This window comes from Diplotaxodon limnothrissa, linkage group LG10 (genome assembly GCF_057381915.1).
Source record: "Diplotaxodon limnothrissa isolate DT_005_m linkage group LG10, D_limnothrissa_male_GT1.1, whole genome shotgun sequence".
NCBI classification, from domain to species: domain Eukaryota; kingdom Metazoa; phylum Chordata; class Actinopteri; order Cichliformes; family Cichlidae; genus Diplotaxodon; species Diplotaxodon limnothrissa.
In genome coordinates, this window is record NC_140605.1 from 13,847,355 (window position 1) to 13,984,629 (window position 137,275).

A 137,275-nucleotide genomic window follows, 5' to 3' on the forward strand; every position below is an offset into this window, starting at 1 on the left:
AAGTATGCATCGCAATCATAACTTATGACCAAGATTAAATGTATCCACTAATACTGATTCTAAACTGTAATGTTATGGTTTCTTCGTGGGTTATTTATTACATTAAAGACTTTTGTATCAAAGGCTTAAAATAAAAGAATTTAAATGTTCTCACGTCTTATATATTGCTTTATGAGCCCTCGATATAAATGCAAGACTCAACTTCAAATCATCCACTATTAAGTTTCTTAAAATTTTAAGTTTGACGCATGCATCCTCTGCTTGCCATGATGAATCACCTCTCCAGGAACGTACGTCTTCAATGATCTTGGAAAATAGAGTAGAAAAGCCAAGACATTATTAGTATTTTCACTCTCCCTCAGTTTTCCATGAGGTATTTTTACCTAGAGGCTTGAAACTTTGTATTGCTACAAAATTGATTAGCACTCGTGACAACATGACAAATAGCACAATTATCTGGCTCATCATGATGTTTATCATCATCAGTCCTATGACTGAGAGCCATTTTAAAATTGACCTCCATAAAGGAGCTTCGAATTGAAAATATTGACTTTTTGTAATGTGAAAATCTTATAGATCTTTCCAGTTATCCATATCAGAAAAAATATGGCTGATGCACCAATTATATAAACAGCTGCTTTATAAATTTAAGCTTCACGGCTGACTCAAAAAGGCTTGGAAACTCGTGTCAAAATGTCTCCATGTATATCTAATTTTACTTGAAAAATCAAACACCACAGATTTCACTTAAAAATATATTTTATTATCTTACTGCAAAGACAAGAAATTTAGATTATTCAGAAAATGGACCATTGTCACAGAATCCTCGAAGAATTACACAACCTTAAATTTATATTACTCTACATGTAACACACAGTATCTGTTTAGTTCAAATGTGACATGTCTGATTTTAAGTGGTTTGGCTCAAACAAATGATTTCCAGGAGCTGTATGTTATCAACACTGCCAACAGTTAGAATTTAAAGGTGGGTTTACTGGCTGCAGTGACTCATCTTCAGGTATCAGCTGTGCAGACTGCCGGTGGATGGTTCCACAATGTCACTCTGTCCTTCCTCCTCCGCAGAGTCCTCAGAGCTGTTTACCACTGCAGCACTGAGAGTATGGAGCTCCTCCAAAACACACAGAAGTGTCTCTGACAGGATGCAGACAGGTCATTGGTCAGCTCTGTCACATCTGTGTAAATGCTGGGACTTCAAAAAAAACATGCAAAACTAAGACATTTCTTACCATCTGCAGGTAGTTGGACTTGTGCGCCTACAGAACAGCTCCATTCTGAAGCGTTTTGTCGAGGTTTCCATTGAGCAGCAGAGTTTTGCCGAGCCATCGCCTGAGCTCTCTGGTGCTCCTTCATCAGCCCTCTATCAGCAACTGTGACCTGGAACAAATGCAGGTCGAATGACACAGAAGCAAAAATCTCCACGACTGTGTTTTGCTATAATAAAATCTTACCAAGTGTTGGTTTTTGTCCCTCACTGTCTCCTTCAGTTGTTTGTGCTGGACTTTCCTCCTTGTGTTTTCACTCTCCGGATTTCGGCTTTGCTTCATCTCTTCCAGTTTCTTTGCTGCCTCTCTCTCAAACTCACGCAAAGTCATAACTGCAACAGACGATACAGACGCCTCAAAAGCCACAGGGATATGCTGCTATATACTGTGTAAACAATTCCAATCATATTAGAGCAAAGTCTGCATTAAGGATATGACTTCATTGCCATATGTAAACCTGCAGTTTACTGAGGCAGCATACAGTTAATCTTACTACCTGCTTTGGTGTGCTCTTTCCTGACTGTGCTGACTTGAGCCTCCATTTCTCTCAGCTTCTCAGAACACCGCTCCTCAATCTCAGACACTCTTTCCTGCAGGGCTGAAGCAGGGTAGGGGAAACAAATGCACCACTCCTCAGTACTGTGTTTGACATACAGAGAGTGTCTGAGTTCAATACTTCTATGTGACTCCAGGGATGCATTAGGTTTCAGTGTATATGTTTGCACATTTTTATAGTCTACATAAAAGTCTAAAACACAGTGTTGTGTGCGTGGTCAGTCTGTAACGTTATTGTTTTTGGTTAACCGCTCTCACAGCATTGTTAGCTTTTAGGCACAGAGAACAGCTGCTTTCAGCTGAAGGGCCTTCTGAAAGGTGCACAGCGAGCGGCCTCACCCTGCTCACTCTGCTCTTGCTGGCTGAGCAGCTCACAGCGGACTCTCTCCAGGGTGACCTTAGTGTCCTCCAGCTGGGCCTGGATCTGCTGCAGGTTCTGCTCAGCCTCCTCTCTACCAGCTACAGCCTGCTCGAGCTCCACCCAGCTCTGCTCCAGCTCCTGCTGCTGTAGCCTAACTTTACTCTCATCTGCAGAGGGTATAAAGTGCGCGGAGACACATGCATTACAGAAATGTGGATATGTACCAGACAAACAGACGATATAATGGGTGTTGTGATCCATATGGGGTCTCACATTGCTCTTTCAGATCAGCGAGAGCGTTCTCGATAAGCTCTGGGGTTCTTTTGAGCTCTCGAGTGAGTCTGTCTCTCTCTTCGCACACCAAACTGTGCTCTATCTGGAGGTTTCTGATGCTGCAGGGCAACAAAGATAAAATGGTACAGCAAACAGACAAGCAGAAGTAGAGAAGGCTCTGCATGATGCATAACAAAGTAAGCTAAACAGCCTGAAAGTTACTTTTTGCATGAATTATAATCATCTTGTATAGATACACTGACAGCATAAGACAGCAACACCTGCTATTCACAACACTTATTTCAACCACATTAGCGACACCTGTTATATATGTCCCATCAAATCAGTATGCAGTATGCCACTCTATACCAGCATAAAAATCTAACCTCAGAACCCTCCACGTACTTATTTTCTTTTCTTGATCCTTCATTCATCTCACCACATATGAGGCTTGAAAGCAGCAACTATTTCTACTAATGCAAGAACATCCTGACATATTAGAACATGAGCTTTTTGTGAGAAAGCCAAAAGAGCAAGTGAGTGGAAGAACAAGATGCTTATAAAGGCTATCTCTTGGCCTAAAATGAGGAGCGCCTAGTGAAAAGACACGTGACCTCAGTCAGATATGATTTTGTGTATGTCTATGATCCAGAAAGAACGTGAAAGAGATGAAATAGAGGTGAAAGAGAGAATCACCCACATTGAAAAATAAAAAAATAAACTGTACCTTTCAGCATCCTTATCTGGCTGTTTACAGGCCTGTTCAACTTTCTGCAGGGCTGCCTTCCTCATGACCAAAGCTGCAAAAACAAAACCCGATATAAATTCTTTATGTTCTTCTAGCTATGCTATTAACCCATCAGCATATATAGACACACACACACGTACCTTGGACTGTCTCCACTCGTCTTTTAGCAAAAGTCAGTCTCTGGGTAAAAGTGTTGAGCCTTGCTTTAGCTGCCTCCACTTCTGCCACCTTGCTTTCCAGCGCCTCACAGAATCTGTAAGGCACAGCCAATATATGTCTGTCTTGAATTCTATTTCTACTTTTCTAATACGTCTCCTTATCTTTCCTTATCCTCTGAAATTCAGTTTTGCTATTTTTTTTTTTACCTTTGCACTGCCTCTGTCAAGGTTTTAAGTTCAGCCTCTGCTTTCTGGCTCTGTAACTTCAACTGAACATTTTCCTTGTGAACACTGGCCAAATCCTGTTTCAGTGCCTGGAAAGAAAAACATTCCCACATATAACTGAGCATCTTTCACAGATCTGTTTTACTGTTTTTAATGCGGTGCTTAGTTTTTAAGATTGTCTTTCCCCAGGTGCTGTCCTTTAAACCTCAATGGCTCTGGGAACCAAAGTTTTGGTGCAGTCAGCATCATCTGCTGTGGTAAAAAATGTACGAGCATTTATCACTTTCCTAGGCAGACCGAAGTTTATTACGCATCATCAGAATTTCAGACAGCCATGTAAATCACATCAGTTGCCCTGGTACTAACATCCTTTTCCACCCTCTCGAGGTCCAGCTCAGCGATCCTGTCATGTAGGCTGTGTTGGAGCACGCTAGCTCTGTGCTGCTCCTGCTGCAGCTGCTGCTCTGCAAATCTGACCTAAAACACACATCATTGCAGTCCCACATTGAACACAGTTTTAAATACGCTGGAATTACCTGTACTGTGTGATATAGCAAAATAATAGCCGTTTTCATACTTTTGAAATCAGTTTTTCCTTTTCTCCTCTTATCTCGATGTCCTTTGAGCGAAGCTGGACGCACAACTTGAACACTTTCTCTCTCCACAGCTGAAGCACTTGAAGGCCTTCGGATCCTTTCTCCACAAGTGGATCCATTGATGTCTGTGGAAACACACACACACATATATGGGAAACACAAATACACACATACACTTCAGTGCACGCACCACATGAGCATGCATAATTGTTTTCAAATTAGCCTTGATGTTTTCTAAAGCACTACATCTTGAAATGAGGAGTTTTCTTCTCTCTTTCCCACAATGTAGTACTGCACAAAGGATCTGGGTACTAAAGGTAAACTGACAATGCTTATCAATGGACAATATAGCAGGTTTTAAAATCTGTCAACTTTACAAAGAGCCCAATGAAAAAAATAATAATTTGCATCCAAAACAGCACCAATTTTCTAAATGCATTTGTGTACTGAAGACCTTCTGTTGCTCACATCTCTTCATATAATGCCAGACTGACTCAGTGATGTTGAGAAATGGCTCCGTAAAGGCCATACCATACCATCTCTTTTAGGAGTTTGTTCCAATCATGATATAAGACTCTGACTGCATGTTTGAAGCTGCTATCACATGCAACAAGGTAAATAATCTGGGACTGACCAAACGCCTCCCAGATGATATTCCATGACACGTAAGAATCTCAACATCTAAAATAGGCTAAACCTTTCCAAAGTACTGTGTGATAACGGAGCATCACAGAGGATGTAGCCTCCAACAACAAACTAAGCGGTTTACTGTAATTACCTATCTCTACCAACTGTTATCATATTTCAGTCTCCTGCAGCGCTACTCAGTGTACGCATATGTGAAGTGAGCACCCAACTGAGTTAACTTAAGACGGATACAGAAGTGTAGTTCTCTGTAATTTTACACTTTTATTTCTTTCAATTTAAACCCAAAGAGTTGTGCTGACAGATTTCTTTAATCTACTACAGCAGCATTTCTTTATCATGTACAAAAATAGCCCTTTCTTCTCATTAAGATATCTCAGATATTACATGTGTAGTTAAACGTATATACACAGAAAGAAAGGTGTGTTTCACTAGTCCGGCTTATTCAATGTGGTCTGTGATGTACATTCAGTTTGACATTTCTTACCTTACGTGGTCCGCAAACATCCTTAGAGACAACACAAAATCATAGGTATCTGCTGGTTTCACATTAGACTGCTGCTGATCACCAGATGTCTTAAACACAGTTTTGTATCATGTTTTGCTATGTAAATTTAGAAAGTCAAGAAAACCCACTCACCTTTTTCACCATTTTCTCTTCTTGGAGGACGAGTATCTCATTCACAGAGTTAAGCCTGACTGTCAAAAGCTCTGCAGTTGTCTGAAGAGCTGCTTTCTCTTTGTTCAGCCTCTGCAAAATGGACAAGATTAAATTACACACAATTAGCATTAATTATATAATTTGTACATTAACTCATTCATATTTTACTGTTCTTCCTTTACTCTAGTGAAAAGAACATTTGAAAGTCCCATGCATTTACTTTGCAGTATGCTCATTACAATCAATACTGTATATATTGCCTCTACCTCAACAGCTTCATTTAATCGTTCCCTCTCTCCTTTCTCTGGTGCAAGCTGGCCGATGTAATTTCTGAGGCTTTGCAATGTAGCAGACTGTGTCTCAAAAGCTTGTCCCATTTGGCTGAAAAATAAACAACAACATGCCCCTCACCACACACACACAAAACAGTGACTACAGAGTGCTTTAAATGCTTTAGTTCTGTTCCGTTTTAGATTGAATGAAGCACCTTAAATGTTCTTTTAGTCCATTTCTCTCAGTAGATACTTCCATCAGAGTGCTCTTTAGCTGCAGCAGTTCTGAGGTCATTGACTGAAGTCGGTCCTGTAGTTCACCATTTGTTTTTTGTGCTGCACCCAACTCTGCATAATGGGATGCATTCAACTGTTGCAGCTGAAAATAAGGGAAGTTTATGACACAGACAAATAGTGACATAATGACTTATTCATCTTCAAATACACATTCTCACATTACTTGCAAAGTCAGAGTGAAGGCAGTGCTCAGAGTTCTGCTCAGAGATACTTAGTTGTTGTTGGATTAAGGCCCTTAATCCTAAATGAGGTCACCAAAGTACAATGTTTATGATCATTTAAACACACCTCCACCTCCTTGTTCTTCCGAAATTCCTCTAGTTGCTCTAATAGTCTGAGAGTCTGTTGTTTGGCTTCCTCTACAGCCTGCAACCTGCCCACTTCAACCTTCAAAGCAAGCTCCCGGGATTCCTCTTTGCTCCTTTCAGCATCTCTCCTCAGCCTTGTAATTTCCTCCTCCGACTCTGCTTTCAGTCTTTCAAGCTGTGAGAAAAAACAGACATATTGCAAACAGAAAAAGCAGACTTTATTAACCTTATTATTGTGAAATGTGACTAAAATGTTTTATTGGGATCACAAAACTGTACAAAAACAAATTTAACTGCAAACTGCCAAAATAAGTTACAAAATGCCAGTAACTCTCAGGTGATGTATGTCTACAAGAGTGTCGAAATGAAATGTTTTGTCAGTAAACATCATTACCTGTGAGCTTATTTTTTCCTTCTGTGCGCTGCAGAGACTGAGCTCCTCTCTGATTTGGCTGAGTTCAGACTTAGCCTTGGATAGATCCGTATGTATTGCTTCCATCTCATGGCTGTGTCTGTTGTGCAAAGGTTATTCCAAGTTAAGCTTGTTCAAAACCGTTATTTGCTGACCTCCATAATGTCAGGTTACGTACTAAATGTGTGGGGAAAAAATACATAATATCACTCAGATGTCACATAATGACACAAGCACATCTCTTACCTGCTAAGGGTGTTGTCTTTGTCTCTGACCTCTTCCCTGCATCTTTCTGCAATCTCCTTTAGTGCCTCCACCTGCCCCTTTAACCTCTCTGCTTCAGCCTTGTGCTTTTCTGCCTCCAGTCGCCACTCTGATTCCCATCGAGACAAATTACCTCCTCTGTCTTTTGATCTGCATAAAAGGAAAGAGACCACATTAATATGTCCATATTGCCACCCAAGTGACAGACCATATAAAACATGTAGTGGATATACCTGGCTCTACAATCTGAACGATAATCAGGGGTCCTTATGCTGTCTCCTTGTAGCATCAAGATCCTCTGATTTTCCTTCCTCAGCTCCAAGATTTCCTGTTGGGCCTGATTGATGACAAGCCATGGATTGGCAGGACTTGGCTCCCCTGATGATGGTGCTGATATCATGCCTTGGTTTATCCAGGAGATGGGTGGCTGTGTCGCCGGGATTTGAACACATCTGTTTGCTCCAGCAGAATGGGCACTTGATGCAAAATGCGATGGGGGTATGAGGTCCTCCGGAGTCTCCCCTTCATAAAATAAAACAGTGTCTATGTGCCTGCATGCATTAGCTACTCTAATCCAATATAAGGTTCCCCATGTTCCCAAACAAGCATATTGTTACGCTAAGCTCAGTAAAGATAAACATGACAGCTTCCTAATCGTGAAGTATAAAATCACTTTTACTAGTTAAACATGAGTTCATGTAAGCGCCAAGTGGGCTACACTGTAAGCTAACATTTGCTAATTAACAGTTTATTTAGCTCAACAGTAACAAGAATTTAGGTGCAACTTACTCGGAAGTACTGGTGAGGTGAAGTCAGTCGGCACTATCAGCCTCTCCTTCCCTAAAGTTTGTCTCTCCATGTTAAATAACTATTGCCATTACACAGGAAGGAAACAGTACACGGCTGCCGTGGTGCGTTTAGCGTTTGTTCTCCCGCGAGTCACGTCATTCTTCACCGTTGCCTTAGTTACGGGTACAACAGCAACATTCAGAGCTCTCGATTTGGGCAATTTCTGGTCGTGTCAGTCGTTATTTTCGGTTCAAATAACCCACATTTTAAGGTTTCTATGGTACATGTATATACGTATATGAAATTCAACAAATTTAATAGTTCATTTAGGCATAACTGTTACATATTGAAACGGCGCAGTGCATCATGGGAAATTGGAAGGAGCGTAAAAATATAATTGGGTTCTCATTTCCCTCATTGTAATCTTGCAGGAGTTCTTTTTTTCACGTAAACTGCCTTTAAATATTCCCTAAATCGTAACCCTGCATTGCCGCCTATTTGTATGCGTTTCAGTGCAGTGTTTGCAGCGTCGACTGGAAGAGCTCTCCTGATAGACTAAATTCAGGGCGTAATCCTTAAACGATCGCACCATCTGTGGGTGGAGCACAGAAGGTATACTGTGATGGGTAGCATATGTTGAGAAGAGGGGGCACTGAGGACTAAATTAACTGTCCTTCTGGGCAAATTTAAATTCTAAAATATTTTATTTAGATGAAAACATTGAGCAACAGACACTAGTTAGAAAAACTATGAAAACAATATGATATATGAGCTTTCCTGTCCCTTTGTGCAGAAACCACAAGTTTCGACAATAAGAAACACACATTATCATATTTATTATAGGAGAAATATTTATAAGTTAAATAAATCATTAGTCTGTCATTCCATTCTTTTGGAGGTGGTTACGTGAGCCATTTATATTCAGGCATTATCTAGATGTAAAGGGATACCATTTAGATAATTAGTGGTAAAGGGTCTCATGTAAATGCACTTAATGAGGTGATAACCTAAAATTACAACATTCCTTCTTTGCCTGGGACTCCCTCACCTCAAGAACACCCAGGGGTGTCTGACAGCCACATCATTTCTGCATAATACAGCCGGCCTTGCAGAAAAGGGCACTCTGAGCAGGCTCATAAGTGCAGGTTTGAATAGCAATTGGTGATAATTTGGTTACGTAACAGAATGTTGGGGGGTTGAGGGGCGTCTATAAATATTTTACCCACAACTGTAAAATCATTAGTATCCTTATATAATTCCAATTACCAAATTTCGGTAGATTACTCATGTGTTACTTTCCTCCAGTGATGCACATTTTGTGCACACAACATTTGTGATTTAAATCCACAAACTGTGCACATGTGACCACCTTCAGATAAAATCCTGTCTAACATTGGCTATCTAACAGTCATGATAACAAGCATATTTCACGTATCCCGTTGTATTATTTTCCCCAGATGTCTGCAGCAAACATTTGTGTTTGCTGTTACCTACAGTATATCCTGTTTTCTGTTGCTGCTATGACCCACTTTCCCCCTGGGGTTCATTAAAGTTTTATATCATCTATTTATGGCATTTTTGAGCAACACAGAGACCTTTTAGGTTGATTCATTTCCATAAATGATCACAAATAAATGCAAGATGATATGGTACGCCGCCGAGAAAATGTCAGTAGAACATGATAGCGTTCATCTTGCATAAAATCTTTAATGTGGTGAAAGGGCGGATTGGGGAGTACAGTGGGAGTGATGTGCATTGTTTGGACATGCTGATATTGTATCTTCTTACCACAAGGCGGGCACTGCAGCATAGGTCCTGAGGAACATCGCAGAGGGGAAGATGGATTGAGAAGGGCAAAGGGAATCAAAAAAGAAAGACAATACTCACCTTTATCAAAAAGCAAAAGGGAGAAAGAGAATTAGTATGTAAGCTTTGTTTCTACAATCAAGATGAGCATTGACCACCTGCAGAGCATTAATTCTTTTTGAATTCAGTTTGTTTTTATTGTATCACGGTGTCACATGAGTCCCATACTCCTCTAACTGGTCTATAATTTTCCCAGTATTTTAGATTTTAAACTAAACCCAAATTTTGGGTTAAAATGCTCAGATCTCCATTTGTGAAAAAATGGTTCCTCATTAGTCAGTGCATCTCATACTTTTCCCCTCCCAGGTGGATGTGTCTGTCTGCTTCAGTGACAGTGACCTGTTTTTGTTACCACAAGGGCATTGCCAGCTGTGTACATACAGATACTGTCAGGTCAGCATTTCTCTGCCTTTTCTGAAAGCAACTTAAGCAGGATCATTCCTAACCCATCTGGCAGCCTTACAAATCTTACGCAGGAGCTCACAGGTGAGTGTGTGACCCAGACCTGGTACCACAGGGTCAGGCAACACTGATTAAAAGGAAGATGTGGGTCTATCAGGCCAGCTGTAGGATTAAGACTTCAGGCTAGAGAGGACCTGGTAGATTTATTTCTGGCTTTTTTTGACTGAGTTAGGCATATAACGCTAAAATTGAATAAATGGCGACTGTTAGATTTGCAATGTTTTTGTCCTTTGATAACCAATAGTATTCTGTTCATGTGGTCAGATGCGTTTGAAACTCATTGTAATAAACAGGGATTGTTCCCTGCATGGGAACCAACATATATGCAAAATATTTTCATTTCTGTAAAAAGCTTTCATTTGTAACCCAGCTTGAAGCACACTACACTGGGCAGCATCTCTCTCCAAGAAGTCTAGAAATGATCCCTCAGCTGTGCATCATAGCTGTGACCACTGGGCATTATTAAAAAAAAAAAAAAAGGATATGTGGGGGAATATGTCTGCCCTGTCAGCAACTGCCCAGACTTTGTCTCATAACTCATCTGTATCGTTGGGACAGATTCTAGTGTGGTTGGATGTTCATATTTTTAGATTTAGTTTAACCACTGAATGCAACAAAAGCATAAGCCCAATTCCCCACATACAGGTGCTTAAACAGAAAGTCAGCAAGCTAGAGAAAAACAAAAAACAATTACTGGAATGATCTGTTTTTTGGGGAAGATATATTTTCCCCCTTACCTGTCATAGACTGGTTTCCTAGCACCTGTGGTCATTTTGGCTCACAGCATTTAACTAGTTTTTGTTTGTTTGTTTGTTTGTTTGTTTGTTTGTTTGTTTGTTTGTTTTTTGCATCTTCAGTCTGATTGTTTGTGTAGTGTAGATCTAGTACGAATAAGATTTTTTAATGACTCTACTGGGTGATCAGGTCTAACATGTGCTGCAAAGCATGGGATAACACTGGAGGGTGGTTTGCAACATTTTCTATTTTGCCGTTGTTGTCACAATTTGCTAAAAAGGCTTTTGCCAATGCAAATGTGTCTGTGGTCTCTCTCTCTCTCTGTCCGTGCAGGCCTGCTCACTTTACTTTTTGATGTGGTCAGTCGTAGATGGGTTTTACCTCTACACGAAATGTGTGCGCCCATGAGTGCAGTCCGAGGTTAAGGTGCTTACTTAATGGTTTCTAAATTGGGATTCAGTCGGGTTTTTTGGATGGTGAATTTAATGCACCGGCGTATCCCGGTGGTTGCCTAGTAACGCGCTAGCAGTGGGCGCCGTAGAGAGATCTCTATGGTGGGCGCTCCATTAAAACCGTTGGCGCTCCTGACCTTGGCGTCGTGAATGCGCAAAGCACACAGACTGTGCGAAGCAGGAGATAAGAGTGAAGATCTGCGCGTTTGATACCGAAACCGGAGAAATATTCCACTCACACTCACACACACGCACGAAACATATTGTTTTATGTAACTGACGGGCATAGTATGGAGGAAATCTCGAGATGGAGCGCGTCTTAGCTTGTGAATAAGCAGGTGAGTTAACCTAATGATTCTGATCTTTTTAATTCCTTTTTTCTTCTCTCCATGAGACGAATCTTTGTTCAGATTGATCACTGACATCTGGGTTGACTGTGTTCTTTAAAGCGATTGCTTTGCGATTTACCACAGTGGCTCTTTTCTGTGCTCGGTGTTTTATTTTCCCCATTTTATCCAATATTACACCGTCCTAGACCTAGATTAAACAAGCTTCCCAGTCACAACGTGAGGCGCGCACACACACACAAACACACACACACACACTACAGCAGTTTGTCGATGCTACGTGGGCTGTGGCTTGGTTTTCTCTGGTCTGCATCCTTGCATTAATTTATAAAGCGGTGATCATTATGTTTGAGTGCTACCTACACCTTCCGCGGAGGATATTTTTTCACCCCTACACCAATCCCTGCTCCTCTTTATTGGCTTGCAAAATTAGGGGGATTTGGGAAATCCACTAAAACGGGTTTGATCCACACCAGTCGAATTACAAGGGCATTGGGAGCTCGGTAGCCCACTGTTGTCTGACACAGGCTCCTTCTCCAATCTTTTCATGTCAGGGGGGGCCCCGGGCTACCAGGATCCAGTCGATAAGATGTTGTTGAGATTTTTTTTATTAGTGGTGAATTGGAGTTGATTTGTGTGCCTGTCAATGATGTAGGTGTAGAGATAGTAATGGTGGGAGTGAAACATGATTACAGCAATCATTCTAATAGGTTTGTAACTAGGATCAAGTCAGTCAAATGGGAATTGAAGTATTTTGGCCTCAGGGACGCTAGGTATTCACTTAAACCACCGATGTGGCGCAGCCACATGTGTGTGTGCATAGTGCAAACAAGCCTGTTAGAGTAAAACATTATGGTTGTAAAACAGTTTCTTTTTTTTTCTTCTTTCTTTTCTTTTTTAAAAATATAACTTAGTTACTGGGTTCTGGGCATGTTGCCAGTCTAAATTGCTAAATAACTTGCGGTGTATCATACTTGACTGAGTGATAGCTCAATTTTATTACATGGCCCATTTGGTGTAAGCTATAAAGCTTTTATCCACATCTGTCCCATCGCACACCAGAAGAAGTTGGGAAAGCAGTATGCAGGCGCTTTGACTGTCTGCAGTGACGTCAGTGAAACAAAATAAGTATTTTATATGAGGTACAGCCCCAAAAGAAACCACCTCAGCTTTGCTCCGACACTTAAATTAGGACTCTGACTGAATGTCAGATGGAGAAAAACGTACCGATGGGTTGAAAGCAACACTGCAAATGTGTGATGAGGAAGGTAATGCCTCTCATTTTAAGTCCACATATTATCTCCTCGATCTCCAGCATTGCCTTTTTTTTGCTGCTTCTTAAACCAGAGACAACTAACCAAGTCTGACTAGTGATTCCCTCTGTACAGCATGTTACCGCTAATTTCATAATGGATAATGATTTCACAGCAGGTTTTGTGAAGAGAGAGAAGGCTTTTTCACCTCTAAATGGATCCAAATGATTTATTATCTGTGTCACTTTCAAACCAGGAGATGTGCCCTGATATACAGAAGAGAAAAAAAAAAGAAAAAAAATCTGCTTCTTTATCTTTCCCATTTAAATGTCGTGGGAGCTGTACATCATTGTCGTATAAAAGATAGGGGATAGAACAAGTCTCGTCCTTTTTGGCTTTTGGTGGAACATTCATAACTGTTAATTAATACAGACAAAGCTGGCCCCAGGCACAAATCTACAATATTTCTCAAATGAACCTCGGTGCTAGTGTGAGAATATAAATGTATCTGAATTGTCTCATTGCCTGGAAATGGGAATAATGTAATGATGTTCATATTGGTTGATGCACAGCACCTGCAAAAGAAAAGGACGAGCTGCCTCTGTTTGTGTCCCTGCCAGTGTAAACAAAATGTTGCAGAGAACAAGGAAAACCGGTGCGCCACAGCTATGGTTAATTAGTGTTTATAATAGCGGGAAGAAACTGCTCCCTTTCTTATTAGTTAGGTTCATCGGGTTAAAAATGGAGCTGTTTAGCAGCAGGCTTTGACAAACCTCAGTGAAGTGCTTATCAATAATCTAAATAGGTTAACAAGCTTGCTTTTGCTTTGCCTATTGACATGCCAGTGTGAACCTGATGTTAAGCACATCACACCTACTGCTGTCCTAGACCATAAGGACTAAGATGGGATGAATTTTGTATTAGAGCATTGTTAATTGGATGAGAAACTATGCATTTTATTCTCTATAGGTCTCCATGGGGTAAGGTTACACTTTATTTTACCACTGTGCACACATGTGGTTGGGGTGGCTGTGTGTGACGCTTACACACCAGTAACTACTTATTATTAGGTACCTGGTGATTGCATTTGCAGTGAGGTACGAGATAGACTAATATGTGTTAATATGTGTTCAGTGACTTGAAGGACTAACAGGTCAAAAATCAAGGAATTCATTTTGCAGCTTCCATTGTTTTGTGCTTTGCAGTTATGCAGTTCTTCTAGGAAATGAAAACTGTAGTGGTTAAAAACTAGAAAAGGCAGTAAAAATCCAAAAGCTAAAATAAATCATCCTGCCTTGAACTCTCCATTCACTGACTTACCATTTATGACACCTGAAAGTAGTGGAAGCAAAAAGTGCAGAGCAGTTACAGACATAAAGGCTTTTCGAAATACTCCACCCTGTGGAGAGGTTTGGGTCCCATCAGGCATGTTTGTTCTGCGAATGTTCATCACTTCCATTATGTATCATGTCAACAGCTGACAGTACTGCTTAGATGCACTGAAAGACTTAAAAAAGAAAAGAAAAGAAAAAGACTGCACTTATGATTTGGGGTTTTTGAAATAAATTAAACACTGAAACATTCCAGTCGAGTCATATTTATTCTCCGCGAGCGTGCCGTTTTTTAATCTTGCTTTGGTACTTATCAAAGATTTGTCTCTTCTGCTCTGTGTTGCTTTTACATAAGAAATTGAGTTCTTAACACCTTTTAGCTCGAGATGGTTTCGCAGCGTCACTCCAACATCACAGCAGATGGGTTTTTCAGATTTTCCCTATCGCCTCCTCCACTGATACACAAAGATCAGTATTCAGTGATTTGTGCATGAGCAAGCATAAAAAGGTTATTATCAAGCCAGTGTGTGCGTTTAGCGCTAAACTGGAGGAAGGTAATGCTTTTATTAAAAATATCATTTATGTGGATATTTTTTGTTTTTTTCACTCTTTTCACACATTTTCATGTTTTTCTGGTCTAATTTGTCAAATCCTCTCGTTTTCAGATCTGTGTTCCCTGCAATGAAAGCTGGAAGTGGGGGCGCTCGATACCTGGTTGAGGTGTATTCGGATTTTATAACTGTCAGATCTAAAGGCGCAGTGAGTGATGTCTGGTTGACAGGGTCAGTGCAGAAGGACTGAATAGACACTAAAGTGTGCATTTGTGTTGTGCAAGGGCACCATCTTGCCCAGACCATGTGGCTGGCTACATTTAGAGACCATCTGTTGCCTGCACACCTGCTACATCGGCAAGGGACTGTAACCATCACCCATTGTGCTCTTCTTTGGTGGATATTATGTTCCTGCTGGTCACTGACCAGGGCAACGAGCCAGAAATTTTACCCAACTGTGACCACCCAGTATGGGAAACTGCGCGGCCTCAGGGTTCCTGTGCCCAGTGAGGTCCTCAGGCCAGTAGATCAGTATCTCGGGGTCCCCTATGCTGCCCCACCTCTGGGCGAGAAGCGTTTCATGCCCCCTGATCAGCCCTCCTCCTGGTCAGGTATCAAGAACGCTACCCACTTCATGCCCGTCTGCCCTCAGAACATCCACAACACTGTGCCAGAGATTATGATGCCAATATGGTTCACCTATAACCTGGACACAGTGGCCACATACATTCAGGATCAGAGCGAGGACTGCCTGTATCTAAACATCTACGCTCCAACAGACGATGGTGAGTTGGTGTGGTAAAAAGGACAGCGATGGCGTTCCACGTCCATTGATCACTGTTTATCGTGGCCCTGATGTTGTGCTGTGATCATCATAAAGCATGCATGTAACCAATATCCATGCCACTGCTGCTAGCAAGGGCTGATTTACTGCCCAGTGCAATGTCATCATTGTCCGACATGTTGCTGTCACATTAGGGGTAATGATTTGGTAGGCAACTAAAGAGTTTTCCCTGATGCCACTTAATTGATCCTCTGCATACCTAAACATAGACAGACTGAGGCATGTGCATGTTCTCCCAGCAACAGATATCGAGTGAAGTACTTCAGAGCCAAGGTGTTGTTCAAGCACTGGTCCCCCCTTTAACTAAATGAGATTTTTGGTATTTTTTAAAATAACAAGCCTACAGCACCAGTGGAAATTACAGCAGTGCTAGTAAAAGTAAAAGTGCTAGCTTTCCATGTTTTCTAAAACTTCTTTAAAATTACCGAATCACTGCTTTGCTCCGACAGCATGTCTGCTGGGGGCTAATTAGTGAGGTACAGGAGTCAACCGTCTATCGCATGCTGAATCCCCTCCTATTCTTCTAACTAATAGAAGTGTGAAATGAACCAGCGAGGAAACATTTTGAGTGAATCTGCAAATTAGCAGCACAGTGTAACACCACGGTAATGCTGCGTGTTCCCTAAATCAAATGTTGACAAACAGAGGTCTTTAATTCAGGTTACTTCAATTAGGTTTTGGTTTCTTACAGTTACAGCTTCCCTCCAGAGTATTTGACATAAGGGGGGCTGAAAGTTTAGCCGTGTTCAACTTGTAAGATGCCACGCTTTGACTGGCTTTTCTCTGGTAGCATAGCAACAACAGATAAACAGCCTCCTTGAGAGGTAGCAGTCCAAAATGGTGCAGCCCCACAGCCCCTCGAATGAGTTCCTCCAACAGGCCTACTCATCTGGCCACAAACAGGTTAAATAACACATTATTTCAGAGAAACATTGCCCTTTTCTTCTATACATTTTTCTCTCTTCAGACTTGTTCATTGTTTATTTAAAAGGCACCTGGGGCATGCTCTGACTTTATTACCTGTTTCACTGATGTGAAACCCCTTTTTCACTTACCTCCAGTGGTCTATCTCGTCCTGTCACATTACACAGGCTGTTTCTGAATATTGCACTATTCTCAGTTTTATCACTATTCACCAAAACACTATATACCTTATATTCCACTCCCTTTGCAAAGAATCAACGTGACACTTTGTCTAAATATAGAGAGAAGGATGAACCAAGATACGTGCATCCTTCGCTGTCACAGTTACTGAAGCGTTCAAAGGCAACAGCATGTGTATGTGCATGTGTGCGTACTTACAAAAGATTTAACGGGTAATACCAATTTGTTAAAACCTGAATTATAAACAGTAATCATTTTGTGTCATAATGTTAGCGTCTTAACACTAACCTTATACCTAACTTCATCTACCTTTTTTGTACCGAGGAAAGTCTGGACCGACAGTATATTATTTAAGAGGCACAGTCAACCATGCTATTTTGAATTCTGTACTTCTTTTTTTTTTTTTTTCTTATGTGAATCCCAGGGAGCCAACACAAGAAAAAAGGGGCGGCTGAGATACATATATCTGAAGGTATTTTTAAGAGCTCAAAGTCTTGATGCATGGATTCTTTTAGTTTCATGAAGATCTTACACTCCTTTGTTTTGACTTTCCTAAAGAACTGCGGGGGTTTCTTTTTATTTGAAGAGGAATAAGAAAAATGTTATCCAGTTTATGATTACATAAGTTTCCTGTTAGTGCATCTCGGTCTTGTACTGAACACAGTTGCAATCCTTTCAGTAAGTGCTATATCTCTATTTTCATGCACATTGATCCAGAGATTGCATTATTACATATCTGTCTTATAGTCCTTTGTAAAGACAGTCATTCGTCAATATAATAAATTGGCCCCAAAACATGAAATATAGATTTTCTGTTCATAGCGAAAACAGAGGACTGTTTCCTTCTTAGCTCATACTAATAAATAGAAAGAGCTCAGAGTAGTGTGACACCTTCCACTTCATATCTATAAAGTTAGGTCTAAACATAGACAGTCTCAAATTTGTGGGTTTTTAATATTGCTTACGCATGCATGTTATACATAATGCTTGCTCCGGCACCTCACATGCACTATAGAAACTGTGGTTAACTATTTATTATTCATACACACGTGTCAGAGCATATTTGCCATTTGTCATTACAGCTTCCACACCACAGGCCTCCCACCCTAGCTTGCTTCTGAGCACATTTTCTAAGCAGTCTTTTCCCATACCTCATACTGAAGTGGTTGGGCCATAAAGTTTTAGTAACAGTTCTCCTTTAAGTCTACATTTCACTGCTGTTCCACCCCCACCTCTGCAGGTGTTTGCCTAGCATCTGTGTGTGTGTGTGTGTGCGTCGATGTTGCAGATATAAGGGACTCCGAAGCACGGCCCGTGATGGTCTACATCCATGGAGGCTCCTACATGGAGGGCACCGGCAACATGATGGACGGCAGCGTTTTGGCCAGTTATGGAAATGTTGTTGTCGTCACGCTCAACTACAGAATCGGAATACTAGGTGCGGTACATTTTAATGGCATTTCAAACAACACATTTAGTCCTGCTTGAACTTGGGAGAATAAACTGTCACCGCTGTCATTAACGTCAACTGTGCTGCTGTCATTACCGTATAAAATGTAGTACAGACATGAGAGAAAACTATAGTGGAAAGCTGTACAAGGAAATATAGCTTCCTGAGATCTGGGTAGCATAGTGTAGCTTGGTCTGCATAGAAATGTTGTCTTCAGAGGAAAAGCTATGCAAACACTTATCATGCCATGTCCTTGTTTCACACAATCTGTTTTATACCCACTCTGAAAACACAATTTATCTTCTTTTAGATGGATTTATCTAATCTGTACAAGATTATCAGCCTTTCTTCGAAGTAAAACAATTTAAATGCACCATTCGCAGGCACTTACAAGGTCGAGAGCCCCCCCACACCCTCCACCCTGTGTTTAACATTCAAAACAGTAAGGTGTTTGGATGAGACTTGACAAGCGGATCAGTAACAAGAGCAAGTGTAAGAGCAACGGTGACCTCGCTGTAGTTTAATGACATTTTTTTCTGGAAATAAAAGGTTTATTTACATTACATTAAACGTTATGAAGTCACTCTTATGAGGAGAGCATTGAAATTTCACGAGCAGCGGAGCCTGGATCGCTTGGTAAGGGGCGCTGCTGCTTGGAAGACTATTACAAGGAGTCGGCTAAGGTAGTGGAACGCTGTGGGAGAGAGCAAAGGCATATTTACACCTGAGGGGGAATGGTGTCAGTTCATTCAGACTCCCCGCTGGGCTACAGCTTTAGATCAAAGCTGTGACATATTTGGTCGAGCTCTTCTTCATCACTGGCTCTGTTGTCTCTCTGTATACACCAGGCTTCCTCAGTACCGGTGACCAGGCAGCAAAAGGAAACTACGGACTCCTGGACCAGATTCAAGCCCTACGCTGGATAAGTAAAAATATCGGGTACTTTGGAGGAGACCCCAGTCGCATCACGGTTTTTGGATCTGGAATTGGTGCTTCCTGCGTCAGTTTGCTGACTCTATCCCACCACTCAGAGGGTAGGAATCTGCAATCACTGTTTTTGAAGTTGTCTCTCACTTTGATGTGGTGTTAATCCCTGCTGTTTGGGCTATAACTAATGCAAAAATTCAGCACCAGGCGGGGGGCAGTTTTAGAGTTTTGTTCTCCAAATGAAGCTCCAAATGCTCTGGCAGGGAGATGAAGTGTTATGATATGGGAGTAGGGTAAAGGGGGTATTCGTTAAGTAAGTGATTGCTTTTGTTCCCCTCTACTCAATCTAATCAGGCTAAAAGCTCTGCCTCTTAAAACGTGAAGCTCTTAAAGAAGCCTACTGGCATTATAAAGTTTTCAGCATGTCTTCGAGTTCACCTGTGACCATCAGTTTTTACCATTCCAACTCATTTATATTTCAGTCTCTCGGCGTGATGTTTGTTTACCCTTGTGTGCCTACATTAGTGTTGTAATTGAAAATATACTTTAAACCAAATTATTTCATATATTTTGAACAGTGTAAGACACTTTGATTTTAATTGAAATTCCTCTGCAAAGGATATACATTACCTACAGGAATCTTCTGACACTCGGTAAAAAGAAAACTAGGTAACAATAAAACATGCTGTTTGATTTACAGTCATCCAAAGCTCCTTGCAAGAATCAAAGATGTGTATTTCAATATGGGTGGCCTGCTGGGAGTTGAACATCTTATCTTTGCTGTATTATTGCCCTGGTTCTCCCATTGATGCTGGCCAAAATCACGAGAAGGACAGAAATTGTGTGTTTTCATCTATGCGAGGACAGGGAGACTGCGGGAGCCGTCCTTTGTGAGGTTTGTATTGAATGTCCTAGCTTGGCTGCAGCAAATGCACAAAGACCTCCGGCTGTCTTTGAAGTAGACTAGCTGCTGCCCTAAAAAATTGAAATAAATGACAGCAAAGGAAGGAGAAAGTGACACTGCCCCTGCACTGCTTTTCCAGCGAACGCTCTTCCTTAACCCCAGCAGAGTATTTCTGAGTTGATACATATCACTTGTCATTTTTAGGTGCTAGAAACAAAATCCCTAGAGACAGAGGTGACGCACTGCATATAAACAATTCAACAGAGCAGCGTGTTTACTGTATCAACACTGAAGGATCAGGGTAACTGCATATTCAGCTCTCTGCACACACACCCCTGCACCACAGAGTTGGCACCAGCAAGCTACGTGTATGCTAAGCAGCTTGTTAGCAGGACGCCAATAACGTTGCTGCAATTACAGTAGCTCTGTGCATGACCAGTGTAAGGAAAACTGGAACCTCCTCACTGAAAATTGAGCCGAGTTGAAATTGGTTTGATGTGCATTCCCTGTCATCTGCATATAGAGAAGACGCCACATGAGACAAATTAGAAATCAGCCGAGAAAAGAATGGATTTTCTTTTTGGCGTTTTTCATATTCTCAGAAGAAGAAGCAACATTCCTCTTTACTAATTTATTTCTTCTACCCGCTGCTTTACTTAGCGGCGTCTCATCTGCTCAACTCACCAGCCTTATCATTCTTTGTATTTCTAATCTTCCTGATTAATAATCAAAGTACGTCACATGTGGCCTTGTTTCATCTTGTTGCCACAAGAAGCAACGGGCAGCCAGCCTCAGATTTAGTTATGAATACCAATTAATGCAACGTGAATCATGTATTTGCTCCTGGCAGTCAGGAATGCTGTTAATAAATATGATTTTGCTGGTTAACCTATGTTCTCTGTGCCTTTGTCCTGTGTGTTTTTGTTCTGAATTTTGTCTCCCAAGGTCTGTTCCACAGAGCCATCATCCAGAGTGGTTCAGCGCTGTCCAGCTGGGCTGTCAACTACCAGCCAGTCAAGTACACTCGCATGCTTGCTGAGAGGGTTGGCTGCAATGTGTTGGACACAGTAGACATGGTGTCCTGCCTGCAGAAGAAAAGTGCTAAAGAGCTGGTTGAGCAAGACATCCAGGCTGCCCGTTACCGCGTGGCTTTTGGCCCTGTCATCGATGGTGATGTCATCCCAGATGACCCAGAGATCCTGATGGAGCAGGGCGAGTTCCTTAACTATGATATAATGCTGGGTGTTAATCAGGGAGAGGGCCTGCGCTTTGTGGAGAATGTGATGGACCTGGAAGACGGTGTGTCTGGCAGCGACTTTGACTTTGCTGTGTCCGACTTTGTGGACAGTTTGTATGGCTACCCAGAAGGGAAGGACACACTGAGGGAGACAATCAAATTCATGTACACAGACTGGGCTGACAAGGACAACCCAGAGACTAGGAGGAAGACCCTGGTGGCCCTCTTCACTGACCACCAGTGGGTGGAGCCCTCGGTGGTAACGGCTGACCTACACGCCCGCTACGGCTCGCCCACCTACTTCTACGCCTTCTACCACCACTGCCAGAGCCTTATGAAGCCAGTGTGGTCAGACTCAGCGCATGGAGATGAGGTGCCTTATGTATTTGGCATCCCCATGGTGGGCCCAACTGATCTGTTCCCCTGTAATTTCTCCAGGAACGATATCATGCTCAGCGCTGTGGTTATGACTTATTGGACCAACTTTGCGAAAAGTGGGTGAGTAACAGTGGATTCAGCAAAAAGTAAAGTAATAAGAATGTGACTCATTTACACATTCGTTGAAATGCATTAAATTGCCATTCATTCTAATTTCATATTCCTGTCTTGGCTTAGAAATGATTGTGAAATAACATAACTGTCCCTAAATTGTGCCTTAGTTTTTATTGCTTTGCATCAATTCCTGACATTAAAAAGATTTTAATTTAGACAACTTATTGTGCAATAGGTCTCCTTACCTTTGCTGCAACTGGTTTGACCTCATTAAAAATGTTTTAAAAACAGTTTAACTCTGCACCCATACGTGTGAACTTAATTGCTTCCCTGCATACATAATGCCAGATCCTAATAAAAATCAGACATCAGTCCAGCACAGTCATATCAGCTGACAAAACTGAGTGTATCTATTTAGTCTCTTTTTTAAACAGTCAAAGTCTTGTTTAGCTATCTCTAAAACCTGGTGTAATGCACATAACACAGTTTCATCACTTTGGGCAGCTGTCCGAAAGGGCTAATAAAATTTACAGCTTCATTCGCATAAATGTTTAAAGCAGTTCATTGGTGTTTAACAAAAAGGTTACACTGAAGAGAAAGTTTGAAGACACAGTTTAGATGTGCTCTATAAATTTAAGGCCAGCTTTAGTGAGTTGTGTTTTTTGATAGGAGTGACTCACTTTGTCACTACGGAAATACGTCGACTTGTATTACAGATAAATGCTGGTAATAAATAAGTGTTTAGAGACGAACTCTTATTTTTCACTCAGGATCTGTCTTTCCTTCTGGCAGATTAGCTTTTTTTTTAATCGATTTTACAAGGAGGCAAAAAAAATGCAGCCGATTCATCTATATATCTGTCTTCAATTTTCAGCGATTGTGAGTTTATTTTGCCCAAAACAAGCAAAGATCAAATTGCACTAACTGAAAGGCTTCCAGTAGGATGTGGAGTTGGAGTGGAGCTCTGCACCTTTTTTTCTGACAGCTTTGTTTTTCAATTCATCATACCAAGGCAAAGATTTACTAAGTGTGTTTGAAGATAAAAGACATCTAAGTGAGTTGTGGTGGAGGGCTCCCCTGCTGCATGCCAGAGTCTTCCTTCATTTTGAATGCACAACTGCAATGAATCTTTGTGGGTGATGGCCCTAGTGGTTGGCAGATATGCAGCACTGATCACTATAGGCTGCTGTTTCAGTGTGTGGGGGATGAGGGGATGCTGAGCTCTTGAGGAGAGTTTGTGATATTACATTGTGTTGACCTGTTGTTTTGCTTATATATTGATAAGGTTTCTCTCCTCTTTCTGTATTGCATTTCATTGGAAAAGCTATCTTTCCTTGTGTATTTGGAAGGGCAAAATTTATGGACTTGACTTGTGGGCCTGAGCAATGAGGTTAATGTCATTTTCACCAGAGGGGGCAGTTTTACCAGACTTTTTTTAAGTACAAGAAAAGAGGTTTTGTTAAAAAAAAAAAAAAAATCTTGTAAAAGCACCAAGAGTACCAATTCAACTTCTTTAATCAAGTAAAAGTGAAAAAGTACATGCTGTGAAATGTACCAAACGAACTGAATCTCATGTTATATTAATTGCATCATAAAATAATATTAATACATAGGAATAGAAAGTCCATTTCAACTTAAATTGTAATTCTGATGATTGCACTCGGCTTGAATTCCTGTTATGCAGAACAGAAGCAGAGGACAAACAAAGGGAATAAATAAAACCAGCTCTGTTTGCATTTGCCTTCAACTGCAGACTTTGCCTCAACGGCTAAACAGGAAAATGTGTATAGTCAGTGAGATTTGGCATGTGTGTGAACCCTAAGCTTGTGGTGGTGCGGTGGGGAAAGAATCACTTAGAACTAAGATAGAATAATTTCTGTTGTGAGCTCCATTTTTTTGTATACAGGCTTTGATCAGCTGACCTGTGTAGCTGCTCTGAATTCAACAAGATATAAGCAGATGCTTTTGCATAAACTGATTTCCAAAGCCTAGACAGTATAAAGCTAAGGTAGGATTCATTGAGTGAATCTAAACAGCACGATCACCCTCAATCTACTGATGTAATCTTACATTGACCATGAACACCACAGCCGCTCATGCACCAGTCCAACAAAGTACAACATTATAAACTTCACTACACTACTGCAAACCTGCATGCCCTTCACAAAATTGCAACCTTTTATGTAACCTTTTAATAGCGAAATGTTAGTATAAAAGAAATTTGAATGTTACGTATAAGCATCAATTTCAAATCTTAACGAACAGACCTTACCCTTAAAAATAATCAATAATAACCCTAAAAAATAAACCTGTTCTTTTTCTTACATCTTTCTCCATTTCTAAGTGAAGTTATCTCACTTTCTTTGCTCTCTCTGAGGAACAAAAACAACAACTATACTTTTAGCTAGTAGATGTGTGGCAAACTGCACAGAAACACTTTGTTTGCTGACATTTGTTGAACTCTTAGAAATATTGAATTTAAAATCACCTGCTAGTTAAAAAAAACATTTCTTCCTTTATGTTCACTTCTTTTCTGTAGCTCTAGCAGTCACAACTTATAAACACCTTCACTAAAAACATCATTCCAGGTCATTTAGTCCAATTAAACCCCTGAATACAGCGCTAAATGAGGCCTAAATTTGTATTTAAAAAAAAAACAAAAAACTTTAATCTCTTTGTGTATGGTTAGCGCCGGTGATTGACACACCGGTAGGGTTGTCTTTTATGTTTTTTGTTCCCTCCATTTAGATTCAGCCTGATGTTTGAAGGTGCTCAGTGACAGCATATAATAACTCCCCTCAAATGGCTAAAGTAAAAGTTTAAGTAATGAGCCTGTTTAAAAATGTAAGGAGCAGAAAGGAGAGTTGTTTGTGATAAAGATAGGGAGTAAAAGTAAAAAGATGCCAAAAAAATACCTAAGTAGAAATTCCTGCAAATTCTTCTTAAGTTTAAGAATAGTAACTGTAACAACCAAATACTTTGCACATCCCTCCTGTTATTAAAACAGTAGTGATGTAGATATTTTCAATAGTGATGCCCATTGATGTTAGGGCAAATATAAGCCAAATCACATATTTAAAAAATCTCATGTTCATTGAATTAGGATTGAAGAGGATTGTGCTAAAAGTTAATATATATTGAAATTAATTTCCCTCCAAGGCTAAAATTTACCTATGATGTCTTCATAGGGATCCTAACAAGCCAGTGCCACAGGACACCAAGTTCATCCACACCAAGGCCAACCGCTTTGAGGAGGTAGCCTGGTCCAAGTATGACCCCTACGACCAGCTGTACTTGCACATTGGCCTGAAGCCTCGTATCCGTGACCATTACCGTGCAACCAAAGTAGCCTTCTGGAAACACCTGGTGCCCCATCTCTACAACCTCCATGACATGTTCCATTACTCCTCCACCACCACCAAGGTCACACCACTGGATCCCACCCAGTCCAATGGCAAGAGGTCTGGGGGTACTGGACGCCCGCCTTTATCCACTGCCCATAGTAGCGGAGAAGGAGGGAGAGAGATGGGTCCTCTGATCATGCCAAACCCGAGAGATTACTCCACAGAGCTCAGTGTCACTATTGCTGTCGGGGCGTCACTGCTGTTCCTCAACGTTCTGGCCTTTGCTGCTCTGTACTACCGCAAGGACAAGCGCAGCCGCCAGGACACTTCACAGCAGCCCAGTCCGCAGCGCGAAAGCAAAGGCAATAATGCAAGCCACACCACAACAGTAGACGAGACCTTGTCATCCCAGCAAAGGAACCAGTGCGAGGCCCTTCACAATCCTCTCCACGTCTCGCCCAGTTTGGACTATACGCTCAGTCAGCGCCGCTCCCCTGACGACATCCCTCTGATGACCCCCAACAACATCACCATGATCCCCAACTCCCTAATGGGCCTTTCCAACATGAGTCCATACAGCACCTTTCCCGCTGGCTACAGCTCTGCAGGCCTGCCCAGCACCCACTCTACCACAAGGGTATAACCTGGCAGCCAGAAAGAGATGAGAAATGTGACATAGATGAAAAATGGAAATGTAAAGCTGTATTTAGGATGTGTAGGTAAAATAGGATTTAATATGTATGTTCTGTCTTTTTCCAAAGGTGTACAACCGCGAACATCCTGCCTTTGCTTTCTCATAATAGGAAGTCTAACTGCAGAGTCATTTTATAATAATCATTTTCAAAGGCGGTCGAAAAGAAAAAGTGCATTTCATTTTCCACTTTGGCTTTTTTGGAACTTTACCTAGCAAGAACTTAGTATAATGTTTGTACAGTTGGATTTGTATGGGAAGTTTTTCTTACTCTGTGATATCTATTTTGATCTCGTGGAACAAAGTGACATTACAACTCATGGTGGACAGAGATGAGATCTGGGAGAAGCATAAAAGCAGTATTATTATTACTATTATCAAGCTATTTTATACATATTTCTCATGGTACATTGCTTATTATGAAAATGTATTTTTACTGTAATTACTTTAAATGCCTTGTACAGCACATCGCTTACATGAGGAATTACTGTGGAGTCATGCCAACAATGGATTGAAGTTTTACTGGTCACATGTGTTAAAACTGTCCAATTTACCCAAAATATTTCTATCTGGTAGTGCAAATTATAGCACTGTGTGTGTGTGGGGGGGGGGGCTTGGTTTGTGAGAGTGTGGTGCGAGTGTGTGGCTGACAGCTGCAGTACAAAAATGTAAATTAGGCACTGGTTGAAATTAACCATTGGGTTTTGCATATGTAGTATTGTGTAATTTATTGTAGTCTATTTGAGTAACCTTGCTATGTTATTGTTTTATGTGCTTTTCAATTTTTGCTTAGTACATCGTAGCAATAGATCTTCTGCTTCACTATAAAGAGAAAATTGCTTAAGATGTGTTTTTCCTACTCTAACCAAACTCATGGTTCTTTTGGCTTGGCTTGTTTGTACAGAATAAACTTAGACCAACATTTTATTTGTCGTTTGTTTATGAAAAGCCTACTGTAAGGTCTTCAGAGAGATGACTGTAATTACATTGTAACTGTATGTATACCAATTCAGTTATTCACATTTAAAAAGCAGTTTTATGAAACTTGCAGAATATTGCTCCCTCTCCAAGTGGTTTGGACCCCTTGTCAAGCTAAACCCAGGGGTCTTTCTGTACTGAATGGACACGATGGACCTCAAGCTTTGCGATTTGAGTTCTTTGAACCTATAAAATTGTTTACTGGTAATCTAAATGAGATGGCTATTAAAAGATTTTTGGAACTAAAGATGAGTCTTGTCCGAATCTGGGATTTGAACACAATTTATAGGGAAAAAGCAGGTATAATGACAACTTCTAAATCGTATATGTCAAGAAAGGTAGTCCTAAGCTGTATAATATCTAGGTCATGATTAGCCTTAGAGATGCAGTTACAGGGGAACTGTGCTGCATTTACACTGTTACACTGTTCCTGGAGTGTTTTTTAAAACCTTGGTAAGCCGCTAAAAAAAATTCATGTAAGATATTTGAAAATCTGGGGATAAAGAAGTGAGATCAACAGACCTCTGTAACTGGCTTCTCTTCTTTGCTTGAGGCTAGCAGCTGGATGCTGCATCAGCTGACACTATTTCAGCACACCTAACTCTCCAGCTGAAGTGTTTTCTGATGAGTTGCAAAAAAGATGTCTCCAGTTCAGTTATAATTTGGATTTTAAAGTCCAGTATTGTTAAATAGTTTGAATGTGAGGCTGAATAAGTGGAATCTCGATTATTTCCAGTGAAGTAATTTAAAAGATGTGAGGTTAATTTAGGTTTAGATAAGGCTTGGGGTTAAAATTAGACTATCTATGTTGATTTGTTCTCTCTAAAGCATTACTAGGTCAGTAACTTATATATGTTATGTTGGTTATCTTTTCCGAGTGTAATAGATAATATAATGGGTTGGCCTAGCATCTGGGTCTGAAAAGTGAAACCACCACAGATATCCCTTAAAACTACAATCTTTCTAATAACCAGTGGGGCCAATACTTGTGTCTGTGAAAACACTTCCAGCCCTATAGAGGTCTATGAGAAAACAGCCTTTAGCTTTGACATATGTAATAACTCCTACTGAGTTTTTGGGTTCACTCACTTGTTTTGACTCTAATTGAATAAAACATTATTTCCATTTTGCTCCGTTTTGCATTCCAAGTGTCTGTTCAATTTAATTCAGTGTTATTTATATAGCGCCAAATCACAAAAACTGTTGTCTCAATGTGCTTTATATTGTAAAGGTGCTACAATACTAAAGAGAAAATCACAAAAATCAGACAATCCAATTATGAGCAAACACTTAGTGTTGGTGGGAAGGAAAAACTCCCTCTCAACAGGAAGAAATCTCTGGCAGATCCAGCCTCAGGGAGGGGCAGCCATCTGCTGTGAACGGTTGGGGGTGTGAGGCGACAGGACAAGAGAAACACTGTGGAAAAGAGCCACACATTAATGACTAATTAAAGGAGAAAGGAGAGATTCTTAGAAAGAAGAGATCCTCGGAAAGAAAAATCTCTCCATACACCACAGTGGAGACACAAACCATGCCATGGTGTCTAAGTCCATCTATGTCCAATCTATGAATCAGAATCAGATTGCCTTTTATTGTCATTGCAATATCTAATACAAGAAATTAAGGTGATAGATAGATATTTCTGCCAACAAAGACATTCACACAAAAAAACAGTTTTTACACAGTGAACCAAACCCTTTCAGGAGAAGACAATAAATATTTATGAATATGAATGAGTCCAATTGCCTCACAATAATAATGTTTAATTTAGAACAATGTTTACACATAGAGAAAAGCTCATGTTGGACATGTAGGGTCTAAGCAGGTCAAACAGCAAGTGACCTGGTGGAAGGTTTCTTTAGTGATCCTGAAGGCTCTTGAGAGGTATCTCTCTCTTGCAGTCTCTTCCATAGAGGGGATACAGCCAGTGATCTTTTGTACTTTCTTTGGATAGCCTTTTTAATGTCCTGCACTGCGGGAGGCCTGGTGAGATTGTTGGAAATAAAGGTCCCAAAAAATTTAAAAACATGGACCCTCTCAATAGAGTCTCCACTGATGACCGAGCGAGCCTCTGCTCTTCGTGATGTCTATGATTTATTTTGTTTTCTTTTGCAAGATTGTTTGCTGAACACCACATGACCAGTTGATGGACCTCAGCCCTGTAGAGAGAGTCATCTGCCGCTCATATGAGTCCCACTAGTGTGGTGACATTAGCAAATTTAATAATGGTTTTAATGGGATGGACTGAGGTGCAGTGTTTGGTAGGAGAGGAAAGACTAAACTCAGCCAGCTTCTTGATCAGGCTCTATGGCGTGATGCTGTTAATGTTGAGTTATAGTCAACATAGAGCATCCTCACATGTTTTGATTCATTTGATGATTCAAGGTGGAGTGGAGAGCTGTCGCAATGGCATCCTCTGTGGATTTGTTCACTTTGTAAGCATAGTGATGTGGGTCAAGAGTCAGTGGAAGACAGGCTTTGATGTGATTTGATACCAGCCCTTCAAAGCACTTCAGGATTGTAGATGTTAGGGCAACAGGTCTCCCTGTAGTCAGTGAGGGAGTCAGAAGCTTTCCTTGAGTCTGGATTGATGACAGATGACTTCAAGCAAGGTGGGATAATGATTTGTGCAAGGGTTAAAGATGTAGTGGTGAAAAATGCTGAGGTCTGGACTGGGACACGCCTTGAGCACTTTGTTGGGTACCTTGTCTGAGCTAGAAGCTTTTCTCAGCCTTCCTTGGGTTTACCAATCTAAACATGAGGTTCACATCACACTCCTGTACAGTGGTAGTAGGTGTAGATGGAGGGCCCAAACTGGGTCTTTTAACCTCAAAGCCAGCAAAGCAGCTTACCTCCTCTACCAGGGAAGTGTTCATGTTGTTGAGTTTGAGATTGCTGTCCTTGTGATTAGTGATGTGTGTCCTGCCAAGCCTGCCTGAGTTTATTGTCAGTAAAGTGGACCTCAATTTTCCTCTTACAGTCCTGTTTGGCCTGATTGATGCCACTTTTCAATCTTGTCTTCGAACGGACATGAGGGCTAGATCATTCAGTCCTCAAGGGAGACTGGACTTCCTTAGTTATCCAGGGTTTCTTGTCAGAAAAAACGCTGATGTGCTTAATAACACAGGTGGAGATGCAGCACAGTTTGTGTATATTTGAAAAATTTCCCATTTAGTGTGTGCAAAGCAGTCCTGTAGCTCAGTGATAGAGCCCTCTGGGGAGGTTTTGATGATCATTATGTGTGGCTTTGTTTTTTCCTGAGGGCTGCGTGCTAGGGGAAGGAGTAATCAAAGATGGTCTGACAGACCCAACTGTGGAAGGGTCACAGTGCTGTATGCATCCCTGATGTTTGAATACACCCATGTGGCTTTGTGTATAGATCCGCCTGGCAGCCCTGCTTCTGCCTTCCTCTCTTTATGGCACCTTCATTGCTTGGCAGACCCCAAAACAACCTATGGTGAGCCTGGAGGTCTTGTTATGTCCACTGGGATGTTGTGAACTCACCAGAGGTCCAACATGATAGCCACAGGACACTGTTTATAAACTCCTGACATCTATATAAGAGCATATCTTTACAGAGCATGAACAGCAATGCCAGAAATAACACAAAAGACACCACACTAGAGAGCCAAGAGCTATTGCACTAATACACAGAAGTTATCTTGAGTGTAACACATTGTGCACTGTATAAATGATCAGATCTACATCCATCATTTATATACAGATTATGATTGTATCTAGCGTTCGCTATCAAACACTATGGCAATGCAGCCAGTAGTCATCAGACACTGACTGATGAATTGGCACTTTTGTCCAGCATGTGGAGCGTTGAGAATACTAAAATTATCCAGATCTCATCTTTTCATCTTCTTTGCTTGGTAGGGGAGACCGGGGATAGTTGTAACGTGGGTCAGTTGTAACACTTCCAATTTCTCCAATCAGGGCTAAGTTTCAAATGATGTGACTCATCCTGTGCATGCCCAACTCAGTTCTGCTATCACATGTGAAAAATCAGCACATTTTGTCAAACACAGACAATTTAACATGAAAAAAAGTAATTTGTATGCCAAAAAGTACGTTTTTCTACTTTATTTCAATTTCTAATAACATTATCTGCTTTGCAGTTAAACTCATCAAACTTAAATTATGTTATTTGTATGTCTATGGGGATATATTCTGCGTAGGTCTTTAGTGCTAATGTTTTAGCCGTTGGCTGTAATGTTAGCTAGTTCGTGGCTATAGGAGTCTGGGTCAGTTGTAACAGCAACAGTCTGGGTCAGTTGTAACAATAATGCAGATGTTAAAACTTACCACAATATTACTTTAACTTATATTAAACAAGTTGGGGCAACGACATCAGCAGAGAGAGGTTCACTGGTCGCATTTGTATATGCAGTTAATGCCATTGGCAACACAATTCCTCCACTGTTTGTGTTCCCACACATACATTATGCAGACCACTGTGTCAGAGATGGACCAGTAGGAAGTACTGGTAGTGGAAATAAATCAAGATGGGTGCAAGAAACAGATTTCCTCATCTTTCTGAAGCACTTTGCAAACCACACAAAGGTAAGCCATGATAAAAAGTAATGGAATTGCGATGCTGGTGAACAACTACATTTTTTTCAGCTTCATTGTTATGTTCAAAATTGGTGCAAGAGTTGTAGGTTATAATGTCCACTGAGCCAATGAGGCCAAACTCAAGGAAGACCAACCAAAATTAATGAAATATTCAGTTGCAGAAAATTCCATAACTTGTCTTTTTTGGGGGGGGGTTGGAATATGTTCAAAAGCTAGATTTCTGCATTCTGTCACACACACACAGAGCTACATAAATGGATGTAAGTGCATTCATGTGTTGAATAAACAAAGATTACATGTTAATGTTTTGTTAGTACCCTTTTTTCATTGTGTTACATTTTACCCCAGGATATGTTACAACTAACCCAGACTATGGGGTTAATTGTAACATTTCACTCTTCGTGTTTGAGACCATACCATGCAATGGGTAATTGTGCTGCAGAGAAAATAGCTGCACTATTTAATAGCAGAGACATGTAAATACTTTGCATTACATTTTGAATCCACTACCTTAAAAGAGCTTCAATTTACAGACAGAAATGTCAAAAATGTTACAACTATCCCCGGTCTCCCCTACACACCTTTAGAAAAACCACCAACACATTCCTTACAGTCGTCATGTTTCCTTAGGTGTTCCTGCTACTGCTGCTGTTTTAGGCTTCATCTTTTAATCATGTTAAAACACACTGGCTGGTTTCATATCCCAAATACCCAGCTGAAAGAGTCTGAGATCACTAAAGATAATCAAACAAACATGGAGGGAAGCTTAGTCCATCCTTACTTCAGCATCTGGGAAAATAAATAATTTAACCCTCGCCACAGGAGGCCACTCCCGACTGAGCCTGACTTGTTTTTCTCCTCCAAGTGCTTGTTTGTTTGTTTGAGAGCTGTTTGTTTGGTTTTTTCATAAGATAACACGACACACATTATGACAACGGTGATAAGAGATTATGTAAATACTTTTACAGGGCACTTCTCCACTCCCTCTATATAAACATGCATATTACCATGTTCAGTGTGTAAATACTGGCAAGTGTATCTATCCTAGGCAGTCAGTTATAAAAGTGTCATATCAATTACACTGTCTCATATATGGAACGCCAGGACTGCCATAATGAATTAATTAAATACATCATTAAATAATTATTTTAACATACCCTGCAGAGTAGGACCAATAATAATATAGCTACAATTTCCTATGTGATTATGCAAAATAGCCTTTATAACATTTGCACGTTAGCTGAACGCTTGGGCAGTAATATGTTTGCTTAAAATATCAGTTCATGCATTAACCAGAGGCTGTTACGCAGACTTATTAACTGCTACCGAATAATTTATCATATGATCTATGGTAACATCACCGGCCACCATCTGCATCAGCTTTGTGGAATGCAGTTTATTAATAAAGTCTCTTTTCATGCCACCCAAGACAGCAAGCGTCTAAATCCAGTCCCCCTACCTAATCCCCGTCCTTTGATTGTCAACATTAAGCAAAGCTGACAGCCATTGTACACACTCATATGCAGTACAGAGGTTAATTAATGCTTCTTGTCTGTCTCTCTTTCACATTCTCTCATATGTCTTCTTAGAGACTTCAAAGGCGTCACTTCCCTGCACTTTAAGTGTATCAGAGCCAGTGTCATGAATCCTTTCTAAACAAATCACTTGATCTGTAATTGCTTTGAGAAAGGTTGCAGAATGGAAAGTTAAACCAAACAATTTCAGCATCCAGAAGCCGATTATATTTGAAGGAACTGTCTGAGGAGGAGTGATTTTTTTATTTATTTTTTGGGTCGGGAACACAGCAGTCCCTCCAGCTTTTTACAGGATCCGGTGAGTTGGTAAAAATTGCACTGCATCTCTAGCAGTCCCAATAACTAATACAACTAGATAACTGTATAGGCAGCACGGTGGCATGGTGGTTAGCACTGTTGCTTCACAGCAAGAAGGTCCTGAGTTCAATTCTACCATCAGCAGGGTCTTTCTGTGTGAGGTTTGCGTGGGTTCTCCCCGGGTACTCCGGCTTCCTCCCACAGTCCAAAGACATGTACTTTGTGGGGATAGGTTAATTGGAAAATCTGAATTGCCCATAGGTGTGAATGTGAGTGCGAATGGTTGTCTGTCCCTGTGTGTTACCCTGCGACAGACTGGCGACCTGTCCAGGGTGTACCCCGCCTCTCGCCCTATGACAGCTGGGATAGGCTCCAGCACCCCCTGGATAAGCAGAAGCGAATGGATGGATAGATAACTGTATAATAATATAAAGTGCTGTTTCTCCAAAATAATTAAAGCATTCCCTTTTTAATTCCTGGTAATTAAATGTGATATAATAGTGTGATAATTTGTGTCTTTTGATGATGATATTTGATTACGTCTACTTGTGCACTGTGTGCTTTAAATGGCAAATGAAAGGAGGGTGAGGATTTTCACTCTCTCGTAAAAAAAAAAAAAAAGCATGGTGTTTTCTCCTGCTGCACACTGGCGCCTTTGTAGTGAACCCAGCTTTGACATCAACTGGGTCAAACATGAGGGAGGGAGGGAAGGAGGACAGCAGCTGGACCCAACCATCAATGTCACCCTTGTTACTCAACTTCGTCAATGTCAGTCACTGAGGTTTAGATTTATTTTCCTCTTCTGTCTGTGCGTGCTTCTTATCTTTAAGTGTTCTGCACAAATGGACTTATAAGCCACGAGACCTGTTACCTGTGGTGCTGATGTCTGACATGGGGTGTGTGCAATAAACAGATGACTTATCAAAAGCGTGTGTAAAGAGATAAAAACATGTAGAAAAAAAAATGTAGATCGCAGAATAGCTGAGTTGTTATTTTACTGAATGCTTAAAAGTGTAAAGTGTGCATGTAAAAGCTGGCATGTTTATTAAATTACCCACATATGTTATGATAGAATTAGGGAAAGAAAAGAAATGAAAATGCTGTAAAAGGAAGAAGATACCAAGATGAAAGTTCGTGTTAGAATATTTGGCCCACTCTCTGTTCCCCGTGGCTCCTTAAATAATGACTGGCAGCTGAAATGGGTCTTTGTGACTTTAAGATGTGACTCGGGGAGATGTGGTCTATCTATTGTTGATGAGACAAAAGCGCGAGTTAGATTCATATAGGGGTGGCGGCGAATAACTTCTCATATCCTCATATCACAGTCACAAAGCCACCCAGCAAAACTTCAATAACCTGACACTTCTTTCCGGACATGGGTGAGTGCACAGAATTTCTAATGGTTCTTATCATTTGTTATTGATGGGATTTATAAAAAAAAAATTTTTTAAAAGTCTATTTCAATAACCAGTACTAATGTTACCTTTGATGTCCTTTGATATCAAGTCTGAGGGAAGAATTGCTGCAAATTAATCCTCTGTTTTAATTCATCAAAAGCATTTCTAGACCCATTTTTTGATTTACCACTAATTCCCTTTTTGCCCCTTGATTCTAACACATGATGCAGGTTAACATATGATGGTGATTTCAAAAGACCAAAAAGAAAAACACGTGCACGCTGCCAGGATTATTTACCTTCTTGTCACCTGCTCTAATCTCTTTCATCAGTAAACTAGAGTGGAATCAGAGTGGCATGACAGAGCTGGGCAGCAACTCTCATCATGCCAAGGCCATGCCAGGTCACTCATGTGAAAGAGGTCAAATACTCCCACATGTGTCACGGGCATATTTTGTCACACTTCCAAGAGAATTGTGGACGCAAACAACTTCTGCTAAACATGTTCTCACTTGCAAATAGCCTCTGAGTGAAATTCTGCATGTTTGTTTGGGTTTTTTTTGAAGCAGCTTTGGAGATTTCAGTAATTACCTGACATCTGCTGCAAATGCACTGATGCACTTTGCACTGAAATTCAAACTGAGGCTTTTGTGGCGTTTATTATTCTATCAATACAACTACTGCTGCAGCCGGGCACAGATTAAGCGTGGGCGTCCGTAGGCGCTATCATTTTGGGACTAACAGTCTTCCTGCTGTTACTATTTATATTTTAGTAACAGTTTGTTTAACTCACAGTTTCTCTTCCTTCCAACTAAAAACCAAAAGATCTTGCAAAAGATGAATGCAGAAATAGACATGTTTGGGGATGTTTGGGCCTAACTAATTTTGAGTTGGGCTTGCTATTGTTGTTGTAGTGAAGATATTCAAATTGCCCCTCTCCTTCATAATGCTTCCACCCACTCTTTAAACACTTGAACCCGGCCCCCACCGACATTGACACTCGGTGCCATGGTACCAGTCTCAGCCAGCTGTGGAGGGAGGAGGCCCTGAGTAGTGACATTGGCAGTGGTGGAGAGACGGTCCCGGTGACCCCTCCGCCATTACGTTATATGTGTGTATTGTGGCACCATGGTCTTTGTTTGACATCACTGGCCTTTGTTCCTTCCCAATCATGGCAGATACAATGGATATTGTATCTGCTGCCACAAAGAGATGCTCTTTCTTTGGGCCCCCTGAAGCCAGCGTTTCACCACCATCCCTCAATCGCCTGGTGACGCCTGTGACCACTGGACAAAGAGGGCTGGACCAGATTTAGTAAGAGCAGAGCTGTGAGGTGTTGGCACAAGCATTTGAGCTTTCACATACTGGATGAAGTCAGCGCTGAGAGGCTTATTTTACAGTAGCAATACCTTGTAGAGAGCTCTGTACAACACTTGTTGGCACTGGAACCTTTCTTATAGCGGAGTACAGCATCAGAAGCAGCAAATGTTTCCGGTCAGGCAGCCTTGGCTTTGCAAAGCCTTAGGTGCTTTCCTCTATCCCATTTCTGGCAATGCATTTATTAACACTTTGGATGTTTGCTACCTGCTTCAACAGCTCAGCTTGCTCTGGAAGAAGTGCGTGAGATTGCTATAAAGTCCGTGTTGGCTGCTTTTGTTTGGACGCTTTATTGGGAGACGCTGCTTGAACTCTTGTTTGTCACTGCTGTCTAATTTATCTTCTTTTTTTTTCTTGGTCTTTTTCTTTTGCTTTCTTGCCTGTTGTTGGGGTTTTGGTGTATGCTCATGGATTTTCAGACAAAGCGAGGCCTTTTTCATAGCTCCCCCACTGGGTGAAAGAGTCCCCCACTGTGGCATAGATGTGCTGTGTGGTTATATGTGCGGTGTGTGCCGCCTGTGTGCTGATATATTATGCCCCCTCAGGTTGCTATGATTGCTGTATCCGGTGCATTGGGGCAGTGCCCTACCCATCCCTGGTGGCCACCTTGCTGTGCTATGCTGGCATGGCATTATTTTGTGGCTGCGGGCACGAAGCGCTGACCCAAACCGAAGTCCTCGTTGAGACTTACTTTGCCCGCAACATTCAGGACTATGTGGTCATGGCCTCTTTGTGAGTGATTTTTCAATAACTTCTATCAGTTGTGGCTTCTTTTTTCTAAGTCTCTGGCATTGCTTTGTTTTAACTAATTGACTGACTTCTCTCTGTGACTGTTCCAGTATCAAATACTTCCAGTACGTGATCTATGGTCTGGCTTCATTTTTCTTCCTCTATGGTATCCTGCTACTGGCTGAGGGCTTCTACACAACAAGTGCTGTCAAACAGACCTTCGGCGAATTCAGGAGTACCCAGTGCGGCCGCTGCCTCAGCCTGACGGTGAGCACATGGGTGGAGGAGGAGGGAGCGAGGAAATGAAGAGGGAGGGGAAATGTGAGGTGTCAACATTGTTGAGATGCTGAATTCTGGCTTGTTTTGAGTCTAATAAATATGCTCTTTGTTTCTGCAATTTCCACATGAATTATGGTTCATTACAGATTTAATGACACCACATTTATCACGCGGAAAGTATCTATTAGCATCTGTGTTGCGATTCTGTGACCTTGTGTGCTGCACTTTTTTGCTACAACAGTTCATCATAGTGACGTACATCTTGGCCTTCATCTGGCTGGCGGTGTTTGCCTTCAGTGCTATCCCAGTCTTCTTCTTGTTCAATATGGAGCAGACCTGCCACACCGTCAACATCCTGTCTGAATCAACCCCCAGCATTAATCAGCATGGCTGGATCTGCATGGACGCCAGGCAGTATGGTGCGTTGCTCGTGTAACTACTGACCACATGGTCCCCCTGATGGGAATGTTAATGCGCCCTTGAAAGCAATTAATCACCGTGTAGTGGCTGCTAGACTGATGGCTATATTAGTCAGGAAATAATGAAGAGAACTACACCTTTATGGTCATTTCTTCACTATAGTTTCCCCGACATGCTTCAGGCAAGCCAGAGCATACACGGATCATCAAATCTCATCATAATTCAGCCATAGTATGAGGTTTCTCACTTATGTTATGTCTCCATTTAAGGTCTGCTTCCTTGGAATGCAATGCCAGGCAAGTCTTGTGGGACAACCTTAGCAGCAATCTGCAAAACTAGTGAAGTGAGTAGAGTCTTTATACAGTTCGATATAGCATTTTGGCATCATCACATTAAAATCACTGATCAAAATCGACATAAAATCTGTTTTGAATTATTAGCAGGACAACGTGCATATGAGAGAGCTCACAGTAACACACACGAGTTTGATTAAACACCCTGCATGTGTTTCAAGCTAACCTTTTTTTATTATGTCTTCCAGTTCTATGTCACATATGACTTGTACATAGCTGCATTTGCCGGTGCTGGGATCACTCTGTTAGCACTGGTGAGCTATTTTTGCATTATTTCTAGGACATTTAAGCTAACTCCATTTAAACAGCGGAATCAAATTTAAATTTTGAAATGAAACCACTCTGCGGTGTTGGTGTTTTTCCTACGTCATCATAATAGTGCTTGTCAAGGATTAATATTGCCAGTGACCAACAATATTTTCTGAGAGTTCAGTTAGCACAGGTCAAGAAGTTAGCTATTGCTTTAAAAACTATCATTACCAAACCAATGCAAGTAACCTAAATCTGGCTGGCAGCAAGCCTATCTTGATAATATATATATTTTATTGCATTCATTAATAAAGAAAACCCTTGAAATGCTTACCATTTATTCCACAAGAGGGTCATATTTGAACACGGGCATCTTTTTATTGTTTTCCCCCCTAAATTGCAATGCTGTGACATCACAACAGCATGATTGGCCAGTTTTAGTGTTCATCCTGGACATACATTAATATGATATATATGTTTTATCGTATTATCTACATTTATCATATTATATAATGTTATGATGAAGCAGGAAAAACACCATCACTGGTACATCCGATAAACGTTTTTTCTCAATCTAGGCACTTGAAAATGAGTTTCCAGAAACAGAGCTGCTTTTACTGTTTAAAGTATCATTTTGAATGGTGTTGTGAGTGGAACCGCTTCTGATTAACACTGTACACAGCAAAGTATGTGAATTATTTGGAGGAACGGCGACACATTGTCAATGTCAGTTTTCAATGCTATGATCTTCACGCAAAAAAATTCCAGTCACCTTGTTTGTATTGAGCAGAAATAAATGAATTTTCAACGTGTGGATTTCTCTAAACCAAAACTCTGTTCGTGACTACACACAGTCAGAGATGACTATTAAAGTTTGCTTTCTATCTTGGATGATTAAAGCATTATACTGATCACTTCTCCTCTTGGAGACAAATGAATATTCATTGTCTGCTTGCAAAAAAAATGCTTACAGTACTCGTTTATGTGTAGAAGCTGATTATTTTTTTCATTTCATTAATTCTTCCACTCACTCTAGTTCCTGTATCTGGTTGCCACCACCTACAACTACGCAGTTCTGCGGTTCCTGGGCAGAAAAGGCATTCGCTAAGTGCAGCGCCTCAGTTTTCTCTGTTAACCCCATTGTCCGACTATGAGATGGACAGTCAGCCTACATTCATCCTCTGGGAAACGGCAACCTCCAAACCTGGATTGCCTGCTATTCTTTAAACCTTTCCAATAACAGAAATAGTTTCTCATCACTATTATGTATGAACAACAGACAGAGAGATGAAGATAATTTACCTCCAGCAATGAGCTCTGGCCTGTGCATCAGATCCTCCTTTCAAGATGATTCTCTTAGCTTTGTTGTTCATTTTCCCATTGCTGGTTGTATCTCTCACTTTATCCTTTGTGTGAGGCTTTGTTGGTGCTCATTGTGATTTATGATGTTTCATGAATAATTAAGAGCAATGACAGCTTGCCTCGCGAGTCATAACTGCATGCACAGTATTCAGTGGTTACTGACACCCAAATTGGCTCTCAGTATGATTTTGTGGCTTCTCTATTATCAGCCTTCAAAACTGCATGAACTAAAACGAGTGAGGCTGAACGAACCAAATTTTCCCGTTGAGCTTTCACTTACAATAAACGTGCTTTTTAGTCATACTTATACAGTCTCTTTTTTTTCTCTTTCGTTTAAATGCTACCATGGTAGGTGGGATAAAAAGGTGTTCAGCCCAATATAAGCTGTTTTAGGTTGCAGAGGGGTTGATGCTTCAGTAACTTGTCTCCAGGTGTTTAGCGTGTAGCCCTGCTACTTAGACTTGTGTGTGCTTATTTGAAATTAAGGCTCATTAAAACATTTAAATCTGATGTGTGGAATTTTATTCTAGCCATATACAGTTGCATTGCTGGTATTTTTTTTTTTTTTTTTTGCTGTATTTTTAATTTATCCTTTTCATTGCAGAATCATTAATCATAACAATATACTGCCCTTTTACTGGATACAGTTGTGACAGAAAAAGAAAGAAAGAAGTCGATAGGGAAGTTATGGGAAATAATGGACAGCACATTCATCAAGGTATGCTTGGACTATTTTCTGGAAACATATTTGTCCCAGATAGGCATCATTTCTTAACCGCTTTTGAAAAACACACTCCACACTGGATCACTTGGTCCTTCAAAAACATGGGGGTCAGCATATCTCCAAGGGCCCTAGCACAAACCCCGCACTGCAAAAGCATACTCAGTGTTAATTTCATGTACGAGAGATAGTGAAAGGATATCATAAAAGCACAGATATACAGCATTTTTACAAAAGAAAACATAACAAACCTTTAAACAGTCTGGGTGGCAGTTTATCGAGGGCTCACTGAACATGATCTTGACATTTCCATTAATGATTTGGTTGCAGAAGTAACAAGGAGATTTGCCATGACTGAAGCAGGTGGTTAAAAAACAAAGCAAAGGTTATGAACCTTATTCATTTTTACACTTATGTACACTAAAAAAAAACCATTCTTGGCTCTCATAAACACAAAGCAATAATTTTGACTAAATGTAACTGAAATATATGAAATCAAAAGTGAATTTATTCAAATACTTCATCAATTAAGGAAGATATGCTGAATGTATAACAATCATGACCAGAGTCCATTAAATTACCGTTTTACATTTAATGTATGTAACTAAACCACTTGGAAAATTTACATGTAATCAAATTACTTAATGTCAACATTTTAGGGATAGATATTTTTTGAGTGTTGTATAACTATGTACAGTAAGAGTGAGAAACTTACATGGGCTTATTCAGAGTTTTTGTTGAGTTTACGTCCTCTGCAGGCTTTTGAGACACATCAGAACTACAAAAACAGTCACAAACAATGAGGATGATTTTAGTGCTCAAATAAAAATATGCGAACAACACTGAATACTCTACTGTTCCTTTATTTTTTTTAAATAAAAACACTCACATATGGCTATCATCACACTTTTGGTTTGGTTTGAAGTCCTCAGAGTGGGGTTGTCTTGGATCTTCCACAGGTTTAGGAACAGCTTCAGCCTTGGCCGTCTCCACATCTGAAGCATCAGTCAGTCTAATAGCTGCGTGCTCTGTGTTATCCAAAACACCTTCTGCATCTGAAGCAGCTACTTGGTCAAGGGCATCTTCAATGTTCAACTCTTTGTCACAGTCTGCTGCTGTCTTAGGTGTTGGATCAAAACTTTGTTCAACAACAGTGCCTTCATCTTCGCGCTCAACCGCCTCTTCAGTTCCGCTTTTAAAAACCGGCTCAGAGGGTGGTGCACACTCGACTTTAAACTCCACACCCTTGGCAGTGTCGGCATCGGATTGACTAGATGGTGCAGGCAGAGTGTCGGTGACTGATATGGTGCTGTGTTGTAGAGCAGTTTCTTCTTCTGGTGTTGCATCACTTACAGCGGGTGTTTCCACACCGCCTTGGAGAGAAGCTTCTTTTCCCGATGTTGCCAAAGCAGGTGGTCCATACATGTTTACTCCTGCGTGCTCTAAATTAGTTGTATTCGGCGGTTCTGTTTTGATTACAGATTCTCCAGAGACTCCAGCGGTGCTTTTACTCTCACTACTCTCTCTCACTGTGCCTTCCGCAGCAGAGATTTCTGCAGGGGGATTTTTCACATCAGCATCTGCGGAGGCCTTATCCTCATTGTGACAGGTGTCAGCTGGTGCATCAGCATGTTGTTCCGTGTTTTCTGCAGTTGCTTCAGTAAATGTCTTTTCTGGCTGTGCATTAATATTTTGAATAGGTGCTTTTGTGGGGGGTTGAGGCCTGTAAAAGAGAGTGTTACTTCTTCCCCACTTTGCAACAAAAAATTTGATTTGTAAGCAAAATAACAAACACTCAGCATCTTTGAATTTAACACTTCCAGTTATAGTCTCGTATACTAACTCTATCTTCACTGTTGAGCCTTCAGGCCGAGTGTCTTTCGGAGCTGAAATATTTTCAGCACTTGCCTGATTAGCTGAATTCCTAAAACAGACAAATAAAGCACTGAGTATTTGGTTTAAATGTTCAGATTTAACTGAGATTAAGCTTGAAATTTGCAGATTTGCAGAGAAGCAGTAAATATTTGCTCAGGTTTTGCACAGTTTAATTTACATTCAGCACCAACATACCCTTCAGATGAAATGACCTCTGCCTTTTGAAGAGGAGAACTTGGTGGAGGATCTATTGCTCTACAAGGTACGAATAAGAAGAGAAAAGAGAAAGCCTTATATTTTCTTAATTGCTTCTTCAGAACCAATAAGAGATTTCATCACCTTCTAACTATGTTGGCTCAGAAATAAAGTCTAAGCCAAATGCTCCACATTAGAGTAGTGACTGATGTCTCTAGTGAGCAATAATATAAATGTACATCATTAGCTATCATATATAGTGCTTGCTTAATGAATACAGCGTCAGCAGTATTCTGGGAGTTTCAGAATCTCTTATATAAACAACGTTCATCCATAACTTACATTAAAAAAAATTTGTATGAAGAGTGCAACCTGCATTGAAGGATGAGCATTCTGAGCATGTGAAGTCAGTGATTGATGAAACAAAGCTAACAAATAAGGCCTTAAATGTCAACACAATGTTTATTAATGGTGTAAATATCACCAGACACGTTGCAGTGAAGTGGTGGCTGAGGCTGGTAATAAATGAGAGACACACAAACTAAAATCTAACTTTTCCCGCAGGAGCAAAGCCTCTTGATACAGAAGAATATGCTGTATACACAACAAACTGTGAGGTAATGGTCCCTTTGCAGCTTAACAAGTGACAGCAAAACATGTGGTGTTTGTCATTCATGAGTGTGTGAACTGAACTATTAATTCAGAAGGTTTATGACTTGTGTCAATTGCGGTCATCTAAAACAGCGAGTATACACACATTTGTCTATCTTTTTAGTGCATTTCTATTATTTCTGTTAAAAAAAAATCTGACTTGATAGAAAATGTTTATGGACTTTGAACCATCAGACCCAGGGAACAGATGTGTAAAAGGCCGAAAGGGCGAAAGGTACAGCAGATGGCTAAGACATCAGCACAACTTTTAATTTTGGAACATCCAAATAAGGACAACATAACAGTGTTTGCTGGGTTAGTGTTGTAAGAACACTTTGGGGAAGCTAAGCTTCATGAGGCCTCTTCATAGCGGTGTCTCTGGTTTTACTCCAAATAAGGAGAACATAACAGTGTTTGCTGGGATAATCTGGGAAAGAAAAACAGACAGACAGACAGACAGACAGACAGACAGATAGATAGATAGATAGATAGATAGATAGATAGATAGATAGATAGATAGATAGATAGATACGTGAATAAATTCTAATATATTCATAAAAGAACACCAAATCATCAAGACATCAACAGTGGTGGTGGTGTGATAAATTAATGGAACAATGATGTAAGCATTATGCTTTATGTAGCAGCACAAATATAAGGTTTTAAAGTGGCCTAGACAAAGTGGGACTTACATCCAATTGAGATATTTTGGCATGTTCTCTATTAGACTGTTCAGCCCTTCAGTGTGGCTAAATTAAAAGAACTGCAGTATCACAAACGCTTCAGTTCCTGCTGCCAGGGGTGGCACAACGAGAGGGCAATTACTTTTCACATAAGACCAGGTAGTGTTGGACATTTTTTCCCCCTTAATAGAGGAAAGGATCATTTAAAAACTGTTTTTGTATTTACTCAGGTTATCCTTGTCTAATATTAAAATTTGTTTGTTGTTCTGAAACATGTAAGTGTGACAAATATGTACAAAAAATAAAATAAATAAATCAAGAAGGGAGAAAAATATTTTTTTTTCACAACAATGCTGCCTAGCTGATTATCATTACAAGGGCACTGTAGTGCAATTTATTGATTTGGTCAGTGGTCAGCGTCTCCATAGGCTTGGGCTCTTATTTTCTTGATACCTCTATTTTGAAAGCGTCGTGGAAATACTTCCGGTCTTGTTCCGCTTTTCCCCGGCTTCGTAAAGTAGTAGCATATTGCTAAGCGGAAAAGTTAACGGCGATAGTCAAATGTAGCAGCATTATTTTAATTCTCTGTAACTAGCAGACATATCAGTGGCCACTGTGGAATCAACACTACCCAGGTGGGCTGTTTTCAAGTGTAGTATCGTCTCAAAATAGCACCACAGTCCTTACGTCTGCTGTTTTACATCAAAAATAATACCAGCACGGTCCGAGACGAGTAAGTCGCTTTGTATTTTACGACTTTTACTTTTAATAAAAAAACATAATAGTAGTTAATAGAAAATTCATGTGGCCTGCTGTATCATTTTTAGAGCTAAATGAGGTGCCTCCAAAAATGTTACTTCCCGATGCTTTCCACCAGGTTTTGAAAGAAACTTGACATAAGCCTATCAGGTTACTTAACACTGATACAGTGTTTTTCAAAACAAAATATAGCATAAATATTATTTTAGGCCCGGTTAAAAAAATAAAATCTTAAATGGCATTCTGTTCCTTGTTATTTCAATACATTAGTGCAGGCTCTAAACATCGCTTTGGGCCCCTTTTAAGCAAAAAAAACAACAAAAATAGCAAGATCTTTTATTCTTATTGAAGTGAGCTTAGAGATCTAAAAATGCATTACCTGTTTAATAAAGTCAGCTTTATAGGTGACTAACAAACTCGAGCCTTTTATATCTGGTTGTCATGAGCGCTGAAGGACTGCAATAAACTCCAACTACACAAAGTACAAAGCAATTATTTCTGGTAAAGTAAAAATGTGTTTAATTAGTAAGCTTATACCAATGTCAATGTGATTTGTGATTCTTTTTGGTGCTTAGCCAGGCCACTTTGTGGCTGTCGGATTTTTACTTGTATGGTTCATCTCAGTATTTTCTTGTGTTGCCTTAGGGGGAAAAATGCCATCGAGAAATCACCTTGATAAAATCGGGAGGAAGAAAAAGAAGAGGTGGACAGAGGACGCCATGGAGCGTGCACTGATAGAGGTCAAGTCAGGCAGGTGCACAGTGAGACAAGCCGCCAAGGAGTTTGGAGTCCCTAAATCTTCACTGGGGGACAGAGTCAGTGGACGGGTGACCCCTGGGAGCCGTAGCGGCCCGGCTCAGCTTATAACATCTGCTGATGAGGAGTTGTTGGTCGAGTTCTCCTTATACATGTCCAGGCATGGATTCCCACTTACAAAGCAGCAGCTGGTGTCCTTCGCATCGTCAATTTATAAGCGGCAACACCGGAGGGTGGCATTTTCCAAACTGGGCCAGACATGGTGGCTCAATTTTAGAAAGAGACAAGAGAAAAACATCACTATTCAGCCAGCAGACAATGTTGTCCGTGGGAGGACTGTGTCAGTGAGAAAGGAAGCAGTAGATCAGTTTTTTCACCTCCTGAGGACTGTTGTAGATGCTCATGAGCTCATAGACAAGCCTCACCAAATTTTCAACTGCAATGACACAGACTTTCAGCTGAGTAGGAAGAGGGTGACTCTCCCCAAATCTGTCGGTCTAGGCTACAAGCCAGCGCCAGGCTCCAGGGACCATGTCTCCGTCTTGGCTTGCTTTAATGCGGTTGGAGAGGACATCCCCCCATTTATAATCTACTCAAAGGCCTATCCAGGGGGAGTATGCTACAAGACACAAGGACCACCGAATGCCCTATACGGGTGGTCAGACTCGGGATGTATCAATTCAGACCTCTTTAAGAAATGGTTCCTCAAACATTTTCTCGTGCACGCACCAAAGGAGCGTCCACTGCTGCTGATTTTCGATGGCCACAAGTCACCCGTGAACCTGGAGGTGGTGGAAACAGCTCGTAAGGAGGATGTCATTCTTCTGTGCCTCCCACCTCATTGCTCCCACATCCTCCAGCCACTCAATGACGGTCTCTTTGTGGTCCTCAAGCAGCACTTTGCTTCATTCCTAGGCGACGGCTACACTACTGACACCCACTTTGCAGTTAGCAAAAAGGAGTTCTCAGGGGTTTTCAAAGGAACATATCAGGTAGCAAAGGAGGAGGAAGGTGTGAGAATTGTGAAGGAAGGCTTTAGGAAATCTGGGATCTACCCACTGAACCCCTTCACCATCTGTGACAGACACATGATATCAGCCCACCACCCTGGCCAGATAGCTGCACCCTCCTTGTCAACACCAGTGCCGGGAGTGCACACTGTAGGAGACCTCACAGATGCTGGGCCGTCTTCCTAATTCATCGCTATAAAAATGAAAGTGTGATTGACTGCATAATTGAGCAAAGCAGAAATGAACACAGGCTCGTTCTGTCTTTCAAAATACTGAATTAATTACAGTCCTGTTTTTTAATATAGTGAACCACCTCCTGCTGCCTCCCTGCAGAGAGCCCTGTTTGAGGAAGGCTTGCATTGTTATTAATTACTACTCAACAATGAGCTCAGTTTTAGTTATCTGGTAATAATGTTTGAATGCTGCACAACTGTGGTTTTCAATGGGTTGGGAGTCCCAAGGTGAACATGATTTTCAAAAGGATATTAAAAGAAAAATAGAGGAAATATTTCTGCTTAACAAAAATCTGTAATTTCTCTTCATAAATGCTTCCATCTTCTTGTGAATTATTGGATGGCAAGCCATTTAAATTAAGTGACCCATAAAAGAAAAACACTTGCAAAGCACTCACAAGTTGCTTCAGCCTAGGGGATTGTGAGCAAAAGGACATTTGTAGATATTCAGTGCCATCTTTTTTTGGTATTGCTGGCCAGTCAGGTAGTGAAGCTAACCATCATTGGTAAGGGGCATGATTTCAGTTTAGTGGTCTCTGACAGCAAGTGAGGGAGGGGAGGCTGTGAGGTGTGAGTTGCCCGAGCAGTTCTGCACAGATATAACACCGGTGCTTCACTCTGTCATTTGTTTTATGTATCTAAGTAATGTGACAAATTCACTCGATTATCTCAAACACACTGGAACGGATAAAAGAATGGATTTAAAGCTTGGGCACATTTTCATATGTTATCTGTTGTAGACGTCTGATAACTACACTTTATGCTGTGCAAGATGTCTCTGAAGCACAATCAAGCCTCTTAACTACCAGACTGATTTTGAGTGGAAGTTGGAACCATTTATTGAAGGATGTGTCATCAACAGATGATGCAGCTGTAGAATATGATACACCTACTGCTGTTGTCATGGTTTTCTTTGGAGGTCAAAGAAAATATGTCCATTTTTGGTTCCAACGGTTGTTGTCTTTTTTTCCCTAAATAGTTTAAAATTGTACATGTGATTCTGTTGTTCCTTTACTTACATCTACTGGCCTCTTTGTTAGGTACGCCTGTTTAGCTTCTCATTAATGCATATATCAAGTCAGCCAATCACATGGCAGCACTGTGCTATCATGTTAATGTAGATCATAATCTCAGGAAGGTTTCCAGCATGTTGTTGAATCTATGGTATGAATAATTAAGACAGTTCTGGAGGAAAAGGGGTCCAACCCAGTACAAGCAAGGTGTACATAATAAAGTGGCCTGTGAACATAAGTATCCTGAATAATTGTGAACACAGAAACTGATATAAAAGTAAACCCAAGACCTTTTTAAATAATTTGCTTCTTTCTGTTCACCTGGAAGAATGAACCCTACGTGATCTCAGGGGGAAAAGTCAGACATCTAGAATAAAGATATTTTTAAATGTGTTTGAAGCAAAAATTTGTCCATAACCTTAATAATTTACAAAATTTTGCTGTAGCCATAGTTGAGTGTGTGTGTGTGTCTGTGTTATGTACATGTTCAGGCTGAGTGATGTAATGTCAGTGCAATTGATACATTTGCCGACAATAGTCAGGCAGCTAAGGCTGACGTATCCTTTATTTAGTAGAAATATTGTGCAACCAAGCAGAAGAACATCTTTCTGTTCTATTACCTGTATAAAATAACTCTGTATATGACTATAATTATTGGATGCCTATATCAAAATCATAATTTTAATGCACAGGGGTATTAATATTAACATTAACCTCTTTTTTTTTAACAAAGCTGGAAAAACATTTGTCACATACCATATAATTAACAATCTCATATGTTAAGTTGTTCCCTAGAAAGCTTTTGCTACAGTATTCAAGGAAAAAATACGCATGTGTCCTACAGGGAAGCACCCCAGTAAGATTAACGTTTGATCAACCAGCTTAAGTGTAGGTCACACTGCAGTGTACTTTAGAGTTTTATGGATGCGGTACAGATGCCCAGGGCTAAGTTAATGTTTTTGTACTGTATGTTAATATCACAGATGGTGATTTGTGCCTGAAGCCTGGAATATTTTTAGTTATGATTCAATGACACAGCACAGTCGAAGGACAATTTGAGTTTAACTTGCAGAACTGCCACCACACTGTGTGGTGCCATACACATGGGTCTAATATTTAAGTTTTACATTATTTTTCTTTTTAAAAAAAATAGATTTACAGTCATGGTAAAAATTTATGGCCTCTGTCAGTTCTGAGGTTTACATATGAGGGCATATTGAAAGTAAATCATGCTCTTAAAGTTTCTGAAATACAACCTCAGACGAACAACAATGCGTGACGTATTACACGGTTTAAAAAAAACAAACTAAGCCAAAATGCAGAAGGAGTGTGTGAAAAGAACAACCAGTGACTGAGTAGCTGGTAGAACCACCTTTAGCAACAATAACTTGAATAGCTTCCTGTATGACTTTATCAATCTGCCACATCATTGCGGAGGAATTTTGGTCCACTTTTCTTTAACTTGTTGCCTTTTTTCTTTTTCAGCCATTCTGTTATAGAGTTGCTGATGTGATTGGATTCATTGTCCCGTTGAAAGAACCAGTTTTGGACAAGCTGTAGCTGTCAGACAGATGCCCTCACATTTGACTCTAGAATACTTTGGTATACAGAGGAGTTCATCATGGTCAAGTTAGTGATATCAAGGTGCCCACTTCATGTGGCTGCAAAACCAGCCCAAATCATCACCCGTCCACCAACATGCCTAAGAGTTGCTATAAAATGTTTGTGCATTTTTTTTGTTGTTGTTTGTTTGTTTGTTTTGGGGGGTGTTTTACCAAACATGAAACTACACACTATGGTCAGACATCTCCACTTCTGTTGTTCAGTCTTTTCCTGGTTGCACTGTCACAAATTTTAACATTTTGCATGCTAACTGAGGCCTATAGACTCTGATTTGATTTCTCTAAGCACCTTAGGGCGAATTTGGTGATAAGGCTGTACTTAGTTCTTCACACACTACTTCTGCATTTTTGCTTTGTTGTTGTCTTTAAAAAAAAAAACCAAATTGTAATATGTGAAGTTTTAAAGTTCATCTGAAGTTATATTTACCAAGCCATGGTAAGGACTAGACTATTATTTTTCATATGTGCGGATGCTTGAAACCTTAGAAATGAAAGTTGTTGTTTTTTTTGTTTGTTTGTTTTACCATTTCTGTGTATTTGTCAGTTAAATCCGGTGTGCCTGAGCAACGTTTACATTCAAAAGTGTTTTTTCTTTTTTAAAATAATTTTGCAGCACTCACTCAAATCTCCTGGCTGCCAACCGGACTTGTGAACTCCTAGCTGGAATAGGTTTAGTTTCCACATCTGTGTTCGTTCTGCAACACAGAAGAGGTTGCTGTGACACTGAGACAGGACAGCTTCAATTATCCCTTTCAATTAAAAAAAACAAAATTTTAAAACTCAATTTTTGAAGTTGCATCTCAATCACTGTGAGTACCCCGCTGTGTCTTGTTCTTTCTTGGCATCATTTGATCTTTGGATCCAGCTGCCGTCCTTTTTTAATGTAGACCGCACCCTGATGTTTTGAAGCACCTGGCTTCTGTTAATATCTACAACACACACACACTTTTATCAGTACTGCATACCAAGAAATAGTTTTTTCTTCCATGTTTAATCTTATCAAATACTCACCTTTTGACATGCTGCTGATGTTTTCTCAGATGTTCAACCTGAGGAAATATTTGATGATAAACTTTCTGTACGTTTTATCTGTCATACTCTACACTCATTCCCAACTCACCCCCTTTCGCAACCTGTAAAGCTGTATTCCTATACACAAAAAACTCATCCACCATGATAAAGTGATATTGAAGCATTTACGCTTTGTTATTAACACATGTGGACAGTTATTATTATCTGAATAAAACCATTTGAGCATACCAGAAGACATTCCACAATAAAACTTGTGCAAAAATCGAATCTGCTTGTAAACACTATTAACAAATGTATCTCGTGCTCTCCCCAGTCTCTCTGCATCTTGTCATATTGCGCATCTGTTCTGTATTCTCTTCAAGCGCCTGTTAACATTTTGACCTGTGCTTAGTGCTTTAATCTCTTGTGATGAATCTTTCTGGAGATGTGCCAGCCCCAATTAAGCAGGTCAAATTCATTATTCATAGAAAAGGAAAGCAATTCAGATTTGGTAATGAGGCCTTCCTCACACAGGCCACGAACAGGGGTGTGAAGTCCATTTTTGTGCCGTATTGTGTTCTCACCTGTTTGTGTCAGAGCAGATCAGTGCCGGTCCTCCTCCGGGTCTCTGTGACACGCAAATAAGATGGCAGAAATACCTCCACCAGAGCCCCCACCCCCTGCAGTTTCAGATCCCGCCCCCCTCCCCTGTTAGTTTTGAAGTGCCGCACCTGGATGATGCTACACAGGCTCATTGAGCAAGCGGATAGGCTGGGTGATAAGAGGGGCAGCACTGTTTTGTGGTTTCGATTTTTCTGAGTGTGAGAGGTCACATTCCAGAGATGTTTTCTAGTGAGATTTTCAGTCTTTGCTAAGAAGCAAATTAAAAATAGGCTTTTATAACCTGCCTGACAGCTTAAAGGTATTTAAATGAACCCTGCAGGTTAGTACTTGATGCTGTTTTCTTTCCTACTAATGGCTATAGCAGGGGGTTAAACTGAACTCAATTCTGCTCAATATTAATGTAATCTCTTTATACACTTATTGGTGAGACCCTCCACAACAGTCCCAGTTTCTCATGTGGTCCCATGGGAAAATTAATTGCCCATCACTGAACAATAGCCTTTGAAAAAAAGTAGACAACTGAAAACCTGCATATCATTAACCACAAAAGTTTTTTTTTTTCAAATATAAAAAGCTTGTAGTATTGTTTCACCCACAACAAAGACTTTCTTTCACAAGCATACTGTTCCAGTTGGTAGGCTTCTAGGAATCAAGCGGGACCAGATCTCAGAGTTGTTAGAATTTAATCTACTGTCTCATCAGACCTTTTTAATAATATTTACATTGAAAATCCTTAAACCGAAATGCCCATTCTCTCCAGTGAAAATAAAAGGGCACAGAGAAAAGCTTAACCTCATTATTTGATGTTTACTTTACATTTTAATAAACTGAAATATTCACATTTTGGTCTGTGGGTGTACAGGGGACTCTGTGTGCAAAAGAAATTAATGCGGTTTTTAGTTCTTGTTATGACTGGCTCATAGGGTAAACAGCAGGTTGGTGGTTGAATTGCTGGCTGTTCCAGTTTGCATGCCGAAAGCATCCTTGGGCAAGATACTGAACCCTGAGTTATTTCCAATGTGTTCATTGGAGTGTGAGTGTTAGACAGGAAGTACTTTATGTGTGAATAAACATATTGTATAAAGTCCTTTGAGTGCTCAGGTAGAGCAGAAGCCAGTATATAAGAACTGGTCCATTTACTTTTCAGGTTTTTAAACGTAAGAGTATTCGCTTTCTTTCACTGAGGCTAACTCAAAACCTGTAGAGATGCCATGAAAATGTTTAACTTTTTTTTGTAACTGTGTCATTCTTTTTTACTTTTCCAGTTTCCTTACTTCAGTTTGTAAAGTTTCACAATAGGGATGGATGTGTGTGTGTGGGTGCACAAGTATAAGTATATATATCTGTAAATTTGTATATCTTTTGACGTGTTACTCACGTTATAAAAGCAAATACATGTAACAAATTGTAAGGAAGAATTTATGATGGGTAGTGCATGGACAGGAAGAAAAAGTGTTGACTATTAGTTACTAAATTGTGGAAAGGTGGTGGGATTAAATAAGCTTATGCTTTTTCCTACTCCTTTTTGAACATGTAAGTTATTTATAATTATTATTGTTTTGTTTTCCTTTAGTTTTGATTTGCTTGTTTGTCTATTTAAACATGTTCAAAATAAAGATACAATAAAATTACAAATAAAAGTATTGCTGCTTAGACAGAAAATATTTGAACGTTAAGTGGAATCCAGTAGAACCACTTCTTTTCCTGGTTCTCTCACAGAACAGTATCGAGATAAAAGAGAAACCATCGAAGTGGTGAATGATGTGTACAATTAGTAATGAAGGAGTGTACATTTTTTTGTGTCATGAAAATGCATGTCACACACATAAAGGGGCCAACGTTAAAACTGTGTGTCTTTTTCAACATAAGTAAGGTGTATTACTACTAATAATAAGAATAGCAGTAGCAATTTTGGTGAGTGTAGCAACACTACTCCAAAACTACTGAATGTACTGTGTTAGAGTTGTTTGTGATACCATTACAGGGAGGCTGTGCTTTGAATGCACTTTCTACGCATCTGTTTGAGCTCTGCACTTAACAGCATCCTCCCTTAATTCCTTCACTGTAGTGATGGGATTTCTGGCTCTTTTTAGAGAACCGGCTCTTTTGGTTCGGCTCACTAAAAAGAGCCGGCTCTTTCGGCTCCGAACCGGCTCTTCAGGTTGTTTTGTTGCTTTAATTAATTTATTATTAACAATAATATAAAATTATGCACAAAAGGAATTACTAATGTAAAAAAAAGTCGTTTTATTTATATATGTTTATATATAAATATATACAGTGGACCCTAGAGGCAAAGCATGTACAAACTCCAAAACACATTTCTAGCGTTAACTGAACTTCAAAACAGAGCTACCTAGATCACTTAAATTACACAATTGAAAGCATATGTGTATTGTTTGTGTATTTATACACAAGCACTCATATATATTCAAATAATTTAAAAAAAAAGTTCATTTACCTGTTACTACCACACACCAAATCCGGTTGTTGGTACTTGCTGGCTTGTGTAGCCTCTAGGTAACAAAAGCTCAACACTGGGCCTAGCATCCTGGAGCACTTCTGTTGTGTTTTTACATGTTTTGGAGTTTTTACGTGTTTTGGAGTTTGTATGCGCTTTATCTCTAGGGGCCACCATAAATATACTTTTATTTATTCACTCCACATAAAATCTAATAAATAAATCATATAATTCAAAAACCAACTAGTCACAGTTCAACTTTTAACTATTTAAATTTTCAGCTTTTTCCTTTTAACCCTTTAAAGCCGATCAGAGCAGCACGCTCCGTTTTGCGTAACTATTTTTAAATCCCTGTAGAACCGGAACTGCGTAAGCTAGCGCAATAATTTTTTTTTGCATATGAAACCGGAGGAGTTGTACTTACATCTTATGCCATCAGCTTGTCCTAGGTCATGGTTTCCTTCCACTTATAGCTTTGCAAATATTGCATAAAAAGCGCTTGCAGGAACAAAAACATAATATTCCAGAAACACACTTTGCCGATCCGATCAGCTATTCGTAACACTTCCCACATTGAAACAGACGTCAGCGGAACAATCACATGTCCTCCATTACCTGCCCGAAACCGGGAGTGACGTCATTTTCGCGGAAAATGTAGTTTTTTACTTGTAGGCCTTAAAAGCCTATACTGGTGTTTTTATAAGTCATGTTTGACTTTATGCTTTTCTGAATAGTTGCTGGGATGCTTAGAACACTGCTTAAAATAGTTTATTTTGATGCACATGCTGTTTTCTTTGCAAATTTGCATCATAGGATTGTTTTTCGTTTTTCCTGCAGTATATAAAAATTGGTGTATCTCAAAAATAAAACTATGAAGACACTCAAAATTTCCTGTTGTTGTAAACTATTTTTTGCAACTTTTTTGTATTTAAAGTTTTGAAAGATAAACCTCTTAAATTTCTCCAAGTAGAAATATATGTAAAAAAAAAAAACGATTTTCAATTTTTTTGTAGTTTATTGCACTTTTTTGCAATTTATGTAGTTACTATGGACTTAATGCATACATATTATTAAAATATGGGCTATAACAGTTGTGTTGATGTATAGCAACTTGAAATGCTCCCAAAAATGGCACTACAGCATGTAAAAATATAAAGTAAGCTCTGGCGGCCTTGGTTCTATGGTAGGTCTTAAAGGGTTAAACAAATTTAAAATGAAACAACACAAAACGCTGAAAACCACAACACAATTAAATATAAATTAAAATATGAAAACAAAAAGAAGATGTATATTCTCTGTCATATGAGCCTGCATAAATAAACTTTCTGAATCCTTTATCATCTGCAACTGAAAATAGTTGTGGATGATTACTATACCTTTCTAATGTAATGTTGTTGTCCCTGGCTCTCTTTCTCTCCCTCCTGCTCTGTTCCTGTGCTACTGAGAGTGTAACTACTGCTCCTCCCCCCTCTGCCCAGCGCAAGGCACAAGGCTCGAGTGTGGAGTGAAGCCGAAAAAAGGGTGAGAGAGAGGGTGAGAGAAGGAAAGAAAAAACCCCGCGGCTCGCGTCGTTCACGTCAAAGACCCGGCTCATTAAGAGCCATTTCGTTTGCAACTGACACATCACTACTTCACTGTAACACAATGCACTATAGAAGACAGGTCACTCCTCCGCTGATGCCCCTGTAGTCAGTTTAGTCTATCAGTCTTTTGGAAGTGAAATAAAAAATAATAAAGTGAAAGTGAAGTGAAAGCAAAATAAAAATTGGAGAGGCTGTAGCATATTTGTTAAGTTATATGCGTACACCCTAGTCGTGTCAACGCTGTGTTGAGATGTAAGAAGTTTAAAATGTCTCATATTTCGCACGCTATTTTCTCTGAGTGTTCCTGAACACATCTTTTTTTTCCCCGGAAGTGACGTTGATTGTTGTATCAGCGTTCCTTTCGTCGTGTGGTAGCGGCTTTGTAAGTGTTGTTGCTTTAAACCTAATTTTTAAATACTGCTTAATGGATTTTTTTATTTCCTTTATTTTTGGCTGTAATATCACTTCTCTGAAACATTATCCGTGTTACTGAAGGCTCGAATTACTGTCGTTTTCAACCTCATCGGCTTTTATAGGAAGCAGCGTTTTAGCTTTAGCAGCTAGCAGGCTAATTTGTTCTTTTCATTTACTTGCCTGTTGGCAGCTGATACTTATCCTACAAAGAAGTGTTTAAAATGCCACAGTCGCAGTTTAATAAGAGAATTGTTAATTATAGGTTTAATTGATTGACCTGGAGTTTTAGCATGTGAGCAAATGATATTTGTTAGGAAGATTACGTAACTTGTAATCTAAATGCCTCTCAAATGTTATTTACGTTGCAAACATGGAAACACATGCAAACTATAAGCGGTTTGATCACCACTGAGGTTTAATGAATGGATGGTTGATATTTGGGAAAGGGTACTGTTGTACCAGCTTGTCTAAAAACCAAAAAGATGAGCCTTCTGACTTTCTATAAAACACATAAGTGGAGTAAACGCCTGTTGTGTTGTAGGGAACTGCAATTTGATAATGGACACCGTGACTTTTTTGCTTTTACTGCTTGCAGCTTTTCCATCTGTTTGATAGTTTTAATGTCCCCTGTGTCTAATTGCAGAGCCATCAAAGATGACTACAGCTGCAAGACCAACATTTGAGCCGGCAAGAGGAGGGAGGGGTAAAGGAGAAGGTGATTTGAGTGCTCTCTCCAAGCAGTACTCCAGTCGAGATCTTCCAGGTCACACAAAGATCAAGTACAGGTCAGATGATCAAATGTGAATGGAGTTTTATCATTACCTGATCTGATGGCTGGTTTGCTAGAGGGAAAGATGCTTTCGGATCAGTTCCTACTGCATCATCTGTCTGCTCACTGTGAGAGTGGTGAAAGTGTTCCAGAAAGCATTCTGGATGAACATTAGTTTATTGATCTGCAAATGTTCTCCCTTCTGCAGGCAGCCTACCCAGGATGCCCCCGAGGAGGTCCGTGCCCGTGACTTTCGCAGAGAGCTGGAGGAGAGGGAGCGTGTAGCAGTACGTGAAAAGACCAGAGAGAGGGGACCAAGAGGTTGGTCTTTCTGCAGAAATTAGACTTCCTGTAGAAATTAGACTTCCTGTAGAAATTAGACTTCCTGTAGAAATTAGACTTCCTGTAGAAATTAGACTTCCTGTTAATGTAAAATATATTTTAGATTATATTTATTTTCTCACATATAGCATTATGTTGGTCTTATTTTTTCCAGAGCACACCACATCATCATCATCTTCTTCATCATCTTCAAAGAGGCCAAGACTGGATCAGATTCCAGCTGCTAACCTTGATGCTGATGATCCTCTCACTGATGTGAGTGTCTGCAATGCAAGACATTTTGGGCATTTAACTTGAGTGGTGATTAGTACTGATTAATCTCCCTTAATAATTATTTTTATTTTATTAGGATGATGAGGACGAGGACTCTGATGAAGATAGTGATGATGATGACACTGCAGCTCTTTTGGCTGAATTGGAGAAGATTAAAAAAGAGCGTGCTGAAGAGCAAGAACGCAAAGTAACTTTGTTTTAGGCTGTTCTGTTTGCACTAACTGTAATAAGATGCTACATTTGAACATAAGAAATGTTACTTCTTTATATTCAGTAAAATATTATTTTTTCCATCTTAGGAACGAGAGCAAAAGGCAGAGGAGGAGAGAATTCGAATGGAAAATATCTTGAGCGGCAATCCACTGATTAATTTGGCTGGACAGCAGCAACAGAACCAGAACCAGAATTCATTCAGAGTCAAGAGAAGGTATGTCTCACTTATACACACAGTAAAAACACAGGATGAGGTTTGTATTTGGGGAAAAGGCCTCTTAAATCTAATCTTGATTTCATTTCTTAATATTATTCAAGGTGGGATGATGACGTAGTGTTCAAGAATTGTGCCAAAGGAGTGGACGAAGCACGGAAGGAGAAACGCTTTGTGAATGACACACTGCGCTCTGAATTTCACAAGAAATTTATGGAGAAATATGTAAAGTAGAGGACTTCCTCTGTGTCATTTGTATTGTTTTTGTTTTTATTATCAAATGTGTTTGGTCTCCTTCCTCTACCCTCTGTTGCGGAGGGTACATGGTTTTTCAAATAAACTCTGTATAGAACTTGATTAATACTTGTACAGTCATCCATCTATCCATGCTATTAACCACGTATCCATCTGTACAGTCATGCTGTATATAAATGTGTCAACGTGACATCCTTTGAGTGAAATTTGTCAAAAGTTAAGTGCAGTTTTAAAATGTGACCAGACATTTATTTTCTTTGGGGTTTTTTTTTTCAGCTGGCAGAGATTATATAAACTAGCATCTCCACAAATGCACAGTTAGATTAGGATCCAGTCAGACCATCACAAGGAAATATCTTCCTTCTGTTTAGCCGCTCCACGCACACAAACATTTCATTCAAAACAGTGTAGAGATCTGCAGTCAAGCCTTTATTTCTTTATGCAGCCATGTGTCATTGACTTTTTCCCTGCTTATCTTATTCAAGGGCACAGGGGCGCTGGAGCCTGATTTAGACTTCTGTGGGAAATCGTAACGTAACCGGAAAGCCTTCTTAACCCTACACCGCAACCTGACCTGCACCTCTCAAGAAATATAGCTACATCTCAGGTCGATGCAGACTGCAACAACTGAATGACATGGAAGGTTACAGTGTAGAGTTAAGACGGGTTTCGGTTGCAGTAGAAGGTACAACTTGGATTTCCTGCAGAAGTCTAAATCAGGCACATCCCAAAGGCACAATACACCCTGTCAGTCTGTCACATTTCTTGTGGAATTCTTTTTTTCAATAAAGTGTCTTCATATTAAACTGCTTTATGAACCCTTAAAAATAAACAGACTGAAAAATCAAAAGCACATCAGTCACCAGGATACTGTTATCCTATACACACAAAACTTTCCAGTAAAATAAAGGTGCAAGTTTTATGTTAATCTTATCCAAACTACATGTTCCACTTCATCAAGATTAGAATATTCCCAGTTTATTACTCATTTAATGAATTGTCTGTAATTATGCAGAATTGTTGAACAATTTGAGCACATTTAATTTTGGTGTATTTCCATGCAGATACAGCTTCTCCCTTCTTATTAAACCTAGCTGCATACAGTAGACTTCTTGTCTAAAATCCATTTTGCATTTGAAATTATCAGCTTCATCTCATTCAATAGAAAGTAGCAGTAAAGTCAAACAAAAGTGACTATTTCTATTGTTCTTGCATTAAGTCTTTCATTGACACGAATGTAAACACGATTTAAGTTACTGTCAGTACTAAAGTTAATTTTACTGCACTTTAGCCATTTCATTATTCCAGCATTCATTATTATGGACCCAAGGCAGTGACATTACCCACGTGGACGTTGGGTGGATAATTAGACAATGTGTACGTCTTCATTAAAAATAAGCATTATCCTGTCATCCACTTTCTACTGCGTAGCCAGAGGTTTGGCACGAGAGAAACGCGTTGCACGCGATCAGTTGTAGTTCCACAGAGAGACAGCAGAGGGCGCGCCCTCCAACGATCCTGCCTATGACGGGGATTGGGAGGCTTCTGGGAAAAGATGGCAGCTTCCTTTTGTTTGTGGGGATTTGCTTCACTCGGAGGAGGGATTTAAAAGCGTTCAGTGGCTCTTTAGCGGTAAAGTCTTGACTCGCAATACCGGTTATCCAAACACTTGAAGAAGGAGAACATGGAGAAGAGCGGGAGTGTCGACAGCTTGGGCTCGAAGCGCTCCTCTTCCCGACAGCCGAGTGTAGATTCATTGTCCAGGTAGCTAAACTCACCGCCAGACACCGCCTTTTAAGCTAACCAAAAGTTTTGACACTATCGGCATGGGTTAGTTATTAAGGCTTTATAGCTAAAGTTAAGCGTGTCTAACTTCAGTACACTTCTTGTAAGCTTTTCCGCTGTGACTAATGTTATCCACCAGTGACGGTGTCCTACGAGCGCTACGAGACCAACGCAGCTTAAACTGTAAATTAGGACAACGCAGTTTTATCGATCCGCTCCAGTAATCACTCAGGCTGTGATGTGATAGAAATGTCAAACGGAAGCTAACAGAGCCTCGATGTAGTAGAGTGTTTGCCCAAACAGTGTCAAACTTATTTCAGTCCATGGACAACATAGAGCCCAGTTTGCGCTCGTGTGGGCCAGACAAGTTAAAAACACTTTCTCAAATCATGAAATATTTTTAGAACATTTTCTTCACAGCCACGTCTGATTTGCCTCAAAATGTTGTGGTTTGCACATATCTAATAATTGCTGTAGCGTTTTAGTTTCGTATATCAGATATTTTTGAAGATGGATTAGAAAAGAAGTTCCGTCGACATAAATAAAAGCCTGAAGTTTTCACTGGCTCCTTTTGCCATAAAATTGAATCGGGATCTGCAATTAAAAAAAAACAAATCAAAACACAAAAAATCCCTCTCAATATGGGTTAATTAAAATACAGTAAATAAAAATCTCATTACAAAAACAACTAGTTTCACTTTCTTTTGCGATATAGTTGTATTTTATAGTACTGCAAAATAAAACATGTAGAATAGCTTTTTGACATAAACTTCTTAGTTGAAAAATGAAAATGCAAATCTCATTCAGCTTTCATGTTGGATTGAGCAAACATGACACGCTCCATCACAAAAACACCATTAGATGGTCTAATACAGATCAAAATTTCCAGATGATATTCTAATTATAACGGAGAACATAATTTAGTTTAGTCAAGTATATGTATATTTTTCATTTCTGACAATTACTTTATAGGCATGCATATAAAGTAGGAGTCTGATAATTCAGGTTAAGTTTAAGATATGCTCAGAGGTACTTAAAAATGCAGCTGTTCCAAGGTAATATTTTTTGCGCGTACAAATGAATATAGAAAAACTATTAAGAGAAATGAGAAAGGGATTAGTAGCTCATTCCATGTGAGTAGTATTGCAAGGTCAGGTACGTGTGCACATGGTGAAATCAGTAGTCCGACACAAGACACTAACCCCTCGCCCTGATGTCACCGGGTGATGAGCATGCTGCCGGAATTGTAATCTGTTTTAAAATCTTACATTTTTGCATTTTAGTGTTCGTATCCTGTATAATTTTAAACTTAACCTCAGTTATACGACTCCTTGAGGGCATTGTGCATGCCCAGATCCATCAGAGGGGATCTGGAAAATGAAAAATATACATTTAACAAATTTTTGTCTCAGTCTGAGAAAAAAAAAGGGCCAATCTCAACAGATGTCTCTGTTTTTTTTTAGTCATTGAGTCTTCTGTCATTACATATACGAATACGTATAGATATGTAAAAAAAAAACTCCCCCCAAAAAAGAAAAGACTGCACCTAATAAATGGTTCTCACTTGTGTGATGTCACTTTCCACCAGCACTTCCACCTCTCGCTCTGACCGCTCTGCCCAGGCCAAACCACCATCTGCTATGTCCTCGGATTCTGTGTCCACCTCTGCAGAGTTTTCCCCAGAGCTCAGGGTTAGTGACCTGCATATGTTTCACCGCTATTATTTTTCTATTAAAACATTTTTTTTTAATTTAAAAACTGAAGCGTGGCTCTCCTCTTCTTTTTGCAGGTCAAGCCCAAAATATCTGCCAAGGTAGATGATTTTACACATTTAATTTTACCCATCCTATCCTATATGTTTGAGTAACATTTCCAGTCAAGAGACCACTCAGAACTAAAGATGATATGTTTCCAGCAGGCCATCAGAGATTCAGACAAAGAAGAACTGCAGTTGCTTCCAAATGAAACCGTGCAAGACATGGGTAGGTTTCCTTTCATCTGCAATCACAGCCCATCAAAACAGCAAAAATGCATCATCACCTTTATCCTCTTATTTTTATTCATAGCCCAAGATGTCACCTACTTCTGTCCCTTCACTGGAGCACTGAGGGGAACTGTGACTGTCACCAACTACAGGCTATTCTTTAAATCTATGGACAGGGTATGTTATTGATTATTTTTAATTTGTATTTTGAAGATTTATGTTTTTTGTTAATGTCTGGCTGATTTCCAGGACTCAACATTTATGTTGGACTTGCCACTTGGGGTGGTGAGTCGCGTGGAAAGGATTGGAAACGCTTCGAGTCGCGATGTGTCCTATGGGCTGGTGTGCAAAGTGAGTAAGCTTGTGAAAGTTGTAAAGAATTACTGCTTTCATTCATTTCATTTCATTTATTTGTTCATTTTCAGGCACAACAAATACCTATATTGAACATAAAATGCACAAAACAAAAAACAGAATCGCTAAGTTGCAAAATAGCCAAGTAGTTTACAGTTATTCAACTGAGAAGCAGAGACAGAGCTGGGCTATCTCTGTCTCTGCCAGAGATAGCCCATTAAGAAATAGTGAAGTTTTACAAAGGTCTACTTCTACGTTACCTTTCTTGGTAATAACGCTTGGCTGTGATGAAATGATACTTGCATACAGCTGCTAGCCCTTGAGTTTTTCCATGATTTGTTGCTCTGCATTTCTACAGGATGTTCGTAATCTACGATTTGCACACAAACAGATGGAGGACACCCTCAGGAAGTCCATTTTTGAAGTGCTGATGAAATTCGCTTTTCCTGTTTCCAATGGGCTGGTAAGTACTGCCCAGCAATGCTGTTGCTGACTTTATAGTCCTGCACATACAGTACTGGGAAACACATATTCGTAGTCCTCTGAAAACTAAGTTCAATTTTAATTCAGTTAGATTTATATAGAACCAAATCACAGCAACAGTTGCCTCGTGGCACTTTGTATTATAAGGTAAAGACCCTCCAATAATACAGGCAAAACTCCAAAAATCAGACGACCCCTTATGAGCAAGCACTTTGGCAACATTTGGAAGGAAAAACTCCCATTTAACAGGAAGGAAGCTCCAGCAGAACCAGGCTCAGGGAGGGGCGGCCATCACTCGTGACCAGTTAGGGGTTAGGGGAGGAAGACAGGACAAAGACACGCTGTGGAGGAGAGCCAGAGAACTAAAGTATTTTAGAGTCAAATGTGAAGCCATCTGTTCAACAGTTAAAGCTTGGCCCTAATTGGGTCATTTAATAAGATAATGATCCCAAGCACAGTTTCAAATGTAAAACATAATGGCCAGTCCAGACCTCAAACCATTTGAAATGCTGTGCCTAAACAAATACCTGCAAACCTCAATGACCTCAAGCAACGTGTTCAAGAGTGGGCTAAAATTCCTCCACCATCATGCAAGACACTGATAACGTCATACAGAAAATGATTACTTCAAATTGTTGCTCTTAAAGATGGTTACATAAGATACTGAATTGTGGAGTGTACTTAGTTTTTCACAGGTCTAACTTTCACAGGTCTTTTACAAAGTGCACAAACTGTTTTTCGTGTACAACCAACTGAAAAATGTCTCCCCCACTCTCCACAGCAAATCTTTGCCTTTGAATATGGGCAGGTGTTTCCTGAAAATGGATGGAAGGTGTATGATGCTCTCTCAGAGTATAAAAGACAGGTACTTAAGTTATGCAGAATGCTTTGTTAAATGTTAAAGTGCACTCATAAAACCGGTTACTTATGTCTTTTCTTTTTTTGTCAAGGGTATACCCAATGAAAGCTGGAGGATAACTAAAGTAAACGATCACTATGAGCTGTGCGACACGTACCCATCAACACTGGCAGTGCCTGTTAACATACCAGACGAGGAGCTGAAAAGAGTCGCTGCCTTCCGAGCAAAGGGAAGGATACCGGTGAGCGACCGTATTTTTCAGCGGTACTATAATTGTCTGTGTGTGCCCGGCTTGCAGGACAGTCTGTGCTGATATTCTGCTACACATTATTTAAAGGTGTTGTCATGGATCCATCCAGAGAGCCAGGCAACAGTGACACGCTGCAGTCAGCCGATGGTTGGGGTGAACGGGAAGCGCAGCAAAGAGGATGAGAAATACCTGCAGGCGATCATGGATGCTAATGCTCAGTCACATAAACTCTTCATTTTTGATGCCAGACCCAGCGTCAACGCTGCTGCCAACAAGGTCCATTTTCTAAATTATATTTATTTAATGGGACCCACTTTACATTGTGTTACAGTGATTGATACATATGTTAAACATGGCCAAAGCTTCAAATAATAACAATGACAATAATAGTAATCCCAGTGAGCCAAAAGGTCAGGCTTCAGACTTTTCTCAATGGTCCATTTCAGACAGTCTTTTTCTACTCGTGGTTGTTCATGATGTCAAAGAGAGTAGCTATCCTTAACGGTGATCGTGTGTGCATTATTGGAAGGGGAAAGAGAGCTGAAACAAAGTTTGATTCAAGGCTTGTTTCAAAGCGTGGATGAAAGATCTCCCAATAGATTCTAAAAATAAACACGAAAGTCCAAAATGAAGAGGCTCGTATGGAGCCGTAGCCAGATTTAGATTCTTATCTTTTATTATTTGCTGTGCATCATCAAGCACAGTTTTGAGTTTTTAGCTGGTACAGTGTATTAGCTATGCGTTGTCTTTGCAGATTAAAGTAAATAAAGCATGCAATCAGTACTATATTTGAGCAGTAAGGTAAAATCTGAGCTCTTTAGCTAGAAGATCACTAGTTTCTATTGTGTCGTGCCTACAGTGGTGTAGTGGTTAACGCATTCACTTGGCAAGCAAAAAGGTCCCTGGTTTGTTTCCAGCTAGAGACACAAATCCCCTTTAGGACCACGTCAGGAAAGGCATCCGGCATTAAAAACTCTACCTGCTGTGGTGACCTTGCTGCTTAATGTAGCTTCTACTACTACTGATTCAGGACTGTCTCGTTGGCAATAATTTAACTGGATCTGTTTTTCTGTTCTGTGCCCCGTGGATCTTAGTAACCACTGCATCCTCTACTTTCCCACAGATGAAAGGGGGTGGATATGAAAGCGAGGATGCCTATCAAAACGCTGAGCTGGTTTTCTTGGATATTCACAATATCCACGTGATGAGGGAGTCGCTCCGCAAGCTGAAGGAAGTTGTCTACCCCAATATCGAGGACTCCCACTGGCTCTCCAATCTGGAGTCCACTCATTGGCTTGAGCACATCAAGGTGAGCATAGTGACCCATCGGTTGGGAAAGGACATTGTAAAAATATTGCAGTGATAATGGTTTGTGTGTTTCTGGTCCTGTGTTTGTAGCTGATCCTGGCTGGAGCGCTGAGGATCGCAGACAAAGTGGAGTCAGGGAAAACGTCGGTTGTGGTGCACTGCAGCGACGGCTGGGACCGCACGGCTCAGCTCACCTCCTTGTCTATGCTCATGTTGGATGGTTACTACCGCACCATTCGCGGCTTTGAAGTGCTGCTTGAGAAAGAGTGGCTGAGCTTTGGTCATCGCTTCCAACTGGTAAACAGATTATTTTTCCACTTCGGTCCAGCTGGAAGTCTAGTTTCATCACTGATTCCTTATGCTCCTGTTTCTGGCAGCGCATTGGTCACGGAGATAAGAACCACACGGATGCAGATCGCTCACCTGTTTTCATTCAGTTTATTGATTGTGTCTGGCAGTTAACTCGTCAGGTAAGTGACACATATTGAGTTAAGGTTCTGAAATGTTTAGGAAAAGGTTCTTTCAAGGATTGCAATCAAGCTGTTTTTTGTTTTGTTTTTTTAAATTCAAGTTTCCTGCCGCCTTTGAGTTTAATGATTACTTCCTGGTGACCATCCTGGATCACCTGTACAGCTGCCTTTTTGGGACATTCTTGTGCAACAGTGAACAGCAGAGGTTAAAAGAAGTAAGCTCATTTGGTTTCTCGGTATTTTATGATTTTTTTTTCCCCCCTCTCATTATCGTTTTACTTGGGATAATACAGCTTAATAACTAGCATAATACGAATCAGAGATGGCACAAGAATGAATTAGTTTTTCACTCGTATGGTTTGTGTAATCACATTCCTTTTTTGTTACAGGAGATTCCCAAGAGGACAGTCTCATTGTGGTCATATATTAACAGCCAGCTGGAGGACTTCACCAATCCTTTGTATGTGAACTACTCTAACCATGTACTGTTCCCAGCAGTCAGCTTACGCCACCTGGAGCTTTGGGTTGGCTACTACATTCGCTGGAACCCACGCATGAGACCTCAGGTACGTCAGGAAGACTTGCTGTTGTTTGGACTTCACTTGTGTGATGATCGCTGCCCTATACTCACAGTACATTCCCCTACTTGCCAACTGGGAACACCTGGGCGCTATCCAGACTATGAAGGTGTGGCTGCCACTCCATTCTGCTTCTCATTCACCTACCTACTGGCCACCACGCATCACCTTAGTTTCTCTTCAGTGTCATTATGTTGTTTTTGTACTGACAGCACCAAACATACCTTCAGATTCATCTCCACCCTACATGAGTGATCTTAGTGATTTTGACAGCTCATTAGTTTTGCATTACAGTTATACAAGTCTGCACAAAGGCCGTTTGATACCCACCATTGCAGTGGCTCACAAATGGCACTGAGGCTAAAGTTGATGTCACATCCACTGACGCTGGCCATTTCTGCCAGTTGTGCACCTCTCAGTTTCTATAATGTGGTGTGTTGTGCTGTTTTACTGACACATCACTACTGAAGCTCAGATTCACAGAGGGGGATGTTACAGCAGTTTGAAAAGATAAGACTCTGGGAAACTTTGACTTCTCTAATATCAGCGTTTATGTGGCAGTATTGTCTGAGTGGTGACACCTGCTGTTCAGGAGAATACTGCAGAAGCTACCTGCACTGTAACGGCGAGCATAAATGGATGTGACTGTGTGATGTTCTTAACATTGTTGCACAAAGCACCCAGTGCAGTGTGTTCACACTTCGTCATCGGCTTATGAACCAGTTTTTGACAAACTGGGGACTCGTCCAGGATCTGAAGGTGGGATGTCTTCCGTAACTGAAAAAACTTTGCCATCTGGGAGGAAACTAAGGTGATGTGTGGCATGGTAGCAGGCAGGTAGATGGGCAAGAAAAAGAAAGAATGAAGTACCAGCTACAGCTTTATCGTGAGGAAATTCACAGTCTAGGTCTAGGTAATCCCAGATGAAGAGTCCCTGCCCTGTCCACCTGGAACTGGGAACGCATGCAGAGAAAAAGTTGAGAGAATAGGGCAGAGGTTGGCACTCGTGCACTTAATTTTACTCAATTAACTTTCTTTTTTTTCTCCCTCCCTTTTACCAGGAACCAATTCATCAGCGCTACAAGGAGCTATTAGCAAAGCGCGCCGAGCTGCAGAAAAGGGTAGACGAATTACAGCGAGAGGTGGCCAATCGCTCAGCTTCCTCCGCCTCTGAGCGGCCAGGCTCGCCCACACGCTCCATCACTCCGGTGCAGACCTTTGTTTGACGCTACTCAACCCTCGGTTGACGGTCACAGAAGCTGAACCTCACTTGTGAGAAGGTGTCATACAGCAGTAATAAGCCGCTTTGATACACTACCACCAAAAGTCAGAATAAGTAGTATTTGTTACTGTATTTGCATCTCTCACAGGTCATGTAGAGCCTGCTTGCAACAGAAGTGTCTGTCTCAGACCACCTGCCTACAGCCATATGTATTCCTCCTCTGAGGTTGAGAGGATACGTACCCAGAATGGCAAGGACTGTTTAGCATATCGACCTACCTACAATCAGTGTTTTGTTTTAAGTACACTAAATGTTTATGCCTTATATACTTTATAGGAACACTTGCCTCATTTCTTGCTATTGATTTGAAAGCACTATAACTGAAGGAACCGTGAGGCTATGCAGTGCTGCAGAAGTGATTTTTAGCACAAGGAAACACGGACTAAAACAAATTGTTGAGTTGATAAATATTAAAATGAAATGTAGCTTAAGGGCTGTGATGTTAGCTTCTTCTGATATTAAAAAAAAAAGTAGTTATAAAGTGCATTAAAAAGCAGTTAGGGTTAGCTTTACAAATCTTTTTAGATTGTTGAGACCAAACGTTTTTTTGTCATGCGTGACATTTCTCTCACCAAGTGGTTTATCTTTTGTAAGTTTCCTTTTTCCAACTATTTAACATTATTTATTATCTTTCGTTCCAGATGTGTATTTATAACTCGCAGACACCTTCTGTCTTGTGTCGTGAATTGATTAGCTGCGTCCCCATGCAATATTAATAAGCTGCAAAGATTATGCAATAGCTCATTTGTCCCAGGAGTCCTATGGGAACAATTCTCGCAGAGGCTTTTTAAAGCTATTATCAGCCAATCTTTTTGGCAGAAGAATGTGTAACTACACAAATAATGGGCTTTTTATGTCGTTTTGCAAATTTGAATAAGTACCCGTGCCTTGTCCTGAATGACTGGGAAAATGACAAAAGAACAATGTGATGGTTTCAGCCTGTAGCCTTTTTGCTGCGTATTCAAATAATTGCAATAAAGCTGCAACTCAAGGATTCAGTATGGTTTGTCACATTAGCATGTTGCTAACAACAGCAGCATCCTCCAGTCAATTTCTTGGGTTTTGTGGTTTCGTGTTTCAGATATTAGCCAACTCTAATAACACTAGCCCTATTTCTGATCTTTCCATAAAAATAGGACAAAGAGTGCCTTTTACTGTAAATTAAGAAGGATAAAAGTCTGGAATTTACAGTGTGACTGTGGGGTAACCTAATACCAAATTACAATCTGAAAACATTCATTTATTCTCTGTTTTATCTTTATATAGTAGCGTTAAGACATCCGTCACCCAGTAATAGATTCTTCATGTGACTTTTACATTGAATTCATGCAGCTATATTTGTATGTAAATCATGTCTGCCACTGATCTTGATCGTTGCAATCCTTTTAAAATGCACAGCTGTCTAAGTGACACCATTCCATGTGGTTGCAAAGAGGCTGCAGTCCTGTATGCACTTCATTAGATCAACACTTGAATTTGGAAATTGATATACTGCAGGCATCAGGAACATCCAACTGTACTCTTAACTGCCAATGTGTTAAAAAGTTTAATAAAAGTGCTGATGCTGTGTAGTCAACTTTTGGCCTTTTTTGGGGTTTTTTAAAAAAAAAAAAAGGCATTGTGCATATGTATGCATGTGTATACTATACAAGAAGCTTGTAGCTTGAGGCTTGTAATTAATTACAATACAAACAGCTATTTGTGAACCAGAAGTCTCCTAATTTTGTTTGCATTGAACAATTTCATCAAGAAAGACTACAACTGAAGGTATTTCCTCTATCTCAATTTATGTATTTTTTTACTTATTGGTTAGTTATTCCAGTACACAATATCAAGAACCTCACTTCACTCATAGAAGACCTTGCAAATGTAAGACAATCGGAGCACTCGTGGAGCGACACTTTTTTAAAACTGAGAATTTGCAGGTATAAAATTCATAGGGATGGTTTCGCGTGTAGTACTCAACTGTTACACGGGTGAGTCCATAGTGTTGTGGTTTACATGTTTAACAAGCAAAAGATTCCTGGTTCATATTTGGGAGAAGACACAAGTCCCATTATGGTTGCAACAGGTGGATCAAACCAGTAAAGACCATGGTGTATAAACTTTACACTTTCTATACAAAAATGACAAATCATGAACGTCTTTATATACAATCTGTTGGGTTTTATTTGTTTTTGTTTGTTTGTTTGTTTGTTTGTTTGTTTTTTTTGGGGGGGGGGGGGGGGGGGGGGTTAATCAACTTGTTATGTTGACTAAGCACTGTAACATTTTGAACATACAGAAGGTAAAAGTCAGTACCCACAACACTGATTTTGCTAACTGCACAGTGGGTAATTAAATTTATGAGAGGAAAAAACATGGAAGAGATAAACTAACAAAACAGTAATAAGAAATAAATAAACAATGAAATGGGACCACAGTTCTGGCATATTTGTGTTTTTTCAGTTGTTTACTTAGGATATAGAGTTTAAGATTAGCGTTTTAAAATTGGTTTTGTTTTGGTTTGTGACTGAATCACATCCAGTGACTGGAAAGGATCCGTTTGGCAACAGCTTAATTTCTCAACGTGACAATGATCCCAAATACACTGCCAATGCAGTAAAAGCATAGCTGAAAAGAATAATATGTAATGAAACCCTATCAGTCAAGCTTGCTACTGGATATACTGTATTTCCATTTGTTTGCAAACAGGAATGGTTTTATAAGTGGAGGGCATTGACTTTTTTTTCACTAGTTTTATATTTTGCAACTCTTCCAGCATGGACGTTATGAATGTTATGCTGCCTGTAATATCAATTAGTATGACCAGTTTGGTGGTGGATTAGTGATGGTCTTGTGAGGATAATTCATGAAAAGATACACAGGCCTCTGCAGGCTAGGCAACAGCATCCTGACTACCATTAGGTACCAGGATGCAGGTTCAGGCCGTACACTGCTGCAGTGGGTCCTCAGTTCTTATTGGTGCACAACAATGCCCAGCCTCAATGTGGCAAAAGTATGCAGGCAGTTCCTGGAGAATGACAGAATAAATATGATTGACTGGTCCTCATGCTCACCTGACCTAAATTCAGTCCACATCTAATCCAATCCACACAAATCAAACAGCACACTTCTGGGATTTTAAGTTTTAGTCCATCAGACTACTGACAGTGTGAGGTGCAAACTGACAGCAGTTTGCACCTCACACTGTCTAGGAGCTCAGTGATGCCCTGATCCAGATCTGTGAGGGGATCCCCCAAGACCCTATCCATTGTCTCATTAGCGGCATGCCCCGATGTTGTCGGGCATGATTGCAACCTTTTTTGGGGCCATACAAACTACTGAGTTTCAGTAGTTCAACTTGCATATATACAAAAAACCTGAAATAGTTATTTTAAACAGAATAGAGACATCTGTCTGGGATAGAAAGACTGGAAAACGGTTTAGAAGTACAGGTATCAGATACTGTTTAGGTTCCTGATAGCTAAACATACACAGTGGCTATTGGATCGAATAAGATAACATTATTATTGAATCACTCTTTGAAAAATACCATTCTTTGTTTAAAAATTATATTTCCATTGCACTCCGGGTGTAGCGTGTGAGAAGACGAAAACGTGTTAACTGAATCCTGGCACGTGATTGGCTCTGCAGATTTCAAACTTAAATCCCGCGTGCGGCTGTTGTGTCGCGATAGGTTTCCTTTCTTCTTCGGGAGCCGTCGGCCGCTTCCGGTTACATGACGACGACGTTTATACAAAAAGAGAGAAGGAAAACACAAGGAAAAACACCTTTCTTGGCGAGAACAGCGGAAACTTAATACAAATCGCCAGATTGCTGTTAATGGATTGCTTATGTGTCAGCATAACTAACGACTGCTGACAAGTTAGCTTGGCTGGAAAACGTATGAGCAGTGCAAGATCGCAGATATTTGGAGTTTATTGTTCTTCGCCTGCTTCCTCCAGCTAGGCTATTTCTGTGTTGCTGTACGCTACATAGCCAAGCTAGCTAACGCTGGATGCCAACACGGTGTGTGCTCCTGGTTGTCAGTTAGCGAGCGGTTAGAAAGGAAAGGAAACCGCGCTGTTAATCGCTTTACCGCTGGACTCCGCTATCCGCTTCTAGCTCGTTGGCTTTAGTTGGGCGAGAATGGCAACTACGGCATTGTACGCCTGTACGAAGTGTAACCAGCGGTACCCCTTCGAGGAGCTGTCGCAGGGCCAACAGCTGTGCAAGGTTTGGGAGTGTATGTGTGAGTGAGAGAGAGAGAGAGAGAGAGAGAGTCTGCTTGCAAACAAGAATAATCAAACAATCACGACACGAAAGAGTGAAGGAGTGTGCGGGTGTTTTTTGTTTGTTGTTTGTTTTTTTTGTTTTTTGCCGCCGGGGTGTCACGGTGCTACAACAAGTAGCAGGTTAGACAGGCTCACATTATGTAACAAGTTGGAAGGCAACCGTATTAACGTAACCATGTTTAGATCACTTCTGTACATCGTGCTCTTTATTTAAAGCGCAACAACACAACCATACCACATGTTTACCTGTTGAATATTTGTTCCCGGTAAATAAAATAAAAAATGTAGATTACATGTTTGGTAGTCTTTCTCGTTTGTAGCTGAGGAGCAGAGTTCGTTTATTGGCAAAGGAAAAAATATTTAAATGGAGAAAACCTTGAAGCAAACCTGGCTGATTTTTCCTTTAGATGTTTTCTTCCATAGGCCATGGCTTTTCTTTGCATTAGTGCCGTGCGATACCAACCAAATATAGAGCCAGCATGGCCGATACCAGTACCGTTACTTTTAACCTGTAAAGGTAGCTTATGTAGGAGAGAGCAGTGTGTCGTGATTTATGAGATGAGTAGTCTTCACTTGGCTAATTCTGAACAAATTTTAAGGAACACTAAATCACCGTTTTTACTGTTCACAATAATTAGTTAACACAATAAAACATAACTTTCAGCTGTTCATGGATTTTGAAACTTGGTCTTTTGTAGAGCTGGGATATAAATGTGCCTGTCTGTAAAGCACTTTGGGTCAACTTCTATAGCACATTTAAACAACAGGATATGAGTAACATAGATATGACAGTCAACACAAAAAGGCTCAGACATTTTTCACTGTGCATGTTTGAGGTATATTTTTTCCATTTCCAAAAAATAATGTATTTAGCACAATTCAGAAGGCTACATACTGAACTTAAAGGAACACTTATATCAATCTCATACCAATACCGGCTTTGGTGTCAATACAGTCACTGTTCATATCGATCTCCCCACCTCTACCAGATTAACTGATACATTCAAGATTATTTTTAATTAATCTTTTTAAGACCTAGACATTGTCACAAAAAGTCTGTTAAACCATGATTGTTCTGTTAATAATGCCTTTGTTTCCCTCAATGGGAAACCCTACTGTGACATTATGCTGGGCTTGTATAGAGAAAATTTACATTGGTGTTTTCACAGATGTTGTAGCCAGCGCACAATACGCACCACCTGCAATGCAGTTTCCACTGTAATAGACCGCAGTAGTGCTGTTTGTTTGTCACCATTCACCAGCAGACAGTCGTGTGCCACAAAATGATATTTCTTTGTTTTTGTACTGCAGGAGTGTCGCATCGCTCACCCAATAGTGAAGTGCACATACTGCAGATCTGAGTTTCAGCAGGAAAGGTGAGATGTTTCACCTCCCAGTGATGTTTGTTCAGCTTTCATTCACGCCAACTCAATGAATTTCGTTGAAGCTTGTTTTGGCTTGAAACCGGTCTTTATTCTTTGCAGTAAAACAAATACAATCTGCAAGAAATGTGCCCAGAACGTCAAACAGTTTGGAACGGTGAGTAGCAAATTTCTCCTGGTTTTTTGTAATACTAGCTGTATTTGCTAGGTCCTGCTTCACTTTTTGCATTTTCTTTTTTATTATTATTTATTTATTTTTCGTTTGTTTGTCTTTGCAGCCCAAACCTTGCCAGTACTGTAACATTATTGCAGCTTTTATCGGGACAAAGTGCCAGCGTTGTACTAACTCAGAGAAGAAATATGGACCTCCACAGACCTGCGAACAATGCAAACAGCAATGCGCCTTTGACCGTAAGGAAGAGGGGAGGAGAAAGGTAAGAGTCTGAATTGCTTGCAGTCTACTGTACAGTTTAGTAGCAAGTTTTATGAGCTAATATCACCTCCTGTTTCAGGTGGATGGAAAACTTCTGTGCTGGCTCTGTACGCTTTCCTACCGCCGTGTCCTGCAGAAGACTAAGGAGCAGAGGAAGGGCTTTGGTTCCTCCAACTCTTCATCCCTGAATGAGAAAGACCACCACTCCAGATCGCACCATCATCATCACCATCACCAACACAGACACAGCAGTTCTCACCACAAGTATGTCATCTGTTGTATCGCCTCTTTCCTCGCATGTTTTGTCCCCAGGCTGCTCAGTCAGCCCTTCAAGTTTAAAAAACACATAAATGTTTTATGTGTCTGTCATATGCTGCAGGCTGAGTGGGAGCCTGAGTCCTGAACAGGAGCAGGGACTGTGGAAGCAGAGGTAAAGCTGCCTTCTTATTTAAGGCTCTTATTGAGTTTTTATTCCCAGAGTGAACACTTCCTTTTTCATCTGCTCTGCAGCCATAAATCGTCTTCAATCCAAAAGGAGACTCCAAAGAAGAAACCAAAACTGGAGATGAAGCCATCCAACGGGGACAGGTACGACAGATGTAGCACATTATGTGCTATATTATGGTTACATATGTTTTCCTTTATGCCGTTCCCATTGTTGGCTTCATGCTCATTTCCTTCTCCCTCCAGTAGTTCCATTACCCAGTCTATGGATTCAGGGGGAACGGACAACTTCATTCTCATCAGCCAGCTGAAGGAGGAAGTGATGTCACTGAAGAGACTTCTGCAGCAGAGGGATCAGACCATCCTTGAGAAGGACCGAAAGGTAGGTTAATCTGCCTCAGCTGACCTCTGCTTTTGCTTTGCTTTGTTTGAGGGGTTGATTTCTAATGACCAAATTCTCTCGTAGCTCACAGAGCTCAAAGCAGACTTTCAGTACCAGGAGTCAAATATGAGAGTGAAGATGAATCAAATGGAGAAATCACACAAAGAAGCTATGGAGCAACAGCAGGTAGGAATACATGTGTGACACTGAGGGTTTCAGATTCTTACTCCTCATTAGTATTAGTCTTCACCTGTGTCAGTTTTAATTGCCCAGCTGTTTCCAGTAGGTGTGGTAATGTAGCCATTTGATACACCAGAGAAACAATTCATGGGAATTATGTTCTGCAATGATGTAAAGGTTATAATGGATTAGTATTATGATAATAAAGGGATGGTTCACTGTGTCAGCTGATCCATTTCCGTCATCATCATCAAACGTGTCGGTCTTAAATTGTCTTTATAGTTATTTTCTAAGTGTAACAGTGTAAAAGTGTGCATGTTACTAATTGGATTTTTTTTTAACCCTATATGCCAACATTTATAACTCATTATGTATTTTGTTTCCACAGGCTAAGAACAGGGAGTTGATGAAGCAAGTGGCTGCGCTCTCCAAGGGAAAAAAGTTTGACCGGACAGGAAGTTCACTATTGTTACCCTAACAATAGGCCGGCCAGGGTGACAACACAGAGCGGCTTCATTTTTTGTAACACTGTGAAAGTCTCTCTCCTGTGTTTCCTCATTGCCATCGACATCAACTACTTCTAAATTGGTAAAAAGCCAGAGACCATGTTGTACATGGAAGTGAAATGTTAAATCAAAGAATCCTTCTTTCTCTAATTAAATAAATCAATGTATTTTAGATATTTTCTGGCGGCTTTTCCACTGGATCATAGGATATGACTTTGGATGTGGTGGAGGATGGAGTCCTTTTTTTTTTTTTCTTTTTTTTTTTGTTTTAATCCAACACTGCCGGGCCAAAACAAAAACCATGGTGTGCATACAGTATGTGGAGAACGTTGTCAATGCAGCCACTTAATGTTTATGGATGTCATGCATTTTATTTATTCAACTGTATTTCTTAGCTTTTTTTTGTATTTCCTCACAACATACTAAGAGAATATCCCACATTTTGGGGTTTTCTTCAATAGTAATTAGTTATATTTTTGTAAATGGACACGATTGTGGAAGACAGATGCTCCTTAACGGAGACCATGTGCAACTTTACAATGTATGCAAACGTGGGAAAGGCGACCACTGAGCTGCTGCTCGACAGTAGAGAAATCTCTCGGTTAACGGTTCATAAACATAAAACCAACCAATGAGCACTCAGAAAGGCCGTCTCTTGGCTGCCCAGTTACTCACTGTGTGACAGCTGTAGTGCTTTGCTGTTTCTCTTTAGTGGAACGATTGTAATACTGCATGATTTTACTGCCAGATACCGGGTGGCTTTGTGGTCAGACTTTTTCTTCCCCTGCCCCTCTTTTAATTAGTTTTTTAAGAGTCACTTGTAAATGTATCACCGGGGTCAGCCAATGTATTTAAACTATTGCTTGTATCTGTTTTAGTGAGTACAGTATGTGTATGGTAAGGCCAGTTGAAATTAACATGTCTGTAGAAGATGCTTTTTAAACAAACACACCTATCACCCTACATTACTGGGCTGGTTTCATACTGTGGTGTCCAGGATCACTTTTGTACTTTTCCAAACCAAGTGTTTTAAAACTATTAAAACTGGCTAAACTGTTACGGTGTTCTCTTTGACTTTTTATTTTACTTATTACTCAGCGGGCCTCTATTATTAATGCATAGTAGTTTACCTTTATGAACATGTGGAAAAGAGGGAGAGTGAATATACTGGGTAAAGGATACTGAATTTAGACCTGATGGTAAGGGATGGGGTGAGATGGAGGCAGATGGAACAGCTGAAAGAAGAATGCTTGAGTCCATTGAGTGAGGAATGACATCTGTGTCAAAACAAAAATATGTACGGATTGTAATGTTTTTAGTAGCTTCCAGATGTGATTATGCACTCCCTGTCACCACCAGCAGGTAACTTTTTACCAATGGGCTGGGTTTGATTAGTGTTGTTGTTTTTGCTTTTCATATTTCTTTTTTCTTTTCTTTTAATGCATCACAACATCACCCAGAGGTATCACTGGGTATTAAATTAAAGTACAGACTGACACTGGTTCAACTTTGGTTGACAATTCCGCAAAATAATTCATAGTTTTGACGTAAAGTCATTGCAACTGTTCGCATTCTGTTGATAGATTCTTCTTATTTTAAACCGGAATTGACTGTACCTGAAAAGAGGTAGTATCAAATACTTGACATCTGATATAGAGAACAAATAAATAATATCTGGTGCACACAAGTTCTAATTTTTAGAACAATAAAAAGTGAAAACCGTAAGACCAGTAAGTTTTGAATTCCTCTTGAAAGATTTTCAGTAAACACTGATTCCCCAACAGCTTTAGGGACGCCATGTCACAGAAAGTATTTTAAGATGTGTGTACTGTAAGGGCATATAATTAAAGTTATTTGCGATAAATTTAGCAAATTTTGAGTTAATGTAGGAGTGATGGTTGCATTTGGCTAGTTGATTAAAATGGGCTACAACACAAAACCATAAAACTGTAGTGAATAGAGTATGAAGTATAGTCGAGACTGATTCGTTTTATTTTTATGGAATGAGTACGGGCAAAAATTCAATATCATTAAATTTATTGTAACTTAATACTCAAGCGCAAAGAAAATGACAGACGTTTGCGAATTACTAGTGAAAAATAGTGTACCTTTTGTAGCGAACTCCACTAATTCCTAGGTTTTAGGGAGTACCTGAATGCGTCACATTTATTCATCCGGGTCACTGGGACTTTCCGCAGTTTGGCTAGTCCAGTCTGCAGATCGCTGCAGTGCTTTACAGTAATGCAAATAAAAACAACCCTTACCCGAATATGTATATACTGCGTTTAATGAGTTAAAGTGTTTATTGTTTGACTTCGTAAAGTTAGTCTAGGGCCAGGGTAAAATATGTTTAAGTGTACGGATTTTAGTCACCGTATTACAAGTTGTTTTGTCTAGCTAATATGAGCTAACTTACTTAGCCTCATCTATTAGCATTCAGAAGATAAATCGAGCTGGCTAAATCAAAAGCTACAAAATCTAAAAAGAACTCAACGAAAGGTAAGTGGCAGTTGACTGGAGTTTTATTTTATTCACGTTTTACAGTCATAAGTTCAGGCTAGCTAACTAATATTTAGGTTAACTTTGTTTTGATTGTAGCGCAGCTAACCTAAAGTTAACAGGGTTCAGGTCACAGCTCATTTCTCATTTGTTTTAAAAATAAATGACAAAAAAACAGATTGAATGATGTTACTCTCTAATCTTGCGATTTTTTTTTGCTACTAATAAGCAATAGTAGGGACACTGAAATAAATATAGTACGTCTTGGCAGTAAAATGCAAAGAATTACGGAAATCAGTTTATGAAGACCGAGGAAATTAAATTAGGAGGTCCAAATGCTTAAACTCTAAATGTTGTCCTTGTAGGATGTCGGACTCGGACAGTGACGATGATCAGGATCGCCCTTTTTCTATAACTGGCTTCCTTTTTGGAAACATCAACGAAGATGGCCAGCTAGAAGATGACAGTGTTTTGGATAACGTAGGTGTTTGTGATACGTTTGTCTGCAGAAACATTTAGTAGCACGTTTAAGCTGGCAAACTTAAATTTTCTTCAACAGCTGTCTGCTTTTACTGTTCATTGAAATGTTTTGTTTCTGTCTTATTTCCTTATATCAGGAGTCCAAAAAGCATCTAGCTGGTTTGGGTACTCTGGGTCTGGGCTCACTTATTACAGAGATCACTGCCAATGAGGATGATGATAAGGAAGAAAACAGAGACCCTACCAGCGTGGATGCGGAAGGTGAGGTCACATATATGAAGCAAATTAGGAGCAGTATTGTGCAAAGTTTAAAATAATTGACCTTCTCCAGGTTGGGTGAAGAGCACTGAGGATGCAGTTGATTATTCTGACATCAGTGAAGTTGCTGAGGATGAGACAAAGAAGTACCGTCAGGCCATGGGGTCTCTGCAGCCCAGCAGGAAAACAGGTGATCAGCAATGTTACAGCTCTTACAATGCTTAACTGTGGAGACAATGAGGCTGGTATTGTTTGTACTTTGTCAGTAGATGATCAGTTAAAACAAATCTTTTGAACATTTTATGTCAGTTGAGGATTTTATGACATTTTAACATCCTTAAGGTGGATGCAGTCTTTGAAAAAACAATCCGGATATTAGATTTTTCTAACACTTACACAGGTAAAGGTTTGTTAATTAAGTTTGTAATTAAGTACGCCTCATGTTTCAGTGGCTTGTGGAATCACCTTTAGCAGCAGCAACTTGAGATAATAATCTTCTGTATGACTTTCAGTGTCTCACATCATTGTTGAGGAATTTTGGTTTAGTCTTCGTCAGCACGTTCCTTCAGTTCATTTAGGTTTGCAGACATGCTCCAGAATTTCAATTAGATTTAGGTCTGGACTTCACAACACCCTGATTCTTTTCTTTTGCAACAGTTCTGTTTTAGATTTGCTGCTGTTGTTAGGATCATTGTCCTGTTGCATGAGCCATTATTGGGCCAGCCTTTATCTGTCACACAAATGGCCTCATATTTGACTTTGGAATATTTTGCTGTACCGAGGAGATCACGGTTGACTTAATGACTGCAAGATGAGGTGTTTGTGCTAATATGTTTTGTTTGGTTTTGCCAAACATGGAACTGTGCATTATGGCCAAATATCTCCACATTTGTGTTGCACGGTCTGACCTTGGGGTGAGTTTTCTGGGACATCCCCTCCTGGGTAGATTATGGCATTGTGTTAACACACAACTGAAGTCATCAGCCAGTTACCCTTTTAATTCCTATGGAAACAGTAAGGATGTACTTAGTTTTTCACATGGCTGCATAGTCCTGTGTTTTTCCTCATGACTATGTTAATAAAAAATATTTTCAAACTCTTTATTCCTAGACGATGAGGATGACTATGATGCTGATTGTGAGGATATTGACTCTAAGCTCATGCCCCCTCCACCACCACCAACTCTTCCTACATCTAAGAAAGAGGAACCCTCCACTCAGAGCACAAATGGCAAGTACATAGTTGCTTGTGATTACTTCGTAAAAGTTTAATTGGGTTTGGATTAGTCTTTCTCGCAGAATGTATTATATTAAATTGCAATACATGTTTATTTTGATCAAATAATTTTCATCACAAACTTTGATGACCTCTACTGCTCAATTGATTTATTACTGTCACCTGCAGCAGTTGGGGAAGATGGGGATGGCATCATCCTGCCTTCCATCATCGCACCATCCTCTACAGCAGATAAGATTGACTTCAGCAGCTCCTCAGACTCTGAGTCAGAAACCGACCGTCCTTGTCAGGGTTCAGGGGCCGGTGGTTCTGCGGACATTCTCACACTCCCTCTGGCTGGCATCATGCAGAAAGATGCTGCCAAAGCGTTGCCAGGTGTCACAGAGCTCTTCCCAGAGTTTAGGCCTGGAAAGGTACAGCATCTTTATTTACACATACTTAAGGTTCATTTTTATCAACATTTTAAATTGAAGGAGATTATTAAATCCATTTCCTTGAATGTGCTGGCAGGTGCTCCGGTTCTTGCGCCTGTTTGGCCCTGGAAAGAATGTGTCATCGGTTTGGAGGAGCGCCCGCAGGAAAAAGAAGCGAAAACATAGAGACCATCAGCCTGGGACACCTCCTCCAGAAGGAGAACCATCAGAACAAAGCCAGGAGAAGAAATCTGGATGGGTTTATGAGTACGCTCTTCCTCCTCCTCCAGAGCAGTGCCTTTCTGATGATGAGGTAAGTCTTTGCTGCATGCTTGAGTAATATCAGCTCTTAGCAGTTTTTTCTCAGTATGTCAGGTTAATCAGCACTTTACATTCATTCTGCTTTGTCCAGATAACCATGATGGCTCCAGTAGAATCAAAGTTTTCACAAACATCTGGTGATGGGGACAAGGAGACAGAGTCTCGGCCTAAAGTAGCAGAATGGCGATATGGTCCAGCCCAGCTCTGGTACGACATGCTAGGGGTCTCTGAGGATGGAAGCAATTTTAACTATGGGTTCAAGCTTAAGGAAATGCAATCCAGTGAGCCTCAGAAGCAGGATACGCCTAATGAAATTACAGAGACTTCTCAAGAGGTATGCAGATACAGACATCTCTAGCAAAAGGAGGTAAATGATACTGATCATCCTGCTAAAGTTGTGAAATATATCCATAGGTCCAGATGCAGGAGGACAATGACATTGTCGATGGTAATGATGATGATGATGAAGATAAAGACAGAAAAGCTTTGGAAAATGAACTCTTCCTCATGGTGACTCAGCTGCAATGGGAGGATGATATAATTTGGAACGGGGAGGATGTGAAACACAAGGGTACCAAGACTCAGCGAGCCAGTCTTGCAGGATGGCTACCCTCTAGCATGACCCGTAATGCCAATGCTTACAACGCACAGCAGGGTAAGATAGCTGGAAAAATTCAGAAGTAAATCTTTGTGGGTCTTTTTTTTAATGCTAGCAGAATACAGTACTGTGGTGTGCTATTGTTGTACGAACATTGATAATTGATGGTGGAGGAGTCTGGTGTAATATTGAGTGTGTTTAAAAAAAGCTCTAATATCTGTTTAATTTTAAAGGTCTGACAAGAAGTAATTCTCAACTGGTCCCACCTACACCTCCACCCATGCCCAAAGCTGCTTCGATTTCTGGTTCGAAGCGGGACAAAAACAGCCACGATAATCAAGGTCAGTTTACGCTTTTGGTCACATTTCAGTCCTTCCTGTTTCAAGATAATTTCTCACTGTTTGTTTTTGACCCATTACAGCCTCCCAGGACGAAGACTGTCTTTGGTTCTCCATTTTTCCTATTGATAATGAAGAGTTGGTATACGGACGCTGGGAAGACAACATTATCTGGGATGACCAGGAGATGGATCACATGCTTGACCCACCTGTTCTTACACTGGATCCCAATGATGAGAATATAATTCTAGGTATAGTCAAAAATCTTTATCTGCCACTTCTTCTGTTATGTTTTCACTTGTTTTAGGCTTTTTTTTTTTTTTTTTATTAAATCTGTGTTATGCTGCTCTCACTTGAAGAAATTCCTGATGAAAAGGAGGAGACTACCTCCCACTCGCCATCAAAAGAGAATAAGAAGGAAACTGCAATCAAGAAGAGCCGCATCCTGCTGGGAAAAACGGGCGTGATAAAAGATGAGCCACAGCAGGTATGGGAAAGGCAATCTTGATAATTTGGTGCTGATTTGTACCGGAGATGTGGTTTGTTTGAAGAAAAAGGTGAAAATATCTAAGAGGGAATAAAAAGGGCTACATAAAAAAAGCACGACTGTAAAACGGAAATGCTCAGGAACATTTTTACACTTAAAAAATTGGAATTATAGAATAGCAGCACTTTGAGTGCTATGTATGCTTTCTCTCAACACAGAACATGTCCCAACCTGAGGTCAAAGACCCCTGGAATCTGTCCAATGATGAGTTCTATTACCCCAAACAGCAAGGCCTGAGGGGAACCTTTGGTGGCAACATCATTCAGGTAAATGGTAGTTTATAACAGTGAATATAAAGCTTAAAACAAATTGTGTTGTGTAATATGAAAACTTTTTGTCTTGTTGACAGCACTCCATCCCAGCCCTGGAGCTGCGGCAGCCCTTCTTTCCCACTCACATGGGACCCATGAAGCTTCGCCAGTTCCATCGTCCAACTCTGAAGAAGTACTCATTTGGAGCTGTGGCTCAGCCGGGTCCACACCCTGCTCAGCCTCTGCTCAAACACATAAAGAAGAAGGCCAAGGTATGTCCTCAAGCACTATTACACTGTGAGTGTAGAGATAAATATGTAGTGTTTAAATGTTGTCATTTTAGTGTTGATGTGTACTGAATATATAATCTTTTATAGATGCGAGAACAAGAGCGACAGGCAGCAGGAGGTGGAGACATGTTCTTCATGCGGACCCCGCAGGACTTGACAGGCAAAGACGGAGATCTGATTCTGGCTGAATACAGCGAAGAATACGCCCCTCTCATCATGCAAGTTGGCATGGCAACCAAAATCAAGAACTACTACAAAAGAGTGAGCTTGACATTGGATTTGTATTGTACTAACTTTGCACTTATGTTCTGCTCTGCTGAGAAAAGTGATTTTTAAAACATGATGAAATTCACCAGATCATCAAATTGTCATTTCTCACTCAATATTATGATGCTGTTACTGTGCTTTTCAGAAACCTGGAAAAGATCCTGGAGCACCCGATTGTAAATATGGAGAGACTGTGTACTGTCACACATCCCCTTTCCTGGGTTCTCTGCATCCCGGACAACTTCTTCAGGTCAGCACCGTATCAGCGAAATAACCAGATCTGTGCATATATATAAAATCTCTGTTCTGTGATCATGGCAAACTGTATGATGGTGTGCCTTTTCCTCAGGCTTTCGAGAACAACCTCTTCCGTGCTCCAATCTACCTTCACAAGATGCCCGAGACTGATTTCTTGGTTATACGAACACGACACGGCTACTACATTAGAGAGATTGTGGACATTTTTGTAGTTGGTCAGGAGTGCCCATTGTTTGAAGTTCCAGGGCCGAACTCCAAACGAGCCAATACTCACATCAGAGACTTCCTTCAGGTATTTTTATTTATATATTTCTTTTTTATTTAGAGCTCGGCTGTTGTCTGCACATAGCTGACCTATCACTTCTGTGTTCTGCAGGTGTTCATTTATCGCTTGTTCTGGAAGAGTAAGGACCGGCCGCGGAGAATCCGCATGGAGGATATAAAAAAAGCTTTCCCCTCACACTCAGAAAGCAGCATCAGGAAGCGACTTAAACTGTGTGCTGACTTCAAACGCACAGGTAGACTTCACACGTTTGACTGTGTCGATTGTTTAGTGATGATCATCATGGATTAGACTAACTTGTGTTGAGTCGGGGAAATATTTGGGGCATAAAAAGATTCTGTGCACTTTGAAGTTGCATGGGGTCAGCAGTGCGCGTGTGTGTATGTGCGCCTTGAAATGACAGAGTGATGAAATGATTTGTGTGCTTGTCCTCATGGCAGGAATGGACTCAAACTGGTGGGTGCTGAAGCCTGATTTCAGACTGCCAACAGAAGAAGAGATCAGGGCCATGGTTTCTCCGGAGCAGTGTTGCGCTTATTACAGCATGCTGGTAGCAGAGCAAAGGCTGAAGGTAACAGCTATTACCTACATGTATCTTCATTTGTATTTATTTAGTGTCTGTTTCATCAAGTTTTTTCACCCCTTAAGGATGCCGGATATGGTGAGAAATCCTTCTTTGCTCCAGAGGAAGAGAATGAAGAGGACTTTCAAATGAAGATTGATGATGAGGTATCAACTGAAACTCTTCCTCACAATAAAGTTAACTAATACAGACTTGAGATGACTCCATGCTGACTCTGTGTCACCCTGCAGGTGCGGACAGCTCCTTGGAACACAACCAGAGCCTTCATTTCTGCCATGAAGGGAAAGTGCCTGTTAGAGGTTACAGGTGTGGCTGATCCTACAGGGTGTGGAGAAGGTTTCTCCTATGTGAAAGTGCCCAACAAGCCCACTCAACAGAAGGTCTGAGTGTCTGAAGTCAAATTCTGCCGCCTCAGCGTTACTTATATGACATGTAATGCTGACAAGTTTGTTTCTGGTGATTTTGCAGGATGACAAAGAGCCACAACCAGTGAAGAAGACAGTCACAGGGACAGATGCTGATCTGAGGAGGCTCTCACTGAAGAATGCCAAGCAGCTGCTGCGCAAGTTTGGTGTGCCAGAGGAGGAGGTGAGACCAGGGTGATGTTCAAGCACTTTAAAGAGATGCGAGGCATTGTCAAACTTTTTCCTGATTAGGTTTGATCTGAACAACCAATAGAAACACAGAAAAGGCTTTAGTTTTAAGATTATTTTTAAAGGTTCTAAAGTGATCCTGTTTTTGTCTGTGTGTCAGATCAAGAAACTGTCACGTTGGGAAGTTATTGACGTGGTCAGGACCATGTCCACAGAGCAGGCACGCTCAGGCGAGGGACCCATGAGTAAGTTTGCCAGAGGGTCTCGTTTTTCTGTTGCTGAACACCAGGAGCGTTACAAGGAAGAGTGCCAAAGGATCTTTGACTTGCAGAACAAGTGAGTTTCCAGTACAGCATTATGAGTGTTTTATTCAGGATCCTGCCTCTGCACACTTTAACTTCTGTATCTTATTGCACCCCCACCTCAGAGTGTTGGAGTCTACAGAGGTGCTCTCAACAGACACAGACAGCAGTTCAGCAGAGGATAGTGACTTTGAGGAGATGGGTAAGAACATTGAGAACATGCTGCAGAACAAGAAGACCAGCACCCAACTTTCCCGTGAGAGGGAAGAGCAGGAGAGGAAGGAGCTGCAGAGGATGCTGATGGGTGAAGAGAGCGATCGTGACAAGGGGCGCAAAGAGCGGCGCAAAGGTATATGTAAGTGTCCTTTTGTGATATTAAACACAGTCTTAATGTTAAGGACAAAAAATTGAGTATATAACTGTGAACTTTACTTCTCTTCACTCTATAGCCAGTTCCTTGTCCACCAGCTCCCACAAAGATGATGACACATCCTCCGTCACCAGCCTGAACTCCTCGGCCACGGGACGCCGACTCAAGATCTATCGCACCTTCAGAGATGAAGACGGCAAAGAGTATGTGCGCTGTGAAACTGTGCGTAAAGCTGCAGTCATCGACGCCTACACCAGGATCAGAACCACCAAGGATGATGAATTCATGTGAGTGTGACTGTAATTAAAGTCAGTTTAATTAAAAAATAATTATTTGGTTCTTGGAGGTATCCCATCGGACTGGTTCTGTATTTATTGGTGCTATTATGTAACAGTTAAAATAAAGTAATTTTGACCCAGCAAAGTCTATGTTTATAGAGCTGTGGTTAACGCACAGAAACCAGTGATACCAGTGAGTATGACTCACAACTTTTTCGCGACTTTGTTTAAAATTCAAATTAGTTTTAATATTTTTGATACATCTGTTAAATATGCAGAAACCTTTTCTTGTTGGTGTTGTATGGTGTAACCAGAGGATTAATCTAATTCATGGGTATGGATTAAATTACTAAGAAGGAAAAAAAATGGACTGTCACTTAACTCAGACCTCTTTTTGTAAACCTGTGAATGTTAAAGGTCCTCGTTTTTCTTCTTTAAATCTTTTTGCAGACGAAAGTTTGCCCTCTTTGATGAGCAGCACAGAGAAGAGATGCGGAAGGAGCGCCGGCGTATTCAGGAGCAGCTGAGGAGGCTGAAGAGAAACCAGGAGAAGGATAAGATCAAGGGGCCTCCAGAGAAGAAGACCAAGAAGGTCAAAGAGAGACCAGACCTCAAGGTAAAAGTAAGCTTGCCGATTCAGTACTATATGCCTTTCTTTCACTTTTTCCTCACAAGCTTCATGGTAATGCACAAAATTCAAAACCTACAGCCAGTTTTCCTTGAACAGTTCTTCTACTTATAATATAGCCCTGCTAGATTATCCTCGTGTTCCTTAATGTTTTCCTCTTTTCCCTAGCTAAAGTGCGGTGCATGTGGCGCCATTGGACACATGAGAACAAACAAGTTCTGCCCACTTTACTATCAAACCAATGCCCCACCCTCCAACCCAGTCGCCATGACAGAGGAGCAGGAGGAGGAGCTGGAAAAGACAGTCATCCACAATGACAATGAGGAACTGATTAAGGTGGAGGGCACCAAGATTGTGCTGGGCAAACAGCTCATTGAAAGGTATAAAAAATTAGATTTAAATTTCCCATGTTTTGCAAACTATGTTTTACTCATTTGCTACATTTACAATAAATGGATCTGTGTCTAATTTGCTACAGTGCTGATGAGGTGCGCAGAAAGTCTTTGGTGCTCAAGTTCCCCAAACAACAGCTACCAGCAAAGAAGAAGAGACGTGTAGGCAGTGCAGTCCATTGTGACTATCTCAATGTAAGCATCCTTATACAGATTGTTGCCATACAACATTATGATGATGATGATGATAAAAACTTTACAAATAAAGGTCTTATATATTTATTCCTACATTACACACATCCATAAACACGTTATATGTGAACACAAGCCCAAAATAACGTATGAAAGACTAGGGAGAAGCTAACCTATAGATCTGAGTTTTCAGCTACCACTAATTAGCTGACCCGAAAGGCTTACAGCAGCGTGCCCTGCAAACTCATTCTTTTCTATGTTTTGTGCCACTCAATTAAAATTTTGTGCGCCAATTGGGGAGCATAGAAAGTCAAGCAGGGTGCACCGGCCAGAGCAACAGAAATTTGGGTCATTTGCTTGACCTAGCGGTTAACACAGTGTATGCCACCTGTGTGCATGCTATTTCCTGTGTGAAAGGGTCTTGGGGAAATGCTGTTGTAAAGTTTAGGAGCTACAGGTTGAAAAGAGTGGTTTCCACTGGATTTAAAATAAGAGTGTGGAACACTTGAACAGATGATCAGAGAGGCTGGCTGCTGTTACAAGGACTCAGCAGGCCTTCTTTGTAGGACAGGGGTGTCAAACATAAGGCTTGGGGCCAGAATTAGCCCGGCAAAGACTTCAATCTGGCCAACTGGACGACGCTGGTAAATGTGAAGGATGCATAGATTTTGAGCTTTTATCTATTATTTAATAAGTTTTAGAGCCTCTCTTTTGATAAAGAAGCCCCCTCAATTCCCATTCATACTAGAGCAAAGTAATAGATAAACAATTAAATGACAGAACATTCCTGTTTTTTCACCATCTGCTATATAATTTATTAATTATATTTTATTTTTTTACAGTGGGTTCACAGAAAAGCAATACATTATCTTTGAATTAACAAAGTCTTTTTATTTTATAATTACAGGACAGTCTGGGTAATGAACTACAAAAACCTTTCTGTAATATTACACATTTATAGTGTGTAAAATTTCCCTGGTCCAGCCCACTTAAGATCAAAGTAGTCTGTATTGGCCAACAATGTAAAATGAGTTTGACATCACTGTTTAAGGGCGTTATAAGTGAATACAATTGTAAAATGATCTGAATTTCACTGGATTGAAGGTGAGGGTCACTTTAATAGATGATTTAAGTCTTCTTTTTCTTTTTTCAGAAACCACACAAGGCCATCCACCGCAGGCGCACAGACCCCATGGTGACCTTGTCCTCTGTGCTAGAAAGCATCATCAATGACATGCGGGATCACCCCAATGTAAGAGGCGTCTACAACATGTTCACTTTACCTTAAAATTCTGTTCTTTGTTCCTATCCAGCTTCACCTTTATTACATCTACCTCTTCATTGTAGACATACCCGTTCCACACGCCAGTCAATGCCAAAGTTGTGAAGGACTACTATAAGATCATCACGCGGCCCATGGACCTGCAGACACTAAGGGAGAATGTGCGCAAGCGGATGTACCCGTCGAGGGAGGAGTTCCGTGAAGCAGTGGAGCTTATTGTCAAAAACAGTGCCACCTACAATGGTAGAGTTACAGGAACACACTTAACAGACTCAGCGTGGTTTCAGTGAGATTTCAAACCTTCATCAGTTCGTTGAGATGGCTTTCTGTTTTTGTCTCACCAGGGGCAAAACATCCAATAACGCAAGTTGCACAGTCCATGCTGGATCTGTGTGATGCTAAACTGAAAGAGGTGAGTGGATGTAAACATCATTGCCATGACCATGATTTGGTCTCCCCCCCCCCCCTTTTTTTTTTATTAGTTTCCTCATCAACTGTCAAATCTGTGTGTGTTTGCAGAAGGAGGACAGGCTGGTGAGGCTCGAGAAAGCCATCAACCCTCTGCTAGACGATGATGATCAGGTGGCCTTCTCCTTCATCTTGGACAACATTGTAACCCAGAAAATGATGGTGGTTCCTGATGTAAGTCACCTCCTTCAGTCGGTTTGAGAACAGTGATCAGTATAGAATCGGATAATAATCTAAGGCTCGTTCTTCCACTCTTCCCCTCTTTGTAGTCGTGGCCATTTCACCATCCCGTCAACAAAAAGTTTGTGCCGGATTATTATAAAGTTATTGTGAACCCCATGGATCTGGAGAATATCCGCAAGGTGAGAGGCTAACAGGATGTCAGACTTACCTAGAGTCATTTAATATTGGCAGCAGCATGAAGAAACACCCTGTTTGTGTGTCTGTGTTTAATTTCAACAGAACATCTCCAAACATAAATATCAGAACCGAGAGACATTCCTTTCAGATGTCAGTCTCATCCACACCAACAGCATCAAGTATAATGGTAAATGCTTTTATGGATCATTTTACCTCAGCATTTAATTTATCTTAAAAGAAGTTTGACTAACTTGACTATCTTGTGTGTCTTTGACAGGTTCAGACAGTCCTTACACCAAGACAGCTCTCGAGATTGTTAATGTGTGCAAGCAGACTTTGGCAGAGGTGTGTAGAGGATTCTTAGGGTGTTTTCACACCTGTAGTTTGTTTATACTGGAGCTGTTCACACTGAGAAAAATTCAGATGAACTCCAAGCAAAGTAAAATGTGTCACTACAAACCACATGACAATTTTCAGTCTGCTTTATGGCCAAATGTGTCTGGGCTGGGAGCACGTTTATCCAGGTGCTGTGTCATTTCGCAGCTAGTTGCTAGGCCATACAGACTTTCGCACATCTATAGTAGCCCAGAATACAAAGCATACATGGCTACAGGAAGTGGTTTTTAGCTCAACTTTTGCAACGTGCACCTTGTAGTTGGGTCAGATTGAGGTTGCCAAACAAGCTTCTCTGGAGTTCATTTGGAACTCCACACCCGAGTGCAATTACTGTGTTCACATCCGCACAACCAAACTGCACCAAAGTGGAAAACAAACCAGTTTAATTTAAACTAGCTAAACACTACAGGTGTGAAAACACCCTTACTTTGCCCTTTTGACGTTAAATAAGGCTGAGTTTGATTGAGCAGTTTCAAAGCAAAGTTAGGAGCAAATCAAAGGCAGTTTGACTCGTAGTTTTAAAAATGTTGCATTGACACAGAGTGGAAATGTGAAACCCGGGTGTGTAAAATCAGACTGTGAAATATTTGGAGTAATTACAGAATTGTGTTGCTTGTAATGTATTTTTAACAGATCTAAACAAGAAGAAAAAAAACAACCGCTTTAGAAATAGTCACCAATTATTGTGTTTGCAGTATGATGAGCACTTGACTCAATTGGAGAAAGACATCTCTACTGCTAAAGAGGCAGCTCTAGATGCAGCAGACCTAGAGAGTCTGGAGCCAATGACGCCTGGGCCATACACACCTCAGGTAAGACAGCATCCAGGGCCTAGTTCCTTTAGGCCAAACCAAGTACTCTAAACTTTTGTGCGTGCAGTAGCTTCCTTGCCACTCCTTGTATTGCTTCTCCTTCACTTGTTCTTTGCACTAACTCTCCTTTCCAGACTTTCACATTTCATTTGTACAATCTAGTTTCTTTACCGTAGTGTCTTCTTTTTCCCAACCTGTTCTTCTCCTTCGTTCCTGCCCTCTTTGCCGTGTCTCTTTGTCCGTGTCTCTGTGCGGTGTTGGCCAGCCTGCTGATTTGTTTGACAGCGGGGCTTCAGGGAGTCTGCCCAGAGAGCCCAGCAGCCTTTTCTCTGAAGGACCTCTAGTGGGTGGTCCAGAGAAGAGAGGGGGGCAGGTATGGAGAGACAGAAATAAGTCTTGCAGCCACATGCCCACCCCTCTTGTATCTATCCTCAAAGCATCCCGCTTCAGTAGGCATTTCTGTTGTACCACCTTCCACACAGGTGACAGTTTTTTTTCACCCTTGATTTGTTACCTGTCTGTGTGGCTGTTTTTACTCAAGTACTGCAGACCTGTCTGATTGATGTCTGATTGAGGCAAAGGGGCAAATTCATACTGCACTTTGACCTGATTCTGCAGACATTGTCCAGAGATCACATGTGAAAATGTCAACAGTAAACACCACAGTAAACAGTGACAGGCCATCTTTTAGATAAGTTTGTTTCCTGACCCTTTTCATTCTACCTCTCAGGGACGGCACAGCAGAAGACCAGGGGAAGAAGAGTCTGATGTGGATATTGAAGGCTTTGATGAGGATGACGATGGCAAACCCAAGACTCCTGCTCCTGTAAGAAATACAGATTTACTGATACTGAGCACATACACACAGATGTAAACTGCCTCCGTTCTTATTTACCTCATGTTTTTGTGACCTGTGTCTGAAGGCAGAGGATGCAGAAGGAGATCAGGAGTACGAGGACGATGACGAGGAGTTGTTGCTACCTCCTCGCAGGCGGGTGCATGACCAGGATGACGAGGAGGAAGAGGAGGAGGAAGAGGAGGGCGACGGAAGATCTAATCGCCCAGCTCAAGCTAGCGTGCTCTATCAGGATCTGCTCATGTCGGACGTAGAGGATGATGCCAGCGAAGAGGAGGGTGACAACCCGTTCTCTTGTAGGTTCACAATTATTCTCCAACGTTCAGAATCTAAATCTAAATCTGGTGGACACAGAATGTCTTTTTCTCTTGTAAAATGTCCTGATGAAATGCGTCTCACCCTCCAGCCATACAACTATCGGAGAGCGGCAGTGACTCGGACAGAGAGGTTGATGTGCGACCTGCGCCTCCACGGAGAACTCAGGAGACGGCCCGCATGGGCATGGAGCAGGACGAAAGTATGATGTCATACGAAGGGGATGGGCCTGATGGGCCACACATGGAAGACAGCAATGTCAGGTACAGCAGACCAACTGACCACAGTGAAAACATAAGAATGTAAATGATGGCAGTCTCCTTATCACAAAAGTGCATCTGGAAATGAGGATTTTAATGAGGGAAAAAATGACATTTAAAGCTTAATTTTCATTGTCATGAAGTATTTAAATAGTTTTATCGTATGCATATCTGTACCACTGAATCATTCCATGTCCTGATGTTATTTTAAAATCTCTTTCCTTGGTTTTCATCTCAGCTACGGCAGCTACGAGGAGACGGAGAGTCAGAGTCAGATGCAGCCATCTAGTTTGGGAAATGGAGAAGAATACGGCATCAGCGAGGAGGAGGAAGACGAAGAAGACGAGGCACGGAGGAGAGGCCCAGCTGTGCTCTCTCAGGTCCAGCTCAGCGAAGATGAAGAGAGCGAAGAGTTCAGATCTATTGGGGGCGAGAGCGACATGGACTCTGACAATTAGCTTCTTTCGATTTCTTCTTCTGCTTCTTTTGCTCCAGAATCACGAAAACTGAAACAGTTTTAAAAATGAGGAAATGAGATCTTAGGTAAATATGTGTACAGTGTTATTTTGTAAATGACCGTGTTAAACCAATTGTAGAAAAAAAACTGCACCTTGTAAATTTCAGTTTGTCTTTTTATATATGGTTTCTTTGTTTTATCCCATTTTGCTTCAGTTAAATGTTATGGAAGCTTCTTTCCATCACTCAAAAAATAAACATTTTTTACCACCTGTCAGTCAAAAGTTAGTTACTTTAGAGAGTTGACTTAATCAGAGGTTTGAGTTAATATGCGATAATAATCCATTTTGAGGTCAACCAAAAACTTTGGCCAAGCAAAAAGTGTTTGGGGTTTCTTTCAGTTGGTGGGGAAGAGCTTCCACAATATCCCAAATTCACAATAAAGGAAGAAAAAAATGAAGACACAATTTTCTTTGTTTTTTTCTAATACTAAATAAGCTGTAGCTCCTCTTTCTCAGTTTTGCTTATTGAATGAACATAATTCCAGTAAGAAGTGATTGAGAGGGATTCAGATCCATGCAGTTCAACTTCCCTTTTGATATGTTAATATTTAACTCGTGTTAATATTTGTCCAATCCACTAGTCATTTATCATCAAACATAAAGTAAAAGCGATGGAAAGTAATCATTGAGGTGGAATATGACAGGACTTTAATGACTGTGGTTACAGTTGGAAAATTGTTGTAGATATTTTGACACACCAACAAAAAACAATTATAAATAAAACAAGCGCAAGCTGATCAAATAATTACACTTCTGTATGCATTTCATTTTTCTCAACTATGTGGTGTTCTTATAGTGCCTGACGTTTAGTGACACACTGGAGCTGCTGTTAAGTGAATTCACGAACAAGGTCATAAACACAGTGAACAGCAGAGGGTACTCCAGCACACACTGAATGTCAGGTTTCATTATCTCAGCTACTATAACGCACTCATTTATTTACTATTACCATGATAAGCATCTGCACAGTGGCTTTTGTCTCCTATTTTAATTGAAAATGAGACATCATTAATAAAAAGAAAGGTCAATGTAAAGTCCACTGGGCCCGAGCTGACATATAGGAACATAAAATGGAGAAATACACCATCCCCTACAAACTCAAAGATAACTCCATGGCAAGTGCACAAGCTGGTGTTTGGGTAAGGATTCGGGTTACTCTGAAAAATCTAGGAGAAATATGTCAATTGGGTTAAAATAAATCATGCTCAGCGATACAAAAACATTAGCAAACAAAGGTGGCCTCTGAAGTAGTGAAGCTGCACCAACCCACATCTCTGTTTCCTGGAAACGCTTTGTTTGTGATGTCAGATTGTTTAACAACTCCAACTACTACGTAAAGGATACCCGTTTAGTGTTTCGTACTTGACGATGACAGACGGCACACTTCCTGTTGCAACAGCTCTGCAGAGAGCTGCTCATTCAGCTCATCGACCACACTGATGTCTATATTCATACTTGTAATCTATGCATGGTAGTTTGTGTACATGAGCTGTAGCATGCTTGCAAAGCCACTGATAATACAACCTACTGGCTCTACTGTCAGTATTTCTAAGATGTCTCATATGGGTGAATTTATAGGATATCAGTGCTCCTTACTTTTCTACATTCCTGTGACTTTAACACAAAACTTAAAAACCACATGATTTAGAGCACTGTGGTTGTGTCTGCCTGCCATTTACCAAGAATCTCTTACTGAGAAAGATGAACTAGATCTTTGCACATGTAACTGAAAAAGCATATGTTTGCCCAGAGCAGCATACCACAAAGGATTCTAATATAGGCCCAAATTCTTTCACAATCTAAATGTATTCATGAGATTGCAGAGGCTTATCAGCCACAGAAGTAAATAATTACATTGCATCACATAATTATTATTTTATCCCAGGTAAACCCACAGGGTAAATCTTTTATCTCTGAACAGGCAAATTTCTGCCCCAAGCTACAGTGGTTAGCCTCTCAGGTGAGGTAAAAACACATCTGTGGACAGACAAGCATCCTTTAGCAGACTGAGGAATCCGGCAGGGGCTGAGCGAGTGAGACCTGTTCATCTTCTTCACGGCCGCTGTCCGGACTGATGAGCTTTTCATCGACTGCAACAAGCTGCCAGAGTTCAATGAAGCTGGGGAAAATGATGGCAACCAGCAACTTAAGCCCTCCCCCTTGGCAGATGACAGATCTGGGAAAGAATGAATGAATTAAAAAATAAGAAAATGGCTCACATGTAGTCATTAAGATGCAGAGTTTCATATTTTGCACATATTTTCTGGTTAAGAAATAAAAACAAATAATTGATCTAAACCTGATGGAAGGTAAGCGGTTTGGTCAGCAGGTTGGCAGTCGTCGATGTCTAAACTTCGGCTGTTCCTAACAGCCTGGAGGGAGCGGAGGCTGGTACGCAGGGGCGACCTCGTCCTGCCTGGTGATGCTGCTGCTGCTGCAAAAAACACACTGAGCTCACACCGAGGTAGTATAACCTCTAGCATCTGCTGATGTTTTGGAGCTATTTTACAAAAAAAGTTTCTCAAATGAAATGTGGAAAATGCACGACATGTACCATAAGAGAAAATCAAAAATAGGAGTTCTGCCTTGTGTTTTACTCCTTCTTGTTATTTATTTTATATCTTGTTTGTACCTCACTGTCAACCTATATAAAGCTGTCTGATGAACAGAAAGCTCTCAGCTTCAAAAACTGTTGAGACCATGTCACAAAGAAATAAAAAGAAAGAAGATCCTATCAGTCGTCTACAGTGAGTAAATCTCACTGTAATCCTTTCATAGCACAAGAAAATCAATCACTTACACTGACAGTATAAACATGCCTGACTTTGTGTACCTTGGTTCTGGGCGCGTTTAAGCAGCTTGAATTGGGTGACTTGTTGATGAAGTCTGGATGGTCTGGGACTGTGGCAGCACTCCTTAACTGCTGATATGGAAGAAGTTTCGGATTTATTTCCTGGAGTTGAGTAAGCAGTGTTTTCACCAGTGGTGTTAAACGAGGGTGGAAGCATCAATGGAGCCTCAGGGTTTCTCCTCTGTGAAGCAGTGGAAGGCATCGAGACAAAGTCCTGCCTCAAACCTGAAAAATATGTACATGTTATTGACTCTCAATCAAACCTTTAAGTAGCATGCTATATCACTACAAATATTTATTTTCTATACTCACTGGCTTCCTGCAGTTGAGCCATGATGCGGACATCTTGTAGCCTGTAGCTCTTTGTTACGACATCGAGGGAGATGCTTGGCTCACTGTGACCTGTGATTAATAAATTCATAAATTGAAGACATGCACTTCAGTCTCTCAGAGGAATACCTTTTTTTTTGTTTCTACTTTTCTGTGTGCACAATATCCTCAGGAAATCAGGAAGTGTGGCTGTAATTACTGTACGTCATATATTGCATATACTGCTGAATTTTTGCAGCTTGTCAAATATACCCGAGTCACACTTGAGGAAGTTGTGCCTTGTCTTATCTCAATTATAACAACCACACCCCCAAAAGATACCCAAACAACCAAACTGCGATGAGGAATAGATAGAAAATGACCATAAAGTCTTACAGAGCAATATCAAAGCATAGACCCAATATGCAATACAAACAAACCACAAATTATATATGCATGCTGTCTATTTGCTTTATGTCTTTGTGTCTTAATCCTCTGACAGATTTTTAAGCTTCATCATTTTTTTTTCCACCAGCATATTCATCGCTTTAAGTCAGTTAACTCTGAGCTGACATAAACACACATCTGCATGTGAATATCCAGAATCTGCAGCAGGGAAGGGGACAATATTTTGTCAACTGGAAGCTTCCCACTTTCTGTTTGTAGTTCATTCGTAGTCCGAGTGCTACTGACCAATCACAGTTGAGTAGGTAAGGCTACAGGCAAGTCAACAGTCCCCGTGGAGACCAAAAGAGGGATCACATTTCAACAAAATGCAATCTTTTGAACAATCTGCAACTAACTGCACATTTATCATCTGATGACAAGCATTTTGTTTATTAGCTTTATTTTTTTTTTAAAAATCTATCTTCACTGATGACCAGGACAGAAGAAAAAAATCCACAGTTGTCCCAAGAAGGTAAGTCGGCAGACTAGCTGATGGGTTACTAGGTTGTGTTTGTGCTTTTTTGTGCATGACCTGACACTGACACAACACAAGGCTGCACATGAAACAGACAGTTAGTTAACGAACTAAAACAACTGACATAAATTAAAGCTAACTTTATCCAAAGCTTATAAAAAAACTACATCATGTGTAGCTGTGCTGGAGTGTAAAGGTCATCTGTGTGTGTAGAAAAGAATGTAAGATAATGACTCAGGTTTCATGGTTGAAGTTCAGAGTATAACTTTTTAAAAAAGATATTACCTGAACTGTCAGATGTATTTGCTGCTGCACTGGCAGAGGTTTTATTCACAGAGGAGCCCACAGGGACCCTGGCAGCATGATAGGAAACTGCAGGACGTTTGTGGAGCTCACGTCTTGATCCTGACAATACAAAAAGTGAATGCCATTAAAGGAATCCTCTTTTATATCAAGGATATTTGTAAGATAATGAGTGTGTGAGTGAGTCTGTAGCGCTTGCTTGCCTTGATCCAGCATTTTTATCAGTGCACGGCATGCAGCTTCCATCTCAGGGCTGGGATTATCAAGAACATGTCGACACCATTTAAAAGCAGATTCCTTTTTCTCCACAGACGAATGCTTCCTTGGAGACTCGTATAGCCTGTGAGGAATAAGACGTTACGACTATGTAAAGAAGAGATCTGTTCAGAAGAGCTTTTAATACTGAAGAGTGCTCAGATTGAACTGTCCTGAGAAGCAGCCACCTCAAAGTCTTTAACGTCTCTTTAGAAGTGCACAAATTCAGGTTCATGTCTCTGTCATAACTCAGACTAGAAACAAGCTAAATAAAATGAAATACTTCTACATCACAAGCTGCACTGTCAGAGAATATCACTGTACATCTGATGGCATTTACCAGCTCTCCTCATCCTGCTCTTCATCCGCTATGTCAAGGATTTCCACCAGGTCCAAAGCAGTCTCTTCTTCCTGCAACTCTTCACTGTCCCAAGAGTGTTTTTCACAGCTATAATTGTGCAACATCCTGCTGGTGGCACAGTAAGGCAAGGGTGGATTGCACCCAGATTTCAAACTGTCCAGTCTTATTCTAGCATCCATAGCAAAAGACCCACTGCTATAGCTTTTCACTCTTGCCGGTTCAATATCGGCCCAGATGTTGCAGTATGCATCTGATTTACCCTGCGGCCACATACAGCTGCTTTTCAAATCACTAAAGAGAAAGTGGTGGTTCACACTTGTAGGTGGTAAATAGTATTGGCTCCAATCGCTCATCGTATGGTCCTGGAGTTCCATTTTCTGTGTGAAATCTTCAAATCTGCGTCTTTGAGCTCTCGTCCACTCTTACTCCTCCTTAATGAGGGTAGCTTCCAAACCGGGCTCTCACAACACCAGGCTAAAGGTTGGTTTAAACACAACTCTTTTTAAAAATTGTTCTACACATACAGCAACTGTAGCTTGACTTTACCTTCTGCTGACCCAGATTTATTGAGTGGAGCTGTTAAGTATAGACACGCAACAGATTGGATGGATTTAGGAAAGCATCACGAGCTTATGTGGATTAGAATCCACGAGTTGGCATTCAGGATCACACCATCAAGACTTACATGTGCGGGCAAAAAGATGCTGCAACTATTTCTGTGATTTCTCAGATGAGCTCAACACTACTTCACAGGAAAGATGTCCTCTCTGTGTGGTCATTACAGCTGTATATACTGTGCTGTTGCTACTGCTGAATGTTTGCAGTTAACAGCTGATCAAATGTACCTGAGGCACGGTAGAGAAAGTTGTGTTGAAAAGGGTGGTCAGATGCTCTCTTTTGTGCAGACAGATTAATAAGAAGGTTTGGGGTTTCCCTTACAACCATGTGAAGATCAATAACTCTCACTTACACTTGTGCATTTTTATGCAGTATGTTTGCAGAAGGCTAAGCCTTTTAGGAACATAAACCAACATCTAACTTTTTTTTAAAAAAAGAAGCAATAATGCAAATTTAGTAGCTCCACAACATCTGCCCTATAATAAATTTAACTAATGATCCTAGTATTTAAATAAAAAAAGACAAGAAAACAAAAGAATTATAAACCTGATTAAAGTGGAAAATCATATTGAGTCCATTCCAAATTATTTTTTTAGAGTATCTTCAGTATACAGTCAATCACATACAGAAAGGTTCAAATTCTCTTATCATTGTTCGGTGTGATTAGGTGTGACATAAGTAGGCTATGTGAACAGTACAGGTGGGGCACATAAGCTCGTTTGTTGAGAAATAGTTCCAGCATGTTACGCCCCTGTGATTACAACTTGTTGATTCAACTTTTACAGTTTTACACTCAACTTTGGGGAGCAAGCCAGTAAAGAAGTTTCCTCCTGCCAAACTATGACGTCGCTGATAGCTGGCAAGAACTGGCAGGTTTACTTCGGCAAATCTGCTACATTTAACACTGATTTTTTTGTGCTATGGTTGGGTTAAGGGCAAGATCCAACCAAAATCCACCCAAGATTCAACCAAAGGCAAGATGTGAGATTAAGCAGGGTCAAGGCTAACTGGATTAAGTTGGCCTTCACCCTACTTTAAATTGCAGTTTATCACTTGTATCTAGAGAAATAGTCCAGATGTCATTATTTATCTTGATGGGCGACCGTGGTTCAGGGGGTTGGGAAGCTCATCTTGTAACCGGTTGCCGGTTCGATCCCCAGCTCTATCTGTACTGGTTGTTGTGTCCTTGGGCAGGACACTTCACCCTACCACCTACTGGTGTTGGCCAGAGGGGCCGATGGTGTGATATGGTAGCCTTGCTTCTGTCAGTCTGCCCCAGGGCAGGCTACAACAGTGGTTTGCCTCCACCAGTGTGTAAATGTGAGAGTGAATCAATAGTGGAATTGTAAAGGGCTTTGAGTGTCTAGAAAAGCGCTATATACATGCAATCCATTATTGATGATAATTTTAATTAAATACAGTGGATTTTGTATTAATACAACTTTATTTTTATTTTTTTAACTTTTATTTAGGTAGCTAAATAATTTAGGTGTATATCTGTACAACAAAGTAAAATGGGTGTGAGTGGAAAAGAACCAAAGAATTTTAAACGTACTACCAGGCCTGAGTTGCTTTCTTATATTCTTCACTCAGAATTAAGTCAGTATTTTGGTGCCTTTTAAGTTACACGTTGATGATGTACTTTGAAGGTGTGAAACAAATGCAAATGAAGAACATAACATGACGAAATTAACATTATAAGTTGTTGTGTCTGCAAAGTTTCATTCAGTTTGGCACATCTTTTAAGGAGGACATAGGGCATACACACACCATACATGTAGTAACATTGTCTTTTTTTTACTAATTTCAGTGAACCACCCTATTGAATAGCCCCAAAAGCGACGTACAGCTGTGTTTTTGAGGGTGAACTGAGAAGCACAGTAATTATCAGGTTAAATCTATTGTCCTTATAGTTTCTAAAATTCAATTCAATCAATTTTACAAAGCATTTTTGTTGATAAGTGTCCCAGTCCAGTCTATTCTCCTAAATTACCCATTTGGGTACAGTTATTTATTCTCGACAATATCACAACCCATGTGTGGCACATAGGTGAAGATTACTTATGGAGTTTAGCATTAATTACATGTTAAATCAGACCAGTTGAGCAAGACTAAACCATAGTCACATAGACCCCCACACCACACAATAAGTATCATATCAACCTCTTGAAACCAACTCCTGCTGTTGGTCTGGTTCTTTGGGTTCATTAGCCTGCACTGGTAATAAAAACAGCCCTACTCCTGATGGCAGCTCAATATCACACAGACATGTCAACTCTGAAAATCTATTAGATTAAAAACACAACACACATATGGTTTCTAATCAGTAATTTAAATAAGGGTTAGGGGTATAAATATGTGCCCTGCTTGTTGGATTAACTGAGCAAAAGAACCTGGTAGCTCGTAAAAAAAACCCCAAAACCCTGTATATTGCAGAAACTTACATACAGATAAATAAAAACTTAGCAGATATAACGTAACCTTGTGTTAGCATCTCTCACTTAACTGTGTGTGGCAGGAGGCTTTCATGTGCTGCTACTCTTAGCAAGAAAGAGACATTTATGAAAATTGGACAAAATAAACTTTTTTTTTGTGCCACACTAAAGAAAAATAAATGTTTTAACTGATGTATTTAAGGACCAGAATCATGTTTGTGTGCAGCTAATACTATGTAAGCGAGCCTTATGTTGATTCATTGATTTCAAAGTAGGTTTTTTTTTAAGTATACATCTTTAACTTGGTCTCTGTTGGTGGGCTGCAGGTGCACACAGAGGTGAGGTCAGCCTTTGATGGTATCTGTCAGACAGGCTCAGGGCGTACACTGCAGAAAACTCAAATTAATGTAAAGGACATGTAAAACAAAGCACCGAAACACTAGCATAGCTATCGATACTCCTCCAGTTGCCGCCCAAAGGTACAGGAGAAGGAGTAGGAGGTGTCTTCCTCCTGGATAAAGCTGCACCTGCGCCCTGCCTCCTGTCTCCTCGTCACCTCACCGCCCACCGGTTTGTTTCCTGCTCGTCACTCAGTTGTTGTGTCTGAGCTACAGCGCTTATTTTTCAACTTCAGCCACCACATCATGGAGTCCTAAAAAAACGCTTTCCCCTGTGAAATGCGGAGTGACGAGTGACAAACCGGACAGCGAAGGGCCACCTCTGTCGGGAGGGAGAGTGGGGGAAAATGCAGGACACAACCGGCAAAGCAGCCTCCGGGAACCCGGCTGGAGACAGCGGCGCAACCGCAGAGCAGGTAGGAGCAATGCAACTTTGTTATTCTGGCTTTCACCGCATCATACAGGACTCTGTGCAGGTGTAAGACACACGCCAGCGTCCTGATGTAACTCCAGAAGCCCATTACGACTTTACGAGCAGTTCAATGTCACCAACGGGCGCTTTCAGTTGTCTGAAAGATACCGTGTTCAGATGAGGCGGTCCAACCTGTCCGCCTGCATTGCTCTCAGGCTTTTCCTCTTCGTCTGCAGCAGATAAAGCCCTTGCCTCGGTTCAGTTGTTCAGCAGTTGTGTTTACCTTAACTTTTCCCCGCTGTGTACATCCCACATGCACAATGAGTACTCAGCTAGAAAGACTGGTTCAATAGTGGAGCAAATGTGTAGAAACGGGAAATAAAACGATTCGTTTCCCTCTGAGGTGTGGCTGTGGTATATTAAGTGACTGTGTGGGTTTTTGGGGGTTATAATTGAAAATGATTGCTGCTACTTGTTATTCTAAGCCCCCACTCTTTAAATCTCAATGGGACAACTTATAAAATATATCTGGATTTTAATCGTCGAAGAATAGTAATCACCACAAGAAACAAGAGTAACTGTAACCTTAAAGAAGTTTTGTTTTGTTTTTTGACCAACAGATTTTACCATGTGCATCAGATTGTCCACATCATATCTGTTTGATGAAGTGTGTAAAAGCCAGTCATACAAAATATCTCAGACATGCTACATTATGGGCTCAAAAGTTGTAATGTTGTTTAATTCAAACGAAAAAATACAAATACAAAATAAAAAAAAATACAAAAAACTGCTTGATGGTGTCAATAAATGTTTTTAAGTACAAAAAGGAGTAGATGGAAGTTTAACACTTATCAAGACCTACTTCCCTTATGTAAAAAGAACAATTTTTTTTTTTTTTATAATACTAGCTAAACTTTAATCCTCAGTAGCTATAGAAACGTGCACATAATGATGTTAAATGACAATGGTAATATCCAGATAACAGCGTGAGAACTCAACTGAGCAACTTCTTTTACAGAAGCAAGTCATCCTCATGTTCATGCAGTTTGTTTGTTTGTTTTTACGTAATAATACATTGGCGTTCAATGTGTTTAAAAATGGGGGGGGGGAACGTGAACTATATAACAATGCTTAAAGCAGAAGCCCTGTTGTTATCTTCATCAGACTTCCTCCCTGTGTGTGCAGACATCAAAACCAGTTCCTCCTTTGTTTAGAGGTAGATGGTGCGCAGGAAGGAAGAGGAACAGGAAGCAATAGATCAGTGGACGGTTTTAAGGAGATAGAAAAGTTAAACCACACGCTAAGTGTGTGTACCTGTTCTTGGTTTTTGTACTCGACTGTGTAATCCACAAACTGCAAACAAACCTTGTCAGACAAAAGCAAACAGAACAGTCAGTCACAGTCAGTTCCTCATATGTATTTACATCAGAGTTACCATGTATTTCCCGTCTCATTTCAACATCCTAACAATGTAATTTGTTGTTGTTGTTGTTGTTTTTAGAATAAAGTACATATGAATGGAAATACAGTCACACAAAATGGTTTCAACCCGCCAAGTATACCTACACCACAGCCACAGTCTGAATGCCAACTACCTACTCCAACACAGATTGTCCAGAGGGAGCAGTGGGGTGGAAAGTATGAGTTCCTGCTCTCCTGCATTGGATACTGCGTGGGACTGGGAAACGTGTGGAGGTTCCCCTACCTTTGTTACCGCAATGGGGGAGGTGAGTGGTCCATAGTCAAATGCTTGTCGTGTGTGTGTGTGTGTGTGTGTGTGTGTCATTGTTTGTAACACTCATTTGTGCATGAGGCACTCTTTGCCCTGCCCTTGGGTGTGTGCTTCTCATCATGCTGATTTATTTGGCACACTTTTTCCAGAGCACACCATGACACCCTCTGGAAAGACTGAGGAGAGTGGGAACTACAACACAAAGCATTCACTAATCCTCTAAGTAGGGACAATGTTTTTCCTCGATTACACGCCAGAAATGGGGTTTACTTTTTGATCCCAGCCTTAAGTAATACACATCTCCTTTTGAAAAGCGTACATGTTGCAGCTTCTTTGACAGTAAAGTCAGATAGATTATGTCTATATTGCATTTTTATAAGTTAGCCTGCTGCTACAGGCTGCCTGCATCCACAAACCAAGTCGTTTTTATTGAGTCGTCTCCCTCCCTTCATTAAAGAGGCCTGTTTCTAATCTTCACAGGTGTCTTTCTCATCCCCTATTTCATCATGCTTATTGTTACGGGTGTTCCGCTCTTCCTCATGGAGCTGAGTTTAGGCCAGTATGGAGCAGCCGGCCCGATCACTGTGTGGAAATGCTGCCCTCTGCTCAAAGGTAATGACCTCCTATTGCAGGATTTTTTTGTAAGTAATTACAGAAAGCAGAAGCAAATCGGTGGAAAGACTGGAAACTTTAGCATGGTGTCTGCATGGTGATTTCATACTGGGGGTACTTTATTCCAGTTAGTTAGAACAAAATATTTGACCACAGTTATGCAGCATTTCTGTTTGAATTTGAAGGATTTGTGTGGGCAGAATCTCCGATTGACGTCAAAATGCCAGCGTCACCAGTCAGACCAGACATTATAGTTCATGCAAATAGCTGCTGAGTGACTCAAAACAAATTGCTGCCTCACTTCTTATGGCTTACCTTAAAATGCCTGGCTTCTCAGAAACTAATTTTAACCCTGTAAGAAATGTCTTACCTGTGCTAGGGAGTGGTCATGCCAGCAGGCTTATTTAAGAGAAAGGTGAGACGGAGTTCCTCATAAAAGGAAAAAGGAAGTGAACGTTTTTATGTTAGCAAGAATAACACTGGCTGTCAGCAATGGTGCGATCAAGGGTGATAAACTCTGCAGTGATTGTTTAATGTCACTATTATTTCTTTTTGCCAGTTTAAGCACCATTTTCTGAAACTAATGTATTACATACAGTTTGCCTTATACAGTAGAACATTTGCTTTTGTCTGAGGTACTCATGTCCCTCTCTGTGTTTTTACACAGGGATTGGGATTGGGATGCTGTGTGTGTCCACACTGGTGTGTCTCTACTATAACGTTATTATAGCGTGGACATTTTACTACCTGGGCAGCTCATTCCAGAGCCCTCTGCCCTGGTCCTGTGAGGCCCTCGCCAATGCAGCTATCTGTAGTGGTAACATCACTGCCAATAACTCCACTGGTAAAGTCCTCACCCCGACAGAAATCTTCTGGAAGTAAGTGCTTTATTTGGATGGTCATTTTACATAAATGAATAAATCAGTGTTGTTTTTAAGGTTGTACATTATATGAAATGTTTTACTAAAAGAAAAAAGTAATGCCATCCAGCCCCTCTCCAGGAGACTGGTTCCAGAGCCCAAGCCATGTGTAGAGGTGAGCCCGACTATATCTAGCCGGTACCTCTCAACCTCACGCACTAACTCAGGCTCCTTCCCCACCAGAGAGGTGACATTCCATGTCCCTATTGCAAGTCTTGGCAGCCGGGGGTCAGTCCGCCAGGGCCTCCGCTCCTGGCCGCCACCCGGCACACAATGCACCCGACCCCTATGGCGCCTCCTGCGGGTGGTGGGCCTGCGGGAGGATGGGCCCATGTCTCCTCTTCGGGCTGTGCCCGGCCGGGCCCCATGGACTAAGGCCCGGCCACCAGACGCTCGCCCTCGGGCACCCTCCCCGGGCCTGGCTCCAGGGCGGGGCCCCGGTAACCCTATCCCGGGCAGAGTAAACTGTTCCCTCGGTGTCCTTTTCATAAGGGTCTTATGAATCGCTCTTTGTCTGGTCCCTCACCCAGGGCCAATTTGCCATGGGAGACCCTACCAGGGGGCAAAAGCCCCCAGACAACATAGCCCGTGGGATCCCTGTGACACACAAACCCCTCCACCACGATAAGGTAGCGATTCAAGGAGGGGGCATGCCCACTCCGGGTCGGGGATGAGTTCCTGCCCCAAGTGGAGGAGTTCAAGTATCTCGGGGTCTTGTTCGCGAGTGATGGGAGAAGGGAGCCGGAGATCGACAGACGGATTGGGGCTGCAGCTGCAGTAATGCGGACGCTGCACCGGTCCGTCGTGGTGAAGAGGGAGCTGAGTGTAAAAGCGAAGCTCTCAATTTACCGGTCGATCTACGTCCCTACCCTCACCTATGGCCACGAGCTGTGGGTAGTGACCGAAAGAACGAGATCGCGGATACAAGCGGCAGAAATGAGCTTCCTCCGAAGGGTGGCTGGCCTCTCCCTTAGAGATAGGGTGAGAAGTTCGGCCATCCGGGAGGGGCTCAGAGTAGAGCAGCTGCTGCTCCACATCGAAAGGAGCCAGCTGAGGTGGTTCGGGCATCTGACAAGGATGCCCCCTGGGCGCCTCCTGGGTGAGGTGTTCCAGGCATGTCCCACCGGGAGGAGGCCCCGGGGCAGACCCAGGACACGCTGGAGAGATTATATCTCTCGGCTGGCCTGGGAATGCCTTGGTATTCCCCCGGATAAGCTGGAGGAGGTGGCTGGGGAGAGGGAGGTCTGGGCCTCTTTGCTTAGGCTGCTGCCCCCGCGACCCGGCCCCGGACAAAGCGGATGAAGATGGATGGATGGATGGAAAAAAGTAATGCATAGCAAGGGTTTAATTTGCAAAGTATTTTTTTAAACTTATATACTATGGCTGCATCAAAATGACAGCAATGCAAAGGCACTGGTATGTCTCTAAGCCACACCCAAGTGACACATTTGATGGTTTTAGCCAACTGTGTCTTAACAATTGGGTGAGAAAAAACATACAAGAGGCTTTGAACAAATCTGAAATGGCAGCAGGAGCTTTAACTAATCAAATTGCATCAAAACAAAGTGACAAGAATTGTTCTCATTCAAGTCTACTCATTTTAAATTTCTCATACAATTATTTAGGTAATTATAAACCTTGCTGAAGTACTTGCTCAAAATGACTCGACACTTGATCCCTGTCAACTGTTTTTTAGTACTTCACAGCAACACAGTGTTATTACAGAATACATAAGAGTTTCAGTACAGAGCAGTTGTCTGTACAGATAACCACAGCAGTCCGTGGGACACGGTGAATGAATCCCAGAGGCTTTGCACATCATCATTACAAAAAGCACTGTGCTCATGATTTATCCTTTTAGTCAAAATGCATAATATCACAAGAGCTTTCTTTCATTTTAAGGTGTATAGCCTTATGGGTGGTAATGCAGTCAGTATTTTATTACACTTTACTGCATGCAGGGGGGCCAGAGCTTTTCTGAGCTGTCAAAGAGTGAGGAGATGAGGTGCAGCCTGGACAGGTTGCTAGTCTGTCACAGGGCCAACACAGACGGACAGACAATCATTCATACTCTCCTGTGGGCAATTCAATCCCCAATTAACCTACCCCCACTAACTGCATGTCTATAGACTATGGCAGAAAGCTGGAGTACCTTGAGAGAGCCCACGCCAACATGGAGAGACCATTCAAACTCCACACAGAAAGGCCCTAGCCATCGTACTATGCCTTTAGTCAAATTCAATTTGGTTCAATTTTATTTAAGTGAATTCAAAAAATAAAAGAAATCTGAATATTACAGGCATTGTAGTAGACAAAGAGTGCCACAGAAACTGAATTTCACTTCTCTTACTCCCTTGTAGGACATATGGAATGTTTTAGCGTCCAGGACGATGTCATCATAGAAATCCAGACCAACAGCTGTGCCTTGTTTATATAGTTAATGTCTAATAGGTGCTTGTTTGCATAGTTGCCTCACAGCAAAAATGTTTAAATCCAGCATGGAGCTTTTCTGTGTAGAGTCGACATGTTCTCCTCAACTTCCTCCTACAGTTAGGCTAATTAGTGATTCTAAATTACCCATAAGTGCAAACGCCTGTCTCTCTCTGTTAGCCCTGTGACAGCCCTGTGTATCCTGCCTCTTTCTGATAGCTGGGATAGGCTCCACCCCCCACACAACTCTGAATTGGATAAGTGGGAGAAAACAGATGCGTAATATGTGTGGTCATATTTGTGCTATTTCATCTTGTAGTGAGCAAGTCCTGGGTGTAGTAGACAGTAAGGGCCTTCACGATCCAGGCCCTGTGCGGTGGCCCCTGGCCCTGTGTCTACTCGCAGCGTGGATCATCATCTTCCTGTGCATGCTCAAGGGCATCCGCAGTTCTGGCAAGGTGACGCAACACAATGTTCTTATTGTCAGCACAGATACAAACTCTTGCGTGGCCTCTGCTCAAATATCTTGCTGGCCTCATGTGTGTCCTTGCTGTCTTTGCTTTCAGGTGGTTTATGTGACGGCTACCTTCCCGTACTTTGTGCTCATTGTTTTGATCATCAGAGGGGCCACACTGGAGGGCTCTCTCCAGGGCGTCGCCTTCTACCTCACACCAGACTGGAGCCGCTTGGCTAACGCACAGGTAGATTTGATGGGACAGTGGTAGTTGGTGAACACAGTGTATTGATGCTGCTTTAAAATAACTGTGTGTGTGTGTGTGTGTGTGTGTGTGTGTTGTGTTGCAGGTTTGGAATGACGCAGCCTCACAGATCTTCTACTCATTAGGTATTGGTGTCGGGGGGCTGCTCTCTATGGCCTCATACAATAAGTTTGACAACAATGTCATCCGGTGAGTTTGGGCTCTGTTCTTTTGTTTTGTCATTTGTTTACTTGTTTTTCATGGCTCTGGTAATCATGGTTTGATTTTTGTGTTTGTTTGTTTTCAGGGACACTATAGTTATCACCACAGGAAACTGTTGCACCAGCTTCTTTGCTGGATTTGCTATATTCTCAGTCCTGGGTCACATGGCATACAGGAAGGGCGTTCCTGTGGGAGAAGTGGCAGATACTGGTAGTTTACCTATTTGGCTTCTATAACACAGACAGCAACAATTAATTATTTATATCAGGCTTTTTGAAATGCAATTTTTTCTGTTTACCTTCAGGTCCTGGGTTAGCCTTTGTTGCTTACCCAGAAGCCCTTGCACTGCTGCCAGGCTCGGTGTTCTGGTCAATTATGTTCTTCCTCATGCTCTTTATGCTGGGAGTTGATACCCTGGTAAGGCTGCACTCTATACAAAGATAGCAGCATAAATATAGGTCTAACATACGGATACCACCTATTAATGTTTTACACCTTCTTAATGCTTCACAGTTTGGAAACATGGAGGGCATCACTACGGCCGTGTTGGATGAGTTTCCTCACCTCCGTGGAAACCCACTGCAAAAGTCCTTATTCTTGGGTGCTTTGTGTTTTTTCTTTTACCTGATGGGCCTCCTGTTAGTCACTAATGTGAGTATGTTTGTTTTCAACGAGGAGTCTGACGTGTCTGCATGCTTCATATGATCAGAAAGAGTCATATTTCCCATGCTGTCTGTCTATACAGGGAGGAATTTACTGGTTCACTCTCATTGACTCCTTCAGCACTAGTTTCGGCCTCATCATCATCACCCTCTTCATGTGCATTGGCATCTCCTTCTTCTATGGTATCTCATCTCACAGCCCTCATATTCACAATAAACTCCTTTAACCATGTCACTCCTTTTTTGATCATTTCAGTGACTGACTTGCTGTATGGCAAGTTTGTTTGTTTTCCTGCATTTTATTTTTTGAATAGAACATTGATCATATTTTTTTACATTCTGTTTTCTTGGTTGAATGATGAGTATTTTTTTTTTAATGATCTTCCTTGTATTTGAATGTTTGTTTGTTTGTTTCTAATTTGTTTTTTATTAGGCGTCAACCAGTTTTGTCAAGACATTTTGGATATGATTCGCCACTGCCCTCCCTGGTGTGGCAAAGTGCTGATTTACTTCAAAGCATGCTGGGTTTTCTGCACTCCGTTTCTTCTACTGGTGAGTTTACACTTGAACTGATATCGATATTGGTTGTTAGTAGATAACAACAGCACTGGTGACGGCTAACAAATGTTTGTGAAAATATCTCTCTAATAAATCGAAGAATCTTTGCATGCAGGTCTCAGTGTGCCTGGCTGTTTCTTGCTTTTCTTTGCATCCCTTCACCCAAAAGTTCAGACTTAGCAGGACTATTGTGAGATGTCTGATCAAATGCAGTGTTGAGGTTGTTGTTTTCTGCTAGCTTTCACAGCTCTAGCACAACTTTCTGTCTCCCGTTCACCACAGGATCCATATGTTTGATTTGGCACAGATTTTATGGCACATGCCCTTCCTCACCCCACCTTTCCATTTACCCAGTCTAGGGACCAACACTTGGAGTACACTAGCTTTTGAGCCCATGAGGTGTGGTTTGTGACTCCTCTTGGTCTTTAAGTGGGAATCTCTGTGCATAAGGTGAATGTGTCCGTCATGAGGCATTTAGAGAAAGTCTGTAAATTGTAGCCACAGTAAATAACCCTTGTTGTGCGCAACCTAATAGACAACGTACAAGTTTTGATATTCTTTTTAATTACATTTTTTTAATTTTTTTTTTTTTAAGGTGGCTGACTTCAAGTCCAGAAGCTATAAAGCTGCTTTATCTTAAATGTTTTACATTCTGTGACCTAAATTATCTTATTCTGTTTCCATTATTGTTTATCTGGCACAGCTATTATGGGATGAATAAGTAAAAAAAACCCCACTTCTGGTAGCTGTGGTGATACTGCTAACTATAGCACACATTATATGCTTGTTGATTTGTATCATTTTAAAACCAAATGCTGCTGCTTCTAAAGCATGAACTTGGCATCCAGCGGGTAAATCTATTAGCATCTGCATTCAAGTGTACCAGTGAACCTTTAGTAAAAGCGCGAAAGAGAGTTCATAGTGTCCTATTAAATGACTGAAGGGTTTGACTCAGAAACTAACAAAGGAACTAAAATGACATCACTCATTTGAAAGCGTCAGCTGCCCACTGTGCTGACATCTTTGGGGCAGGTAAATAATTGAAGAGGAGAAACTGGAATTCGATCTGCAGTTTTTCTGTGCCGGCCCTCCTCTCTGCTTCTTTTTGTGTTGAGATGAAATGATCCTCTGCTCACTCTGTACTTTTCCCGTTGCATAGTTCATCCTGACATACATCTTCATTGAGATGTACAGAACGTCACTCCACTACGGCGACTATGTGTATCCACTGTGGGGTAAAGCCTTAGGTGTGTGCATGGGGGCCACCTGCTGTTTACAGATCCTCATCTGGGCTATCGTCGCCATCACCAAAGAAACTGGAACACTGAAAGAAGTCAGTATCACCACTCATTAACGTACACTACTGTCACAGTAGCAGTCTTAAGTGGGTTTGTGATTATCTCTGGCTTTCTCTCTCTCTCTTTGTTTTGACAGCGTTTCCAGAAATCAATCCGACCACTAAATTCCTGGAGGCAAAATACCCTGAACAGCACCGTGACAGCAGAGGAGCACGTAGAGCCTGAGCAAGTGGATGCCCCGTACACAGTCACGCTCACCGACATGGACATTACTGCGATGACGTGGGACATGGGAAGCCAGGCATAAGTGAACAGAGCATTTGTGATTACACCATGATGAGCAGACTTTGCTCTAAACAGATGGAGGAATTTACTATTTTGTTACTGGCTGAGGTTCAGCTCTGGAGGCTATGCTCGCTCACACTGTGTCCTGTGTCAGGGCAGTATCGAATGCCTGCTATATTTATACTATTATGTACATAAATATAGATTTTTGAAATTCTTTTTCACTGCTTAGAATGTAAGGTTACGAGGTTTTAGAGGAAGCTTGGATTATCATATATATGCAGGATTTCATGAGAATGCGTCAATGAAGATGATGTTGCAATGTATATGCTGAACTTATTTATTATTATTATAGTAGCACAGTGCAATGAACTTCTACTGACAGTTGCCAGCAGCTGCTGTCCAAGGAGGAAAATAACTTTGTGACTGTTACCCTTCATGCCACTGATGGAACCAGAGAAGTGACCACGAATCATCATGCTTTCAGACTAAATGGCGTTGAAACATAGCTGCACTGAAGCAAGAATATTTTAAATTCCATTTTAAAATGAATGATTGCGAAAATGATTGGTAGAATAAATACATTATTTATACAATATGTTGCCAAATGAACTATTTCTCATGGTATTGTCTGTATTTCAATGCAAGAAGACTCCTGACTCTGACCATTTGCATTTCAAATAACCAGGTTCCCGCAGTTACGCAGAAGATGTAGTGTTTGCGTCATGTCTAGTGAAAACTTGTCTTTGCACATCGAAGTACAACCGAGTAACAACTAAATACTAAAATAGTACTGTAGATAGATTTCACATATATCAAAGTTGGTTATCTTTTGGGAAAAATCAAATGGCATTGTTAAAGTTGATGCTTGTTTTTTTTTTTTTCTCTTAATTTCGCTGAATTTTACAGTCGTTTACTCTCACTTTTATTTTTAGTTGTGTTTTTTGTTTGTTTTTTAAGTGGAAAGCTAATTAAGTCATTTGAGTTAAATGTACTCTGGACATGCTTATTGTTGGAGTTTTAAATTTGCCCCCATTTGCAACAACCTTCTGTGTTGTAAAGTTGATGACAGTAACATCAGAACATACAGGGTAGAAATTACATGTAGACCCTTTAGTGTTCATCTGTTTAAGAGGGCTCACAGAACCGGTCTTCTCAGATTAAGCATTTAAAGCCTGAACCATGAAATAATTGCCAAGAAATTACTTTTTTTTTTTTTTTTTTTTGGAAAATGTGCAATTGCTTATTTAAGTTTCTGAAGTTGAAAACAAAAACAAGTATAAATTTGCAGGTTTTAGTTTTAATTTGTATCAAGCTTTTTTGCAAGCTATTGCTTAAAAATGTATTGTGCAATTTGCCTAGTACGTAAATTATGCGTTTTTAATCCCTTTCTGAATTTCAGAATTACAAAATAAATATCATCACAAGAGGGTTTTTATTATTATTTATTCTTTTCTTGCAGAATCTCTTCATAAACCTTTACATAAACATTTAAGAACATTTTTCGTAGGTTCCTTTTGCTTATAGTATATTTTTTATAGTGTCCAATTAAAAACTATTTGAAGCTATGGGATGAGTATATATAGCCCATAACAGTTTAACTTAACTTAATGAGAAGAATTAGTGTGATCACAGAGGCCAGTCATGTGGTAGTCTGCCTCTTAACAACACACATTCATTGGCCACTTTGTTAGGTACAGCTGTTCAACTACTTATTAGTTACCGGTATATGGCAGCCACTTGATGTGTTCAGGCATGTAATCATGGTCAAGATGACCTGATAATTTTAAACCACACATCAGAATGGGAAGTAAAGATGATTTAAGAGAACTGAGTGTGGTTGTTGTTGCCAGGCAGACTGGTCTCTGTACTTCAGAAACAGCTGATCTACTGCGATTTTTAGACCCAAACATCTCTAGGGTTTACAGAGAACGAAAGCATGGATCCATCCTGTCTTGTTTTAATGGTTCAGCATGCAGTGGTGATCTAATGGTGTGAGGGAAATTTTCTTGGCACACTTTGAGCCCCTTAGTACCAATTAAGCAGCATTCAAATTGTACCACAGTGTATTGCTGCTGACCATGACCAACCCTTTATGACTACCTTAGGATAGGTTCTTCCAACAGGATGATGTGCCATATCACAAAACTCAGATAATTTTAAATTAGTTTCTTGAACATGACTGCAAGTTCAGTGTAGTCAAATGGCCTCCACAGTCACCATGTTGTGGGTGGAAGATTTGCATCGTGGCTCTGTAACAGAAAAATATGCTGCATTTGTGGGATGTGGTTATATAAGTATGGTTAAAAATCTCTGAGAAATGTTTCCAGCACCTTGCTGCATCTGTGTCACACAAAGTAGTAGTAGTAGTAGTGTGCAATACTGCAAATTTTGGTATCAATCCAATAACGAGTATATACAGGGCCAGTATTGCAATAGATAGCAATACCAATACTTTTAACCTATAAAGACAGGCTATAAATAAAGTAGATGTGACTGTCCACGCAAAAAGGTTTAGACATTTTTCACAGTGTATGTTTGACACATGTTTTTTCATTTCCAAAAAATTATATATATGTATGTGTATGTGTATATATATATATATTAAACACACACACACACACACACACACACACACACACACATATATATATATATATATATATATATATATATATATATATATATAAATACTAAACTTAACAAAGAAAGTATCATTCCTATTCCACTAGTATGATCCAGTACAAATACCAGCATTGGTATCAATGCTACCAATATTTGGATCGATACAGAGACTTAAGGCAGTTCTGAAGGCAAAAGGGGGTCCAACCCTTTAGTGGCAAAGTGAACCTAATAACGTGGCTGTGAAATGTATTTCCACATGAAAGTAGGATGCTACTAATAGACAATAGAGGTGAACGAGGATTCTATAACTAGGTAATATGTACCAAAAGCTTGCAGCACAAGTTACTTGTGAATTTTTGCCACCAGAGGGCAACGATTGCACGCTTAGAGGTGAAGTTTTACACACTAACAGAGCTGCCAAATAAACATGTACAGGTGTGCGATAATTTAAACTTATCACCCGCGAGATAAAAAGCAGGTGAACGGGATAATAATGGTCATCTAACTGCATTTAATAACCTCTACCGGGAAGCCTTAACATCGTTGTTTTTTTGTTTTTACATATTACTTTAATCTAACATGTATTATTGCAGAGGCACAGCCTCCACTCCCGAAATAGTGCAGCCTGTAAGTGCCACATAAACTAATTGAGGAACACGACATGAGTAAATAAATCCTTCCGATAATAAGCAGAAGGTTTACATGTTGTGGGTTGCAGGTGTATATACAGGGGCTATATTACTATTTCTGTTCCAGGCGCGTTCGAGGTCGAACAGGATGTTGCGTAGACTTTTCTTTCCCGCGTTTTCCAGTCCTCGGGTTGGGTTAGTTCGTTTGCAGTTTGTCACGTGATCCCGGCGTAACGCTACATCGGTCTGTTTGCAATGACAGACCTCTTGTCTATGTGTGAGAAGTTATAAATCGGTTGTTTGACAGAGGTTCTGACAACACAGAGTTTAAACAGAGACAGACGATCGCAAAAACACAGATGAACAAAGTCGTGTGCACAGGTTTTTGAGCACTAACCGCCGAGTACTCGTAACACCATTGCAGCGTCGCCAACGGCGCTTCACCGCGCAGTACGTTGATACAAAACGAGCATCCACAAATCTACAGTTGCAGGAAGTCACTGAGGTTTTGTTGTCACGGAACTCTTGAAGTGGGATTTACACTTAGTAAACAATATCAGTCGGCTTTAAAACATATTCGAGTTTTATCTGTTAATTATTGGCCGTTACGTTACCGGATACTAAGATGCCTCCTAAAAAACGCAATTCTGGGGCGACACAGAGCAAAGAGATGAAACCCACTGCTGAAAATGCCTCTCCAGAGAAGAAGGAGAGTCCTGAGTTATCTCTTAAAAAGTAAGAGAAGTAATGATCGCCTCTCCGTCAAGCCACAGTAGCTTCAGTTTGTGGCTTTGGAAAATTACAAAAAACAAAAAAAGTTGACATTGTAGACAGATATTTTGGTCTTTCCCCCAGCTACGTTTATCTTGCTCGCTAGCTTGTGCGACTAAACGTCAGGATGATCTGTTAGCTGTGTCCACCGGCCTAATAACAGCGAGTTTAAAAGCATCTTTAGCCCCATACAACTGGTCAAAGAGTGTAACTATTAAGTAATGAATGAAACTTGAAATGTAGCCTGGGTATAGCTCTCAAACACAGCCTGTGTTTGAGCGCTATACCCTACCTACTATACCCTGTACCCTGCTCAGACTGACTGGCAGTCAGAGTACTTCACAAGACAAGACCTTTGTCTTGAGTGCAGTTGTTTTGATTTCCTGAAACCTTATTCGTGTTTTTCGTGGTTGCTAACCTCTGGTTTCCATCTTTTAGGCACGGAGACAAGGATGCTGAGTTTGTGACTCTGTGCAAGAGCCTTCATGTGACTGACCCTGTATGTGATCGAGCCTGGACGCTGTGGAAAACCGTTCAGGAGTCCGTGGATGAAGCTGCTGTACGTATTTGCACCTACTGTAGTTCAGTAGTTCCACTCTACATTTATAATACTGCAATCCTGTCGCCTGTCCTGGAAAAAGCATGAGTGGAAATCGATCATTTAAAATTAGAACAGTATTTGGCCTAAAGCAATACATATTGCAGGATGGAATGGTGGTGCAGTGGTTATCACTGTCACCTCACAGCAAAATAAATCCAGGCTGTATGTTCTCCTGTTTCTGGTTGGGTTCTCACAGGGGTCAGAACAGAGACAGTCAGTTTGGTGATTCTAAACTGATTGACTTTATGCGTTAGCCCTGTGGCCTGTCAAGGGTGTTTAAATATAATATAACCCTCGCACACTGTTCAGTTCAGCATTATTTTTATTCATTAATAACAGTTTAGTCCATATGACCTTTCTCAAGTATAGAGAAACCAGGGTGTATCCAATCTCTCCTGCAAATCAGAGCTTCTACAACATTGTTGAAAGACATCCAAAAAGAAGACAAAGAAGAAGAAAAGTCCACAAACATGGCAAATCACAAGCTGTGGGAAGAAGACAACACAAAGTTAGTGATAGGCATGTAAATGCATGGGGAGCGAAAGAAAGTACAATTTGTACTGTTTGGGCCGTGAACCCTTTATGTAAGTTTTCTTTTTGCAGTACTGAGTCCAATTTTAAATCAAAGCTTACACACAGTATCCACTGTGCCTTATTGGTGAAATAGGATATTAGGAGGGCTAAGTATTTTTGCCTTTTAATCAGTAGCCAGGTACAGTCCAAAAATAATCATTTAAAAAGTACTGTAAGAAATAAAGTGGAATAGCTTTATAATCCCCTTAAAAACAGTTGCTCTTCCATTCCTAAAAAAAGGCGAAAAGGTGTGACATGAGCATCATCTAACATTGTTCTTTGTCATTTGGTTTCAGGACAGTCAGAAGAAGCTTTGGGGTGCTTGTCTGTTTGTGACTGTGACAGACATGGATGCCACCTGTTTCACCTTGACCCAGGTTCTGAAAGCAGTCTGTCTGAAGTAAGCGCTTGCTATGTTTTCTTGACAAAACATAACCACACAGTCCAACTGTTGGCATGAGATATTGGTGAATGTGAAATTTTGTTGGGTAGCTGATGACTTCAGCCTTGCTTGAGTATTAGCTGCTGGGATTTTCATTCTTTGGAAATAGGAAACTTTTTTTTTTCAGGGTAGCAGACAGAACTTTATTTGGGATTGCTCTTTGAAATAAAGTAGAAAAACTACAGGCTGTGTAAGAACATTAAACATGTATCCTCCTGCTACGTACTCCAGCTGTAGATAGATCTTTGTGTGTTCTCCCTTTGATGGATGGAAAAGCAGTCCAGGTACAGTGGGGCAAAAAAGTATTTAGTCAGCCACCGATTGTGCAAGTTCCACCACCTAAAATGATGACAGAGGTCAGTAATTTGCACCAGAGGTACACTTCAACTGTGAGAGACAGAATGTGAAAAAAAAAATCCATGAATCCACATGGTAGGATTTGTAAAGAATTTATTCGTAAATCAGGGTGGAAAATAAGTATTTGGTCAATAACAGAAATACAACTCAATACTTTGTAACATAACCTTTGTTGGCAATAACAGAGGTCAAACGTTTACTATAGGTCTTTACCAGGTTTGCACACACAGTAGCTGGTATTTTGGCCCATTCCTCCATGCAGATCTTCTCGAGAGCAGTGATGTTTTGGGGCTGTCGCCGAGCAACACGGACTTTCAACTCCCGCCACAGATTTTCTATGGGGTTGAGGTCTGGAGACTGGCTAGGCCACTCCAGGACTTTCAAATGCTTCTTACGGAGCCACTCCTTTGTTGCCCGGGCGGTGTGTTTTGGATCATTGTCATGTTGGAAGACCCAGCCTCGTTTCATCTTCAAAGTTCTCACTGATGGAAGGAGGTTTTGGCTCAAAATCTCACGATACATGGCCCCATTCATTCTGTCTTTAACACGGATCAGTCGTCCTGTCCCCTTGGCAGAAAAACAGCCCCATAGCATGATGTTTCCACCCCCATGCTTCACAGTAGGTATGGTGTTCTTGGGATGCAACTCAGTATTCTTCTTCCTCCAAACACGACGAGTTGAGTTTATACCAAAAAGTTCTACTTTGGTTTCATCTGACCACATGACATTCTCCAAATCCTCTGCTGTATCATCCATGTGCTCTCTGGCAAACTTCAGACGGGCCTGGACATGCACTGGCTTCAGCAGCGGAACACGTCTGGCACTGCGGGATTTGATTCCCTGCCGTTGTAGTGTGTTACTGATGGTGACCTTTGTTACTTTGGTCCCAGCTCTCTGCAGGTCATTCACCAGGTCCCCCCGTGTGGTTCTGGGATCTTTGCTCACCGTTCTCATGATCATTTTGACCCCACGGGATGAGATCTTGCGTGGAGCCCCAGATCGAGGGAGATTATCAGTGGTCTTGTATGTCTTCCATTTTCTGATGATTGCTCCCACAGTAGATTTTTTCACACCAAGCTGCTTGCCTATTGTAGATTCACTCTTCCCAGTCTGGTGCAGGTCTACAATACTTTTCCTGGTGTCCTTCGAAAGCTCTTTGGTCTTGGCCATGGCGGAGTTTGGAGTCTGACTGTTTGAGGCTGTGGACAGGTGTCTTTTATACAGATGATGAGTTCAAACAGGTGCCATTCATACAGGTAACGAGTGGGGGACAGAAAAGCTTCTTACAGAAGACGTTACAGGTCTGTGAGAGCCAGAGATTTTCCTTGTTTGAGGTGACCAAATACTTATTTTCCAACCTAATTTACGAATAAATTCTTTACAAATCCTACCATGTGAATTCATGGATTTTTTTTTCACATTCTGTCTCTCACAGTTGAAGTGTACCTCTGGTGCAAATTACTGACCTCTGTCATCATTTTAAGTGGGGGAACTTGCACAATCGGTGGCTGACTAAATACTTTTTTGCCCCACTGTATAGGCTCCAGGTCCACTGTTCATCTCTCAGTTGGATAGTTTGTGAAACAGATTGATGGACGAATGGATGAAAGTTACTTCGATGCTAATTCCATCTTTTCTTTTGTAGCGTCAAACAATTTATAGATCTGGTGAGGAAGTTGGATGTGAACTTGGATACGATAAGCACCAAGGTGAACTCTGCACTGTCACGGCTGGACAAGAAGTATGATGTGATGCTGGCTCTTTACCAGAGGTTTGAGAAGTAAGTGATCATACAAATAGATTGCATTGGATTAATGTAAAAATATTTGTAGTTTAAGTGTAAATGGGAAAAAAAAAATGCAAATTTGTTCTGTTTCAGAACTTGCAAGAAAATTTTCAATCTGACGTCTGATGGGAAGTAAGTTGCAAACTTCTAAATGTGGGAAATATGTTGGTGACATTGATTATGTTATGATATTTATTGTCTTGTGTGTTAGCGGTTTTGCACTTGTTATGAAAGGTTGATGCTGCTGCGTGATTAATTATTTGGTGTATCATTTTCAAGGGAGAGGGAAACCGTGCGGACTTGCTGGACGATGTTTCTGTTGGCCAAAGGTCGGTTAAGCTTATGAATACATTAACAACAACAAGAACAAGTAGAATCAAGCTGTTAACACACGTTATGGAATTGTTTTCATGCCTCTCTGTCATCTTCTTTTCACCCTTCCTTCCTCCTTCGTGTTCAGCTGCAGATAATAGTTGAATTGGAAAATCATGGTTTAAGTTTTGTTGTTTTAAGAAGGCATCGGAATTGTTGTGACGATGCGTCTCATGTGTTGCATCTGTGCTGCGTGCAGGAAGGGCCTTACAGATGGAGGATGACCTGGTCATATCATTTCAGCTGCTTCTTTGTACGCTGGAGTTAATCATCAAGCGCTGCTCTCCAGACCTTCTGCAGCCTCTTTACAGTAAGCTTCAGTAGCATTTAATTTACACGTTCTTTGCTTTTAATGTTTTTATGACTTCAGATTGTACAATAAGTAAATGTAAAGTCTAATAATTACCATTTTTTGTCATGAAAGTTTGGTTTAAAGCTCCTTGAGGTTTTATTTATTTATTTATTTATTCTCAGAATCAGCCATCAGCAAAATTCAGAGCCCCCCAACACGAACATCTCGTCGCAACCAGAGCAAAACTAAATCCCGAGCTGTGGAGCCAGAGGTTGATGTACAGCTTCTCGAAACCTTATGCAAAGAGAATGAATGCAGTGCAGAAGAGGTGTGAAGACTTTAAAAAAAAATCTCATAGTCTTACTGGACAAACACAACTCAAAATGTATTTATGTGAATTTATTTGCAGGTGAAGAATGTATACCAAACCAGTTTCATGGCTTTCTTAGAGTCGATGGATCTTTCAAGAAGCCCAGATTTTCCTCAGGTAGGACGTCATTGTCAGAACACCTGCTCCACTGTTTGGTTTTATTCTCACTAACTGCATTTGGAGTTTCCATTCATTATCTCTTCCTGCCCGCTTCTGCCGCTGTAGAGCGTTTGAACGTCTGGCAGGTGTTGGTTGCGCTATTTGCTACCTATATGTGTTTGTTTTCACGTATATCGTGTTGGGTAAATGTGCACTCAAGCAGGAGGTCCTTTGTAGTGTGTCACTATAATGCAGAGACAGGATGCTACTGTTTGCTGACAGTGGTACACTCCTCTAAACGACTATAGTGAACACGGTGACGGGCAGATGGTGTGCATTTTTGCTTAGGTGTCTTAAATAAATAATGTACAAATGTCACCATGATAGGCTGTCATCAAAAGGCCTGGGTTACTCGGGGAAAAAACAAAGATTTCGATGAGTTTTTGGCGCTGGTTATTGCTTTGCCTGTTGTCTGGTTCAGGTGTAGAATAAGCAAAGCTTTGCCTTCTTCCAATCAGCTGTAATCTGAATCGGAAACCTTTGAGAGCTGTGTCTGTTGGCTTCTGCCTCACCGCGCGTTACTTTTTGCTGTGACTTTCAACCCAGGTGAATGATGTCGACCAACAATATGAAGAACACTACCTCAAGAGCAGAGACATTGACGGACGAATGTTTTTCAATGGAGACGAGACTGTTCTTGCACCTAAAGTCAAGATGTAATCCCTTTTTTCTTCAGCGTACAGTGTTTAGATGTTGAGTTCTTAAAATAACTTAAAGAAGATGTTCAATAATCTTTTCCTGCATTCAGATCACAAGTGGAGAGAACACCAAAGAAGAACCTGTCAGATGAAGATGGAGTACTCGTCCCTCCTCAGACACCCATCAGGTGGGCACTTAGCAGTTCCTCACTGACTGTATCTATCATTCTTTGTCTAGCGGGAAAGGACAGAGGTCTCATGTTTGCTTCTGCAGTATTGTGGGGGGGGGGGTTTAAGCACTGTTTAGATACTCACCTCTCAATATGTACATTTGTGCATTTCTGTGATGATTGTTTATTTCCCTTTAAGTTGCCAGCAATTTAAATGACATCTCTAAGATGCAGATTATAACCTTACTTGATTGAAAAGGACCCTATAGTCCTTGTCTGATTTTTTTCTTTTTCTTTTTCTTTTCTAATCTCCCATCAGAGCTGCCATGACCTCCATTCAACTGCTGAGGGGTGATCTCACTTCCAGTGGGGACCAGCCATCTGCTAATTTGGTTACATATTTCAAAGTGGGTCTTTAGAAATTTGCCTCTAATTAAAAGATAAAACTGCAGATTTTCAAACATACCTTTCTCTCTCCCTCTCGCTATCCCTTCATCAGCACTGCACAGTGGATCCGACGCAGGATGTGCAGAAGCGCTTGGAGACGCTTGGACAGGTGTTCAGTCAAAGATTCGGTCAGGCGGTCGGCCCACGCTGCGTAGTGTACGGCAGGCAGGTATGGAGACGAAAAGGAGGAACAATGGCAACATGTTGTCCCTCATATTCTTTTGTTTTTATCTGAATTGAGTTGCTTTTCTCTTTCAGAGATTCACCCTCGGTGTCAGACTGTATTACAGAGTAATGGAGGAAATGCTGAAATCGGTACAGTTTTTTTTTTTCCCTTCTTTTTTTTAAACTGGTGGGTTAAGAGAATTTTACTGTTTTGTTTTGGATGTTTACCTTTAATTTCAAATCTATCTGATAAGATTTATAGACAAATTATTATACAAGAGTTTTCTTTTTTCTTTCTTTTATCCTATTTAAACTTTTATCAATTAAAAGATAAATCCCACTCTAGGAAGAAAATATTTTTGGTAAATCTTAACGTTGAGGTCTTATTTTTTTTGGGTGTTTTTTTGTTTTTGTTTTTTTTTCCGTAGGAAGAGAAGCGCCTGTCTGTGCAAAATTTCAGGTATGTTTTTTTTTTCTCCACTTTTATCAGAATAGTGGGAATTATGACTCTAATCCATGTTGGTGCATTGGAATTGCATGCATGCTTTCTATTGTTTTGACACACACTTTCTTCCATGGAGCTGAGTCATTTGATTTCCTTTCCAGTAAACTCCTGAATGACTCCACATTCCACACATCGCTTTTGGCTTGTGCTTTGGAGGTAGTCATGGCAACATATGGAGGCATGTCCTATAACTTTCTTATAAATGAATAATAATATAGCTCTTTATGAAGTATTCTGTATTTTTGGTCATCTGTTATCAGTAATTAAAGTTTTACACATCTTTTACGTGTGACCAATTCTAATGTTGTTCTTTGCTCCACATGATTAGAGAGCAGTTTCAAAAATGGAGGGTACAGCCATGGAGGAGCCGACTCAGCCGAAACAGATGTGTGTTTCCCCTGGATACTAAATGTGTTCAACCTGACCGCCTTTGATTTCTATAAAGTTATCGAGAGCTTTATCAAGGCCGACCCCACGCTAAGCAAAGAGATCGTCAAACATCTGGAGACCTGCGAGAACCTCATCATGGAGAGACTTGCATGGAGGACGGTCAGTTTGATCTTTCATTGCTATTAGACTAGGATGCCAATAATATCACAGCATTTCACAGAGATTGATGTATACATGACATAGAGACGCTTTGGATATCAATCATTTAGGATTTATTGGCCCAAAAGAAGCAGATTGTTGTCACTGTTTAAGAGTCACTTAAATAATAATAATAATAATAATAATAACAACAATAAGAATAATAAAAGGAGATTCTACATAAATCCTGCTTTCACTACTGATCTCATTCCATGTCAGCATTTCCCAAACATACGAAGCTGCTTTGCCAAAAATAAAATGATTTCACAGTGCTTCTTTACTCTGACTGCTCCACACGTGGGGCACACACACACGGAAACTGAAAACAACAACAGATTACACTTTTAACATACACAAAGGTGGTTATGGTTTCACTATAACGGAAAAAAAAATATAGGTAACAGGATACTTTTTGCAAATTGACAAAAGTACAGTAAAGCAATCTAATGCTTTTGTTAATAAAGAGGTCTTACAGTACTTGTGTCACCGGCTACCACTGCCTCCACTACTGGGCACCTCCCTGTGCACCGGGCTGCTGGAGAAATAGTAGATGAGTGGGTTGAGGCAGCAGTTGAAACTGGCTAAGGAAAGGACCACAGGATGCATAGCCTTGGTCGCCTTGGCCAGGCCACAATGTGGCAACAGCTTCATGTGTGTGAGAGTATATCCCAGCAGGTTGATGTGATAGGGGAGAAAGCACAGGAGAAACACACCCAGCACTGAGTAAATAACCCTTAGAGTGTGCAGATGGCCGTGGCGGTTGCTGCGGCAGCGGTGTCTCATCTTGCTAAGGACACTCAGCACCCGGCAGTAGCTGTAGAGGAGTACAAGAGTGGGCAGCAGAAATGACCCCAGGGCTATGCCCAGGAATAACAGGATAAGGGTGCGATGGTGTCGTGAGGACGGATCCAGCAGACAGGCCTTGTTCTGGTGAGAAGCCGCTAACCGCAGCGCAGGCAGACACACACTGAGCCCCAGAACCAGGCACCAGATCCCTCCGCTCACCACCCGTGCGGCACGCAACCTGCGCAGTGTCGATGCCAGGGGGTGCACTACAGCAAAGTAACGGTCCACAGCAATGCACACCAGGAAGAAGATGCCCCCATACAGGCTGATGTATTTGAGAGTGAATGTGATCTGGCAGTAAGCTGGCCCAAGAGTCCAACTGGGGCTGTCCTCTGTCTTGGAGGACAAGGCTTGAGCCTTTTGGTGGTAGTAGTAGATTCTCAGAGGTAGAGAGATGACAAAAAACAAGTCAGTCGTCGATAGACTGGCCATGTAAATGGCTGTGCTGTTCATGGTACAGGGAGACAGACACAGTCTGCGCAGAACCAGGCTGTTGGTGGCCACCCCCAGCAGGAAGATGACACTGTAGGATACTTTGTAGAAGGTGAAGCGGTAGCTTATATCGACAGTACAGTTAGACAAAAGTGAGACCGGCTTGGCTGTCAAATCAGTCATATTCCACTGCTCCATGTCTCAAAATGATTTGACCACTTCCAGGACGTCAAATTGTTATGGTCTTATATCTGGAGGAGGGTTTGATCGGTTGAAGAGGGCATATGTGACGAAAGATCTGCTGGAGCAGTTAAACGTGTAGTAAGTTAAAACTTAATCAAACAAAACAATTTTTTTTTTAAATTGAAATGCAAATTTGCTGAGATGACACGAATACACATCCGTATATATTCCGCTGTATGTTATATAGAAAACAAATTGAATTTGCCAATAAATTTTTACCAGCAGCTTCCTGCTTGTAAAGAAACAAAGCAAACATTTGGTGTCATTACATGCATAAAGCCAACCGAAAAAGCACTTACAGTGGGGCAAAAAAGTATTTAGTCAGCCACCGATTGTGCAAGTTCCCCCACTTAAAATGATGACAGAGGTCAGTAATTTGCACCAGAGGTACACTTCAACTGTGAGAGACAGAATGTGAAAAAAAAATCCATGAATTCACATGGTAGGATTTGTAAAGAATTTATTCGTAAATCAGGGTGGAAAATAAGTATTTGGTCACCTCAAACAAGGAAAATCTCTGGCTCTCACAGACCTGTAATGTCTTCTGTAAGAAGCTTTTCTGTCCCCCACTCGTTACCTGTATGAATGGCACCTGTTTGAACTCATCATCTGTATAAAAGACACCTGTCCACAGCCTCAAACAGTCAGACTCCAAACCCCGCCATGGCCAAGACCAAAGAGCTGTCGAAGGACACCAGGAAAAGTATTGTAGACCTGCACCAGACTGGGAAGAGTGAATCTACAATAGGCAAGCAGCTTGGTGTGAAAAAATCAACTGTGGGAGCAATCATCAGAAAATGGAAGACATACAAGACCACTGATAATCTCCCTCGATCTGGGGCTCCACGCAAGATCTCATCCCGTGGGGTCAAAATGATCATGAGAACGGTGAGCAAAGATCCCAGAACCACACGGGGGGACCTGGTGAATGACCTGCAGAGAGCTGGGACCAAAGTAACAAAGGTCACCATCAGTAACACACTACAACGGCAGGGAATCAAATCCCGCAGTGCCAGACGTGTTCCGCTGCTGAAGCCAGTGCATGTCCAGGCCCGTCTGAAGTTTGCCAGAGAGCACATGGATGATACAGCAGAGGATTTGGAGAATGTCATGTGGTCAGATGAAACCAAAGTAGAACTTTTTGGTATAAACTCAACTCGTCGTGTTTGGAGGAAGAAGAATACTGAGTTGCATCCCAAGAACACCATACCTACTGTGAAGCATGGGGGTGGAAACATCATGCTATGGGGCTGTTTTTCTGCCAAGGGGACAGGACGACTGATCCGTGTTAAGGACAGAATGAATGGGGCCATGTATCGTGAGATTTTGAGCCAAAACCTCCTTCCATCAGTGAGAACTTTGAAGATGAAACGAGGCTGGGTCTTCCAACATGACAATGATCCAAAACACACCGCCCGGGCAACAAAGGAGTGGCTCCGTAAGAAGCATTTGAAAGTCCTGGAGTGGCCTAGCCAGTCTCCAGACCTCAACCCCATAGAAAATCTGTGGCGGGAGTTGAAAGTCCGTGTTGCTCGGCGACAGCCCCAAAACATCACTGCTCTCGAGAAGATCTGCATGGAGGAATGGGCCAAAATACCAGCTACTGTGTGTGCAAACCTGGTAAAGACCTATAGTAAATGTTTGACCTCTGTTATTGCCAACAAAGGTTATGTTACAAAGTATTGAGTTGTATTTTTGTTATTGACCAAATACTTATTTTCCACCCTGATTTACGAATAAATTCTTTACAAATCCTACCATGTGGATTCATGGATTTTTTTTTTTCACATTCTGTCTCTCACAGTTGAAGTGTACCTCTGGTGCAAATTACTGACCTCTGTCATCATTTTAGGTGGTGGAACTTGCACAATCGGTGGCTGACTAAATACTTTTTTGCCCCACTGTAACTGATGTATTTCATTACATTGACAGATTAAATACACATTTACCAGAGCCCATAAAATCAATCTTTTTTTTTTTTTAATTGAGATTTTATAATTGAACTAAGTTTGCACTGCATAGGCAATCAGGTGAGCATTTTTCCGGTTGTAAAGGCAGAGTCTGATTATAGCTTTTTACAATTGTTTGTTGTGTGTGATCATGATTAAAGTTTATCTTTTTTTTCTTGCCAGCTCATCTATAATGTAGGTCATTAAAGAACCGATTCAGTCACAAAATGAGCATCAATAGAAGAATAAAAAATATATATATTTCTAATATCTAAAAACTAACTTTAATTCAAATTTGGAAATAACTTTTCAAAATTAAAATAGGTGACAAATTCTCTTTCTCATAGCGTTATTATTAAGACAGATGTTTTTAATTCGATGACCTGTCAGATTTAAAATAGAGGACCCCATCTTTAAATCTGTATGGATATTACAAATTTTTCTGCAAAAGTTTGAGCAATTAATATGCTTAATTTAGAGAAAAAGATTATACTTAATTTTACAGTTGCCACAACCAAAGAGAATATTTAAAGGTAGAATTTAGTCACTCACCAGTAGCAGGATGGGAGCATTGTCAGTGTGATTAAAGGTATTTTTCCAGTCAGCTGGTGTTTAACTGTGGCTAGCTTGTCAGGATGCTGCAGTTGGGAATCTGCCGCTGACTGAAGCAGTTCACACCTAGACACCAACAGGTCAGGGTCTCTCTCTCTCTCTCGCCCTCTCTCTCGCCCTGTTCCTCTAATTTATAGCTGACTGATTACTTTTAATGACGTTTTTTAGAGGGATACAAGAGTTCTAATCTCTAGTTTAGCCTACAGGTTGTCAGATGTCAATTTAAATTTTTTTTCATTGACCTGAAAATTGTCAGATTAACTTTCGGGTTTTTTGTAGGCGTTCTGGTAGGATTGCATTTATATAGCGCTTTTCTAGACACTCAAAGCGTTTTACAACACCTTGTTATGAACTTATGTGAGTGACTAGAGTTAATCATAAACTGTAGCTCATAAAGTAAAAGCAATAATTCACTGAAACAAGGGGCTGTAAGCAGTAGTGCCACTTGCGTGTCAGTCCATGAACACATAAAAATTAAAAATCCCTGTGAGTGCATACAAAGTTTTATTATTTGTATTTGTAATATGTTCTTGTGCTGTAATGTGCAGAACTTTTCTTATGGTTTGTATAAAATTTGTTTATCTTTTTGGAAAGTTGATCAGCATACAATGATCTGACCAAATACTGCTCTACAAAAACCCCCTCTAGACTGTTTTATTACCCTTTCCCTCAAGAGGCAAGTTGTTTCTTGCCTGCTTTAGTTTTACAGCCCTTTCTCATCATTGCTGGTGAGGTGATGAGTCTAACCATGTCAGTACAGACCCTGAGGCTGTCGGCAGGTATGTGCAGTGTTCAGTCTTGCATCACACAGCTTGTCACAAGCATGGAAGAAATATACACATCGTTGCTATGAAACTTATGTTTTCACACAGTGTGAGCCTGGATCCGGTCTAAATTAGTTTTTCAGGATTTCCAACAAATTTTAGGAACTTGGAAAATCTATATTGTGTGTAGGTTGAGTTTTTTACGGTTCCAGTGTTGTTGTATATGCAGAAATGATGACATTTTGACCCACTTTTCTTTTTCTAAAGACCATCAGTTTTGTTGGAACACTTTTCATTTATTACCAACACATGTAATGAAACAATTTAAAACTTTATAAATGTATTGTGCACTGAGGGGCCAACCACACACATATGACTAACCAGTCTAGATGACTTATTTAGCTGGGAACAGTGAAAGCCACATGGGGAAAAAAATTCTTCCAAGATAGGGCCAAGTATTTCACAACCTACCGCTTGATCAAACAAGTATTGAATTCAATACACAACACTTCAAAATGTTACAAAAATATTTAATTCACTTTCAGAATGGGAATCAAAGCTTTTATAGAACATGATTCTCTAAAAACTTCTTAAAAACCTCAATACACATAAAACAAATACTTGAAAACCGTACAGGGCAGTAGATGTAAAGAGTTGTAATACTGGTTCAGCACTGTCAAATTAGGGTTTTTCTTAAAGGTGAGTCTTCTCTGTAAAAGAAGTTCTTTCTTTGTGTTAGTACCTATTGTTGACTGAATCATTATCTTCCGGTCTAAAGTCTCTGTTGTGTCCGATAGGTGAGCCGGACTCCCTAGTAACCATTTTGTTTATGTTGTTTTTCTAAGGCACTCTGCTTTCACCCATGTCCTCTGATTTGAATCAAGTTTTGTCAGCCATACTCGCTTAAGTCAAATTTGTAGCTCACATTACCAGGCTGTCTTTAGACCGTGGACTCATTGTCAAATATTTTGGGTCTCAGACTTTTCAGCGTCAAACTCTTGGGCGTTGAACTTGGGCTGCTTTGCAAGCTGTCCATCTGTAGTCTTTCGAATAGCCTGGCACCATTTTGCCATGCTGAAGACTTTCGTTTAATGGAGCTTTGAATGGCCTCTGAAGTGAAGTAGTAGACAACCGGATCAAAGCAGCAGTTGGTCACCGCTATGCACAGAGCGATGGGGTAGATGGTTCTTACAACATGTTCTGCAAAGCATCCCTTTAGGATTTTGGAGCGGACCAAGGTGTAGAAGATGAGATTCACATTGTAGGGAATGAAACAGAAGCAGAAGATGAGCAAATGCACAAAGACCATCCTCAGGATTTTTGCTTTGTTGAGGTTTCCTCCGCGGCTGATGGTTTTGGGGTTCCTCAGTATCCTTAGCACCATGACAGAGCAGAACACATTCAACATCAGTGGGATAAGGAAGCCTGCAGTCTCAATAAACATCACCACCCACGAAAGCTCAGCCTTCCATTGTTTTTTTGAGTAGTTTTCAAAGCAAAACTGTGGCGTTGAGTTTACCGAACCCGAGTTAGTATTGTTCGGTGAAGTGGTGTCCAAAAAGACCCCAGTGGTTATACCTCCAGAGAGAATGATCACCCAAACTGTAAGGCAGGCCAGCTTGGCATTTTTCCTCGTACGAATTGTTTGGGACCGAAATGGATACACAATTGCTAGGAAACGATCGACACTGATGCAGGTGAGGAAGAGGATGCTGCCGTACATGTTGGTGTAGAATAGGGCCACGGAGATCTTACAGAGCGCACTTCCAAAGAGCCAGTCACGTTTGATGAAGTACTCAATCCGAAAAGGCAGGCTGAGGACAAAGAGAGAGTCCGAAACCACGAGGTTCATCATATACGTCGTGGTCTCATTCCGTATCTTCAGCGTACAGCCAAAAATGTACACAGCCACCGCGTTGAAGGTAAGTCCGACTACAAACACCATGGAGAAAACCGAGGCGTAGAGATTATACTTGAAGTTGTCACTCTTGTTGCAGTCCGTGCTGTTATCCATCTTTAAACCAGAGTGTACACTTACAGTGGAAAGAGTGAAAAGGTTCTCCTTACTCACAGTTGGTGTTCGTTATGCCATGAAAAAAAGAAGGTATACAGCAGCTCCTTGATATACCATCCAAAGTCCTTTTAATCTACTTGTCCTGCTGTGGCAGCTGTCCTGTATGTGCAGCGATGGTCATTTAAGTGGAGCTTTCATTGTTTTCAGTCGTCCTCACAAAACAAATGTATTAAAAGAGAAGAGTTGTGCTTTTTTCCCCCCTTTAGCTCTGTGAACACTTTAGTGGGTCTCCACTTGTCTCGTTCTTCTCTGTGTTGTTGAAGTCCCAAAGGCACGTGCTGATCGTCACTCTGCTCCTGCTGGATTGTAAATCAGAAACCTCACAGCAGCCTGGATGGCAGAGCCTCTGACACAGGGAACAGAGCAGGCTGTCGAACCACTGGGAGGAGCCACCGCTGGGGCCAAAGTCCTCCCATTCAAATGTCTTTCATTTGCTTTTGCAAATAAAAAGCATTTGAATAATGGAACAATAAAATGTGTTCTGTAATTTTCACATTTCAGTAAGATAAGTTTTAGTAAGTTTTTTGTTGTGTGTGTTAGATTGTCCTTGCTGCCTGCCATAGGGGTCTTTTCATCATCTTCCCGAAACATCAAAGCATTTATCAGGAGATTTTCTTATTTGTTTAATAGCACAGTGCATGTTTTTGTCTTTCAGTGCTCTTACTAGTGTCATTTGGAGTATTTTAAATTAAAAAAAATAAATAAATAAGAGCATGACTCATCTGTAGTTGAATGTATTATGTAGTGTTGTAATATGTTACGACCTGATAATCAGCTGTGAGGATAGATAACCACTGATAGATGTCAGCGAATGTTCTTATCCAAATGTACTTTTGAAATGTTGGTGGCGTAAGCGGGGTGTGGCAGGCATGATGCATGAATGTACCATAAGCCATACTTACAAGTCCATACTCGCAGTTACTGTGGGAGCTGCTGAGTTGTAAACCACTCCTCACTTCCCTGTATGAGCTCATATCAGTTTGCTTTTTTACTGGTGTGACGGTTGCGTGCTGAGATTCACGTGCAACCTTCACTTTCACTGTCTTTTCATCTTGATTTAGAATTGTGCATGTTAACATAGATTTAGCTTTTTTTTTTTTTTTCTTCTTTGGTATTTAGAGAAAATGTATTTTTAATTTGAAGTTATTATTTGTTTAACAAGCTTAACGAGTCAGTCAAATGCATTCAGAGTCAGACAGGATACTGTAGGGTGTGTGCTTGGGTCAACATAAAATGAGGAACAGATTTATAATACATGTATAGATTTGACTTATCAGTTGGCTGTTTTGCAAGGGACATTTCACATGTAAAATACCTCTAACATCATTTCTGCATGTCTTCTACTTAATATACCAGGAAAAAACCCAAAAAGGAACTAATTGCCTGATCAAGACATGATCTCCAACCTAACAGGATTATTATATTACATTATTATGTGATTGCCAAATGAAATAATTTCTTTTTGCACCTTTTTAAAATTCCTGCTTGAATGAAAGGAAAATGAAAGTTGTGATGGACAGGATATAAATGGAAATGGTTAAATATAAAGTAAATGTTTGTGTCTCTGCAGGGCTCCCCACTATTTGAGCTTCTGAAACAGGAACATGAGAGCGGAGGAGCAGAGCAGGTGGAGACCCCAGCTAATTTCAGTCAACCGCTGCAGCACAACCACACCGCAGCCGACCTGTAAGTCATCCCGCGGCTTTCGATCAGTTTGTCTTTTGATTTTGAAAGAACACCAAACCCTTTTTACAAGAGTTGTGAAACTACTGACTAATCAAAACAGCACAGCCTTGATGAATACGTCATAGATGAGCAGATAAGCATCAATAATATTTTGTTAAATTCCACAGCCCCCCCCCCCTCTTTCTTTGATTTTTTTTTAGCTTTGAGGAAGAGCTTTCTTTTGTTTTACCCGTCCATTTAAGGTTCGTGGTTAGGGGAAAGTTTCATGTTTATTGACATATGAAACTGGTTCCTGTGCTCTTCCCGCACAGATATTTGTCCCCCATGCGCCCAGGCCTGCGTGTATTACCTCCTGAGTCCAGCTGTCAAACTTCCTCTCAGCCTGCCTCACAGCCAACCAGCCAACCTCCACGACCCCTGAAGTCCAACTCTCTCAGCCTCTTCTATAAAAAATGTAAGTCACTGGTAGAGTTTGCACTAGTCAAAAATAATTGATGGTGGTGGTCCTGCCTAGCAATAAAGTAATCTTTTAAAGTAGTAATGTTGTGATGGATGGAGTAAATAATGGGAAAAATAACAAGTTAATAGGAGAAAATATTAATGCAATTGTATAAAATAACATTGTTTGATATTTTCTTTAAAGTATTGCAGATACAGTCAGGTGTCCCCACATTTTCATTAAGCAATTTTTTTTATTCTTATATTATTATTGTTACATTTTTATTAAGATAAGAGGTTCCATTCATTATTCTATCACACTAGACGCTCTAATCCTCTGGTTTTGTTTCTCTGTAGTGTACCGTTTGGCCTATACAAGGCTGAAGATGCTCTGCTCCTACCTGCTGTCCTCCCACCCTGAGTTTGAGCCCATAATATGGACTCTGTTCCAGCACACTCTGCAGCATGAGTACGAGCTGATGAGAGACCGTCACCTCGATCAGGTAAGCTGGAAATATGTCGCTCTCACTATTTGTTTCTGTCCCTCGTCTCCTGTTATTGCCCTCCTCCACTTTTCTTATTTATTTTTCTCTGCTAAATACGTTGTATGTTCCTGTAGTTGATGATGTCTGCCATGTATGCCATATGTAAAGTGAAGAGCGTTGATCTGCGCTTCAAGACCATTGTCACAGCATACAAAAACATGGCCAACACCAGCCAAGAGGTAAAACAGCCTGTTACAGTTTCCATAAAAACTCACCGAGTCGGCTGAAGTTTTGCTGATGTAATCGTGTTTCATGTAGAACTGTAACAAAACACTTTGAATGTTGCAGACCTTCAAGCACGTGTTGATCACTGAAGGCCACTACGACTCCATCATTGTCTTCTACAACCAAGTGTTTATGCAGAAGCTGAAAACAAACATCCTGCAGTATGCTTCTACCAGGGTGAGCTACATCTGCAGTAGTCATTGGTGACGGTGGGGTTTTAATGCACATATATATATATATAAAAAAAAAAAAAGTATTTCTACAAATTTCTCTCATTGTTTCTGCTGCTGTTTTCTTTTCTAGCCTCCGACACTCTCGCCAATCCCACAAATACCCTGCAGCCCCTACAAGTTCCCTAATTCGCCTCTGCGTGTGCCCGGTAGCAACAATGTCTACATCTCTCCATTGAAAAGCGCACGCATGTCTCCCGGTATCATGACCCCTCGATCCAAGTAAGTCCTGCATAATATTCATTGTCAAATAATTTTTGACAACGCTACTCCTGAACTAGAATGATATTATAGAATGATTTGAAATGAAGGCCTGTTTGTTTTGTACAATGCTCATTGGGGTTTTTTGCCCTTGCAGAATGCTGGTATCGATCGGCGAATCATTTGGGGTATGTTCATCTTAAGTTTGCTCTGTAGACCCAGAGAGTTGATTCTGTTCATCTGATTGCTTAGTCTGGATGTACAAAATCAACTTTCTCGTATTTTCTTACTTGGATTATCAAGCATGCATCAAAACATTTTGCTCTGTAGTGTAACAAAGGGCTGGTTTGATCTCTCAGCAGCTGCAGTGCCATTTATTTGTTTCCTCACTCACTCTTACTTCTGTTTTGTCTTCATTTGCAGCCATCAAATCGCTTCCAGAAGATCAACCAGATGGTCAACAGCAGTGATCGATCCCTAAAGAGGACTCTGGATCATGGCTCCACGCCAAAGCCTCTGAAGAGGTTACGATTTGATGTGGACGGGCAAGATGAAGCTGACGGCAGGTTGGTCACAAATGGTGCTTGTGTGCCAGATTATATTATATCATGTGGGGCAGCACAGCATTTTTGCACCATTATCCCGTCTCATATGAGACATGATTTACTATTTTAATTGGCTGTAGTTTTCATAAGTCAAAACATCACTCTCACCAAAATCACAAGAGTGAAAAATAGCCAACCAATGGCTTCGTCTGTCTTAAAAGCCAAAGATGATTAGCTGACAGAACAGCAACTGAAATAACAGTTTACAATTACTGTGAAAGAAAGGGACTGCACATGTGTACACAAATCAGAAAAAACATTTTTTAGCTTCCTTATATGTGTGAAAAGTTTATAAAATTGCATTCAGTTGCAGCAGCCTATAATTGGTCTTTGATAGATGTCAAATCTTTAAACAGTAAACTCTGTGTGTAGATTTTAGTTTTTCAGACTACCTCTCTGTGGGCTCATTATACCAAAAGCACTACATCACAAAAGTGACATCATATATCTGCTGGTTTTCACCTCTCACTTTTTGTAACCTTGAACAGGTGCCACAGCTGATGGCGCTTGTTTAAGATGATTGTGTAATTCATTTTTAATTAATTATTTACTCTAGTCACCATTTTTGATGACTTCTCCCATACCAGTGCTGATGTGGTTTTGTCTCAGTGGCGACATCTGTTATTACGTACAGCACTGCACCGAGTACTCGTAAATGGTACAAAGCTGTGGTGACGTCACTGTTTGACCAGTGCAGCAAGTATAATGGGCAATTGTCAAATATATTGTCAAACATTGTCCAACATCGTCCCACAAGAACACACTCTTTGACCTATATTAGGGGTCTACATTGCCTTCACCAGTGCAAAACCCTGTTTTGACTTTAAAGAACGAGTGTCAGGTTTCGCTCCAGAGGCACGGTGTCAGTTTTACAACTGAAAGGTGTAGGCTCAGCATTTGTTGGAGTTTCCCCGTCAGACTTCTAAATTTTGGGAGCATGATATAGCATAAGTTTGACCACAGTGGTGAAGTGGTTAACACTGTTGCCTCACAGTGAAAATGTCCTGTGTTCAAATTCCCTTTGCTGGATGTGGCCTGTCTGTGTTTGTTTGCTTGCTTGTTCTTCCTCCCTTGAGTGAGTTCTTGCAGTACTCCAGCTTTTTCATGGGAGAAGGAATAATTGCTCATCATGTTGTGTTACTGGCACAAACCTGCTGTGCAAGTGGTTTTTGCGTGGCCTGCGAGACTTGTTCACGTCACGCACGCATTAAAACACAGACATATAGTTACATTTATTGTGTTCTTCCTTTATATCCCTGCAAATAGTCAGATGGCTAAAACTAAAAGACTAATACATATATTTCTTTTTCTTTATAAGCTGCTATACGATATGACCAAAATCTCATATCCTGATATAAAACATTTATCGTCCGATAACGATATAAATCACAAAAATGTAACATTTTCTGTAAATTCTGTGAATCTTGAGTAGCTGAAGTGTTTCCAGCTGGGCGTCGTGTATCTGGAGTCGAGTGTTTTACCAATGCATGAAACATTTTTAGACATAGGTTTTAACGGTCGCTGTTTTCTTTGCGGCGTGCTGCAGGGAAAAGCCCGTTTTAACGTTTGAGTCTAAGGTTTATTTTTTAGCACCTGACGGCTGTTTTTTGCTTCTCATCGGTAAATATCTGCATACTATTTCATGTGATTCAGTTTATTTTGAAAAGTCTCAACAGGATCTTGAGCTTTATTGTGAAAGGTTTATGTGGAAAATAAACAAGCGGACATGTGATGGTTTTACCGTCGTTGTTGTTAACGACAATGCATAAAAACAGGCGCTTGTCCGTCCTTAGTGTGGTTATATTAAATATAAGAGAAAGAGAGAACTTTAAGAAATTAATATAGCCACTACAGTGACCATCAAAACGATGAAAAAATATTGCCATAAACAGTTTATTTTGCAACACCACGAAGCAAACGATGGCGTAAAATGAAACGATAGACGTTTTTATATCGTCATCCGATATATATCGTTATATCGAACAGCCCTAAGCTGCATATTTATTATTTAAGTAATCAATTACAAGCGCTATTAGCATCACTTGATGAACACTTATTTACAGATATGCACGACAGCACATTCCAGTGTCCCCAAAGTGCCACTGCACTACTTAAAAACAACAGCTATTCATTTTGAGATCAGCTTCTACAATTAATATGTAAAATTTCTGTTTTCACTGTATGATTCTGCAGTATGAAGAATGATTTCATTAACGCTTTCTTTATTTTATCTAAATTACAGCAAATCTGGAGGAGATTCTACACTGATTCAGAAGCTTGCAGAGATGAGTAAGTATTTGTATCAATAAAAGGCTTCAGGGGCTAAACCCCCCCACCCCCCATTAAGCTAAACGTGTCTGTCAAAAACTACAGTTCCTCCAATCCCTACTTGAGGCTTTCTTCGAAAACGAGTAAATCCTTATAGACTCAATGTTAAAATGTCCCATGTACATATATAAGTAGACCGGACCATATATGTGGACTGTTGATTCCTGAAAAATCCAAATCCAGAAACCCTTTGTGCGACATCATGCTGGCTCCATCCATGTCATAGTCTGTAATTTAGCTATTTAGACTGATTTTCATCGCTTTTGTTTTCACGTAGGCTCCACTCGCAGTCGCATGCAGGAGCAAAAGATGAAGGAGGATGCTGAGTCGAGGATGGAAGAACTCTGAAATCTATTCAGCTGACCTGCACTGTTTGTCACAATGTGAACGTTATTTTCTGTTCACACCTGAAGTGAAACACACCTGTTTTTTGTACATTTAAAAGTGCTATTTTATTTTTTATTTAACTTTGAGGAGATTTTTGTGAATATAGAGGATGTTCACCTTTTTTGTTGATGCTTTATCTTAGTGTTTTTAATGAATTAGGGCTGTGTCAGTGATTTTCATTAAGTATGTTTGGTTTTAAGTATTTCAGTGCTATTAGTTCCTCTTCACTCATGTTTTAAGTAGTCTGGATAGCTTCTGACACACACTGCTGGTTTTCTCCGCCTCCAGAACTTTTCACGTCTCAAGCATAATGTCACATTCAAGTGTTAAATCATGGTTACTCTGTAAAGAGGAGTAAATATCAGCCTCAGAGAGACACCCGAATGTCTTTTAATGTAGTGTTTTTACTGTTAAAGTAATAATTTCAGTTGGCAGCGCACATAATGTCTTCTTAAGTTGGTGACATAAAATGAGTAGGAAAATTGAATTTGTTTTAAAAACATGTTGAGTTGCATAAAAATGTCTGACATCCTGACAAGATTTCTGCACCACTACTTCTTTATCTGAGCTACAATTATCAGACGAACACAGTCAAACTAAACAAAAACAGTCATTTTCATGTTTTCATTGAACACACCGGCTGGAAACACCAACAACCTTTACCAGATGTTTCTTGCTGCTTATGAGACAACTGTGAGAAAACTTGAACAACTCTCCCCAGCAAACCAGTTTTAATTCATCGGTGATTCTGTGATGTTGTCATTGCTTTGTATTATTTTGTTGCAAGAGTCAGACATTCCTAGTTAAGGTCAGCTGCTGTCTTGACTTCTTTAGTAAAATTTCTGGTATAAGTTTGAATTGTTACCTAAATTCTTCCAACACAGCCTCACTGCAAAAAGGCAGCTACAAGCCACGATGATCCCTCCTCCATGCTTCACAGTCTAGATTTTTTTAAACAAAATATCTTCCTTGCATTTCTTTCCTCCAGATGTAGTTGTGTGCATTTTGCCAAAAGATTTAGAACATTGAACATTTAGAACACTAATTTCGAACATTGTCCCAAAGTATCTCTTTCTTAAGAAGAGCAGACATTGTGTGGTTTGACTTATAGAAAGGGACAACCCACACTTTCAATCGCCTCAATAGTAACACCTCAGAGTAGTTTTTGCACAAGTCGGTGGTGTCTATTCTGTGTGGTCAGTGAAAGCATGAGAAGTACAGTTGTTTTTGTATGTTTAGTGAAATATCTTTTGTCTATAATTTTGACATGGCTGAAGATCATACTATGCTTTGAGTAATCTAAGGATAAAAATCCCACTAATTCAGGTGCAAGTTTTTATTTTCACTGTAGTTTCAGATGATTTCCCTTCGGTGTAATGTGTAGTTTTATGGTAACTTTTGCTTTCTTTTTGGGATGGTTAATAAATGCAAATAAAGGGGTTATTTGTTATGAGTTAAAGAACTATGTTTTCTATATAATTTACACTCATTAGATTGGCTCTTGTCATTTTTGCAAATGGGGATAAGGAGAATTCTCAGAAAAGGAGGGAAAATGAAGACACTAATTTTAAAGTGAAATGTGTTTTTAATGTGCTGAAGTGTAGTACATACAGGTCACCACAGAGATCAGCCATGTGTTTTCATTCAGCATAGAGTAGCCAAAGGTGGTGTGCAGTGACCACCTGATAGAGTAAAGAGCACCACTGTGTGTACTCATAATAGACTCCCACGTCCCTGTGAAGGTACGCGAGAGGACATGTTATTGGGCAGTTTAGTTTTGCTTTGCTTTGCTTTGGATGTGGGGAAAATAAGATTTTAGTACCATTTTGGAAATGTGTAGACGTTTTTAATAAACCACAGAATATTTGTTACTTCTTGTTCAGCTTCATCTTGAAAGTCGTGTCTTAGATCTCCCCAGTGCTAACATGAAAGCTCAAATAGATTATAGTTTAGGGCATTTAGACCAAACCAGCACAGTCCCTTTTCTTCACCAAATTCTGCTGTAATTATGAACCAATAAATACTAAATCTTTGACCAAAACATATCGACCTTGTGTTTGTTCCTGTTCAACCAGAAGAACAGCAGTCTCAGTTTAGAGCTCATCTTAAAGTCTACAGAGGTAGTTTTACTCCCTCTGCTGTTCAGAATTATGTTTGCAAGAAGCTGAAGTCAGTCGGTTTCACTGTTAATCAGTTAATCAGTGTGCCAGACTAGTCAAACTCTAACTTTCTAGCACTGTACAGAAGTTTAACTACACATTTAATCCTTGAGATATCCTAATATAAGAAAAAGAAGTTCATTCTCAACAGTGTGTCTCAGTCTTTTCTACGTGATAAAGAAATCCTCTTGTAGCCAATGATATAAAAGTGTTTTCTCTGTGCTGCTAACAGGATTATTAATTCTGACAATCATTTTACATCATGGATAACTACACATTAAAACTTGTTTGACCATCATTTAAACATAGCACATGCTTTCTTTTACGAGTGCGGTACCATCAGCTGCTTGGTAGACATTTTTGTAGTAAAGGAGTATAGGGATGTATTTCTGTTTCTAAAGTAAACGTAAACGAAATAACAAATTTGGACCAAAGCCATGAGCGCACACAGTGTAGCTGGAGCTATGAGTTTAGCAGCAATATACAGAGAATGTTGGCAAAATTGCAGTGATTTTGAAAAATCCCTATAAACATGATCGGTGTAAAATCAAGGGAAACTTTATGTGTTTCACGACAATAATTATAACATGCATTTTTAATGAATGGACAAAATCTGACTTCCAGGAAAAAATTTAAATCAGACCCGTGAAAATTTGTAAATGTTTAACTTGCAGCTCCTTGTTTTTCCCACTGCTCCTCACAGCTCCTCTGGGAGAAATGGTGACAGCTGCTGTGTGTTCAGCAACAGCTGCCTTAATTGTGCCATGGTGCTGTTTCCAATTGAGAGACCGGAATTAATTTCTGTTTGAATGCAGTCACAGTTTGGTTTGGGCCCAGCCAAGCATAAAGTACTTTGAACCGGTAACATTTTAATTGGCCTAGCCCCGAGGGCCTTTGAAATTTGTTATTGAGTTTGTGTACGTTGATTTTTCAGTAGTCAGCCGATAGCACATGATCAGAGGACTACGGAGTTCTCAGTTCTCCTCTTTTGGAATTATTGTGCAATCTGCCAATATCTTCATCCCTGAAGTTTCAGTGAATCTGCTTCTGTTTTTGCCTCTCGAAATCGTGTTGTTTTGTGATTGGGAATGGAAAAACTAACGGTAAGG

At 40.6% G+C, this 137,275-nt stretch overlaps 15 protein-coding genes across 27 annotated transcripts in view; 10 read left to right on the forward strand and 5 right to left on the reverse strand.

The window, feature by feature from the left end:
• Window positions 1–971: 971 nt before the first annotated feature.
• On the reverse strand, window positions 972–7,917 carry cchcr1 (coiled-coil alpha-helical rod protein 1). Of its 2 annotated transcripts, none has more exons than XM_085363586.1 (19): window positions 7,848–7,917; window positions 7,292–7,580; window positions 7,041–7,208; window positions 6,777–6,894; window positions 6,363–6,557; window positions 5,993–6,156; window positions 5,772–5,886; window positions 5,485–5,595; window positions 4,181–4,324; window positions 3,970–4,080; window positions 3,586–3,692; window positions 3,361–3,473; window positions 3,200–3,272; window positions 2,473–2,591; window positions 2,178–2,366; window positions 1,780–1,881; window positions 1,470–1,615; window positions 1,248–1,395; window positions 972–1,152 (listed from the first exon to the last, which is right to left on the reverse strand). In XM_085363586.1, exons 1-19 carry the CDS (start codon window positions 7,915–7,917, stop codon window positions 1,022–1,024), a joined length of 2,613 nt encoding a protein of 870 aa, XP_085219712.1. In that variant the 3' UTR covers window positions 972–1,021. The 2 variants fall into 2 exon arrangements, with proteins under 2 accessions (XP_085219712.1, XP_085219711.1); XM_085363585.1 differs by having other exon boundaries at window positions 7,292–7,601.
• A 7,231-nt stretch (window positions 7,918–15,148) lies between these two features.
• Window positions 15,149–25,789, forward strand: nlgn3b (neuroligin 3b). Of its 4 annotated transcripts, none has more exons than XM_085363587.1 (6): window positions 15,149–15,629; window positions 17,217–17,264; window positions 18,081–18,230; window positions 19,091–19,276; window positions 21,019–21,808; window positions 24,991–25,789. In XM_085363587.1, the coding sequence occupies exons 1-6, from the start codon at window positions 15,149–15,151 to the stop codon at window positions 25,787–25,789; spliced, it is 2,454 nt and encodes an 817-aa protein (XP_085219713.1). The 4 variants fall into 4 exon arrangements, with proteins under 4 accessions (XP_085219713.1, XP_085219714.1, XP_085219715.1 ...); XM_085363589.1 differs by lacking the exon at window positions 17,217–17,264 and adding an exon at window positions 16,161–16,196 and having other exon boundaries at window positions 15,509–15,639; window positions 18,076–18,230; XM_085363588.1 differs by lacking the exon at window positions 17,217–17,264.
• Window positions 25,790–34,526: 8,737 nt separating this feature from the next.
• Window positions 34,527–39,731, forward strand: plp1b (proteolipid protein 1b). The gene is made up of 7 exons (XM_085363591.1): window positions 34,527–34,607; window positions 36,547–36,733; window positions 36,841–36,997; window positions 37,251–37,428; window positions 37,699–37,772; window positions 37,971–38,036; window positions 39,068–39,731. Exons 1-7 carry the CDS (start codon window positions 34,604–34,606, stop codon window positions 39,137–39,139), a joined length of 738 nt encoding a protein of 245 aa, XP_085219717.1. The 5' UTR covers window positions 34,527–34,603; the 3' UTR covers window positions 39,140–39,731.
• A 426-nt stretch (window positions 39,732–40,157) lies between these two features.
• LOC146624006 (uncharacterized) lies at window positions 40,158–49,932 on the reverse strand. Its single transcript, XM_085363592.1, has 9 exons — window positions 49,923–49,932; window positions 49,729–49,840; window positions 49,532–49,606; window positions 42,185–42,244; window positions 41,958–42,038; window positions 41,004–41,837; window positions 40,830–40,892; window positions 40,366–40,468; window positions 40,158–40,262 (listed from the first exon to the last, which is right to left on the reverse strand). The coding sequence occupies exons 1-9, from the start codon at window positions 49,930–49,932 to the stop codon at window positions 40,158–40,160; spliced, it is 1,443 nt and encodes a 480-aa protein (XP_085219718.1).
• LOC146624007 (uncharacterized) lies at window positions 44,030–46,344 on the forward strand. Of its 2 annotated transcripts, none has more exons than XM_085363593.1 (2): window positions 44,030–44,251; window positions 44,923–46,344. In XM_085363593.1, exon 2 carries the CDS (start codon window positions 44,931–44,933, stop codon window positions 46,227–46,229), a length of 1,299 nt encoding a protein of 432 aa, XP_085219719.1. In that variant the 5' UTR covers window positions 44,030–44,251; window positions 44,923–44,930; the 3' UTR covers window positions 46,230–46,344. The 2 variants fall into 2 exon arrangements, with proteins under 2 accessions (XP_085219719.1, XP_085219720.1); XM_085363594.1 differs by having other exon boundaries at window positions 44,030–44,153.
• Window positions 49,933–54,926: 4,994 nt separating the features above from the next.
• Window positions 54,927–57,882, forward strand: cwc15 (CWC15 spliceosome associated protein). Its single transcript, XM_085363595.1, has 7 exons — window positions 54,927–54,972; window positions 55,648–55,789; window positions 55,982–56,094; window positions 56,270–56,370; window positions 56,465–56,575; window positions 56,688–56,815; window positions 56,920–57,882. Exons 2-7 carry the CDS (start codon window positions 55,659–55,661, stop codon window positions 57,047–57,049), a joined length of 714 nt encoding a protein of 237 aa, XP_085219721.1. The 5' UTR covers window positions 54,927–54,972; window positions 55,648–55,658; the 3' UTR covers window positions 57,050–57,882.
• Window positions 57,883–58,651: 769 nt separating this feature from the next.
• Window positions 58,652–66,647, forward strand: mtmr2 (myotubularin related protein 2). Of its 2 annotated transcripts, none has more exons than XM_085363596.1 (16): window positions 58,652–58,834; window positions 60,444–60,546; window positions 60,645–60,668; window positions 60,771–60,837; window positions 60,922–61,016; window positions 61,089–61,190; window positions 61,552–61,656; window positions 62,458–62,541; window positions 62,627–62,776; window positions 62,873–63,061; window positions 63,909–64,094; window positions 64,184–64,390; window positions 64,471–64,563; window positions 64,665–64,778; window positions 64,953–65,129; window positions 66,203–66,647. In XM_085363596.1, exons 1-16 carry the CDS (start codon window positions 58,755–58,757, stop codon window positions 66,365–66,367), a joined length of 1,941 nt encoding a protein of 646 aa, XP_085219722.1. In that variant the 5' UTR covers window positions 58,652–58,754; the 3' UTR covers window positions 66,368–66,647. The 2 variants fall into 2 exon arrangements, with proteins under 2 accessions (XP_085219722.1, XP_085219723.1); XM_085363597.1 differs by having other exon boundaries at window positions 60,774–60,837.
• Window positions 66,648–70,181: 3,534 nt separating this feature from the next.
• On the forward strand, window positions 70,182–75,070 carry fam76b (family with sequence similarity 76 member B). Its single transcript, XM_085363598.1, has 10 exons — window positions 70,182–70,641; window positions 72,012–72,076; window positions 72,185–72,239; window positions 72,361–72,516; window positions 72,595–72,779; window positions 72,895–72,945; window positions 73,026–73,103; window positions 73,206–73,341; window positions 73,426–73,527; window positions 73,910–75,070. The coding sequence occupies exons 1-10, from the start codon at window positions 70,555–70,557 to the stop codon at window positions 73,997–73,999; spliced, it is 1,005 nt and encodes a 334-aa protein (XP_085219724.1). The 5' UTR covers window positions 70,182–70,554; the 3' UTR covers window positions 74,000–75,070.
• Window positions 75,071–76,241: 1,171 nt separating this feature from the next.
• On the forward strand, window positions 76,242–90,726 carry taf1 (TAF1 RNA polymerase II, TATA box binding protein (TBP)-associated factor). 5 transcript variants are annotated; one of them, XM_085364426.1, is made up of 41 exons: window positions 76,242–76,526; window positions 76,892–77,006; window positions 77,144–77,267; window positions 77,338–77,454; window positions 78,375–78,494; window positions 78,669–78,913; window positions 79,011–79,226; window positions 79,326–79,568; window positions 79,649–79,889; window positions 80,066–80,173; window positions 80,254–80,421; window positions 80,530–80,657; window positions 80,876–80,983; window positions 81,067–81,240; window positions 81,346–81,519; window positions 81,671–81,775; window positions 81,875–82,075; window positions 82,160–82,301; window positions 82,507–82,637; window positions 82,715–82,795; window positions 82,880–83,029; window positions 83,118–83,237; window positions 83,403–83,578; window positions 83,670–83,899; window positions 83,994–84,201; window positions 84,643–84,814; window positions 84,989–85,200; window positions 85,299–85,407; window positions 86,558–86,656; window positions 86,752–86,929; window positions 87,031–87,098; window positions 87,206–87,328; window positions 87,424–87,516; window positions 87,617–87,701; window positions 87,792–87,859; window positions 88,606–88,722; window positions 88,988–89,095; window positions 89,453–89,548; window positions 89,646–89,874; window positions 89,985–90,156; window positions 90,392–90,726. In XM_085364426.1, exons 2-41 carry the CDS (start codon window positions 76,893–76,895, stop codon window positions 90,609–90,611), a joined length of 5,973 nt encoding a protein of 1,990 aa, XP_085220552.1. In that variant the 5' UTR covers window positions 76,242–76,526; window position 76,892; the 3' UTR covers window positions 90,612–90,726. The 5 variants fall into 5 exon arrangements, with proteins under 5 accessions (XP_085220552.1, XP_085220553.1, XP_085220554.1 ...); XM_085364427.1 differs by having other exon boundaries at window positions 84,643–84,808; XM_085364428.1 differs by lacking the exon at window positions 88,988–89,095.
• A 1,852-nt stretch (window positions 90,727–92,578) lies between these two features.
• LOC146624012 (SLAIN motif-containing protein-like) lies at window positions 92,579–96,046 on the reverse strand. 2 transcript variants are annotated; one of them, XM_085363600.1, is made up of 7 exons: window positions 95,652–96,046; window positions 95,260–95,396; window positions 95,039–95,158; window positions 93,835–93,924; window positions 93,505–93,747; window positions 92,971–93,099; window positions 92,579–92,847 (listed from the first exon to the last, which is right to left on the reverse strand). In XM_085363600.1, the coding sequence occupies exons 1-7, from the start codon at window positions 96,044–96,046 to the stop codon at window positions 92,579–92,581; spliced, it is 1,383 nt and encodes a 460-aa protein (XP_085219726.1). The 2 variants fall into 2 exon arrangements, with proteins under 2 accessions (XP_085219726.1, XP_085219725.1); XM_085363599.1 differs by having other exon boundaries at window positions 92,971–93,105.
• A 3,281-nt stretch (window positions 96,047–99,327) lies between these two features.
• Window positions 99,328–108,974, forward strand: slc6a7 (solute carrier family 6 member 7). 2 transcript variants are annotated; one of them, XM_085363601.1, is made up of 14 exons: window positions 99,328–99,539; window positions 101,037–101,262; window positions 101,748–101,879; window positions 102,547–102,757; window positions 105,549–105,687; window positions 105,796–105,930; window positions 106,034–106,137; window positions 106,235–106,359; window positions 106,454–106,566; window positions 106,663–106,800; window positions 106,895–106,994; window positions 107,245–107,363; window positions 108,529–108,702; window positions 108,804–108,974. In XM_085363601.1, exons 1-14 carry the CDS (start codon window positions 99,471–99,473, stop codon window positions 108,972–108,974), a joined length of 1,956 nt encoding a protein of 651 aa, XP_085219727.1. In that variant the 5' UTR covers window positions 99,328–99,470. The 2 variants fall into 2 exon arrangements, with proteins under 2 accessions (XP_085219727.1, XP_085219728.1); XM_085363602.1 differs by having other exon boundaries at window positions 99,328–99,531; window positions 101,068–101,262.
• Window positions 108,975–112,734: 3,760 nt separating this feature from the next.
• On the forward strand, window positions 112,735–133,968 carry rb1 (retinoblastoma 1). The gene is made up of 27 exons (XM_085363605.1): window positions 112,735–112,941; window positions 113,416–113,536; window positions 114,448–114,551; window positions 116,596–116,730; window positions 116,830–116,868; window positions 117,016–117,065; window positions 117,308–117,418; window positions 117,583–117,728; window positions 117,810–117,887; window positions 118,476–118,585; window positions 118,678–118,755; window positions 119,057–119,144; window positions 119,237–119,353; window positions 119,443–119,499; window positions 119,778–119,809; window positions 119,956–120,032; window positions 120,183–120,403; window positions 128,933–129,048; window positions 129,360–129,502; window positions 129,844–129,989; window positions 130,106–130,210; window positions 130,320–130,433; window positions 130,560–130,708; window positions 130,845–130,875; window positions 131,111–131,253; window positions 133,535–133,581; window positions 133,898–133,968. The coding sequence occupies exons 1-27, from the start codon at window positions 112,832–112,834 to the stop codon at window positions 133,966–133,968; spliced, it is 2,739 nt and encodes a 912-aa protein (XP_085219731.1). The 5' UTR covers window positions 112,735–112,831.
• On the reverse strand, window positions 120,926–121,918 carry LOC146624015 (lysophosphatidic acid receptor 6). Its single transcript, XM_085363603.1, has one exon. It carries the CDS (start codon window positions 121,916–121,918, stop codon window positions 120,926–120,928), a length of 993 nt encoding a protein of 330 aa, XP_085219729.1.
• Window positions 126,229–127,305, reverse strand: lpar6b (lysophosphatidic acid receptor 6b). The gene has a single exon (XM_085363604.1). The coding sequence runs from the start codon at window positions 127,300–127,302 to the stop codon at window positions 126,229–126,231; it is 1,074 nt and encodes a 357-aa protein (XP_085219730.1). The 5' UTR covers window positions 127,303–127,305.
• A 3,257-nt stretch (window positions 133,969–137,225) lies between the features above and the next one.
• Window positions 137,226–137,275, forward strand: part of LOC146624017 (short transient receptor potential channel 2-like) — a 7,848-nt gene continuing 7,798 nt past the window's right edge. The window contains exon 1 of the mRNA XM_085363606.1: window positions 137,226–137,269. Within this exon, the coding sequence (XP_085219732.1) occupies window positions 137,255–137,269 (15 nt within the window). The 5' untranslated portion in view covers window positions 137,226–137,254. The remainder of the gene's footprint in view (window positions 137,270–137,275) is intronic.

What these genes read in the sequence shown, in the direction of transcription:
- cchcr1 (XM_085363585.1), bottom strand. Translation starts at nt 7,917, where the DNA reads ATGGAGAGACAAACTTTAGGGAAGGAGAGGCTGATAGTGCCGACTGAC. An exon ending in CACCTCACCAGTACTTCCGA is followed by an intron (nt 7,602 to 7,847) that starts GTAAGTTGCACC and finishes GCAGGCACATAG; the next exon opens with ACACTGTTTTATTTTATGAA. An exon ending in AAGAGAAAATGGTGAAAAAG is followed by an intron (nt 4,325 to 5,484) that starts GTGAGTGGGTTT and finishes GTGTTTCCACAG; the next exon opens with ACATCAATGGATCCACTTGT.
- nlgn3b (XM_085363587.1), top strand. Translation starts at nt 15,149, where the DNA reads ATGTGGCTGGCTACATTTAGAGACCATCTGTTGCCTGCACACCTGCTA. An exon ending in CTACAGAATCGGAATACTAG is followed by an intron (nt 18,231 to 19,090) that starts GTGCGGTACATT and finishes TGTATACACCAG; the next exon opens with GCTTCCTCAGTACCGGTGAC. An exon ending in TCTATCCCACCACTCAGAGG is followed by an intron (nt 19,277 to 21,018) that starts GTAGGAATCTGC and finishes TTGTCTCCCAAG; the next exon opens with GTCTGTTCCACAGAGCCATC.
- plp1b (XM_085363591.1), top strand. An exon ending in GCCGCTGCCTCAGCCTGACG is followed by an intron (nt 36,998 to 37,250) that starts GTGAGCACATGG and finishes TTGCTACAACAG; the next exon opens with TTCATCATAGTGACGTACAT. An exon ending in CAATCTGCAAAACTAGTGAA is followed by an intron (nt 37,773 to 37,970) that starts GTGAGTAGAGTC and finishes TATGTCTTCCAG; the next exon opens with TTCTATGTCACATATGACTT.
- LOC146624007 (XM_085363593.1), top strand. Translation starts at nt 44,931, where the DNA reads ATGCCATCGAGAAATCACCTTGATAAAATCGGGAGGAAGAAAAAGAAG.
- LOC146624006 (XM_085363592.1), bottom strand. An exon ending in TTGGCAGCCAGGAGATTTGA is followed by an intron (nt 42,245 to 49,531) that starts GTGAGTGCTGCA and finishes CGTACCTTGTAG; the next exon opens with AGCAATAGATCCTCCACCAA. An exon ending in AAAACTCTGAATAAGCCCAT is followed by an intron (nt 40,469 to 40,829) that starts GTAAGTTTCTCA and finishes CACCTGCTTCAG; the next exon opens with TCATGGCAAATCTCCTTGTT.
- cwc15 (XM_085363595.1), top strand. Translation starts at nt 55,659, where the DNA reads ATGACTACAGCTGCAAGACCAACATTTGAGCCGGCAAGAGGAGGGAGG. An exon ending in CTGAAGAGCAAGAACGCAAA is followed by an intron (nt 56,576 to 56,687) that starts GTAACTTTGTTT and finishes TTTCCATCTTAG; the next exon opens with GAACGAGAGCAAAAGGCAGA. An exon ending in TCATTCAGAGTCAAGAGAAG is followed by an intron (nt 56,816 to 56,919) that starts GTATGTCTCACT and finishes ATATTATTCAAG; the next exon opens with GTGGGATGATGACGTAGTGT.
- mtmr2 (XM_085363596.1), top strand. Translation starts at nt 58,755, where the DNA reads ATGGAGAAGAGCGGGAGTGTCGACAGCTTGGGCTCGAAGCGCTCCTCT. An exon ending in TTCCTGTTTCCAATGGGCTG is followed by an intron (nt 61,657 to 62,457) that starts GTAAGTACTGCC and finishes CACTCTCCACAG; the next exon opens with CAAATCTTTGCCTTTGAATA. An exon ending in ACCCACGCATGAGACCTCAG is followed by an intron (nt 65,130 to 66,202) that starts GTACGTCAGGAA and finishes CCCTTTTACCAG; the next exon opens with GAACCAATTCATCAGCGCTA.
- fam76b (XM_085363598.1), top strand. Translation starts at nt 70,555, where the DNA reads ATGGCAACTACGGCATTGTACGCCTGTACGAAGTGTAACCAGCGGTAC. An exon ending in TCTGAGTTTCAGCAGGAAAG is followed by an intron (nt 72,077 to 72,184) that starts GTGAGATGTTTC and finishes TATTCTTTGCAG; the next exon opens with TAAAACAAATACAATCTGCA. An exon ending in ACGTCAAACAGTTTGGAACG is followed by an intron (nt 72,240 to 72,360) that starts GTGAGTAGCAAA and finishes TTGTCTTTGCAG; the next exon opens with CCCAAACCTTGCCAGTACTG.
- taf1 (XM_085364426.1), top strand. Translation starts at nt 76,893, where the DNA reads ATGTCGGACTCGGACAGTGACGATGATCAGGATCGCCCTTTTTCTATA. An exon ending in AAACAGTGCCACCTACAATG is followed by an intron (nt 86,930 to 87,030) that starts GTAGAGTTACAG and finishes TTGTCTCACCAG; the next exon opens with GGGCAAAACATCCAATAACG. An exon ending in ATCTGGAGAATATCCGCAAG is followed by an intron (nt 87,517 to 87,616) that starts GTGAGAGGCTAA and finishes TAATTTCAACAG; the next exon opens with AACATCTCCAAACATAAATA.
- LOC146624012 (XM_085363599.1), bottom strand. Translation starts at nt 96,046, where the DNA reads ATGGAACTCCAGGACCATACGATGAGCGATTGGAGCCAATACTATTTA. An exon ending in GAGCAGGATGAGGAGAGCTG is followed by an intron (nt 95,397 to 95,651) that starts GTAAATGCCATC and finishes TATTCCTCACAG; the next exon opens with GCTATACGAGTCTCCAAGGA. An exon ending in AAATACATCTGACAGTTCAG is followed by an intron (nt 93,925 to 95,038) that starts GTAATATCTTTT and finishes TATTAATCACAG; the next exon opens with GTCACAGTGAGCCAAGCATC.
- slc6a7 (XM_085363601.1), top strand. Translation starts at nt 99,471, where the DNA reads ATGCAGGACACAACCGGCAAAGCAGCCTCCGGGAACCCGGCTGGAGAC. An exon ending in GCCGCTTGGCTAACGCACAG is followed by an intron (nt 105,931 to 106,033) that starts GTAGATTTGATG and finishes GTTGTGTTGCAG; the next exon opens with GTTTGGAATGACGCAGCCTC. An exon ending in GGGAGAAGTGGCAGATACTG is followed by an intron (nt 106,360 to 106,453) that starts GTAGTTTACCTA and finishes GTTTACCTTCAG; the next exon opens with GTCCTGGGTTAGCCTTTGTT.
- rb1 (XM_085363605.1), top strand. Translation starts at nt 112,832, where the DNA reads ATGCCTCCTAAAAAACGCAATTCTGGGGCGACACAGAGCAAAGAGATG. An exon ending in AGTCATGGCAACATATGGAG is followed by an intron (nt 120,033 to 120,182) that starts GCATGTCCTATA and finishes CCACATGATTAG; the next exon opens with AGAGCAGTTTCAAAAATGGA. An exon ending in CAAGATGAAGCTGACGGCAG is followed by an intron (nt 131,254 to 133,534) that starts GTTGGTCACAAA and finishes TCTAAATTACAG; the next exon opens with CAAATCTGGAGGAGATTCTA.
- LOC146624015 (XM_085363603.1), bottom strand. Translation starts at nt 121,918, where the DNA reads ATGGAGCAGTGGAATATGACTGATTTGACAGCCAAGCCGGTCTCACTT.
- lpar6b (XM_085363604.1), bottom strand. Translation starts at nt 127,302, where the DNA reads ATGGATAACAGCACGGACTGCAACAAGAGTGACAACTTCAAGTATAAT.